The 115,680-nt window shown below is 51.6% G+C and overlaps 8 protein-coding genes across 18 annotated transcripts; 5 read left to right on the top strand and 3 right to left on the bottom strand.

Moving 5' to 3' along the window:
* Positions 1-5,334: 5,334 nt before the first annotated feature.
* Positions 5,335-20,893, top strand: PLAUR (plasminogen activator, urokinase receptor). 2 transcript variants are annotated; one of them, XM_080644973.1, is made up of 7 exons: positions 5,335-5,429; positions 7,573-7,683; positions 8,750-8,893; positions 16,845-17,003; positions 17,810-17,944; positions 19,413-19,559; positions 20,331-20,893. In XM_080644973.1, exons 1-7 carry the CDS (start codon positions 5,375-5,377, stop codon positions 20,582-20,584), a joined length of 1,005 nt encoding a protein of 334 aa, XP_080501099.1. In that variant the 5' UTR covers positions 5,335-5,374; the 3' UTR covers positions 20,585-20,893. The 2 variants fall into 2 exon arrangements, with proteins under 2 accessions (XP_080501099.1, XP_080501098.1); XM_080644972.1 differs by lacking the exon at positions 5,335-5,429 and adding an exon at positions 6,965-7,099 and having other exon boundaries at positions 20,331-20,720.
* Positions 20,894-28,297: 7,404 nt separating this feature from the next.
* Positions 28,298-45,496, top strand: CADM4 (cell adhesion molecule 4). Its single transcript, XM_080645273.1, has 9 exons — positions 28,298-28,446; positions 40,668-40,814; positions 41,170-41,322; positions 41,572-41,706; positions 42,122-42,286; positions 42,413-42,503; positions 42,639-42,811; positions 43,840-43,968; positions 44,436-45,496. Exons 1-9 carry the CDS (start codon positions 28,383-28,385, stop codon positions 44,543-44,545), a joined length of 1,167 nt encoding a protein of 388 aa, XP_080501399.1. The 5' UTR covers positions 28,298-28,382; the 3' UTR covers positions 44,546-45,496.
* A 6,478-nt stretch (positions 45,497-51,974) lies between these two features.
* Positions 51,975-77,810, top strand: ZNF428 (zinc finger protein 428). 4 transcript variants are annotated; one of them, XR_013959232.1, is made up of 4 exons: positions 51,975-52,107; positions 56,963-57,457; positions 59,446-59,568; positions 65,193-65,281. XR_013959232.1 is itself a non-coding variant. In XM_080645277.1 (4 exons), exons 1-3 carry the CDS (start codon positions 52,032-52,034, stop codon positions 59,558-59,560), a joined length of 663 nt encoding a protein of 220 aa, XP_080501403.1. In that variant the 5' UTR covers positions 51,975-52,031; the 3' UTR covers positions 59,561-59,568; positions 77,498-77,810. The 4 variants fall into 4 exon arrangements, 3 of the variants coding, with proteins under 3 accessions (XP_080501403.1, XP_080501402.1, XP_080501404.1); XM_080645277.1 differs by lacking the exon at positions 65,193-65,281 and adding an exon at positions 77,498-77,810 and having other exon boundaries at positions 59,469-59,568; XM_080645276.1 differs by having other exon boundaries at positions 59,469-59,568; positions 65,193-65,282.
* On the bottom strand, positions 52,067-54,015 carry SRRM5 (serine/arginine repetitive matrix 5; the record flags this gene model as incomplete). Its single annotated transcript, XM_080645274.1, has 1 exon — positions 52,067-54,015. The coding sequence occupies exon 1, from the start codon at positions 53,933-53,935 to the stop codon at positions 52,067-52,069; it is 1,869 nt and encodes a 622-aa protein (XP_080501400.1). The 5' UTR covers positions 53,936-54,015.
* Positions 65,255-69,819, bottom strand: ZNF576 (zinc finger protein 576). Of its 2 annotated transcripts, XM_080645280.1 has the most exons (3): positions 69,366-69,819; positions 68,897-68,997; positions 65,255-67,205 (listed from the first exon to the last, which is right to left on the bottom strand). In XM_080645280.1, the coding sequence occupies exons 2-3, from the start codon at positions 68,979-68,981 to the stop codon at positions 66,778-66,780; spliced, it is 513 nt and encodes a 170-aa protein (XP_080501406.1). In that variant the 5' UTR covers positions 68,982-68,997; positions 69,366-69,819; the 3' UTR covers positions 65,255-66,777. The 2 variants fall into 2 exon arrangements, with proteins under 2 accessions (XP_080501406.1, XP_080501405.1); XM_080645279.1 differs by lacking the exon at positions 69,366-69,819 and having other exon boundaries at positions 65,264-67,205; positions 68,897-69,119.
* IRGQ (immunity related GTPase Q) lies at positions 69,975-76,969 on the top strand. The gene is made up of 3 exons (XM_080645275.1): positions 69,975-70,121; positions 70,435-70,957; positions 72,348-76,969. Exons 2-3 carry the CDS (start codon positions 70,437-70,439, stop codon positions 73,681-73,683), a joined length of 1,857 nt encoding a protein of 618 aa, XP_080501401.1. The 5' UTR covers positions 69,975-70,121; positions 70,435-70,436; the 3' UTR covers positions 73,684-76,969.
* Positions 77,811-79,532: 1,722 nt separating the features above from the next.
* Positions 79,533-85,029, bottom strand: PINLYP (phospholipase A2 inhibitor and LY6/PLAUR domain containing). 3 transcript variants are annotated; one of them, XM_080645451.1, is made up of 6 exons: positions 84,987-85,029; positions 83,135-83,281; positions 82,032-82,148; positions 80,353-80,505; positions 79,966-80,109; positions 79,533-79,773 (listed from the first exon to the last, which is right to left on the bottom strand). In XM_080645451.1, exons 2-6 carry the CDS (start codon positions 83,202-83,204, stop codon positions 79,619-79,621), a joined length of 639 nt encoding a protein of 212 aa, XP_080501577.1. In that variant the 5' UTR covers positions 83,205-83,281; positions 84,987-85,029; the 3' UTR covers positions 79,533-79,618. The 3 variants fall into 3 exon arrangements, with proteins under 3 accessions (XP_080501577.1, XP_080501576.1, XP_080501578.1); XM_080645450.1 differs by lacking the exon at positions 84,987-85,029 and adding an exon at positions 83,619-83,744; XM_080645452.1 differs by lacking the exons at positions 83,135-83,281; positions 84,987-85,029 and adding an exon at positions 82,287-82,572.
* On the top strand, positions 83,287-113,779 carry XRCC1 (X-ray repair cross complementing 1). Of its 4 annotated transcripts, none has more exons than XM_080645448.1 (17): positions 83,287-83,302; positions 84,948-85,040; positions 94,269-94,379; positions 104,011-104,169; positions 105,235-105,309; positions 105,407-105,512; positions 105,661-105,770; positions 105,846-105,957; positions 106,112-106,370; positions 106,680-106,796; positions 110,057-110,150; positions 110,312-110,444; positions 110,644-110,698; positions 110,793-110,932; positions 111,745-111,835; positions 112,242-112,317; positions 112,412-113,779. In XM_080645448.1, exons 4-17 carry the CDS (start codon positions 104,035-104,037, stop codon positions 112,523-112,525), a joined length of 1,617 nt encoding a protein of 538 aa, XP_080501574.1. In that variant the 5' UTR covers positions 83,287-83,302; positions 84,948-85,040; positions 94,269-94,379; positions 104,011-104,034; the 3' UTR covers positions 112,526-113,779. The 4 variants fall into 4 exon arrangements, 3 of the variants coding, with proteins under 3 accessions (XP_080501574.1, XP_080501573.1, XP_080501572.1); XM_080645447.1 differs by lacking the exon at positions 83,287-83,302 and adding an exon at positions 84,348-84,529 and having other exon boundaries at positions 110,647-110,698; XR_013959243.1 differs by lacking the exon at positions 83,287-83,302 and adding an exon at positions 84,366-84,529 and having other exon boundaries at positions 111,590-111,835.
* Positions 113,780-115,680: the final 1,901 nt, after the last annotated feature.

Here is a 115,680-nt window from a genome sequence, read left to right on the forward strand (position 1 = left end):
CAATAGAAATGTATTCTCTAGGGCAGCGGGCGCCAACCTTTCAGACCTCACGGACCACCAGCGGTCCGCGGACCACCAGTTGGCAACCGCTGCCCTAGGGCACTGAAGGTCAGAAATCTCTAATGAGTCTTCAGGACCCAAAATCAAGGTATCAGCAGGCAGCACTCCCTGGGGAGATCCTCGGGGTGCAGTGTGAACGTGACCCACATCCCGCGTGGTTCAGGGTGCGGGCTCTGGAAGAGGGGCCGCACGCAAATGAAAGAGACGAGACAAGAAATAATAATTTGGAAATATTGGGGGACCCAGCTCAAGAAGAAGGACTCTGCTTGGGCTCCGGCCTTGCCATCCTTTTATTCAATTTGGGACACACCCATAGCCCTTAGGCAGGCAATTTCCAGTAACAGGCAGGCTATCCTATCAGTGAGGATTTATATGACTGTCTGGTGGGGAAGTTGCTTCAGCTACCATTGTCTCTACTAAACAGTGAGTGCAGAGCTCTGGCCCTTGCCAGGGCTCAAGGGTCACCAGGGTTCAGGGATCCTTGTTTACACTTCTCTGATAGTAAAGACAATGGGCGGCTTCCCACAATGCAGTGGTCTTCTTCCTTTTCCAGCCCAGAGAGCTGCACCCCTGAATTCCTTTGTTCTGACCCCTTCCTCCACCTTCAAAGCCGGCAGCAGCGCGTCTCCTCTCTGACCTGCCTTCCTCTGCTTCTGTCTACAGTCAAAAGTCCACTTGCCGCCAAAACCGGTTTGGCTCAGTGGATAGAGCGTCGGCCTGCGGACTGAAAGGTCCCAGGTTCGATTCCGGTCAAGGGCATGTAACTTGGTTGCGGGCACATCCCCAGTAGGAGGTGTGCAGGAGGCAGCTGATCGATGTTTCTCTCTCATCGATGTTTCTGACTCTCTATCCCTCTTCCTTCCTCTCTGTAAAAAATCAATAAAATATATTAAAAAAAAAAAAAAAAAGTCCACTTGCCTCCCCCTTAAGGACACTTGCATTCAGGGTCCAACCAGATGGTTGGGATAATGTCTCCGTCTTAAAATCCTTGACTTAGGCCTGGCCGGTTTGGCCCAATGAATAGAGCATTGGACCTCAGAATGAAGGGTCTTGCGTTTGATTCCGGGCAACTACGTTGGTTGCAAGCTCGATCCCTGGCCCCAGTCGGGGCACATGCAGGAGGCAGCCAACCGATGTGTCTTTCTCACATCGATGTCTCTCTCTCTCTCTTTCTCTCTGTCTCCCCTCCCTTCCACTCTCTAAAAATCAATGGAAAAATGTCCTCGGGTGAGGGTTAACACACACACACACTCCTTGACTTAATCACTTGCACAAAAGACGCTTGTCTCACATCAGGTATCACTCACAGCTTCCAGCGCTTAGGACCTGGATATCATCGAGTGCACCAGTCAGCTAACCACACCCCTCGAAGCCCCAGTGTCCTCAGCGGGAAATAGGACCGAGGACTCACCAAGTTCTTTAGATAAAGCACTCAGAAAGTGCCCAGCCTAGCACAAGCACTCAATCAAAAGGGCGCGGAGAGCCTCCGTTTCTCTCTCTGGAAAATGGGGGCAGAGGAGTGTGGACTCCAGGTGTTCCCAGCTCTTTCACTCCCTGGGGTGATTCCTCTCTGACACCCCAGTTTTAGCAGCCAAAAAGCGAGGCGCTGAGAGGAGACATCAGTGTTGCCAGTTAGGCTTGGAGCTGGGGAGGAAATGGCCACAGCAGACCCCCAGCATCAGCCCAGGCCAGAGGCAGGAGGTGAGGGGGTCCCAGCGTGCGCAGTGTCTGTCTCTCAGAGTCTCCTCTTTTCTCTCTTTGCAGACAATTGGTGTTATTCTCTCTAACTCCGTCGTCAATCTCTGTCCCTGTTTCTGTCTCTGTCCTTGTCTCTCGTTTGCTGTTTTGTCATCTCTGTCTCCCTTCCTCTCTGATTTCCCCTGAGTTAGTCTGTCTGTGGCCTCTCTCTCCGCTCCCCCAACCCCATCTCTAGCTCTATCTCTCTCACTGTCTCTCCCTCTCTGCGTGTCTGTCTCTCTCCCCCTCTGTCTCCACAGGGGACTCTCCTCTTCTCCACCCAACCCCGCCCCCGGGAAGTCCCCGAAACCTGTGGGCCTCTCCCGGGACCCAGCTGGCAGGCGGGATGGGGAGAGGCTCAGGTGAGTCACAGGAAGAAGGGCATTCCTGACGATTTTCTGGGATTGTGCACAGCCAGGCCCCCTGCCTGCCCCTCCCCTAATTCATCCCTGGACCTCACCGTGTGTATCACTTAAGGGAGAGACAGAGAGAAGAGTCAGAGACAGACAGAGAAACAGAAAGAGAGAAAACAGAAACAGTGACAGAAAGAGAGAGAGAGTCAGTTACAGAGACAGAGACAAAGGAAAAGAATGAAACAGAGAGACAGCAAAAGACCGAGACGGAGAGACACAGAAGAAGAGAAACAGACAGAATTTTGGGGACACCAGAGCAGTCTGAGGAAGGGATGGGTGGGGTTCGAGATAATTCCCCCATTCTTCAAATCGAAGAGGAAATTGTGTCAGAGAGTGCTGAGGTCATCCGGCCAGGAAGTGTAATTCCAGACCACACAGTTTCGTGTGACACCCACACCTGATGCCTCCCACCCTCCCCAGACCCATGTCTCAGCCGGAAAAAGCAAGGCTCCGAGGAGTGAAGCCACCTGCCCATGGTCACCCAGGAGCAAATGGCTGAGCTGGGTCTCAAGCCCTCCTGGACCAGCACCCCAACTGTCTATTTCCCCACCTCGTGCACATTGATATCTCATTCACTCTCAGGCAAACCCCAAGAGGGGCCCCATACTCCACCCGAGGAAACCGAGGCTCAGAAAGGAGGCTATCTGTTGGTCCACGGTGTCCTGCAGGGAGTGGTCAGCATGACGACCCTGACGTCAGATTCCTGGCCTGTCTCCACTTCCCTTCCCACCTCACAAACAGGAAACAGGGCCAGAGTCTGGAGTTGGGCCCAATAATACTGAAGACAGTTACAGTTTCCCATTGGGCACCTACTATGCACCAGGCACTTTGGCAAGCACCTTGGTTGCATTCTTTTACGTCCCTAGCACACCAGCCCCGAGAGGGAGGCACTTGTTATCTTGCCTTTCCAGATGAGGAGCTTGAGGCACAGGGAGGTTAAGTAACCTGCCCAGGGCCACACAGCTAGTGAGTTGGAATTTGAACCCTCACAGTCTGGTGCCAGCCCCCACACTCTTTTTTTTTTTTTTTTAATACGTTTTTATTGATTTCAGAGAGAGGAAGGGAGAGGGAGAGAGAAATTAAAACATCAATGAAGAGAGAGAATCGTTGATTGGCTGCCTCCTGCACGCCCCCTACTGGGGATTGAGCCTGCAACCCGGGCATGTGCCCTGACTGCAAATTGAACCGTGACCTCCTGGTTCATGGGTCAACGCCCAACCACTGAGCCACACTGGCCAGGCAGAGTCCCCACACTCTTCATCTCTAGGACATACTGCCTCTTAGAAGAGAAGGTTTCTTTGGGACTTTTCTAATTATCTTTAAATCACCAGCTTAAGGCTTCAATGAATAAGAATAACAATAGGCTGGTGCCATTTGGGGGCTCAGCCCATGTGGTATCCAGCTGACCTAATAAATTTATAATCCCTTACAAAAAAATGATAACAATAGTGTCATCACTGTGTAGTGGCAGAGGTAGAGGTACTTACTCAGTGCCTATTACTTTCTCCCTTCCCACGCCTGTTCCGCTGCACTGCCAGATCCTCAGGCAGCTCCTACCTCGGCACTTGATAGGCTCCTCCCCCTGAACTCTTCCCAGACAACTGCCCGACTTCCTCCCACACCCGTTCGGTCTCTGCTCAAATGCCACCAGCTCAGGAAGCCCTCCTGGATCACCCCCCTTAAACTGACCAACCTCCCCTGTCCCTGGCACCTTCTTAACCTGGCTTGTTTTCCGCGTTTTATTCACCACTGCCGGACAGCCATGGATTAGATAACACAGATCTACGCCCCAGCGCCCCCAGGGCAGGGACTTTGCTCTGTTTGCTGCCATGACCCAGTCCTGGACCAGTGCCTGGCACTTAGTAAATATTGAAGGAATTTGTCAGAGCCCTCCAAGTGGGTTAGCAACTGTTCAAAGATCTCACCTGCATTAGATTGCTCTGATTGGTCAGAAGCATCCTAACACAGAGAGACTATTTTATCTTTTGCATTTTATTTTACTTTTTTAAAAAAATGTATTGCCCTGGCCAGGTAGCTCAGTTGATTAGAGCATCGTCCTGATATGCCAAGGTTGCAGATCCTATCCCGGGTCAGGACACATACAAGAATCAATCAATGAATGCATAAATAAGTGGAACAACAATGTTTCTCTCTTTCTCCCTTCCTCTCTCTCTAAAATCAATAAGTTAAAAAGATATATTATGAATCTTTACAAATACACAGAAAAAGAGACAGTATGACATGTAAGTTACTTGAATCTAATACAAATATTTTGGCTTTCTTTTTTCCTACAGTATATTAAAGTAGATGCAGACATCAATGACTTTAACCTCTAAATATTTCAGTGAGCTATAAAAATTAAGAACAATTTTCCCACATAACCACAAAAACCTTGTCATAACAGCACTATGTACTTTTTGGCTGAAGTATTTTAAAGTAAATTAGAGACATATTATTTCAAGCTCAAATATTTCAACATTCGTCTCTAAATGATAAGACATTTTCCCACATAATTACAACACCATTGTCCCTCCTAACAAAACTAACAAAATCCAATATTATCTAATAATCAGCCCTGAATTACCCATCAGGACAACTTTTACTTTATTTTTTTAAACATATTTTATTGATTTTTTACAGAGAGGAAGGGAGAAGGATAGAGAGTTAGAAATATCAATGAGAAAGAAACGTCGATCAGCTGCCTCCTGCACACTCCCTACTGGGGATGTGCCCGCAACCCAGGTACATGCCCTTGACCGGAATCGAACCTGGGACCCTGCAGTCTGCAGGCTGACGCTCTATCCACTGAGCCAAACTGGTTAGGGCCAGGACAAGTTTTAATTTGAGGGGTGAGGTTCCTTGCCCAAGATCCCAGAGAAGGAGCGGGGAGGACTGGAATTTGCACCCCTGCGGTCTGGGACACAGCTGTGACCAAGGCCAAGTGAGTCAGAGCAGAGCCAGCCCCCTACTCCGCAGGCCACGCCCTGGTAGAGGAAGCTTGGCAGGGGGTGCCAGGGGGAAGGAGGTGGGGCGCCCACGCATCTAGAGCTGACTTGCTCTTTCGCAAAACTTCTGGGAGGAGCCCCAGGGATAACAAAACTGTCTCCTTCCCGGGGCCAGACTCAGAGGTGCAGGGAGGCCACGCACGGGAACCGCTGCCTAACATGGGCGTCCCGGGAACGCTGCCGCTGCTGCTGTTGGTTCAAGCCTGCATTCCAGGTAGCGGCCGGGTCCCAGCACCCGCTCTGGGAACTGACTCTGAGGGCGGGGAAGAGAGGGACGCGAGAGGAGGGGGACTCGAAGTCTGGTGAGCTGGAGGAGGAGGAGGGGAGCTCATTCCACAGCCCCTGCATTGAAATAATGGTTCTCCTATCTGCAGCCCCACAGGGCACAGTACCTAGCACACAGTATGTCCTCAGGAAGTCCTAGCTGGGCGACGGCATTTAGCAACAACCACCTTTTAGTGAGTGCGCTCTTGCTTCCAGGTCCTCTTCTAAGCTCTTTACTTGCAATTTCAAACCGGGAGGGCGGAATTATATTTTAACCGTTTTACTACACAGAAGGAAACTGAGGCAGAGAGAGGTTAAGTAACTGGTCCGAGGTCACACAGCCAGTTCTGGAATAGGTGGGAGTCTGATCCCCGCAGGGCCGTCCCACTGCTCTCTCCACTCTGTCACACCCCTCCCCCCAACACAGGGAGGACAGAGCATTTAACACACGGTCCACACAGAGTCAAGGCCGAGCGTCACGGAGGCAGAGGCTGGAGACCTAGGGCTTGTCTCTGAGGACCCTCTCACCTGCTTTCCCCGGAAAATGTAGGGGAAAGGGTTGACAAAACTCGAGGGAATAGAGAAGGAACTGAGTCAGAGCGAGGTGGGAGGGGGGCTGTTCGGGGTTGAGGAGTATTTTGTCAATGAATAACCCGGAAAGCTCTCCCGACCGTTGAATGAGTAATGACTCTGGAGGACTCCGAATTTGGGGGCGGCGGGCAGGGACCATATGTTAGGCCTGGAGGGCGGAGAATAGGTCTTGCAGCCGGGCTAGCCTGGGGAGCTATAACCTCGGGGCGGAGCTAGTGGGCGGGGAGAGAACCTGAGGGAGGAGCTGGTGGGCGGGGAGAGAACCTCGGGGCGGAGCTAGTGGGCGGGGAGAGAACCTGGGGGAGGAGCTGGTGGGCGGGGAGAGAACCTGGGGGAGGAGCTGGTGGGCGGGGAGAGAACCTGGGGGAGGAGCCAGTGGGCGGGGAGAGAACCTGGGGGAGGAGCTGGTGGGCGGGGAGAGAACCTGAGGGAGGAGCTGGTGGGCGGGGAGAGAACCTCGGGGCGGAGCTAGTGGGCGGGGAGAGAACCTGGGGGAGGAGCTGGTGGGCGGGGAGAGAACCTGAGGGAGGAGCTAGTGGGCGGGGAGAGAACCTCGGGGCGGAGCTAGTGGGCGGGGAGAGAACCTGGGGGAGGAGCTGGTGGGCGGGGAGAGAACCTGAGGGAGGAGCTGGTGGGCGGGGAGAGAACCTCGGGGCGGAGCTAGTGGGCGGGGAGAGAACCTGGGGGAGGAGCTAGTGGGCTGGGAGAGAGCCTAGGGGAGGAGCCAGTGGGCGGGGAGAGAGCCTAGGAGAGGAGCTAGTAGGCGGGGAGAGAACCTGGGGGAGGAGCCGGTGGGCGGGGAGAGAACCTGGGGGAGGAGCCAGTGGGCGGGGAGAGAACCGCCGGGGGCTACTGTGCCTGCCGAGGCGTAGTGGGGGTTGGAATCTCGGAGGGCTGTGGGCGGAGTTAGAACTTCAGAGTGGACTGATGAGCGGGAGAGAATGTTGGCGACAGACTTTGGAGTGGGTAGGACCTGGGGAAGTTCGGTGGGAGGAACGGAGGTAGAACGTAAAGATCCGCCCGAGTCGGGTGAGGATGGCATGGCCCTAGGAGAGCTGGCGGAGTAGACCGAGGGTCGGCGGGATGGGGGAGCAGAGCTTGACTTCCGGGTGGACTGAGAGAGTGGCGATAGGACTTTCAGGATAGGGCCCGCACGCAGACAGATTTCAAGAGGAAATTAGCGAGGGCCAGACGTTAGGGAAGGAAGTGTGTGTGTGTGTGTGTGTGTGTGTGTGTGTGTGTGTGTGTGTGTGTTGGGGGGTGGGGTGGGGGATAGAATCTTAGGAAAGGGGTGCGTAGATAGAATATTGAGAGAGATAGACTAGGATGCACTGGCCGGGATCCAGCTTCGGAACCCAGAGGCTGGAAGAACGTGGAGCACGAACCTGCGCGCTTAGGGCTTGGAGACTTGGTCCTGGTATTGGGACATCAGGGGGCGAGAGGGGGACCCTGGCGCAGAGCTATAATAAACTCTCCTGTGGTCTCCGCCCTCTCCCCCGCAGCCATCTGGGGCCTGCGGTGCATGCGGTGTGAGAGGACCGGGAACTGCCAGGTGCAAGAGTGTGCGCCTGGCCAGGATCTCTGCAGGACCACGATCCTGAGCATATGGGAAGGTAAGCCCCCCACTCCAGCGCCACCGGGAATGCGCGTGACCAGGAAGCCTTGTCTCACCAACTATCCGGGAAATGCAACCAAAAAGACCAGGAGACCTTTTCACGCCCACCAGATTGGCAGACATTTAAAAATCTGACAATGCTGGGGTCATAAGGGTGTGGAGCGGCAGATCCTGCTTTTAGGAGGTCTACCTCACAGAGCGATTTGGCAATATCTAATATAGACGAAGAGTAGAATGCCCTACAGCCAGCATTTCAACTCCTAAGAATATAGAAACACAAAGAACCTTAGCCGCATGTGCTCAGGGACACGTGTAAGAATGTTCTTAGCAGTGATGTTTGTGATAGGGAAAACTGGAAACACCCTGAAGTCACTTGGCAGCAGAGGAGAAAACTATGATGTAATCACATAATTAAATACCACACAGCTGTTTAAAGAAGAAACTAGAACTGCGGGTATTAATATGGATACACCTAAAAATTTAAGGTGGACAGAAAAAAAAAGCATGTTGCAGAGTATGATACCTTTAAATATAAAGTGTAAAATATGTGAAGCAACAGTGTAAAAATTACCTACACCAGGGCATAGGGGAATGTGATAGGGCGGGTTGGGGTGAGGGAGGTGGGGTACTAAAGGCTTTCACTGTATCTTTTAAGGTTAGTTTATTTTTAAAATATCTGAAATAAATGCAACAAAGTGCTTAATATTTCATAAAGTTGGATGATGAATACACAGTATTTATTATATCATCATCTTATCCTTTTTGGGTAAGCTTAAAGCATTTTCCTTTAAAATTTCTTATTAGAGGCATCTCCCTGCTGATTACTAAGTTGGGAGAGAGAGGGAGATGGAGCCAGAAGGTCCCAGTGATAGTGCTGTCACTGAGAGAGTAAGGTCCCTGTGAGGGGTGGGGAGGGGGGATAACTCTAGAAGAGACAGAGTTGGACCCAAATAAGAATAGAGGCCCGAGGATCAGCCACAGGCATGGCTACCTTAAGACCAGGAGTGTTCAAGGCTGGTGGAGCCCAGAGGAGCCTCCGGGGTAACAGGATACATTCCTCGCAGACGGTACAGAGCTGGAGGTGGTGGAGACAGACTGTGCCCACCCAGAGAAGACCAATAGGACCATGAGCTATCGGATCGGCATGCAGGTCATCACCCTGACAGAGGCCGTGTGTGAGTTCGATTTGTGCAACCGGCCCAACCCTGGTGAGTAGGACAGCCCTTGCCATGCCCAACCCCAAACTATCTCCACCTTCACCCCATAGTCATCCCGATCCTACCTTCAATCCTATGCCACCCCAACTCCAACTCCATGCCTTACCCCAAGACCAACCCCAACTCAACCTCACCTCCAATCTTATCTCCAAATTCACTTTACCTCTAACACCCTCCAACTCAAATTCATCCTTGTTCCAAACACATTGCTAACTCCACCCCTAAATCAACCCCATTTCATCTCAAGCTATTACCAGTCCCACCCACAAACTCATCCCCTTCCCTAACTCTGTCCCATCCCATACATGTTTGTGTTTTGTTTTTTTTTTTGTTTTGTCTTTTATTGTTTAAAGTATTACATATGTCTTCTTTTTCCCCGAGTGACGCCCCCCACCCCCCGCACATGTTTGTTTTTATGGTTGTTAAAGTATAAGATGCAACACCTACTCTTACAAAGCTACACACACGTACACTCAAGAGGTGGATGAGGTATCTCACTGAAGATTTGTCATCTAACCTTTTCCATGGGACAGGAGATGGTTTGGGCAATAGATCATAGGGACAGGGATACAAAGACCAGCGATACCAGAGGCTCAAAATTCTTTTTTTTTTTTTTAAATATATTTTTTATTGATTTTTTACAGAGAGGAAGGGAGAGTGATAGTCAGAAACATCGATGAGAGAGAAACAGCTGCCTCCTGCACACCTCCCACTGGGGATGTGCCCGCAACCAAGGTACATGCCCTTGACCGGAATCGAACCTGGGACCTTTCAGTCCGCAGGCTGACGCTCTATCCACTGAGCCAAACCGGTTTTGGCGGCTCAAAATTCTTAAGGGAAGTCAAGAAGGAGGGGGTCACAGGCTTCAGTGGGCTCAGAAAGTTCCCTAGAATAGACGCTCCTTGACTTATTGCAGTGGAAAAGGATGTGAAGAAACTTGTGTTGAGTCCTGTGGCTTCAGGCTCTGGTCAGTTTACGAAAAAAAGACTTAGAAAGATTCCAATTCCCCACATTTCCACAGGAGAGAAAGGAGGGGAAGGAATGGAGGGCAGGCAGAGATTCATTTTTCTGGCCCTAACGAGGAAGGAAATGGATTAAGGCCAGGCCAGTCACAATGCCGTCAGTAAGCAGAAGCCTGTATTTGTATTTTTTTTCTTTTTTAAAAATAGGTTTTTATTGATTTCAGAGAGAGGAAGGGAGAGGGAGAAAGGGATAGAAACATCAATGATGAGAGGGAATCAGTGATCAGTGATCACACTGGGGATCCAGCTCACAACCCGGGCATGTGCCCTTGACTGGGAATTAATCCGTGACCTCCTGGTTCATGGGTCAGCACTGAACCACTGAGCCACACTGTCCAGGCTGTACCGGGTTTTTCTTGTTCTTCATCCATCCTGACCTCAAACTTTTATCTGTTGGTGGGAACTGAATCAGATGTTCATTTTCAAGGAAGTGACGAGAGAGATGACGCCAGCTTCCTCTGTGGTTAGATATATTTAAGGAAAACACTAATAATAATTGCATCCAAGTAATGCTTCTAATGAGAGATGATATTCAAAATATTTAATAATATTGATCAGTGCTGAAGGCATTGATCCATTGGAAGAGGCCCCAGGAGGCCCCCTGCTGGGTCTGGTGTTGCTCCTTTAGCTGGTGGATTTGGGGACATGAGGATTCTAAAGAAAGGGTTGAGGTGGTCACGGGTCCACCAGAGAGCTTGGAGCAACAGCTGCCAATTCAGTAATTTAAAAACTGACATGCCCCTTTCAGCCCCATTTCTAATGCCATCTTACCCTGCTGTGGTGACTAGATAGTTGGTTAAACCACATCCTGTACATGCGTGACACTGGACACAGCTGTGACCCAGACAGCCCTAGGCCCTGCTCCCACAGAGCTCACAGTCCAGGGGACGGGGGAGACCCATTGCCAGACAGTGATTGCCCAGAGTAATCAGAGCTGGGAGTGGGGAAGCACAAGCAGAGGATGAGAACCGTAAGAGGAGAAACAGAGACGGTGTCGTGGGGAAGCACAGCCCAGAACTGTCAGGGCTGAGCTGGGGGACAGAGGCCAGAGAGGTCAGGGCTGGGGTAAATGAAGAGCAGGGGCTGTGGGACCCTGGAGGAGATACTTGACCAGGTCAGGGAAGGTTTCCTATAGGAAGCAACATGAGAGGAGTGAGACTGTTAAAAAGACAGTGGAGCCCTAGCGGGTTTGGCTCAGTGAATAGAGCTATGACCTGGGGACTGACGGGTCCCGGGTTCAATTCTGGTCAAGGGCACATGCCCTGGTTGCGAGCTCGGTCCCCAGTAGGGGGTGTGCAGGAGGCAGCCAATCAATGATTCCCTCTCATCATTGATGTTTCTATCTCTCCCCCTCCCTTCCTCTCTGAAATAAAAAATAAATAAATAAATAAATAAATAAATAAATAAATAAATAAATCCCTAAAAAATTAAATAAAAAAACAGTGGAAAGGGTTTTCCAGGCAAAGGGAGCAGTAGATACAAAGGCCCAGAGGTGGGTGGAAGTAGTATGGCTGGAGGAAAGGGTAACATGGGGAGAGAGGAGCTGGTGAAATTGGCTGCATCATAATACACAGGGTCTCCAGGGTGTGGTGAGGAATATAGACTTCACCCTGGGAATGGGGGGAGGTCATGATGGAGGGGTGTGGTGATGGAGGGATGAGGTGATGGAGGGATGTGGTGATGGAGGGATGCAGTGATGGAGGGATGAGGTGATGGAGCGATGCGGTGATGGAGGGATGCGGTGATGGAGGGATGCGGTGATGGAGGGATGCGGTGATGGAGGGATGAGGTGATGGAGGGATGCGGTGATGGAGGGATGCGGTGATGGAGGCATGCGGTGATGGAGGCATGCAGTGATGGAGGGAAGATAGGGAAGGGGAGACCAACTTGGGTGGATGAGGTTGTCCAGGTGAAGATGAAGGTGGCTGCATTAGCGTGTCAGCCCTGCCGATGGAGAGAAGTGGATGGATTTTGGAGCTATTTACTAGTAGATGAGCAAGGTTAGCGACAGGTTAGACACGGCAGTGGTTTTGTAGTTTTGGTCATGATGGAGTCGATTGTATAAGACTAACCCCCTGCCAATGACAGCTGTGAAAACTGGATGGATTATAAACAGTCGTTTGAAGTCACTGAAGGGCAGCAGATAAAAAGAAAAGAAGCTGAGGTGCTACAGTCTTTGAAATAGGGAAGTGCAGAAGTTGAGTTCCACAGACAAGCTGGGCTTTTCCTGGAGTGCACTTTCCAATTGGCTACTGTGGAGGAGAAGCAGAAACCAGAGAGAGGTCGTCGCTGGACCAAGAAGACAGAGGTGGCGTCTGGGGCTGTCAGTGTCTAGAAAATGAGAGGAAAAAGCCAGAGAAGGGAATCCCGAAATCTGCAGATGACTTCCTTCAGTCATTGGCAAGCTGTGCATGCACAAAGTGAGACTCCAAGAAACTCAGCAGGAAATAGTATCCGGGAAGCTACAGAACCGAGCAAGGATTCCAGCAGGCATAGGATTCTGGGCAGACCCAAGTTGCCAAGTTGGCAAGAAAGGCCTTGGCAACCATCTCAGGCTTTTCTCTGAGACCACACCCTAGGAGTAGGGGCAAATCTGAAATATACTGGCCCTAAAAAACACCTACTTCCCATCGTCAGCAGGAAGAAAGCCTGGCCCTCTTCGGAAGAAGATACATCATTCTAAGCCTTTACAAATGTTCGTCTATAATGTCTGGCATCTAATCAAAACTTACAAGGTAGCTTGAAGAAAATAAAAAGGGCCAATTGACCGGAACCCAAGAGGAAAATCCCACAATAGAAACAGAATCGTCATTATTCAGATATTAACATGGAACTTTACAATAGCTGTGATCAATATATTGAAGAAAATAGAGGAAAGGATAAGTTTTAGCAGAAATCTGAGCCGGTTTGGTTCAGTAGATAGAGCATCAGCCTGCAGACTCAATAAAGGGTCTCAGGTTTGATTCGGTCAAGGGCACATACCTCCGTTGCAGGCTCAGTCCCCAGCCCCGGTCAGGGCACATGTGGGAGGCAACCAATCAATGTGTCTCTCACATCAATGTTTTGCTCTCTCTCCCTCCCTTCCACTCTCAGTAAAAATCAATGGAAAAATATCCTCAGGCGAGGATCCAATCACAAACAAACAAACCAACAAACAAAATGTAAAAGAACCCTAGCTAGTTTGGCTCAGTGGATAGAGTGTCGGCCTCCAGACTGAAGGGTCCCGGGTTCAATTCTGGTGAAGGGCACATGCCTGGGTTGCGGGCTCAATCCCCAATAGGGGGTGTGCAGGAGGCAGCCGATCAATGAGTTGCTCTCATCATTGATGTTTTTTTTCTCTCTCTCTCTCCCCCCCTTCCTCTCTGAAATCAATAAGATATATTTTTTAAAAATGTAAAAGAGTCAAACAGTAAATATAGAGCAGTGACTGAAATTAAGAACTCAGTAGATGTGCTTAGTAGAGATCAGAAATAGCAGAGCAGCCCTCACCGGTTTGGCTCAGTGGGTAGAGTGTCGGCCTACATACTAAAGGGTCCTGGGTTCAATTCTGGTCAAGGGCATACACCTTGCTTGCGGGCTCGATCCCCAGTAGGGGGCGTGCAGAAGGCAGCTGATGGATGTTCCTCTCTTATCCATGTTTCTAACTCTTTATCCCTCTCCCTTCCTCTCTGTAAAAATCATTAAAATGTATTTTTTTTAAAAAAAGAAAAGAAATAGCAGAGCAAAAGGATTAAAGAACAAGAAAACAGATCAGTAGAATGTCCAGATGGATACCTAGATGTGGAGGATCAAGGAGTCTGCCAGGTTTCTGCCCCGGAGGACTGGATGGGGCCACCTTGGAGACATGGAATTCAGGAGAAAGAGCAGGCCTGGGGAGAAGATGGAGAGCTTCATTTGGGGCATGTAGAGATTCAGGTGTTTGAGGGATAGCCAGGCGGCCTCCAGGATGTAGTTGGGTATATAGGTATGGAGGTCAGAGAGATGTCTTGCCTGGAGAGAGATTTTTGAGTTCCCAGCAGGTAGGTGGGAATGAAGCCACATCAATAGGTAGCATCCCCATGGGAGAGAGTGTGCACCATGGGAAATGAAGAGGGCCTACAACCCTGAAGATCACCCACGTTTAGAAGAGCGACACAAGAAGAGTCCCCACAGGAGACCCATGGGTGGTCTGAGGCAGTTATTTTGGCAATGATGGCAATTTATGTTTTCATTTTTTTATATATATATATTTTATTGATTTTTTACAGAGAGGAAGGGAGAGGGATAGAGAGAAACATCGATGAGAGAAACATCGATCAGCTGCCTCCTGCACACCTCCCACTGGGGATGTGCCCACAACCAAGGTACATGCCCTTGACCAGAATCGAACCTGGGACCTTTCAGTCCGCAGGCTGACGCTCTATCCACTGAGCCAAACCGGTTTCGGCGAATGTTTTCATTTTTATGGAATTTCATGTGAGAAGACATGGGATGTTGGCCTTTTAGTTCTTTTTCTCTGAGGGTGGGGGAGATTTGGCCTTTGATGTAATTGATTTACCTAATCACAGCTGCTGGCTTGCCAGTCGAGAGCCTTGGCTGAGACAGCCCTCTCGTTTCTCTAAGATTGGCCCAAACTCAGTTTGGATATCTGGGGTCAGGAAGGGGCAGGCATGCTAGGCTTGGGGATGGTATGGGCCAGGGCCTGGGCAGAGGAATGACTGGTGAATCCAGAGACAGTAACTCCTTCCCCTGGCCTGACCTCGAAGGTCCATGGAGAAGCAATGTTATCACAGATCACTCAGGTGAAGTTTTGATCCGTGACATACTTGGGCAGTGTGTTAATTAGCTATTGCTGCTTTACAGATTGTCCCAAAACTTAAAACAAAAATAAGCGCACATTATTTCACAACGTTTCTGAAGGTGGAGAATCCGGAAGTAGCGTGGCTAGATGGTTCTGGACCTTTAATTTGGTTGTAGTCAAGATGGCGGCTGGGCTGCGGTCATCTGAAGTCTCCCAAGGTAGCTTCACTCCCATGGAGGATCCGCTCCCTTGGCTTTGGCAAAGGCCTCAGTTCCTGCCACATCGACCTGGCCATGGGGCTGCTTGAGTGTCCTTACAACATGGCAGCTGGCTTCCCCCATGGAGAGCAAGTGATCCAAGAGAGAGCTGGGGAAAAGTTGCAATGTCTTTTACGAGGTCGCCCAGAAATCACACACCATCATTTACACGGTATCCTTTGGTTACACAGGTCAGCCCTATTCTTTTTATTTTTATTTTATTTTTTAAAAATATATATTTTGCCCTGGCTGGTTTGGCTCAGTGGATAGAGCATCGGCCTGCGGACTGAAGGGTCCCAGGTTCGATTCTGGCCAAGGGCACATGCCCGAGTTGTGGGCTCGATCCCCAGTGGGGGGGGGGGGTGTGTGCAGGAGGCAGTCAATCAATTATTCTCTCTCATCATTGATGTTTCTATCTCTCTATCCTTCTCCCTTCCTCTCTGAAATCAATAAAGAAATATATTAAAAAATTAAAAAATATATATATATATATATTACTGATTTCAGAGAGGAAGGAAGAGGGAGAGATAGAAACATCCATGATGAGAGAGAATCATTGATCGGCTGCCTCCTGCAAGTCCCTCACTGGGGATCGAGCCCACAACCGGGGCATGTGCCCTTGACCGGAATCGAACCTGGGACCTTTCAGTTCGCAGGCTGACGCTCTATCCATGGAGCCAAATGGCTAGGGCTATTTTTATTTTTTACGTTTATTGACTTGGAGAGAGAGAGGGGGAGAGAGAGAAATATCGATAGGCTGCCTTCTGCAGGATGCTTCCCATCGGCGGAATCGAGCTGCAACCCAGGCATGTGCCCTTGACCAGTACTTGAACCAGTAACCTCCTGGTGCACAGGAAGATGCCCAACCAACTGAGCCAGACCAGGCAGGGCAGCCCTCTTTATGGGAAAGGACTGCACAAGGGCATAAATACCAGGAAGTAGGGGTTACTGGGGGCTGCACAAGGGCATAAATACCAGGAAGTAGGGGTTACTGGGGGCTGTCGTGGAGATTGGCTACCACAGGGAACAAGAGAAGGGTTGTAAGTAATTGTTCATTTACTCATTCATTCGTCCAATAAATACTTATTCAGTATCTTCCCTGGCCCAGGCCTTCTGCTCGTGGTATTGGGACACACTCATGACAAAGACAGCCTTGGCCCTGCTCTCCTGGGGCTCAGAGTCCACTGAGCGAAAGAAGCCTGTCACCAGACCGGGGTGACCCGGAGTGAGCAGGGCTGGGATTGGGGGGCCCAGAGAAGCACCAGATCCGGCCTAAAAGGTCAGAGAGAGCTTCTTGGGGAAGGTGAAATTGGAGAAGACGATTCCTGAAGAATGAGTAGGATATACGGATAGTAAAGAGCCAGGGAACAGTAGATGCAAAGGCTGCATGTGCTGGCGTGTGTATTTGGGGACTGTGGGAAGTGGTGTGGAGTAGAGTATGAGGGACTAGTGAGGGAGATGAGGCAGGAGAGGTAGGCAGGACCCAGGCTTTGATGGGCCTTGAATGCCACGCTGAGAATCGTGGGTTTTATGCTGAGGGCACGGGGAGCCGTGGAGGGGTTTTGAGCAGAGGAGAGACAGGGTCAGAGTTGAGTATTAGAAACATCCTTCTAGGGCCGTGAGGGGATGCACGGGGGCTGGGTTGGGGGTGGCAACAATGGACACCGGGAGGCCAGGGAGGAACTGCTATTGAAGGAGGCCTGAGCTGGACCTGGTCGTGGGACTGGGAAGGGGGAATGGGTTCCAGAAAGATTCAGAACGAACAGGGTTTGACGACTGGCTGCCGTGGGATAAGGAGGGATTGATGCTGAGGTGAGTGTTCAAGGGAGCTGGCTCTCCAGGACTCGCCCCGTGGACTCACCCTCCTGCTCCTCCCCACTCAGGCCGGGCTCCCGCCTTTCCCCGAAGCTGGAGCCGTTACCTCGAATGTGTTTCCTGCGCCTCTTCGGACCTGAGCTGTGAGAGGGGCAGGGACAAGAGCCTCCAGTGCCGCAGCCCCAGTGAACAGTGCCTGGAGGTGGTGACCCACCGGGACCCGGCAGGTGAGCCCCAGCCTGCCAGCCACTCCTCCTCGCTGCCTTGCTCCTTCCCAAGGCTGTCCTTAAACCCCCACATCACAGGGATTTAAGCAAGGTAGAAAGTTAGTTCTCCCACACACCGAAGTCCCGTGACAGGGCGTCCGGGGCCACAACGGTAGTTCATAGTCTGCAGGAACCCAGATGCTTTCTCGTTTCTTGCATACCGCTTCCATTCTCAAGATTGCCTCATAGCCCAGAACAGCCGCGGAGTCCCAGGCCTCGGGTCCACGTTCCAGGAAGAGGGACGGGGAGCCCAGCTGGAGTGGCTCCGTTGATTGAGCATTGTCCCACGCACCGAAAGGTTGCCAGTTCGATTCCCGGTCAGGGCGCATACATGGGTTGCGAGTTTGATATCCAGTCGGGGAGCATAGCCGATCAAGATTTCTCTCTCACATCGATGTTTCTCTTTCTCTCTCTCTCCCTTCCTCTCTCTAAGCATGTCTTTGGGTGAGGGTTTTTTAAAAAATACACAAAAAACAAGGAAGGTGAAAAGAAGGGGCAAAAGGGGGCACATTTTGTAAGGGTTCTTTTTTCTGGAAATCCCATAAACCTTTCTACTTATACCGCATTAGCCAGAGCTTAGCCACAGGACTGTAGATCCTGAGACCGGGAAATGTGTCTTTGGCTGGATATATGCGGCCCCAAAGGAAATGAGACTCCTCCCATGAAGGGTGGAGCAGAGAATGGACAGACGGCTGCTGCGGGGGCGGGGGGGGGCCACCCCAGGCTCAGGCCTTCCTCAACAACCTGACCTCCCCTCTGCCCCACAGGGAGTCCGGGAGATGAGCGCCACTCCCGAGGCTGTGGCCACCTCCCTGGCTGCCCAGGCCCCACCGGCTTTCACAACAACCACACCTTCCACTTCCTGCGGTGCTGCAACACCACCAGATGCAACGGGGGCCCAGGTAAGGGGCGGGGGGCCCAGCGTGGAGCCTGGCATCTGGGAGGGAGGTGCCCTCCAGGACATGGCCACTCTCCCGTGGGCACATACCTCCTCTCCAGGTCTCTGTTTCTTCCTCTGAGAGATAGGCATAGCAAGTCCTTCCTCAAAGAAGGATTTTGTGGGAATCCAATGAGTCTATCCAACCCTCACCAAGACCCACAGGTGACGCTTCCTACATCCTCTTGAATCCTTCCACTGCTCCCCACCCCCTGGTTTAAGCCACCATGCCCTCTCGCTTAGATTGTTGCAATAACCTCCTCTCTGGTCCCCAACATTCAACACAGCAGCAAGAGAGATTTTTTTTAAAATGTAAATGAGATCTTGTTGCTCTCCTTCCTCAAGCACTTTAACTTCCCCTGGCTCTTAGGATAAAACCAGAGGCCATGCTATGCCCTAGGTAATGCATCACCCCCCTGCCTCCTGGTCTTGATTTAGTTCTGCAACTGCCAAATGCCGTCCTGCCTCAGGGCCTTTGCACATGCAGTGCCCTCCGCTAGGAACACGTCTCCCTGAGGAGTTCACCTGACTGGCTATTTCTCATTCGGGTCTCCGCTTTGAAGTATCATCCTCCGTGAAATGTCCCCGCCCCTTCCCTTCCTTATAATCTGAGCCCGTGGTGTTACTCTGTCTCTGTGAAACAGTACTATCCCACAGAACTTTCCACAGTGACGGAGTGTCCTTTACTGTGCATATGGTCGCCACTACCACAAATGGCTATGGAGCGCTTGACATGTGAACTGAATTTTATGTCATTACTAGAGGCCTGGTACACGAAATTTGTGCACTCGGGGGGGGGGGGTTGTTCCCCATTCTGGCCTGTGCCCTCTCACAGTGTGGGAGCCCCGAGATCGATCTCCCCAAAGAGGTAGGCCCCCCCACCCATCTGGGGCTCCTCAATGGATTGCCCCAAAGAGGTAGGTCGGAGCTGGGGGTCCTGCCCCTGGCATCGCTGTGGGGACCCACCGCCCACACAGCGTCAAGTCCCCGCCCACCCGCACGCGCCCGCTGTGCACACAGCTTCCTGGTGATGGATTGTTACGGCATGAGGGCATGATGACCACATAGGCTTTTATTAGTATAGATTATTAATTCATTCCAATGTAGATGCAACCGTATGTGGCTCGTGACTGCCACGTGGACAGTGTCACTCTAAACTGTAAGTTCTGTGAGGGTAGGGACTGTTTGATCTTACCCAGATGCTTACCCAGAACCTGGTCTGACAGGGGCTCATGGGGTCCTGAGAATTGGGATTTCTCCCACAGGCCCCAGAGAACCCCCAAAAGAGAGTGCGGTTCCAATGTCTGCCACAAGGGGGCGCAGTGCCATCTCAGGCTGAGAGCTGGGAGTCCAGGCAGGCAGCAGGACACCTCTCCCTACACCCTAACCCTGTTTTAATGACCGTAGTCTCTTGTCTTCTCCCTTCTCCCAAGTCACGGAGCTTGAGAACCTGCCACTGAACGGCCTCCAGTGTTACGGCTGTCAGGGGAACAGCACCCACGGATGTTCCCCGGAGGAGACCTCCCTCTCTGCCTGCCGAGGCCCCATGAACCAGTGTCTGGAAGCCACAGGCACTGATGGTGAGGCCCTGGGGAGGTTGGAAGGGGGATCTGTAAGAGGTCGACCTCCAGTTTGGTTGGACTTGGTGGAGGTGGGTCTTCTATGGGGTTTCCTGCAGCAGGGTACAGATTGTAGTAAGGAATTGGGACTTGCCCCACAAGGAATGTGGACCTTTTTGGGGGTGGGACTTCCTACGGACATCCCGGGCTTCCATCCTCTGACGTCCTGGAAAGGTCTCTGTCCCAGTAATTCCCAGACTTTCTGGTCTCAAGATTCCTTCGCACTTCTAAGAGGTATTGTTTCCGTCAGTTATATCTATCAGATATTAACTGCATTATAAACAGAGGCATTTTTATAAGATGTACTTATCAATTTATTTTAAAGTAACAATAACTCATTACATGTGAACATATTTTTATGGCAACAAAAAGACTACATTTTCCAAAATGAAAAAAATTTAACGAAAAGACTGGCATTATTCTACACTCTTGCAAATCTCGTTACTGTCTGGCTTAATGGAAGACAGCTGGGTCCTCGTAGCTGCTTCTGCATTCAGTCTGATGCAAGATCACATGTCCTGGTGGTTCTGGAAAACACCATTGTACGCTCATGAGAGCGGAAAAATCCAGACGAGGTTTGGGCATTATTATGAGAATATTTGTAACGTCACAGATCCCCAGCTCCACGCTCAGAACTTCTGCCTTTTCTGGTGGTGTCCACCACAAGCTGGCTCGTCACCCTGGGAGCTCGGGCCCGAGAGCCGGAAGTCACACAGTCTTCTCTCTCCTCAGGGCCAGGCCACCCAGGCTACATGGTAAGGGGCTGTGCAACGGCCTCGTGGTGCCAGGGCCTCCATGTGGCTGAAGCCTTCAAATTGACGGATCCCAACGTCTCCTGCTGTACTGGAGATGGCTGTAATCACCCCAACCGAGATGTCCAGGCCCGCAGGGGGGGCGCCCCCCGGCCTGGCCCTGCCCACCTCAGCCTCACCATCACTCTACTTATGACTGCAAGACTATGGGGAGGCACGCTCCTCTGGACTTGACCCCCACGCTCTCCCTGCCCTGGCTGGATCCAGGGGACCCCTTGGATCTCTCCTCAGCTCCCAGGCCTGCAGACTTGCTGTGTGACTTCAGGCCCGTGTGCTGCTTCCTCTGGGCCTCAGTTTTCCCAGCTGTGAAAACACCTGTTCCACAGAATTATGAGAAACAGAGGAGAAAAGCTAAAGCTAGAGAAAGGCTGCGGGCCAGCAGGAGTTCTTGTTTTTACTAATATTGTTGCCCCTATTGTTGTTATTATTAATTAATATTTGTTTTATTTAATATTTTATACTTTATATAAAGATTTTTATACCTGTGAACAGGGTCAGACCTGCCCTTCTCCTTAGTCCCTATCTCCCTTCCTTCCTTCCTTCCTTCCTTCCTTCCTTCCTTCCTTCCTTCCTTCCTTTAAATATATTTTTATTTATTTCAGAGAGGGAGAGAGAGATAGAAACATCAATGGTGAGAGAGAATCATTGATCAGCTGCCTCCTACACGCCCCCTACTGGGGATCGAGCCTGAAACCCAGGCATGTGCCCTGACCCGGAATCGAACCTGTGACCTCCTGGTTCATAGGTAGATGGTCAACCACTGAGCCACATCGGCTGAGAGCGTCTATCTTTCAAAGATGCATGGGGGCACCCTTCCTCAGGCTCCTGGAAGTAGGGGTCACATAGTAGGACCCAGGTGGTCAAGGCCTCCGCCTTGGGAGCAGTCCCGTGGGGCTTCCACCCTAAGTCACCTTCACATCTATTTCTGGGCTCCAAATGCAAACTTCTAACTCACCCACCTCAGCACGAACCTTCCAGTCTCTTCTCCCAAACGCCAAAGATCAAGACTACTTTGTTGTTCTATGTAGGCATGTCTCATTTCCTGCGGGCTCTAAGACAGGAGATGTATGCGGGATAACCTGCTTGCCAGACTCCCTTGATGCACATAGTGAAGAACAAGGATAGGACTGCATTTCCCCTGATGCTCTGGGGCCAGGGCATAAAGGCTGGGCTCTATTTCCTAAGATACCCTCAGACTCACTGACAAAAACAAAGAGCTACCATTTCAATGGCGTTCTTGGAGCACACTGTGGAAGAGTTCACAGTTTCCATGGTTGGCAAGGCAAACCCATAGAGACAAATTACATGGGGCCCTGTGGCAGGTGAAGGGAAAGATAAGTCATCTTCCCTGGTACTTTGGACGAGGTCTCTTTTTAGGACCTCCCCAAAGCACATGTTACCAACTGTCATTGGCTTAAGGAGATGGGGTCCGTCACCCTACCTCTTGAACACGAGTGGCTCTGTCACTGCTTTGACCCATGGCATGTGGTGGAAGGGGTGCCGCGCCACGCTCTGGACCCAGACTTTCAGGAGCCGTCCGCTTCCGGGGGAACAGCTGCCGTGTGAAAGTCCTCCTGCACCGAGCCTGCGTGCCGCGAGGCCGCCCAAGCTGCCCGTGCATGGGTGCCATATGGAGAGGGAGCCACAGATGTTCCAGTCCTCCCAGCCTGGGCACCACACACGCGTGAAGGAGCTGCCTTGGACATCGCCCCCCCGGCAGATGCCATGTGCAGGGGGAGCAGGAAGGCCAGCTGCTCCCATTGCCTCCGGCTGCTATCAGTTCCTACAAACTGGCAACTGGGTGGCTTCCACCACAGGAACGTGTTCTCTCAGAGTTCTGGCTGCTAGGAGCCCAAAATCCAGGTGCTGGCAGACCCGTGTTCCTTCTAAAGTCTCTGGGTGCTGCCAACAATCCGTGATGCTCCTTGGTTTACAGCTACTCACCCCACCCTCTGCCTGTCGTCACGTGACCTTCTTCTCTGTGAATGTGGCTGTGCGCCTCCAAATCTCTCCCTCTCCTTATAAGGACACCAGCCATGGATTTAGGATTTAGGGGCCCACCCTACCCCAGTATGACCTCATCTTAACTTAATCACATCTGCAAAGACCCTATTTCCAAATAAGGTCACATTCATAGATCCTGAGGGTTAGGACTTGAACATATATTTTGAGGGGACACATTCAACCCACAACGCCAGTTAATAGCCAGAACCAAGGTGTCAGATATATGGCCCCCGTGACCCATCCCCTTCATCTCCAGCTGTTCAAGCCAGCCCACGTGGGCCCCAGTCCCTCGTGGAGCACGTACGCGCTGCTCCTGCTGAGCCCTGCGGAGATTCCTGACCCACAGAGTCACAGAATAAAAAGGCTGTGGTTTGACACCGCTGGGTTTGGGTTCCTTCGTTACACTGCAGTGGTTAACTGGAGCAGTCACTTGTTTGCTTGTTTTTCAATAATATCCATAAAGGGCAAGGCCTTTTATTTGCTCGCTACTGTCTAGACTAGTACCTAGACTAGCGCCTGGGACATGGCAGGGGCTGAAGAAAAGGAGGAAACAAAGGGAGGAAAGACTACATCTTCTATGTTATCAAAAACTGGGCCTGGGCCCTAGCCGGTTTGGCTCAGTGGATAGAGCATCGGCCTTCGGACTGAAGGGTCCCGGGTTTGATTCCAGTCAAGGGCACATGCCCAGGTTGTGGGCTCGATCCCCAGTAGGGGGTGTGAAGGAGGCAGCCAATCAATGATTCTCTCTCATCATTGATGTCTCTCTCTCTCTCTCTCCCTCTCCCTTCCTCTCTGAAATCAATTAAAAACAAAACAAAACTGGGCATGGACTCCATCTCCCAAGATAACATTTTCTGAGATGCTCCATAATTAAAATAGAGGATAACTTCACCTTTGCCATGATTCCCTCTGATAGAAATTGCAAACTAGCACCACATTTCCCAGGATGCCTTTCACCAGGAACTGAGGCTAGGACTGCATCTCCCATGAGACCCAATAGCAGAGATTGGAGTCTAGGATGACATGGCCTATGGTGCCCACAGCAGATTTCGAGGCCAGGGATACATTTCTCATAATGTTCTACACCAGAGCTTGTAATCAGGACCTCATCGCTGCTGGCTCCCAAGGTTTTTTTCCGGGATCTCGCTTGTAAGAAGTGAAATCCAGTTAAGCTGACTTAAGCAAAAATGACAATGTTATTAGAAGTTTAGAATCCAGGCAAGAGCTAGGTCTCTGGGCTTCACCAGGTTCAGGAAACAGAACTGAAAAGCGGTGTGTGAAATTACGGTGGTCTCCCTTTTGCAAAATCTCTCTGCTTCTCTCCTCTTTTTCTCTAAATGTGTGGCTTCCCTCATGGGCTTTTTCTGTCTCTCCACAGACTACCTTCTTTTACTTCATACGTAGTAGCCAAAGATGCCCTTGAAATGTCAAGTACCAAGAATGACCAGGTGCTGGTTCTAAAGTTCTAGCAGACAGATTCTGATGGGCTCTAGTTTGGACCAGGGCTCTCTGCCCAAGACCCCCTCTGCTACCATGGCCAGGGAAGTGCATCAAAGCTGCTACATACAGTTGTCCGGGTTATAAACAGGCCTCCACTGCTCCCGCAGTGATCCGGGGATGCAGCCCATCAGCAAGAGCTGGGAAAACAAGCCCTGGGAGAGAGATCCTATCACAAGGATGGGGGAGCAACTGGGAAAGAAAACTCTCGCTTAGGGCTGCCTCTATGGATTCTGTGTGAATCGCAGGTAATATGGTGGCCAGGGATGTACGTGACAGGACACACAACGCAAAATGATTGAAACAGCCCTAACCGGTTTAGCTCAGTGGATAGAGTGTCAGCCTGCGGACTGGAAGGTCCCAGGTTCGATTCCAGTCAAGGGCATGTACCTTGGTTTCAGGCACATCCCCAGTGGGAGGTGTGCAGGAGGCAGCTGATCGATGTTTCTTTCTCATCGATGTTTCTAACTCTCGATCCCTCTCCCTTCCTCTCTGTAAAAAATCAATAAAATATATATTTAAAAAAAAAATGAAACAACGGGGAACTGGATTCCCTCAGATAACAGGAGGTCGTGCGTTAGGGTAGTTCCTGGCTGACTAGTTCAATGTTTCCACTGTGTCCTGAAGGGGCCACTCAGGCTTGTCTGTCTCCTGGCCGCATGATGACCGCGGCAGCTCCAGACATCACACCCACACTCAGAGGCAATAACAAAGGGCCGTTTCTACCCAGGGTCTCTTCTTTATGTTCTAAACTATTGATTTGTATTGATTTCAGAGAGGAAGGGAGAGGGAGAGAGAGAGAGAAACATCCATGATGAGAGAGAAGCCTGGATTGACTGCCTTCTCCACTGGGGATGGAGCCCGCAACCCGGCCCGTGCTCTGACCGGGAATCGAACCGTGACCTCCTGGCTCATAGGTCGACACTCCATCACTGAGCCACGCCAGCGGGCTGAGTCTCCTTTTTAAAACAAAGAAAAATGATCCCAAAACAGACAGGCCCACTTGCCCTCACGTTTTATTTGCCTGACCTGTGACACACACCCACGTCTACAGCAACCACTGGAAGCGGGCAGGGAACCACAATATTTGGCAGACTATACTCAGACCCCACTCCGAGGGCTTCCCCCTCATCCTCTGGCTATTAGAGAGAGGTGACTGCTGACCAAATTAGGGTGTTTTTCGGGAGGAATAAAAGGGGGATGTGTATTAGAGGGGGACGCCACCCAGTCTCCCTCCTGTATAGGGAAAAACAGTTCTCCCCTACAGTGTCTTTCTCTGCTGTGTCTCCTTCCTTTCCACACTGCTACCATACTCACAACACTTCTAGTCACCAATTGTGGGGGCGGGGGGTCTCCACCCCAAGCAGTTCTCTGTGACACCCGTGGATGTTCTACAATTTAACTCAGTTCGGACACTATCTACCTGGGGATAACGAGACCCCGCAGGAGAAGGGCCCCGTCCCACAAAACCTCTCCCCACTCCAGGTGCCAGTGGCAAGCCCAGGTCGTCTCCTGCACTTGTGACCCATCGGTTATAAGTGAGAGGCTCCCACAACTCCCCCTTCAGGGTTGGTGAACTTGCTGGAGATAGGAAGGATACAGATGCACATCCAGATGGCAGAGATGTGCAGGGCAGGGTGTGTGGGCAGGCGCGCAGAGCTGCCATGCCTTCCCTGGGCACATCGCTCTCCCTGCACCTGTACCTATTCACCAACCCAGAAGCTCCCTGAATGTCACACCTGTGGGATTTTTACGGTGGCTTCACCATGGAGGCGTGATAGGTCACTAACTTCCCTTTCAGCCCTTCTTCCTTCTCAAGAGCATGGGGGACAGAGCTGAAAATTCCAAGCTTCTAACCAAGGCTTGGTCTTTTAGGTGACCAGCTCTCACCCGGGAGCCATCCAGGAGCCCAAAGTCACTTCATTAGGACACCCCTATCACCCAAGAAATGACAAGGTTTTCAAGCATGCTGTGCCAGGAGTGGGGGGCAAAGACCAAATATATGTGCCTATTATCTCATGGAATGACAATGAGTAAACAGCTAACAAGGTCTGCAAGATCCCAAGACTTCAAAAACTCAGGAACAGTTGCCCTGGCCGGGTGAGTCCATTGATTGGAGCATCGTCCCATGCACATACCTGGGTTGTGAGCTAGATCCTGGGTTGGGGTGCAATGTTTCTCTCTCTCCTTCTTCTCTCTCTAAAATCAGCAAACATATCTTCTGGTGAGGATTAAACAAACCTTCAGGAATAGTCAACTCATGGTGTGCAGCCCATTTCCTTCCCAACCCCCCCGCCCCCCCGCCCCCCCCCCCGCCCCCCTCCCCTCGCCCTAAAGCAGGCACAGCAGCTGCCTCCCCAATAGCATTTCTGTTGAGAAAGCTGATTTCATCTCTGGCCTGGCAGTAGGGGGAGCCTTTGGCTCATGTCTAATTTAATCAGCAGCATCTCAACCCCTGGCCTTTGGTACTGGTTCAGTGATAGGCAGGTGGCATCATCTGGACCAATGAGATACATTGAAAAGTTTTTCTAGAGGCTTCTGGGGGGAAATATTTGCCCTCTCTCCTGAGGGAGTTCTTCTCTCCCTTTCTCCCTTCCCACCTCAGGCTCTTCCCGTCTATTTGTCGGTCTTGTCCTCTCTCTGCCCCTCCCAAATGTGAAGGAAAAGTGTGGCCCCAAGGGGTATTTGCCAGCCATCATGCAACCTGAGAGGAGACGTTTATACTTAGGACAGAGCTGGACAGACCATGCTGCAGCCAGCCATACCCGAGGCCATTTTTATATGTGAAATGATTCTCTTTCCCTTAAGCCAGTTGGGTTGGGTTTACTGCACCTGCATGAACACCCTACTAGATAAGGTACCCTGAGTGGGATGGGGACAGGACCACCACGTCACGGTGTCCTCAAGTGGAAGAAATGGTGGGATCCAAAGAAGAGAGGTGAGAATGTCCTGCAGCTGGAGTAAGAGACATTGGTTAGAGCCATGGGCAAGGAGACCTATAGATTCTTGGGGGCAAAGACAACTCTTAGTTACCCTCTACCCAAAACCAGGTTAGACGCCTCTCTCCACCTATCCTAACACGCAGCCCTGGAAGGATTCGAGGTGACCCAGCCTGGTCACCTCTTTCCCCAGTTTCAGAAGGATAAAGTGAGGATGGAAAAGGAAGGGAATCATTCCGAGCTGCGATACAGAGGTTGGTGGGAGATTTGGTCCAGAGGACAGAGAGGATGCTGGGAGCTGGGCACTGAGGACAGGAAGGATGTCTGGAGTTGAAGTCCCGTAGTGTGCCCGGATACAGAGTATCTTGGTAGTGATGGCGATAACAAGCACGGATTTTCGCAGTTGGCATAACTCAATTACCTCATTGTCAAAGGGCCTGGGAGAGGTTTCTCATTCTCCTTGGGTCCTAAGGGAGATAATCCTGCACCAGGTGCACAAGGTCCAACAGAAGTGGGCTCAGGGAGACCCACTCCCCAGGAGGGAGAAGGGACCCAAGTCTGCAGGGCTGCGTCAGCATCAAAGATGGACGAGAAGTGGGAAGGGCACATAGGCAGGGACACAGAGAGCCGGGGCAGGAAGAGCAGGGACATGGGGCGGGGCAGCTGGACTCGGTGCCTGGGAGGCATCACAGGAGCCTCTCCCTGGGAGACTCAGCACCCGGGCTTCCTTCCAGCTGGTTCACTCTCAGGGGGCCCCTGCGGGTAGGTAATGATGTGGAAACACGGGGTTTCCAGGTCAGGACGGGAGGGAATGTGGGGTTTGACTCCAGCCCAGCCCAGCCCAGCCCTGGGAGGTCGTGGACCTGCCCACACTGGAGGCTGCAGCCTTCGCTCTCAAGGTGGCTCGGCTCACAACTGTCATGTGACACCGTCACCTTCACTCACCTGTCCACAGGTCACTTCTCACACTCACTTTCCCACGAAACACGCTCCCTCCTTCAACCTCACACTCTCTCCCCTTTGCACACCCGCGCACACACCCTAACCTTCACGCACATGACCGCCCCCGCCTCCCTACCCCGACTCAACGCCCGCCCCGGCCCTGCGCTCAGCCTTCCCACACTTCGCACCCTCACCTTTCACACGCACACTCACCCGCACACACTAGCTCCTCCACACAACGTTCTCACCCTTGCACACCTACACACTCTCGCTTCTCGGCTGAACACGCACCACCCTCTGCGCTCACACAGCCCTGTCCCGCTCACAGCCCCGCGCGGCCGGCTTCCCACCTCTGGGCGCCGCGCCCCCACCCACCGCCCCGCGGGTCCTCTCCCACACAGTGTCTCGTGGCCTGCCCGGGTCTCCCCGTCTCCCCGTCCTTCCCGGACGGGCCCCGGAACCGGAGCCCCGCCCCGGCCCTGGAGCCCCGCCCCCGGGCGGGTAGGGGGCGGGGCGGGGGCGGGGCGGGCGGCGCGGGCGGTGCAGGTGCCGGGCCGGGAGCGAGCGACGGCGGCGGCGGCGGCGGCACCATGGGCCGGGCCCGGCGCTTCCAGTGGCCGCTGCTGCTGCTGTGGGCGGCCGCGGCGGGGCCAGGTAGGTCGGGGGCCGGGGCCGGCCGGCCGGGCCAGGGCGGGGAGCTCAGCGCGTTGACAGCCTGGCAGCCGCGGGGCCGCAGAGGCCGAACAATGCGCGCGGGGCCGGGCCGGGCCCCCTCCCCGGGACAAAGCGCAGCGCGGGTCGGGAGCGGGAGCCGCGAGCGGGGGAGGGGGCGCGGGCCCCGGCCGCCGTGCCGCAGCTCCCCCGCCCCGCACAGGCCCCGATCCCAGCGGGGACAAAGGGACCGAGACCCCCCCACACACACACCCGCCCCAGCCCGCCTTCTCGGGCCGGTCTCGCTGTCCTTCTGTCCGCTCTCTGCGTCCCTCTGTCCGCCTGTATCTGAGTCTCAGTCTCTCTCCTAGTCCTTCTACCCTTGTCCTCTGCCCCCCCCCCGTCCCTCAGTCCCGAAGTCCTGCCCCTCTCTCTGTCTGCCCCCCTTTCTCCTTGCCTCCCTCTCCCCCACCTCTCTACCCTCTTTGTCCCCCACCTCTGTCCCTTGGTCTCTGTTCCTTTTTAGTGGGTTACTCTGTCCCCCGTCATCCTCTCTAGTCCCCCCTCTCTGTCCCTCTGTATTTCTGCTCTCCCTCTCTGACCCTGTCTTGTTGTCATCCTTGTTTCTCTCTCTGTCCCTCATCTGTCCCATCCCCTTGTTTCTCTGTCCCCTATCTTTCTGTCATTTCTGTTTCTCCAGCCCCCTCTGTCACCTCTCTCTCTCATTCCTCCTCTATCCCCTCTATCTGTCCCACTGCCTCTCTGTCCCCTGTCTCTCTGTCGCCTCCCCTCTCTACCCTTACAACCTCCATCCTGGGATCCCCATTCCCATCCTCCATCCCTCCACCTCTCTAGCACTATGTGCCCCTGGGGAGGAACTGAGTCAGGCAGGGCATCCTGAAAGGCCCCGGAGAAATGTGGGGGGAGAGGCGGGGAGAATGGTGTGGTGAACTCGGCATGTGGGCACACACGTGGATTCAGCAAATTCCTCCCAAATGCTGCCCCTCCCCACCCGGTCACACACCCAGCTGCTCCCCTCCAGAGCAGCTAGAGAGCCATCCACATAGCTTTAACACCTGGAGAGAAGGTGGAGACCTCCAAGATAGCATGACCCTGAGACTGGGGACAAGGTCAGGAAATGTCACCCACACACCCTTCACACCGTGCGCCTCGAACTTGTCACAGGCCACCTCCTCCTGGTGGGTAAAGCTGATCTCGGGAGGAAGGGAGGATTGGGAGGTGACTGGGCAGAAGTGGGAGGGCTAGAGGTTCTGTGAGATTTGAGAGAGGAGTGGAACCAGATGGTACAGGGCTGGGGGCCTGGGTGTCAATCCTGACTCGCGCCATTTGCCACCGTCACTGATGGCAGGAACCTTCCTCTCTCCTGGGCTCGGTTTCACTCTCTGTAAGGTATGGATGTTGAGCTCAGGGATCTGACAGGGAAGGAATTCCAGCTTGAACCCCAGACAAGGTGAGGGGCAAAGCTGGCCTTTCACCACCCACCTTGCTTTCTTCTCTGGTCTCTGCCATCCCTTCCGGACGTGCATCCTTACCTCCTTTCTTTGCAACAGACACGCTGCAATTTCCCAGATGAGTGCTCTGGTACCTCAGCTACATTTCCTTCCAGTTTTATTTTTCTCTCTTCGTGTTTTTTTTTTTTTAGGCCCTCAAATCCAGCCTCCTAGAATCCTAGAACCAATTAATCCAGTAAACAAAACCCCTGAGGGTATTTTGTAACATTGACACCGCTAGGATTCTAGAATCCCAAAATCTTTAAAAATCTTGACACCTTTAAAATTCTGAAACCTTGATGGCATTAGCATTCTGGCCCCTTGACATCTTTAACATTCTGAAATGTTGGCCTCTTGGAGATCCTGGATCTTGGCATCTCTGACATCTAGAATCTTGACAGCTTAGAACTGTGGGACTTTGGAGCCTTAGAATCAGAAGATGGCCTAAGACGGCCACCTACTCAGTGCAAGAATCTCTCATCCAGCACTTCTGGGAGGTAGCTTTACTGGTTTTTCCCTTGTTTAAAATCGCCGCATCCTGGTACTCTAATCCCTTCTGCAAACTTTCTCTAAATCCTGGGGCTTAACAAGTCAGGAGAGAATGGTGTCATGGGAAGCACTCTGGACTGGGAGCCGAGGAACTGGGCCTCTCTGGTGTGATTTTGTATCATCCCCCATCCCACTCTGAGCCTCACTTTCCCCTTCTGTAAAGCATGGGGTTAGCAAGCTGGAGTACATGATCTCAGAGGGCCCTGCCTGCTCTCCTTTTCACTGGATGTTTCTGAATGGCTTTGGCCACTAGGTTTCAGGGTGTGTGCATGGTGCCCTCTTAGTCACCCTCCTTCCTCTCTCACCTTGCCCAGCCAGCAGCAGTGGGGATGGGAGATGGCGTCCATTTGTGTCCTTTCAAAGACGTATTCTCGCTTTCCTGGCTCACTCATCTGCCACGAATAGCAGAAGATGCGGAGATTTATGCCAAAAGAAAGAAGGGTCCAGGGTGGGAAGTGAGAAAGAGGATGGGTAGCCTGCCTAGAGATGCACACAGGCCAGAACTTGGGACAGAAAGCGCGGAGGAAACAGATATCCAGATACAAAGAAAAGACAGAGAGGCTGTTAGAGTTGGGGGGCCGTGTGGAGCGGGAGCTTGTTGATCCCGAATAGTGTTTCCCTCCAAAGTGACTCACTTTTCCCTTCTAAAGTTCTGCCCAGCTACTCTGAGGACAGGGGGGCTTCCCCCCAATGTGAGTCAGCCCCGGGTACAGGTCTTGGGAACTTTCTGTCACTGACCCCCACCCACCCATGAGCTGGATGCCTGAGTCCCTATAGCTGAGGTCAGATTCTGCAAAGGATTCCAAGACCTTAGACACAGCGGGGCTGGGGCCTGGGTGGGTTAATGTCGTGCGAGTCTGGCCTGTCCCCATCTTGGGGAACACAAAGACAGCTTTCTCTCTCTGGGTGGGGCGGGGAGACTTGGAGACAGTCAGACTCGCCAGCACCCAATGGCTTGTGGCACCAGGACCCAAGCACCCACTGTTTTCTGCCTGTGCAGACCCCAGGCCTCTGGGTCTTCTGGGAACCGGGCACCAAGGCTCCTCCGCAGGCACCCAGGAGGGCGGGAGGGCAGCAGCAGAGCCTGGGCACTCCTAAGGGGGGCGTGAATAGTGGCCACTGGGGGTGGTGGCTAGGACAGTGAGCGCTCAGTGCAGGCTTGCACCCTTCCCAGAGCAGGAATTCCTCCGCTGACCTCCCCCCGACACACTCAGGGGGGAACTCCAGAGCAGTGGTCGGCAAACTCATTAGTCAACAGAGCCAAATATCAACAGTACAACGATTGAGATTGCTTTTGAGAGCCAAATTTTTTAAACTTAAACTTCTTCTAATGCCACTTCTTCAAAATAGGCTCGCCCAGGCCGTGGTATTTTGTGGAAGAGCCACACTCCAGGGGCCAAAGAGCCGCATGTGGCTCGCGAGCCGCAGTTTGCCGACCATGGCTCCAGAGCATTCCCCCATCCCCTGGGCCTGAGGCCTGGAATCCAGGGAGTTCTGAATATCCCAGAAATGTGGGGGCCACAGGGGAGACTTTGTGTGTGAGGCTGCTGACTGACTTACCCCTAGGCCCCCACCTGATGCTTGGTTTCCAGATAAGAGGTGGGTAGAGGGCTGGGGGAGGCAGGACTGTGGCTCTGGGAGCTGAGGACTGTGGACCTGGAGTCAAAAGTTTCCAGGAGAGTAGTAGGGTGGGGGCCTGGACCCCTGTGTTGGAGGGAGGAGGTGGTGGGGGCCTGGACTCCTGGGTCTGAGGGAGGAGGGGGTGGGGGCCTGGACCCCTGGGTCTGAGGGAGGAGGGGGTGGGGGCCTGGACTCCTGGGTCTGAGGGAGGAGGGGCTGGGGGCCTGGACCCCTGGGTCTGAGGGAGGAGGGGATGGGGCCTGGACTCCTGGGTCTGAGGGAGGAGGGGATGGGGCCTGGACTCCTGGGTCTGAGGGAGGAGGGGCTGGGGCCTGGACTCCTGGGTCTGAGGGAGGAGGGGCTGGGGGCCTGGACCCCTGGGTCTGAGGGAGGAGGGCTGGGGGCCTGGACTCCTGGGTCTGAGGGAGGAGGGGCTGGGGCCTGGACTCCTGGGTCTGAGGGAGGAGGGGGATGGGGGCCTGGACTCCTGGGTCTGAGGGAGGAGGGGCTGGGGGCCTGGATTCCTGGGTCTGAGGGAGGAGGGGCTGGGGCCTGGACTCCTGGGTCTGAGGGAGGAGGGGCTGGGGGCCTGGACCCCTGAGTCTGAGGGAGGAGGGCTGGGGGCCTGGACTCCTGGGTCTGAGGGAGGAGGGGCTGGGGCCTGGACTCCTGGGTCTGAGGGAGGAGGGGGATGGGGGCCTGGACTCCTGGGTCTGAGGGAGGAGGGGGGTGGGGGCCTGGACCCTGGGTCTGAGGGAGGAGGGCTGGGGGCTTGGATTCCTGGGTCTGAGGGAGGAGGGGCTGGGGCCTTGACTCCTGGGTCTGAGGGAGGAGAGGGGTGGGGCCTGGACTCCTGGGTCTGAGGGAGGAGGGGCTGGGGGCCTGGATTCCTGGGTCTGAGGGAGGAGGGGCTGGGGCCTGGACTCCTGGGTCTGAGGGAGGAGGGGCTGGGGGCCTGGATTCCTGGGTCTGAAGAAGGAGGGGGGTGGGGGCCTGGACTCCTGGGTCTGAGGGAGGAGGGGCTGGGGGCCTGGATTCCTGGGTCTGAGGGAGGAGGGGCTGGGGGCCTGGATTCCTGGGTCTGAGGGAGGAGGGGCTGGGGCCTGGACTCCTGGGTCTGAAGAAGGAGGGGGGTGGGGGCCTGGACTCCTGGGTGTGAGGGAGGAGGAGGCTGGGGGCTGGACTTGGGGCTGAGGGAGGAGGGTTCCAAGAAAGAAGGGCTGGGGGTCCGTACTCCTAGGTCTTGGAGGAGGAGGGGCTGGGACCCTGATGCCTGGGTCCTGCGAATACAGGCGCCTTCACAAGGCTGAGCTGAGGAAGAATTGATGCTTTGTGCAAGGATGTTCGGACTCCGCCACTGATGGGGGGCGGAGGGGGTGTTCAATCAGGACACAGGGATATACCACCTCCCTAGGGGAGGAAGTGGGAGAAGAAGGCATGATGCCACAAACCTCCTGGGGAGCGGATACGGAGGGGTGGCTGTGACCTTCCTGGAACCGTGACCTTGAGACTCCCTTGGGTATTCGCTGACTCAGGACCCAGGAAGTGCTCCCCCACCCCACTTAGTTTCCGTGGAAACATCCACCAGCTGTGTACTCTGGACCCCTGGCTCCTGGGTCCTGACGGAGGAGGGGGCTGAAGGCCCAGAGTCCTGGGTTTGAGAGAGGAGAGGCTGGGGGCTGGGGACTTCTGGGATTGAGGGAGGAGGATGCTGAGATTTCAGACTCCTTCCTGGTCCTGATGGAAGAGGGTGCTAGGAGCCTGGAGGAGCCTGGGAGAGGAGGCGTTTGGGGCTGGTTTCCTGGGTCTGAGGGAGCAGAGTGCTGGATTCTGGGTCTCTACATGTCACCTGCTCAGCCGCTCTTTCCCAAACCCTCCCATCTCTTTTCCAGGCACCATCCCCATGACAACTCCAGGCTGTCAACACAGTTTAAAGGGCCAGCGCCCTAGTCCCCAAAGCTCAACCCCTCTCTGACCAGAAAGTCCCGCCTCACCACCCCCCAACCCCAAAACAAAAGCTCCTGGGACATTAATATTCCAGGCACAAACACTGTTGGTTACTGAGTCTTAGGAGGGGGAGGGAATAAGACAAAAAACCCCACCCTCACCCCATGTGCACCCTCAAGCAGAGAGCAGGAGGTAAATTTGGGGGGCATCCTGATGGCTCTCCAGAGGTATTGACTTTCTGCCACCAAGTTGCCTGGGACCCCTGAGCCTCATTTCTCCACGTCTGTAAAATGGGGGGCTACATTGGGCTAGCCCTGAGGTGCAGAATCCATGGCTAGGCTTCAAAATGTTTTTTTAAAGTTCCAGATTAAGCAGGCAGGCCCGTTTTCGTGAGCATGGGCAAGTTCCTGGAGGCTGTAATAATAGCAGTTTTGCAGAGGGCTCTCTGAGCTCAAGGCACTGGGCTAATCCCTCTGAGGCAGGCATTGGCTTTATCCCCATTTTACAGGCGGGGCACCTGAGGCTCAGAAAGGTTAAGCCACTGCCCAAGGTCACACAGATGGCCAGTGGTCCAGCTGGGATCAACCCAGGTGTTTAAGATGAGGATAGTGATGCCACAAAGTTGTTGTGAGGCTGAAATGAGATCCTGCCTGACACGTGCCATCCATTCATCCATCTCCAAACATTTATCCAAGTGCCAGGCACACTTCTGGGCACTAAGGGCATAGCAGTAAACCCCGTGGTTTCTATCCCTGCTTCCTGGAGAATATATCTAGTGATGGGGGACAATAAATATATGAGCAAATTAATAAAATAATTTCAGCGAACTTTCCACACAGGAAATAAAACAGCGGTGATGAAATAGAAAGTGTTCTGGAGGTGAAGGGCTGGGGAGTGAAAGTCACTCTGAAGGGGTGTCCATAGGAGCAGAGACCCAGATGGGAACAGGAGGCAGTCCTGGGATGATCAAGGGGAAAGAACATTCCAGGCAGAGGGAGGAGCAAGTGGAAAGGCCCTGGGTGGAAACAAGCTCAGCGTGTTTGTAGGACGCCAAGGCCAGTGAGCTGGAGTGAAGTGAGGGTGACTGGAACTGCAGCCAGAGAGGGGCCAGGCCACACAGCACCTTGAAGGCCCAGGGAAGGAGTCTAGATTCTATTCTAAGTGTAATGGGCAGCTAATGAAGGGTTTTAAGCAGAGAGGTGACTTGATCTGATTTACTTTTTTGGAAAATCCATAGCTGCTGTGTGGAGAAGGGCCTGGTGGGAGGCAGGCATGGATGGACGCAAGGAGGCCCATACGTAGTTCTTTCTTTTCTTTCTTTTTTAAAAATATATTTTATTGATTTTTTACAGAGAGAAAGGGAGAGGGATAGAGAGTTAGAAACATCAATGAGAGAGAAACATCGATCAGCTGCCTCCTGCACACTCCCTACTGGGTATGTGCCCGCAACCAAGGTACATGCCCTTGACCAGAATCGAACCTGGGACCCTTGAGTCCGCAGGCCGACGCTCTAGCCACTGAGCCAAACCGGTTAGGGCCCATGCGTAGTTCTTAAAGGTTCAAGTAAGAGCCCTGGCCAGTAAGGCTCATTTGGGCATCGTCCCATGCACCAAAAAATTTCTGGTTTGATTCCTGGTCAGGGCATATGCCCAGGTTGCAGGCTCGCTCCCCTATGGGGGCCATGCAGAAGGCAGCCAGCCGCTGGTCAGTGTTTCGTTCTCACATCAATGTTTCTCTCTCTTCCCCTCTCCCTTTCTCTCTCTCTCCAAAAATCCATAAAAAATCTTTGGGGGGAAAAATGGTTCAAGTAAGAGATAGCGTCATTGGACTAGGGCAGGGGTGGGGAACGTCCAGCCCACGGGCCATATAAGGCCCATGAAATCATTTGGTCTGGCCCAGCCAACGCATTAGGGGTGAGTTAATTAAATGTTTGACCAAATATAGCAGGCTAATTTTTTAAGTTGATAATTTTGTATAGCCCATGAATGACGTCATAAATATGCAAATGGCCTTGGCAAAAAAAAAAAAAGAAGAAGAAGAAGGTTCCCCACTCCTGAAGTAGGGTTATGGTAAAAGAGGTAGACAAAGATGAATGGATATGGGATATGTTTTGGAAGTAGAATGGATAGATATTGCTGATGGAAAAGATGTTAGAGGTGAGGGAAAGGGTAAGAACTTGCATGATTTCTAGGTTTGGGTCCTGAGCAGCCAGGTAGATAGTTGTGACATTTACTGAGATTGAGAAAATATGAAAGGGAAAACATTTGGATTAGACATGTGAAGCTTGATATTCCAGGAGATACTAGATAAATCACTATTAGTGGCTTAAAAACACAAAAAGTTATACTAAACAGAAAATAAGTCCCGAAATAGGCATCCAGGGCTTTTACGGCCGCTCCACATCATCACCAGAGGCCCAGGTACCGTTCAGCTCTTGGTCGCACCATCCCTACTGCCCTTGTCCTCATGGCCCAACATGGCTGCCAGGACCCCAGGCATCAGCATCCTAGCTCCAAGCAGCACAAAGGTGACCTGGATTTCCTTTTAGGAAATCCTCCCCAAATTACCACATGATACTTTTCCTTACATCCAATTGGACAGAACTTTCACATGGACTCACTTAGCTGCAAGAAAGTCTGGGAAATATATCTTTCTGCCAGGCATAGGGCAGCCATAAAATACAATCAGGGTTCCTTTGCTGAGGAGAAAGGGAAGCATGGATGTCAGGGTAGAAAGCTAGCTCTCTCGGCCTTCACCCCTTGGAATTAATCTTTTCCACCCCTCAGCCCCCAAATGAGGTTACCTATCCTTCTTACAGGGACTATAACACGTTAGATGGGATATTACAGTGATTTGTGTCTAACGCCACATAAATCTTGAAAGGCCCTCCAGGACAGGGACCTTTTCTGACTCATCTGTGGGCATGCAGCCTGGGACACCTACCCACTGCCTAGGAAATACTCAAATGAATGAATAAGACAGCCTGTAAGAGACATGAAGCGATAGTTATCCAACATTTAAAGGTATATAACCAGATGTGATCATGGTTCTTTCCTGCTTCAAAACCTACACGGGTCTTCAGGCGAAAAGCTAATCTCCTAGCGTGGCATTTGAGGCCCTCCACCAGCACACCCCACAGCCCCTCACCAAAGCTGGACATGCACCCAGACAGCCAGCAGTGGGTGTAGGTCTAGGATACAGAATCAGAGAGATCTGGATGCAGGTCCTGGGTCTGCCACTCTTGGGCTTTGACCTTAAGCAAGTCATTTCCTCTCTCTGGACTAATTTTCTCATCTATAAAATGGGAATTGGGAGAAAACATGATTGAAAACTGGTGCCTACCTAAATTCAGATATTGTGATGATTAAATGGAAATTATACAGGTAATGTCCTTAGCACAGCAAGCGCCTAATAAACAATAGCTGTTGTGATGGTTATTTTGAAGATGACAGTGACAATGATGATGGTGATGCTGATGATGATTAATCTCAGCTTTGAGCTTTCTTCCAGGCTGTTTTCTCTGCCGAAAACACCCCCTTACTAATCACCTACCTTGTTCCTCTGCTGTGTTAATTGTAGTCGGTTAACGTCCGTAACAAACAGTCCTGGAATCTCAGTGGCTTTACAAAAAAAGTGTATTCCTCGCTCATGTTACAGTTCTGTGCTGACAAGTCACAGGGGGCAGTGAGTCAGGGCCCCAGGTTTCCAGCCTGTGATCCTGTCCTCCTCTAGGCTCCCTGGAGTTCTCTCCATTCAGCCAGAAGGAGTGATGCCCTGCCTGGTGTGCTAAGTGGTTAGAGCATTGGTCCTTGAACCAGAGGGTCTCAGGTTTTATTCCCGGTCAAGGGCACGTATCTGGATTGCAGGTTCGATCCCCAGCCAGGGGAGTACATGTGGGAGGCAACCAATCAATGTATCTCACATTGATGTTTCTCTCTCTCTCTTTCTCTGTGTCTCTCCCCCCTTCCCCCCGACCCTTCCTTCCCTTCCACTGTCTCTCTAAAAAAAAAAAATCAATGGAAAAATATCTTCTGGTGAGGATTCATAAAAAAAGAAAAGAAAAGAAAAAGAATGTGAGTGAGATGAGCCAGTTTGGAAGAGGTGTTTCTCTCTTCCATCTACATCCTATTGACGAGAAGTCAGTCATATGGCCCCACCTAAGTACAAGGGACCCTGGGAAATGTAGCTTAATTATGTGTTATTCCAGTTAACTTTAGGGGTGTAACAGCCCGTCTAAAATGTAGTGGCTTTAGCCTGGTCTGTATGGCTCAGTGGTTGAGCGTTGACCTATAAACCAGGAGGTCATGGTTTGATTCCCAGTCAGGGCACATGCCTGAGTTGTGGGCTTGATTCCCCAGTAGGGGGCGTGCAGGAGGCAGCTGATCAGTGATCATTGGTGATCATTCTCTCTCATCATTGGTGTTTCTATCTATCTCTCTCCCTCTCCTTTCCTCTCTGAAATCAATAAAAATATATTTAAAAAAATAAAAATAAAACCTAGTGGCTTTAAACAATCACGTTATTTGCTCACAACTCTGGGAGCAGCAGTTTGGACTGGATCAATTGGGCAGTTCTTCTCTTGGTCACAGTTGGGGTCACTCATAGGCTGCAGTCCCCTGGTGTCTCACTGGGGCTGGATGGTGCAGGTGGCCTCACTCACATGGCTGGCGGTGGGTACTGGCTATTGGCTGGGCTTCTCTCATCTTCAAGGAAGCTAGTCTGGGCATCTTCACTCAACTGTCTCAGGGCAGCAAGAGGGCATGAGTGGGAGCTGCAAGGTCTTTTGAAGCCTAGGTTCTAGCAAATTCTGTTGGTCAGAGCAAGTCCCAAGGCGTGCCCAGATTCCCCGGGTCTGAGTGCCTCAGTGGGTGGAGCAGCAAAGTCACCTTACAAAGGGCATGTACAGAGAAGGGAAGAGTATTGTGGCCATCCCTGCAGACAAGCTACAACATGAGCCCAGGTGTGGAAGATGGGGTTCAGTGAACACCTAGCAGTTTCCCACACCTGGTCAGCTCCTGTTTACTCCAGATCTGGATCCAATAGAGCTTTCTTCCAGAACCTTCTCTAATCCCCCATCTCCCTAGGCAGTCTTTTAAAAACAACTTAAAAATTGTTTTTATTGATTTTTTAGAGAGTGGAAGAAAGAGGGAGGGAGAGAAACATTGATGTGAGAGAGAAACATCGATCGGCTGCCTCCTGCACATCCCTTACCAGGGATCAAGTCCTAAACCTGGGCATATGCCCTGATTGGGCATCGAACTGGCAACCTTTTGGTACAAGAGAGAACGCCCAACCAACTGAGCCACATTGGCCAGGGTTGTTGTTTTTTTACTTTTATTAGTATTTATTTTATGCTGAATTTACTCCCAGGCCCTTCTTCGTGCAACTTCCACTCTGGTTTAGGACTATCTGCTCTTCTTCAGTGGGACCATCTCCATGTGGCAGGGAGAGCTCCTGCATAGGTTAATCTGCCATGAGCTCTGTATGTTCTGCACTGCATCCTGGAAGCTCTTCACCTGGATGTACTCAACGGCCAGAGAATCTACATCTACACCCTTAAGTTCAGCATTCTCTGCATTTTTAAGCATGCACAGCAAAAATTCAGCACTTCTTGCCCGGCCAGTGTGGCTCAGTGGTTGAGCATCAATCTATGAACCAGGAGGTCGAGGTTCAGTTCCCAGTCAGGGCATATGCCTGGGTTGTGGGCTCCATCTCCAGTGTGGGGCGAGCAGGAGGCACCCATTCAATGATTCTCTCTCATTGTTGATGTTTCTATCTCTCTCTCCCTCTCCCTTCTCTGAGATCAATAAAAATATATTTTAAAAAATTCAGCACTCTTTTTGTGCTACCGACCCTGCATCCAGCCCCACTCTTTAGCCTGGGCACACCTACCAAGCCCACCATTGTATTGATGGAATGGCACACATTGCTTCTGTAAAGTGACATCCTACAGATATTGGTGGCTTTTCTTTGTTTTTAATCCTCACCTGAGGATATTTTTTCTATTGATTTTTTTTTTTTTCGAGAGAGAGTGGAAGGGAGAGAGGGGGAGAGAGAGACAGAGAAACATCGATGTGAGAAATACATAGATTGGTTGCCTCCTGAGCGCACCCCAACCCGGACAGGGATCGAGCCTGCAACCCAGGTACATGCCCTTGATCAGGAATCAAACCTGCGACCCTTCCATTCACAGGCTGCCGCTCTAACCACTGTCCCACACCAGCCAGGGCTACTTGGTGGCTTTTTGAATGTGCATACCCCTGATGACCTGGGCAGTTTCACGAGTGTTCTTAAAGTGAACACAAAGATTTGAACCTCTTGATTGGCAGGATTTTGTGAGGTTTTCTGGGTCAGGTGACTAACCATTTTCAGAGGTCATCTCTGGCCACTTTTGGGAAGAGTCCCCAGGCAGTCTTGTCTCCCTTTCCTCTGGGCTCCCCGTGTGCCCTGTGCAGCCCCCACTAGAGTCCATCTCTTGGATTCCAGCCTGCAGGAGACGTTGGATGCAATAAACTGAATGTGAGGGGAAGGAGAGGGATTGGAGGTTTGGATGGGAGAGAGAATTGCAGCCCTCAATGAGTCTCCTATCCTGTCCAGGGGCGGGACAAGAAGTTCAGACAGAGAATGTGACGGTGGCCGAGGGTGGGGTGGCGGAGATAACCTGCCGTCTGCACCAGTATGATGGGTCCATAGTTGTCATTCAGAATCCAGCCCGCCAGACCCTCTTCTTCAATGGCACCCGCGGTGAGTGCTGGGGTCCGAAATCCTGAGTCTTGAAGGAGGAGGGCTCGTGCTGATTCCTGTGACCTGAAAGAGGGCAGAGCTGAGACTCTGGACTCCTGGGTCTGAGGGAGGAAGGGGCTGGGGGCTTGGGCTCCTGGGTCCTCACATAGCATGGAGCTGGGGGTTGGAACCCTACTCCTGTGGGTGGGAGGTCCTGAATCATTCTGGTCCCCAAGGGAGTAACTAGGTGGGCACCTTAGATACATAGGTATGGCTGGAGAAAAGAGGCAGAGGGCTGGACTCTAAGCTCCTGGAGGAAGAGTCGAACCCCTGAGGCCAGGATTCCCCGCGTTCACTCCTGATTCACTCACTCTAGCCCTGAAGGATGAGCGTTTCCAGCTTGAGGAGTTCTCCCCTCGCAGGGTGCGGATCCGGCTCTCAGATGCCCGCCTGGAAGATGAGGGAGGCTACTTCTGCCAGCTCTACACGGAGGACACCCACCACCAGATTGCCACGCTCACTGTGCTGGGTAACCACCTCTCCCTCCTGCCGCCCATCCCCTCCTCCTTTCTCCTCTCTGCCTTTCCCTTATCCTGGGACCCTACCCCTGGCTGTTTTTAACCTCCTGGTCATCTGGGCCCAGGCAACATGGCTGGCCTGCCTGACCTCTGGGCTCTATGTTTGACCCTTGTTGCCTGAAATCCCGCTGCCTGGTCACTTTGAACCCACCTGGCTGTCTCCCCTGACCTCCCCCCTTACGCACTTCTCCCTGCGACAGTGGCCCCAGAGAATCCCGTGGTGGAAGTCCGGGAGCAGGCGGTGGAGGGCGGCGAGGTGGAGCTCAGCTGCCTGGTTCCGCGGTCCCGCCCGGTTGCCGTTCTGCGCTGGTACCGCGACCGCAAAGAGCTGAAAGGTATGACCCCAGAAAGTGGGGTACGAGGGGTAGGGGAGGTGCCAGCGAGGGGCGGGACTTGAGAGGAGGCGGGGTTCCAAGAGGCGGGGCTTGTGGAAGGCGGGTTTGTGGGGGCGGAGCTTGGAGGAGAGCGCCCAGGGCGGGCGGACAGGGGCCACGCGCGCCGTATGCAGCTATTGAATACCATGGTAGGTGAGAGGACGTGGAGGGGCAGGGGAAGAGCTCTGGGAAGAGGAACGCGGGGTGGTGGGCTTGATTCGGGGAGGGTCGTCGTTCGGAAGACGAGAGGCGAGGCCTGTGGCTTCGGGGCGTGGCTTAGCAGATAGCCTGCTTTGCGATTGGCTGGGAGGGCGAATACCTCCCCGGGGGCGGAGCCGGAATCCTGGCCTGAAGACGTCCCGTCGGGGCCTGGCAGGTGTGAGCAGCAGCAGGGAAAATGGCAAGGTATGGAGCGTGGCGAGCACAGTGAGGTTTCGTGTGGACCGCAAGGACGACGGCGATATCGTCATCTGCGAGGCGCAGAACCAGGCGCTGCCCTCGGGGCACATCAAGCAGACGCAGTACGTGCTGGACGTGCAGTGTAAGTGCCCGGCGGGCAGGGACCCGGCGGGAGGGCAGTCCCAACGCCAGCCGCTGGACCCCGGGAGGGTTCCAACCCCGCGAGATAGCCCTGACAGCCACCCTCCCATCTCACTTCTGCCTGCAGACTCCCCCACGGCCCGGATCCATGCCTCGCAAGCTGTGGTGAGGGAGGGAGACACGCTGGTGCTGACGTGTGCTGTCACGGGGAACCCCCGGTGAGCTCTGGGGCCTGAGACTCCTGAGTAGGGACCCTCTTATTCCTAGACGCTCCATATCTAGATTCCTGAGAAGTCAGAATTGGATGCTGGCTCCTGCGTCCCTTACTCTCAATGTACTTTACCCTCGTCCAGGCCAAATCAGATCCGCTGGAGCCGCGGGAATGAGTCTTTGCCGGAGCGGGCCGAGGCGTTTGGGGAGACGCTTACACTGCCTGGCCTGGTATCAGCAGATAATGGCACCTACACTTGCGAGGCGTCAAACAAGCACGGCCACGCGAGGGCGCTCTATGTGCTCGTGGTCTACGGTGAGTGCAGGCTGCTGGGGCCTGGGGGCGGGGCCCAGGGCAGGGGCGTGGCCTCCCGGGGTCCCTGCCTTGTCCTGGGTGGGCGGGGCCTGTGCAAAGTGATTCCAGAGGTCCCAACAGTCCGCAAAGTTCTTATAGCTCTGAGGCCAGACTGACCGTCTAGGTTCAGTTTTGGCTCTGCAACGTCCTATTGCTGGTGACATAGTCTGCGCCTTAGTTTCCTCATGGGTAAAGTGGAAATGAACAATAGCACCTATTTCAGGGTTTATGAAGATTATATGAGCTAAATATATAAAGTGGTTGGAAGGACCCTAGCGGGTTAGGTTCAGTGGGTAGAGCGTCAGCCTGCGCACCAAAGGGTCCCGGGTTCAATTCCGGCCAAGGGCACGTACTTTGGTTGCAGGCTCCTCCCCCGCCCTGACCCTGGTCAAGGCAGGTGCAGGAGGCAACCAATAGATGATGTTTCTCTGTCTTTCCCTCTCTCTTCCACTCTCTAAAAGGCCAATGGGAAAATATTATCGGGGGAGGATTAACCAAAAAAATAAAGTGGTTGGAAAGCCCCTAACAAAAAATGCTACGTGTTTAACTCTTAATGACAGTGCAGCAGGAATTTTGGAAATGTTTGGGCCCTAGATAGCATTTTAGATACCAGAAGCATTTTGGACAAGGTATGGTAAGGGACTTGGACCTGAGGTTCTACGGGGGAAGAAACAGTCCAAAGAAAAGGGGTGTGCTGTTTCTGTTCTCTGGGGGTGAAGTGAGGAAAGGAGGCAGAGCAGGTATTAGCAAAATGACTCAGGAGCCAGTGGGGCGGTGTATAATCCAACACGCCTTCCTCGAGGTAGGGGAACTTCAGGAAAGAGGGAAGCCATGAGAAAGGCCCAGCAGGTGGCAGTAATTTGAGGGGCATGGCACGTTAAGGGGCGTGGTTAGAGGAGGTGGGTGGAATGATTTAACAGGTTGGCAGCAATGGGCCCGGCTGGGACCGTCCTCCCATGACCTGGTCCCGCGCCCCGTTCCTCTGGCAGACCCCGGTGCGGTGGTAGAGGCTCAGACGTCCGTGCCCTACGCCATTGTGGGCGGCATCCTGGCGCTACTGGTGTTTCTGATCATATGTGTGCTGGTGGGCATGGTCTGGTGCTCGGTACGACAGAAGGGTGAGTGGTGGTGGGGGGGGGGGTCTGAATTCAGCGAGGGTTGTAGTTGGTTGAGGGATTGGTAAGGGGGCGGAGTCAAGAGAACCAGGATTCAAACAAACCCTGTGGGATCTGAGGCCAATATTCCCAAAGGGGAAGGTGTTTTGCCCATGAATAAAAGGGGTGAAACGCTGAAGCTGAATTAAATCCGTGGGTTTAAATTAAATGACTTACCTTCCTAATTGCTGGATTCCTTGGGAACAGAGCAAGGGGCTATCACCAAGAGAACAGATTAGGGTTGATCTTTCCATGAACTTTTGGTGTCTTCCTAATTCTGCTTCACCTCTTTCTCTGCCCATTTTGCTATTCCCTGGTCTTGATTCCCTCTGTTCCCTGTGTTCCTTTTCTCCCTCTTCCTTGTCTGATATCTGTCTTGTCTGTTTCCTTCTTCCCGTTTATTTCTGTCCAACTCCTGGGTCACCCCACAGGCTCCTATCTGACCCACGAGGCCAGTGGTTTGGATGAGCAGGGAGAAGCGAGAGAAGCCTTCCTCAATGGCAGTGACGGACACAAGAGGAAAGAAGAATTCTTCATCTGACCCCATCTCTACCCCAGGCCTGGGCCTGGGCCTGGGCTAGGGTCCACCCCACTGCCAGCTGCAAAGACATTTACCGGAGTCTGAGATGGTGGGCATCTCTCCCCACCACTAACACCTCAGACGTTTGGGCAGGGATGGGGGTGTCATATGCCTAGGTCTCTGCGAGGGCCAGAAGCAAGGTCCCAGAGGCCTGGGGTCCCCCAGGGGGTAGGGGCCAAAGGTCCAGATCCCCCAAGTCCAGGGAGGGCGGTAGGGATTGGGTTGGGGGAAGATAACTGGGGGAAGGCCAGGGCCCCTAAGCTGCAGAACCAGGTCATGAGGGGAGGGGATCAGATTCTGGGAAGGGTGGGGTGGGCAGGGAAGGGAAACACAGATTTCTTTGGGGGTCCGAGACCCCATGCCAGCCATTGTAGGAGCTCCGTAGAGCTCTGGGCACCTCTTTGCAAAGCCATGTTTGCACGGTGGGGGTAAGGGTGGGGGGGAGGGTGTGGAAACAGGGATTCTGTGTCTTTGTGTCATAACTTTGATGGAGGAGGTGAGGGAGACAGCCCCAGCCCTTTTCTCCAATCCCCCTTCCCCAGGTTCCAGCTTCCCTTCCCTCTACCTTCTCCCCCCACATCTGTCCTATCTATATTTGTCTCTCTGTCCACCCACTCCTGGGGGGGCCTTCCCCAGCTCTCCTCCAGGCCCCCCCCAGGGAGGGGGAAAGGAGTTTAGGGAGGGTGTTGGTCTCTATGGTTTTATATATAATATATTAAAAAAATAAAAAATCTGTATGAAAATATCAGATTATGCCCTCCTCCCCCATTCCTGGCTTTTGCCCCCTTTTTCTTGTTTAAAAAACAAAACAAAACAAAACACCACAACACTACATTTTGTATGGGGCAGGGAGGGGAATGGGAAGGGGGTTTGGCAATCCCACTAACCACCATTAAACTGAGGAGAGAACACATGTTTGTGGTAGTTGTGTGTCTGTCCTTCTGCCCGAAGCTGCACCCTGTTGGGAGCGGGGAGGGAGAGGAGTCGCTGGTGAACCATACAGGCCCAAATGAGGTCTCACCAATGGCACCTTGACCATCCTGGAGGGGAAACTCGATTTTTCCTAGACACTCGTTCAGCCAAATAGTCAGTCTTATCTCCTCGGTAATTACTGAGCTACCCTATCCCCATCCCATGACCTGGACCCTTCCTGTGGCTCACCCCCACCCCAGACATCAGTCTCCAGGGCAGCTTTCAATTAGTCACATCTCACCCTGATCCTGCCTTTCTCAAAACCTCACCCTGCCTCCCTATCACCTGTAGAGCAAGTCAAAGCTCCTTAACCTTGTATTTCAGACCCTTCATTCTCTAAAATGTAAATGATTCTAATTTAGATTAAAAAATATATTGACCTCTTACTTTGTGCCAGGTGCTGCTCAGAGGTCTAGAGGCAAATATTTGGTGTTCCAGACAGCATAACACAAATCTGAAACATTAGGCCCCAAAGTGGAAAAGGGGACTCCATGTTTTACCTTCATGAAGCTTTCACAAGGGAAAAAGAACTTAATTTCAGGTTGCCATTAAGATAAAATGCAGAGGAAGGGGATGAGGAGCACTATTTTATTTTAACTTATTATGGAAAACTTCAAACACACAAATAGGCAGAACAGGACAATGAAGTCCATGCATCCTTCACTGCAGCTTCAAAAGCCATCAATTCACAGCCAATCCTGCTTTATTCACAGCCCCACTCACTTTTTAGCAAATCTGGAGGTGCTACTTTAGAAAAAACAGAACAGGGAAAGCCTCTCAGATTGACATCTGTGCCAGGATATGAATGGTTAACACGAGCAGCCATTTGAAGATCAGAGGGAAAGCATTTTTAGGCAAAGGGGACAGCAAGGGCAAAGACCCGAGATGACAAAGACTGGGGTGTTTGATGGGAACTGGAGTTAGGATAAAGAGAGAGGTACGTGAGGTCAGAGTAAAACAGGACCAGGCCATGATAAAGTTTGGATTTTTTTCTAAGCACAATGGATCCCATTGGAGAGTTTTAAGCTGGAATTTGAGTCACTTCCAGGAAGTCTGGACTCCTACAATATCTCCAGCATAAAGTCTGAACTCAGCATCACCTATATACTATACTAGAGGCCTGGTGCACGAAATTCGTGCATGGGGGAGGGGGGTGTTCCTCAGCCCAACCTGAACGCTCTCCAATCTGGGATCCCTCTCACAATCCAGGACTGCTGGCTCCCAACTGCTCGCCTGCCTGCCTTCCGGATTGTCCCTAACCGCTTCTGCCTGCCAGCCTGATCACCCCCTAACCACTCCCCTGCCAGCCTGATTGGTGCCTAACTGCTCCCCTGCCAGCCTGTTTGCCCCTAACTGCCCTCCCCTGCAGGCCTGGTCACCCCTAACTGCCCTTCCCTGCAGGCCTGGTCACCCCCAACTGCTCTCCCCTGCAGGTCTGGGTCTCCCCCAACTGCCCTCCCCTGCAGGCCTGGTCTCCCCCAACTGCTCTCCCCTGCAGGCCTGGGTCCCTCCCAACTGCCTTTCCCTGCAGGCCTGGTTGCCCCCAACTTCCTTCCTCAGCCGCCTTGGTCACCCCTAACTGCCCTCCCCTGCAGGCTTGATCACCCACAACTGCCCTCCCTTGCAGGCCTGGTCCCTCCCAACTGCCCTCCCTTGCTGGCCATCTTGTGGTGGCCATCTTGTGTCCACATGGGGGCAGGATCTTTGACCACATGGGGGCAGCCATCTTGTGTGTTGGAATGATGGTCAATCTGCATATTACTCTTTTATTAGATAGGATAGAGGCCTGGTGCATGGGTGGGGGCCAGCTGGTTTGCCCTGAAGGGTGTCCCAGATCAGGGTGGGGGTTCCCTTGGGGCGTGGGGTGGCCTGGGCGAGGGGCCTGTGGTGGTTTGCAGGCTGGCCACGCCCCCTGGTGACCCAAGTGGAGGCCCTGGTATCTGGGGTTTATTTATCTTCTACAATTGAAACTTTATAGCCTGGAGTGGAGCCAACAGAGCAGCCATTTTTTTTTTTTGGATTTATGTATCTTCTCTAATTGAAACTTTGTAGCCTTAAGCAGAGGCCTGGGCAGGCCAGGGTGTGCGGAAAGCTTGGCTTCCTCCATCACCGGGGGCAACCCTAGCCTCCTGCTCTTTCCAGCTCCGTGGCTGCCGCCATTTCTGTTTGGGTTTACGTATCTTCTATCATTGAAACTTTGTATCCTTGAGTGGAGGCCTAGGCTGGCAAGGGCAGGTGGAAAGCTTGGCTTCCTCCATTTCTGGGGAAACCCATGCCTCCCTCCTCCTCTCTGTGGAGGTAGCCATCTTGGTTGGGTTTATTTGCATATTCGCTCCTGATAGGCTGGTGGGCATGGCTTGTGGGTGTAGCAGAGCGATGGTTAATTTGCGTATTACTCTTTTATTATATAGGATAGGAGTCTTTCCCTCCCTGATTCTGGGTTCCAGGCATACTATCTGCTTTCACTTCCTCAGTCAAATCATGTATTGCTTTTTCTAGGCCTTTCATGACTCCCATTCCAGTTGGCTTCTATTAATCCTTGGCTTAAAGATGATCACCTTCTGGAATCCTTTTCAGGCTGGGGGAGACACCTCCTCTAGTCCCCGCACAGCTTCCTATACTCCATTCATTCCAAGTCTGACCACTCCAGACTGTGGTTCTGATTATGTGTGGATTTCCTTCCTTTGATTGGGGCATCATGACGACAGTGGCCCGGTATGTCTTGTTCACTGCGGAAACCATAGTGCCTGCTAGCACAGGGCCTGACACATAAAAGAGCAGTAATTATTTATCCGGGTTGGAGCTGGAGGATTGTGAGGGTCGGTAAGGGTCCTGACCCTTGAGCCGCCTCTCGGGATGCAAACTGATTCCTACTACACCAAGGCTACCAGCTTCACGCTAGTCCGCAGTCCCTCTGCGCATGCGCTTTGCTCAGGCGCGCCCCCCGCCCCACATATGCTAATCACTGCGCTCCAGAGTACAGCTTTTCCGGGGAATATGCAAATCACTCCATTTGGTGCTTGAGGCCTCCATTGTCCCGCGCTAAGATTATGCAAATGAACAGGCCTCAGGTCTCGAATCCCGGCCGAGCTGGCGTTCCCCTACCCCTGGCTCATCCCATCTCCTATAAAGCGCGTTCCTGCTCCGCACACGCACGCGCGAGCCCTGCAATTTCTCGATCTGGCCGGTTGCGGACTGTACCAAGTAAACCCGGACGGCGAGGGGCAAAGCCCGGAACCCCCTGCGCTGGCCTCACGATGGCCCGACTCGGATAGCCCCTCTTCACACTGTGCGCCAGGAATGGTCCATCTCGGCGCGCAAGCGCCCTAGGCTCTTCACGCCCCTCGCGCTCCTTCCCATCCCACTCGCAGCGCAGGCGCCAAGCCCAGGCGTGCAGCCGCTACCACCGCCGCCGCCGCCGCCGCGCTGGAGCGGGGGCCGCCCTAGCCGGTGAGTGTCCGGGATCGAGGTGCGCGGGGCATGCTGGGAAGCGGGCGCTGCGGCCCTGCTGCATGATGGGAGTGACGGCTTCAGTCACAGCCAAGCCGGTAGCGGTCTTGGGCGGTGATGGCCTGAAGACAAGACCTGGGCTCCCTCTGAGCGGCTCCATGCCGCCCTGGCGCAACGTGAAAAAAAGGGGATGCCCTACCCTAAACGTGTGGGAGTCAGTCCGCTAGTCGTTATAGGCCTGGTGCATTCTGGGAAGAATTACCCTAGTTCTTGCGGGGAACCAGTGCCCTTTGTTACCCCGCGATGAGCATCTTGGAAACTAGGAGTGCTTGGACGCTCCCTGAAAGGTGGTCATTGCAGGCCTGAGGCATCCTGGGGGAAGTTGCCGCAGGGCATTATGGGGACTGGTCCTTATTGTGCCGTAAAACGTTTTGCTCTGGCTCCTTACCCCAGCATTGTGGGAAGGGGTGCCTATTAGGTTCAGGCAGGGAATCTTGGGAGTTGATTGCTGTAGACTCAGGACATTGTGGGGTCTCCTCCACATGGCATGTGGTAGCCTCATTTATGCCCCTCTAAAGTCATGGGAGCCAGTCTAGCCGACAAAGTTATTGAGGAGTGGGACTTGTGCACCAAGGAATGCCTCTACCCCTCCTCTGGAGTACTTTGCAAGGGGCTTTGTGTGATGTGGAAGGGTAGGTTAGACCGGTGAGCAATGTCTCCTGGTAATCTCATAGGAAGTCCTGGTGTTCCTGGTGTATGATTGCCAGTTGAAATACTTGATTTCAGATAAACAAATGTACGTCCCAAATATTACATGGACCCTACTATGTATATTAAGTAATTAGTTGTTGTTTATCTGAAATTCAAATTCATTGGGTGTCGTCTGGTTTTTTATTGTTTGTTAATCCTCACCGAGGATATTCCATTGATTTTTAGAGAGGATGGGAGGTATGGAGGGAGAGGAGATAGATAAAAATCCACGTGAGAGAGACACAGTCATTGGTTGTTTCCCGCCTGCGCCCTGACTAGGACTGGGGATCAAAACTGCAACAGAGTTACCGGGAACAAACCTCTGCACGGGTGGACACTAACCACTGAGCAACCGGCCAGGGTTTATCTGTTTTTAGTGACTAAGTCTGGTAACCTTGTCCTGACATAAAGTAGAATTCCCAAATTAAATGAAGCCCTACAGGCAATAGGGTATTATGAGAACTGTTCTCTGCAATTATGAATCTTCTCTGTCCTTAAAGCCCATATCTAGGTGTCTCTAGAAAGCTCTCCTGCCCCAGCCTCCTTTAGACTGATTCTAATCATTTTCTCTTTAGCCCCCAGCATTAAACTTGGCTTCCAGGCTCCATTGTACACCTACTGCCCAGCACAGGCCTTGGCATATAAGAAGTGCAGCTGATGTTGCCAGCACCTTCACTAACTTGCTCTCCCTGTTAGGAAGTGCAGTGGGAGACAAAGAAGTGGTGTGTGTGGGGGGGGGGGGGCGGGGGTTAATTGGTGAAGAGGGAGAGAAAGCACAGGAGTTCAGAGAAGGCTTCTTGGTAGAGGCAGAGGTAGAGTTTGAGCGGGGAAGACGTACAGAGGTTCTTGTGTTTGAGGTGAGCGTTGGAGGGTGAGTAGGAGTTCTCCAGGCTGACAAGGGGGAAGGAGGACATTTTAGAGAAGAACAGCAGGATTTACCAAGACCCGCAGATGTGAAAAGTCCTGGCATGCACAGGGAGAGGGAGAAGTCTGGGATGGCTGAGGTTTATAGAGTCGGGAGTGGGAGTAGTAACAGCTACTGTTAATGGAGTACTTGACACCTACGAGAAATGTGTATGAATGAACCCACTGAATCTTGGAAAAATATCTTCAGCCGAAGGATTTTTTACGAGAGGTAGGATGGCATGGCTTCAAATCCTAGTTCATGTACCTACCAATTGGTGTGACCTTGGACTACTTACTTGTTAGTCCGCTCCCAGCCTTCATCTGTACAAAGGAGATAATCTGTTTCAAAGTGGTTAAGAGGAGTACATGAGTTAAGTCCTGGAAGCCCCCCCCCCTTTTTTTTTCATCACTTGAAGGTATTTTTCCATTGACTTTTTAGAGTGGAAGGGAGAGATGGGAGAAACATCAATGTGAGAGAGACACATTGATTGGTTGCCTCCCACACGTGCCCTGACTAGGGCCGGGGATTGAGCCTGAAACTAAGGTATGTGCCCTTGATCGGAATCAAACCCAGGACCCTCCAGTCCTCAAGCCAACGCTCTATCTACTGAGCCAAACCACCTAGGGCTGGAAGTCCTTTTTGTATCCAGAAGGAAACAGGCTAGAGAAGTTAAGGCCTTTGCTTGAAGCTACACAGTTAAAATAGGGCAGATTTAGGATTCAAACCTGGATACTATCTTGCCAAGGTGTAAATTGATATAGAACTAGGGTTTATATTCACAGACTAGCACAGATATACCAGTTGTTTAAATATTTAAATACTTCTAGACTGGTTGGTATATCACCACTACACCAGTAGTCCGTACCCCTAACTGCCATATTGAATCCTGCCCCAACCCCAGACTTTCCCACAATCCAACAACTAACTGATTAATGTCTAGCATAGGACCATGTTCCAATCTCAGTTCTGAATCATGCCCGTGCTAGTATCCACTTTTAAATATTTGGAAAGTTATCTTTCCCCAACCCATTGAATAAGAACCACAGATATCTTTGTTGCCCAGATGGGGAAATTAAAGTTTCCATCGGCCCAGGGCCTGCAGCCAAGGCCCAGTAGGCAGTCAGGGACAGAGCTGGGGCATCTTTGCCTTAACCCCCATCACTGAGCACACACACAGCTAGGCCTGGGGAGGCAGGTGCTATGTAAAAATTTATTGAGTTACCACAGGCCTTTCCTTTCCCCCTCCAGCATCCCTCTACCGGCTGACATCCTGCATTAGAGAACTTGTGGCCAAGGTGTAGCTGCGGAGAGCTGGCCGGGGAGAGACGCTGCCTAGCTTCTGCTCTGCTCCTGTCTCCTCCTCTGGCCATGACAGAGACTCGTGAGCCAGCTGAAACTGGAGGCTATGCCAGCTTGGAAGAAGATGATGAGGACCTCTCTCCAGGTGAGGTGGTTTTAAAGATGGTGTTGGCTTGAATGGCATCCTGGTTTGGGATTGGGACTCTGTTGAGAAGTCTTGATGGGGAATGGCTCCTTGTCACGACAGGTGTTCTCTTCTTACTGGGACTTTGTACCCTGCTAGGGGATCCCTTCCAGCTGGGACTTCTGGGGGTTCTAGACCGGCTGTGCTCTCTCTTGCTGGAGGTTCCAGCTCTGTGACCACTCCCCTTTCTGGGGGTTCTAGATCGACTGCGGCCCCTCTCCTTTCTGGGGGTTCTAGATTGGGTGTGATCGCTCTCTTTTCTAGGGGTTCTAGTTTGGCTGTGACCTCGTTCTTTGCTGGAGCTTCTAGATCTGCTGTGATCTCTTTCCTTGCTGGAGCTTCTAGGTCGTCTGTGACCTCTTTCTTTACTGGAGCTTCTAGATCGTCTGTGACCTCTTTCCTTGCTGGAGTTTCTAGATCGTCTGTGACCTCTTTCCTTGCTGGAGTTTCTAGATCTGCTATGATCTCTTTCTTTGCTGGAGCTTCTAGATCGGCTGTGACGTCTCTCTTTTCTGGGAGTTCTAGTACGGCTGTGATCTCTTTCCTTGCTGGAGCTTCTGGATCGTCTGTGACCTCTGTCCTTGCTGAGGCTTCTAGATCTTCTGCGACCTTTCTCCTTGCTGGAGCTCCTAGATCTTCTGTTATCTCTCTCCTTGCTGGGGCTTCTAGACTGGCTGTGACTTCTTTCCCTTCTGAGGGTTCTAAGTTGGTATTGACTTTTTCCCTTGCTGTGGGTTCTAGACTGGCTATGTCTTCTCGTCTGGCTGGGAGTTTCCTTCCGGTTATGACTTCTTGCCCTACTATGATTTCTTTTCCAACTCTGACTTCTCAACCTGCTATGGGTCCTCTTCCGACTGCGACTTCTTGCCCGTCTGGGTGTTCTAGACCGGCTATGACTTCGGCTCCTGCTAGAGGTGCTAGACTGGCTGCGACTTCGGGTCCTGCTGGATACTCTATCCTGGTTGTAACTCTTGACCATACTGAATATTTCATTTGGGTTGTAGCTCCGTTCCCTGCTAGGGGTGAACATCTGACTATAACTCTTCACCCTCCTGAATGATGATGGAGACGGGCTGTAACCTATCTCCGCGAAGAGCGTTCTGGTGGGGCTGTAACTCTTTGCCCTACTGGGGATTACAGCCAGCCTAGAACTCTTCCCCATGTCCGAGGTCCCCGGTGGGCTACAGCTCTTCTCTCTGCTCATATTTCTAGGCTGGCTCTCGCTCCTTTTCCGGCTGTTGGTTCTAGGCCGGCTATAACTCTTCTTCCCACTCTGTTTTTGCTGGGAAGTAGTTCTTACCTTGCAGGGCGTGCCTCGCTTGGCACCCTGAGTTCTCATCCTGCTGGGCGTGCTGGCCCTGCTGGGTGACCTCTTGGAGTGCCTTCCCCTTCTGCCAGGAGTTCTGCCCCGGCTGTGAGTGCCCTTCTGGTGCTGGCGTCTGACTCGGCCAGCCTTGTTGGTTTTGCTAGCCCTGGTGTCAGTGCTGGCCTTGCTGGGTGTTCTCGCCCTGCTGCGGACTCTGGACCTGCTGCTGGGCTGGTTAGAAGGGGCTGTCTTTGTACTTTCCCATTTGGTGGACTTGGAACTGCTGGGGCTTGTGACTGAGTTGGGGGCTGTTGATGGCTGGGTGGGCATTGCTGATTTAGTGGTCTTCAAGGAGGGAGGAGACTTGGGAGACGCTGTGGGCATCGAGGGTCCAGTGGATGCCACAGACATGCTGGGCTTTGTAGGTGGAGAAGGCATGGTGGGCGCAAAAGGGCTTGTGGTCCCGGAAGTCATAGAGGACATGAAAGCCCTGGACGACCACTTGGTTTTCTTTCACAGAAAGAAACTTCACAACTGCATGAAGTCATAATGGGCATTGAAGATCTTGGAGGGTAGGTGTGTGAAGTCAGAGGTGGGAGGATAAAGAGGGGTGGGGCCCTATCCCTAGACATTCAGCAAATGTCTCCTAAGGCTGACTGAGGCTCAGAATTGCTGGGGACACAGAGACAGGCAGCCAGGTTGTCCTGCCTTCTAGGCGTCTCCAGTCTCCAGAGCCAGATAGTTACTGCTTAGGCGGTCAGATTGTGTTAGAGCAGTGGTCGGCAAACTCATTAGTCAACGGAGCCAAATATCAACAGTATAACGATTAAAATTTCTTTTGAGAGTCAAATTTTTTAAACTTAAACTTCTTCTAACGCCACTTCTTCAAAATAGACTCGCCCAGGCCGTGGTATTTTGTGGAAGAGCCACACTCTAGGGGCCAAAGAGCCGCATGTGGCTTGCGAGCCGCAGTTTGCTGACCACTGTGTTAGAGGGTCCAGAGCTCGACACTGAGTGCCTGGGGAGTCAGGGAGGACCTCACAGAGGTGATGCGTGAGCTGGGACCTTAAAGAGGAGCAGGAGTTTGCTGCTAGAAATGGAAAAAGTGGCCTCAGTTGGGAGAACAGAGGCAAAGGCCTGGAGGAGGGAGGGAGATCAGGGCCGTGGGGCCACCCAAACAATGAACCAGACAAAGTCTCCGCCTTTGGGGGACAAGCAATAAACACACACCCAGATGCTCTATGAAATAAGCTGAGAAAAATAAAGCAGAGTTGGGGCATAGAGAGTGCTGGGAGGGATTGCTGGTTAGACAGAATGATCAGGGTGCCACTGAGAAGGTGGCGCTTGAGCAGAAATGTGGCAGAAGGGCAGGAGCAAGCCTTAGTCCGTCTCCAGAAAGGCTGGCAAGGCCCTGGGGCCGGTGCATGCCTGGGGTGTGGCTGCTCTGTTAATAGGATCCCTCTGGGCTGCCAGAGAAAGCTGAGGAAGGGGCCAGCATGAACACAGGGCAGGGCTGTTGTAGTCCTAGGACAGTGGTCGGCAAACTCATTAGTCAACAGAGCCAAATATCAACAGTACGATTGAAATTTCTTTTGAGAGCCAAATTTTTTAAACTTCTTCTAACGCCACTTCTTCAAAATAGACTCGCCCAGGCTGTGGTATTTGTGGAAGAGCCACACTCAAGGGGCCAAAGAGCCGCGTGTGGCTCACGAGCCACACTTTGCCGACCACGGTCCTAAGGAGATGCTTTGTGCAGGTCCTGCCGCTGCACCTACAGAAGCCAGTATTTTCCACACTGCCACCAAAGGGGGGATTCCTCCCTCCTGGACCACTGCTTGTGTGTACCCCTCATAACAGCTGCTCGTGTCACCCTTTCCTGTGCATGGACTTCAAATTTTTTTCCTTTTTTTTTTAACCTAAACTTGTTCTATGCATGTCCTTCATATGCATGAAGTCACAGTAATATAGTTATGTGCCATGTAATGACATTCTGGCTAACTGAGTACATAAACCATGGTGGTTGCATAGATTTTAATGGAGCCGAAAATTTCCTATTGTCTAGTGAAATCGTAGCTATCTTAATGGTATAGCGCAACACATTACCCGAATACACCATTGTCCCAGTTGCCTACAGTATTCAGTACAGTAACGTGCTATATGGGTGTGTAGCCCAGGAACTATAGGGGAACATAATTCGTCACCCCCAAATACAGTTAACCCTTGAACAACACAGGTTTGAACTTCTCAGGCTCATTCCTAAAGAGGATTGATTGTTCAGTTGACCCCCTTAGCCCAAACCCTGGGCATTCAAGGGTCAACTGTAGGTCTATTTAGCATAAGGATTATTTTCAACCCCCCCCTCCCCCAAGAAACAGCAGCATGGGAGAAGCTCTGAAAACCAAGTAGAAGTTACCCTTTGTACAAGGCATTTACATTTTAAGGGTGTCTCCTTCAAGAACCGGGAAGGAGGATGACCTTATCTCTAGAAACTTTCATCCTTGTGGGAAGACTAGGACTTAAATCTGCATAACAACCTTACCCTTGTTTACCACTATTTCTGGTAATCTGCCATAGCTGACTCCTCCCTCCCCCAACATCTTATCTTCAACTGAGGAAGGTATTTAAGGTGGTGGCTTTAGCCATTTTGGTGAGTTTCTCAGTTTTCCTGAGTCTTCCCTGTATACAGGGGGTATACGGGTTACTAGACTTTTTTTCTCCTGTGAGTCTGTCTTTATTACAGGGATGTTTCAGCCAACAACCCAGAGGGCAGAGGGAAATTATTTTTCCTCCCCACAGAGTAATACCCTAGCTGTGTAGTAGGCTAGACGGTCTAGATTTGAGTAAGTGCACTCGGTAATGTTCACACAACAACAGAATTGCCAAATGAATCATCTCTTAGAACATAGCCCTTTCATGAAGCAGCACATGACTATATATAAAACCACATACATCAAAGTGCATATATATTGTGTATTTTAATTCGCTGAAATATCTGTTCAAAGGTTTGTCCTTCTCCCTAAAATGACCCAGCATAGGCAGTCACCCACATTTAGCTTTCCCTGCTAGAACTGTATGACTAGAGGCCTAACTGCTCTGTTCCTCAGTTTCCCCATTTGTCACTTAGAAATAATAATAGTGCCTCCCTCGCAGGGTTGCTGTAAGGATTAGGTGAGTTACTACATGAGACTAGGGCTCTTCCAAAAGCAATGGACACTGCTGCCGCTGCTGTTATTCCCACTTTTACTCCTATTTTGCCCTTATTAACCCCCTAAGATACAGTTCTTGTAAGACATTGATTTGCTGGACACACAGACACTGAGCACCTACTGTGTGCCAGGCCCTGTTCTTTGCAATGGGCAGCCATCTGTGGGGAAGGGCAGGATTGTGCCCAGGCCCTCTTCTCCATCTGTTGTCGAGCCTAACTAAATGGGGCTCAGGGAGGGGACAGCCACCCAGGCATAGGCCTCTGTCCTCTGATGCCACTGTCTTTCCTCACCCGCCCCCCAACAGGCCCTGAGCATTCCTCTAATTCCGAATACACACACTCAGAGCCGGACTCCGAAGAGGAAGAAGATGATGATGAGGAGGAAGAGGAGACCACTGACGACCCTGAATATGACCCTGGCTACAAAGTGAAGCAGCGCCTGGGTGGGGGCCGTGGGGGCCCATCCCGCCGGGCTCCCCGTGCAGCCCAGCCCCCGGATCCCCCAGCCCAGCCCTGCCAGCTCTGTGGCCGCTCATCCCTCGGGGAAGCCCCATCAGGCACTCCACCTTGCCGGCTCTGCTGTCCCATGGCAGCCCCCCAGGAAGCACCAGCTCCCGAAGTCAGGGTGCTTGGGGAGGGAGAGGGAGAGCCACCTCGGGCTGGGGAGGGCCAGGGCCAACCCGCTGGGCAGGAGGAGGAGCAGGACGAGGACGAGGAGGGCACCTACCACTGCACGGAGTGCGAGGATTCCTTCGACAGCCTTGGGGAGCTGCATGGGCACTTCATGCTGCATGCCCGGGGTGAGGTGTAGGCAGAGCCCCTACCCAGAAGCTTGGCAGGAAGGGTGAGGTGGGAGGAGGGGGCTGAAGAGATTGGGTGGGTGAAGTGGTCCTGGGGGATGGAGTACTGCCTATCTGTGTCGTCTTAGCAGTATGTGTGAGGCCAGAATAAAAGCCAAATTCTGTGTGTCGGTCCAGCGTGTGTTTGGTGTTTGTGTGTGTGTGTGTGTGTGTGTGTGTGTGTGTGCGCACGCGCATGTGTGTTTTTACACTCCAGCATATGAGGCATACGCCTGGGCATCTGTCTGCCCCTCATCCCCCGGGCTCCTTCTCGAGGGAACTTTAGGTTTGTTGTTGCCTAGATGATTATCGTTTACTAAACACTATGTGTTCAGTGTGGTTTCCATGTATTTACTCAGAACCCATGATATACAGGCTCAAGCACAACAGAATTTTGTTTCTTGTGCACATAATAGCCCAGGGTGGGTATTTCAGGTTGGCAAGCATCCATCTTCATCTAGTGATTTGGGGACCCAGACCATCTCTTAAAGTCTGTTGTCATCCATTTGGTTATGACTTGGGAGCTAGCCCAGAAGTGGCCGATACTGCTTGCCTTTACGCCACATGGCCACAGCTCACTGCAAGGGAGTCCAGGAAAGGCGGCCTAGCCAGTGCCCAGGAAGCAGAAAAACGGTTTGTGGAGGACAGCTCATGTTCTCGGTCACTTCACCTAACAACCTGCACAAAAAGGACTTTCATTATAATCATAGTTTCCTGGGTGCCAAGTGCTAGCCCAAGAGCTTTATATATGCTGTGTATCTAGGAACTTACAAAAATAGAAAATTATCATCAATTGCCATTTTCCCAGCACTTACAGCCATGAGCTCATCCGGTCCTTAGAATAGCTCTGAGGTAGGGACTGTGATTCATTAGTTCATTTCACAAACAACATTTGAAGACCTGTGTGTTAAGCATTGGGAATAAGCAAATGAAATCCTTGTCCTCGTGGCTTATAGGGGGGCAGAAAGGGGCCAATGGTGGGGACAGACAAGATGCAGCATATTCTGGGTGATGGCTGCTGTGGAGAAGAGGCAGAGAAGGGAGTTCTGGAAGGGGGTTGCAATTTGTTTAAATATGTATACTAGAGGCCTGGTGCACAAAATTTGTGCAGGTAAGGTCCCTAGGCCTGGCGGGTGATCAGTGCTGATCTGTGGGGTGACAGCAGGGTGATTTGGGGGCCCTCTGCTGGCACCTGCATTGGCTGTCCTGGTGCCGCCCGCTCACCAGCCCCACCCCTGGCCACCGCGGGTTGCTTTCTTCTGCGGGGCAATTTTTGGGGGGGGTGGCCACTGGCACCCGCCTTAGCTGGCCTGGGGCCTGCGGGCTGGGGGCAGCTCCTGCATTGAGCGTCTGCCCCCTGGTCGTCAGTGTGTGTCATAGCGACCGGTCATTCCACCATTCAGTAGATTTGCATATTAGGCTTTATTATATAGGATTAATTTCAGAGAGGAAGGGAGAGAGAGATAGAAACATCAGTGATGAGAGAATCATCCATTGACTGCCTCCTGCACTCCCCCTACTGAGAATTGAGCCTGCAACCCAGGCGCTCTGACCAGGAATTGAACCATGACCTGGTTCATAAGTAGACACTCAACCACTGAGCCACACCTGCCCCGTGCGGGTTGCAATTTTAAAGAGTGTAATCTTCCGTGAGGAGCTGACAGACCTGAAGGAGGGAGGGAGAGGAGGAGCCATGCACATTCCGGGTAGAAAGAGGCAGGTCTTTCAGAATCAGGAAGACCAGAGGCACTGGAGAAGGAAGGAGAGCAGAGCTGGAAGCAGGGGGCCAACTCCTTACAACTTGGTCCAAACTTTGGCTCTTGCTCTGAGATGGGAAGTACTAATTCACAGAAGCTTGGCACCAAAGCCGCTTTGAAAATAGAAGCCTAATTATTATAATGATAGGTATGATTTACTGAGCATTTATTGTGTGCCAATCCTGTTCTAAGGCGCTTTACTTGTGTTAACTCAGAAGCTTGGCAACTAAGAACCTTCGAGAATAGAACCGGAATTTCCACAATGACCATCAAGTCATCGCTCACAGTGGACCAGGCCCTGGGCTAAGCGCAAAGGTAGGGACTGTTATTTATTTATTTATTTAATATATACTTTTATTGGTTTCAGAGAGGGAGAGAGAGAGAGAGAGATAGAAACATCAATGATAAGAGAGAATCATTGATTTGCTGCCTCCTGCACACCCCCAACTAAGGATTGAGCCCAAAACCTGGGCATGTGGCCTTGACCAGAATCGAACCTGGGACCCTTCAGTCCACAGGCTGGTGCTCTATCCACTGAGCCAAACTGGCCAGGGCAGGACTGTTATTTATTTACTCATTCATTCAACAATGATTTATTGAGCACCTATGAGATGCAGGCACTATTTTGGGAGCTGGGAATAGAATGGTGAACATGATGAACAAAAAGCATTGCCTTTGTGGAAGTTATACTGGGGAAGACAGACAGACACTTTAGATATTTAAGCAAAATATAAAATACACTAGAGGCCTTGTGCCCTGTGGGGGGTGGGGGGGCATCCCTCAGCCCGGCCTGCTCCCCAGGGGATCAGGCCTAAGCTGGCAGTTAGACATCCGTCTGGCAGCCCGGGAGCCCCCAGGGGATGTCTGACTGACAGCTTAGGCTCATTCCCCGCGGTGGGCAGGCCTAAGCCGCAGTCGGACATTCTTAGTGCTGCCACCGTCAGCCCGGCTTGTGGTTGAGTGGAGCTCCCCCTATGGGAGCACACTGACCACCAGGGGGCAGCTCCTGCGTTGAGCTGTCTGCCCCCTGGTGGTCAGTGCGCATCATGCGACTGGTCGTTCCCCGGTTGTTCCACCTTAGGGTCAGTTTGCATATCCTATCTAATAAAAGAGTAATATGTAAATTGACCGTACCTCCACTACACCCACCAGCCACGCCCACCAGCCAATCAGGAGGGAATATGCAAATCCAACCAAAATGGCTGCAGCCACAGAGAGCAAGAGGGAGGCTTGGGTTTCCCTGGCAATGGAGGAAGCCAAGCTTTCCGCCTGCCCTTGCCGGCCCAGGCCTCCACTCAATGCTACAAACTTTCAATTATTGGAGATAAATAAATCCCAACAGAAATGGCAGCAGCCAAGGACCTGGAGAGAGCAGGAGGCTAGGGTTGCCTACGGCGATGGAGGAAGCCAAGCTTCTGCAGCCCTGGCCTGCTTTGGCCTCTGCTTAAGGCTACAAAGTTTCAATTATAGAAGATACATAAATCCCAACAAAAATGGCTGCTGCCACGGAGCGAGCAGAAGGCTTGGCTCCACTCCAGGCTACAAAGTTTTAATTGTAGACGATAAATAAATCCCAGATACCAGGGCCTCTGCTTGGGTTGCCAGGGGTAATGGCCGGCCTGCAAACCACCATAGGCCCCTCGCCGAGGCCGCCCCACGCCCCAAGGGAACCTCCACCATGATCCGGGACACCCTTCAGGGCAAACCAGCTGGCCCCCACCCATGTACCAGGCCTCTATCCTATCTAATAAAAGAGTAATATGCAGATTGACCATCTCTCCAACACAAGATGGCTGCCCCCATGTGGTCAAAGATCCTGCCCCCATGTGGACACAAGATGGCCAGCAGGGGAGGGTAGTTGGGAGGAACCAGGCCTGCAAGGGAGGGCAGTTGTGGGTGATCAGGCCAGCAGGGGAGGGCAGTTGGGAGGGACCAGGCCTGCAAGGGAGGGCAGTTGGGAGCGATCAAGCCTGCTGGGGAGGGCAGTTAGGGGTGACCCGGCCGGCAGAGGAGGGAAGTTGGGGGTGACTGGGTCTGCAGGAGAGGGCAGTTGGGGGAGACCCAGGCCTGCAGGGGAGAGCAGTTGGGGGGTACCAGGCCTGCAGGGGAGGGCAGTTAGGGGTGACCAGGCCTGCAGGGGAAGGCAGTTAGGGGCAAACAGGTTGGCAGGGGAGCAGTTAGGCATCAATCAGGCTGGCAGGGGGTGATCAGGCTGGCAGGCAGAAGCGGTTAGGGGCAATCAGGAAGGCAGGCAGGTGAGCAGTTGGGGGCCAGCAGTCCTGGATTATGAGAAAGATGTCCGACTGCCCGTTTAGGCTCAATCCCAGTGGGATCGGGCCTAAACGGGCAGTCGGACATCCCTCGAGGGGCCCCAGATTGGAGAGGGTGCAGGCCGGGCTGAGGGACACCCCCCCCCATGCACGAATTTTGTGCACCGGGCCTCTAGTACTGTTAGAAGGTAGAAAGTGCTGTGGAGGGAAAGGGGATAGTGAGGCTTGTGTGTGTGTGAAGCAGTTCCAAGTGGGGTGGTCCAGGAAGGCTTCACGGAGAAGGTAACAGAGCAGAGACCTAGACGAGGGGAAAGAGTAAGTTTGTGTCTATCTGCGGGAACAGCAGGTGCAAAGGCCCTGCGGTGAGAGCCTGCTTGGGATGTTTGTGGTAGAGCGCACAGGACCAAGAGGCTGATAGTGAGGAAGGCAGACCATTATACTGACTCTGGCTTTCTCTCTGAGTCTGAGTCATCGTCATAATCTTTAGAGGCACAGGGTCTGCTATCATGATCATTTTACAGCTGCTACAACTGGGGCACAGAGACATTGAGTTAGCCACCAGTAACTAGCAGAACACAGGCTTGATTCCAGACAGCTGGATGCAGGGCACATATCCTTAGCCATGAAGCCACGAGAAATAGAAGTCTGGCTGTCCCCAGCCACCTTCTGACTTGCAGGAGTGTGTTTAGTCTCCACAGAATTATTGAGGTTTTTCAATCACGTTGGTTACCAATATTTAAAAATGGGCAGCCCAGCTGGTGTGGCTCAGTGGACCCATGAACCATGAGGTCAGTTGGATTTGCCAGGATTGCAGGCTTAATCCCCAGTAAGGGCATGCAGGAGGCATTGTTATTGATGTTTCTGTCTCTCTCCCTCTCTCTTCTCTGAAATCAATTTAAAATTTTTTTTTTAATTTATTTTTTTAATGGTCTGATGTGCTCTGGCCACTGTGGCTCAGTTGGTAGAGTGTCATCCTGACAAGGTCGAGGATTTGATTCCCAGTCAGGGCGCATGTGGGAGGCAACCGATCGATGTTTCTCTCCCTCCCACTTCCCCTCTCTCTAAAAAGCAAAAGAAAATGTCCTCCAGGCAGATTTCATATAGAAATGGAGGTTTCTGGCTTCTCTTGAAAAACTGTGAGATCTAGATTGCTAAACCCACAATCCCATGGGGCAGTAATTTGATGGAGCTGAGTAAGGGTCACCTCGTGTTAATGTGGGCATTCCCTGCCATGTGCCCAGTCCCCATCACCTGATATCTGGACCCCTCATACCTTCTTGCTTCATTGATTTATGTTACCTGCTTGGCCCCAAAGAACATCTGCATTTTGATGCCTGTTACATGATGTTAGACCAAAGCATCTTTCATCTTTTTTTTTTTAAGTTTATTTTTAGAGGAGGGGAGGGAGACAGAGACAGAGACAGAGATAGAGACAGAGACAGACATCAATGTGAGAAACATTGGTTGGTCACCTCTCGCACGTGCTCCAACTGGGGATCTAACCTGTAACCTGGGTATGTGCCCTGACCGAATCAAACCTGCTACCTTTGGTGTACAGAACAATGCTCCAACCAACTGAACCACACTGGCCAGGGCGACCAAAATATTTTTCAAAACTCATACTTTTCATACTACAAGCTCCAAATCTCAAAACCTGACATTTATCCACTGAAACTTTCATATCTACTATAGCTTAACATTATTGAATCTCAGAATCATCAAAGCTCATTAAAACAACATGGATGGGTTTTTACTTCCTGGGGTGGCATGTGTAAGCCCTCCTCTGCCCTCAGACAGGACTTGCTTTCTAAGCATAGATGTAGAGAATTACCCATTTGTCAGCAAAAATTCCTAAGAATCAGGAGAGCCTGGGAATCAAGAGACCCAGTCTGCTGCCAGTGGGATCATTCTGTTCCTAGGGGCCCAGCCAGAGGATGGAAACCAAGCTAGAATTCCAACGAGAGGATTTAATACAGGGAATTGGTCACACAAGTGTTACAAGGCTGAAAGTGAAAACGTGAAAAAGTGAGATAACCCAGAAATGTGTTTGCAAGAAGCTCCCGCCTCTGGGACTGGGATACAGAAAGAGAAGTGGGATTACCAGAACCCAATAGATGCTTGAAGGGCAGGCCACGTGTGGCTGGTGCAGGGACCAGTGACAAGGTGCCATGTGCTGGTGCTTAAACCTCAAGAGGGGCATAGCACCTGGTGTGAGTATAGAAAGGTACTGGAGCCTGAGCTGCTGCTGGAGGGGTTCCAGCAAGAGTCCAAAGCAAGGTGAGGCCCTTTCCCCTTCTTCCTACCTTCCTTCTTCCCATATCTCTCATGGCAGAACTTAAGGAAGCCAGCTCCCTAAGGCAGGCTGCAGGCCAAGAGACACTAGGCTAACACAGTCAAGAAGTATTTTTTAATTCTTTGGTAAGCACTGTCCTAAGTGCTAGGGATGAAGCAATTGCCCTCAGGAGCTTGGATTCCAACATAAGGACACAGAAAATGAAATAAACAAGCATGATAATTCCAGGTGTTGAAAAGTGGTGGGAAGAAATTAAATCAAGGTAAGGGTTGAAGATGCTACTTTAGCCAGTCAGGTCAAGGAAGACCTCTCTGAGGAGGTGGCACATGTTGAGACCTGAATAATGAGGAAGTGGCTTTGCAAAGCTCTGGGTAAGAGCACTCCAGGCAGAGGGAACAGCAAGTGCAAAGGCCCTGAGGCAGAAGCCAGCCTGGCTTGTGTGGCTGGACAGAGGTGAAGAAGACAGAGCAAGGAGGGAATTGAGATTGCTTAGTGGGCTGGGGCTCAGTTTTTGTTGGGTTTTGTGGGCCTGGGGAAGGTCTTTGGAAGTCATTTATGGGATGCCTTAGGAGGGTTTTAAATGAGAAGTGGCATAAGCTGATTTACATACACAGGGGGTGGTCTGTAATAGAGACTGGAAGAGGGGAGTCAGAGCGGGGGGGATCCGTTAGGAGAGTAGGGCTGGGGGAAAGTAATCAGATTCTTCAGGAATTTAGAAGTAGAGTGCGTGATTTACTAATACAATGGCAGTTATGGTGGAGGTAGGGGACTGCAGGGGGCCCACTTTAAGTTTGCAACTCCCATTTGCCGTCCAGGTGGCTGTATCTCATGGAGAGAAGTCTGGGGTTTGAGCTGAAGATAGATTTGGGAGTCACCAGTGACACTATATAAAGTCTTAGGAATCTATGCCATCTGGAGAGTGTAGAGAGAACAGGAAGCCAAGGGTATACTTGGGCAGGCAGCTGTCTCAAGAGAGCATGTGGGATTAGATCCTTAGGTTTGGCGGGGGGGTGGGGAGGGCTGCTGGAGAGGGGGTGTGTGTGTGAAACATCTGGGTCAGAAACTTCTGGGCTTTTACCATGTGCCAGAGGAAATGGTTGGCCTTGTTAAAGTTGGTATCTTAGAAAACATTGATGGCCAAATGACTACAAACCAATTTCTCCGTAAGTCACCCCAAAAAAGATACAGGCTAGCTAGCCCTGCCCCAAATCCTATACACACAAACATCCCAGTTACAGGTAGTATTTCCCAGGGCGGAAACCCTGCATCCAGGCACAGAGTAGGTTGTATGTCTATTAGTTAGAGAAGGGGTTGGTAGATTTTTACTGTAATGGACTATATGGTAACTATTTTAGGCTTTATAATCTCTGTTGCAGCTCCTCAAATCTGCTGTCCTATGTGAAAACAACCATACACAAAATGTAAATGAACAAGCATGACTGTGTTCCAATAAAACTTTATTTGCAAAATCAGGAGGTAAGCTGGATTTGGCCATAGTTTGCAGACACCTGCCTTAGGCTATAAATTTTGCTGCATGTGACAGAGACCCAAGCTAATGGCACTTAAACAAGATAGAGGCTTATTTCTCTCATATAACAGTAGGGAAGTGGGTGTTCTCGGGCTGATATGCTGGCAATGCTGCATGAAGTTGCTCTGCCATCCCACCTCTTGCTCTCATGGTCCAAAATGGCTGGATACCATGTCCACATTCCAGGCAGAAGGTGGAAGAAAGGCATGTCCCTTTCTGAAGCTGGAGGACTCTACCCAGGAATTTAGCCAGAACTTAGTCACATGGCCACAGCTAGCTGCAAGAGAATCTGAGAAATGTGGTCTTTGTAGCCATCATATGCCTAGCTAAAAATTGGGAGACAACTATATTGGGGTCATAACACCATCAGTATTTACCAGTCACTACCACATCCATCCCACCTGTGGGCTTTAAAAACATCCCTCAATTTAAATGAGCCTATGATTATTGTATACAGGGCATCAACCACTGTGTCTAGGGGCAGGGCAGGTAATGCAAGGGAGTTAAATTGGCCAGGTGACACTCAGCCAAGGATGGGCTTTTCAAGAGCTGAAAATAGGATCTTAATGGGAAGTCTCCCAGTGTTGGCCAAATACAACAGGAAACAGAAGGTATCTCTGTTTGACTCCAAACCAGATTCCTCACAGGGCTCAGCCCTGAGATCCCCCTCCTCATGCCCTTCTTCTGTACTCTGGGAATTTCTGCTGAAAAACCAGAATTCCTTGTTTAGCTATCTTAATGTAGAGCTTTTCTGTTTTTAGATACTATTTCTGTTATTCATGTCATTTCACCTACACATATACAAAATATCCCATGACCAGAATGGTACATAAAATTATTTAAATGGCAGTAAATTATCTGGGGTGGGAGGACAAAACCACCCAATGCCATGGCCCCTGGAGGGGGAAAGGCTGGGAGAGGGTGGAGAGAAGACAGATTTGAACTGCAACCCCCACATTACTCAGTACAGCTCCTAACTTTGCTGCCCATCCCCAAAGGCTGGAGCTGCTCCATGTCTGGGACCCATCTGGTGGCTTCACAGGCCAGCAACACTCACCTTCCCTGCCCCCAGTCAGGCACAAAGCCAGGGCAATTTGCTCCTACAGCCCATGGCATCCATCTGGGAAGAATTAGAGGTGATTACACAATCTAGAGCTGCTTGTGATTTCAAACTACTTAATTGGGAATGAGGGAGATAAAAATAATTTTCCCTCTTACATATATTTTTTAACAAAAAATCTCACGATTGTCTGATTTCACTGTTTCCCCGAAGGCCTTTCTGCCCTCCAAGCCCTAAAGAGCATATTCTGGGTTCTATTTATCAGGAGCCCTTTGCCTTTCCAGCAAATTCCTCCAAGGGCCCATCCCATTATTAAAGGTAGGTCCCACCAGCCACAGAGCCCCCTTTGCCCTGGGGAGGGCTGAAGCTGCACTCAGAGGTCCCCACGGGCATGCCGGATGTAGTGTTGATGCAGCCCAGCTTCCTGGGCAAAGTCCTGCCCACATTCAGTGCAGGCAAAGGGGCCAGGAGGGAAGCGGGCTTCATGCACCTGGCGGTGCGACCTCAGAGAAGCGGCCTGCCCAAAGGTCTTGCCACAATCAGGGCAGGGGAAGGTGGTCTGGGCAATGGTGGGTGCAACCGTCAGGGAGGGCCTGGTAGCAGGACTGTGGCTGCGCTGGTGGGCTATCAGGGCCTTTGAGGAGAGGAAGGAGCGGGCGCAGGTGAAGCAGATGAAGAGGGCCCCCTGCAGCTTCTGGGCCACGAAGTCTGCTGGGTGTTCCCGCTTCATGTGGCGCTCCTGGAACTTGGAATTGGTGAAGGTGATGAGGCAGCGGGTGCACTGCAGGGCCCCCAGATGGCCTGAGGGACGTGAGGGGAGGTCAGGGGAGGCCAGCAAGAGTCTCCAGGACTTCTCCCAAGCCCCAGCATCATGCCAACAATGAACATTCAGTGCTTACTCTGTGCCAGGCTATATGCCAGGGCTGGGCAGCAGTCCAGGCAAATTATTATTGGACCTGTTTTATGGATAAGCAAACTGAGGCTCAGAAAAGTTAGGTAACTTGCCCACAGTCATGAGGTTAGGAAGTGAAATGGAGTTAGGACTGGAACACAGGGAGTCTATCCTTCCAATACTGCTGGAGACAGCTGGTTCTACTATTTCCAGGCAGGTACAATAGGTTCCTCATCTGGAAAATGGGGTCATAACCCCATCAGTATTTACCTGATAGGGCTGTTGTAAGCAATACATGAATGAATTTACATAAAGTGCTTAGAACACTCTACACAGTGGTTTGTAATTACTACTATTAAGGAGAAAAGCAGCCCACAGCCAGGAGCTGGCCTGGCACTACTGACAGGCTTTGGCATTGCCTGTTGAATATAAACTATTTTACAGAAAATCATCAGACAAGGCCACACTGACTGAATCAAGCCCACAATGGGAGGGCGGCCAACAGTCTGTGAAGCTGCCCCAGAGCCGGAGCTGTCATATCCCCTCTTTTCCCACTTCGCGCTGCAACCACTAAAGGCGTTTGTGCAGTTTTAGGTGGGGGAAAAGAGGCAAGATTGTGCCATAATTGCATCTGAACACAGACAAAACGTTAACACTGTCCAAGCCACAAAAATGACCAAACACCCCCCACCCCCGTCCTGGCTAACATGAGTGGTGACTGCTGCTTTACCAATCACAGCTTGTGCCCTGCTTGTTCCTCTGCCTTCTAGGTAAGAGTTCTTAAGATAGCCAAACAAAGAGTTGCCCTGATTCCTGGCACCATCCCATCCAGAGCAAAACCCTCTTCTTTAAACCCTCCCCAAAATCACCGACACAAACTCCAATCCTATAAGCAGGTGGTGCCCCTGCAGTGTGTGTGCTTCCTCAGCGCAGTGAGCAATAATGACCACGGGTGTGTTCCCGGGGTCTTTGGCTGGAGGCATTGACTCGGGCTGTCCTGGTTACAAATACTTAACCTCTCTTTGCCTCAGTTCCCTCAACTGAAAGTGATAATAACGCATTTCATAGGCTCTGTGAGGAGGTCTGGATGGGATAACAGGTGTTAATGGCCTAACACATAGTAAGCATTCAGCGGGAGCTGTTGCTATTATGCCAAACTGGCTACCTTCATTACCCTCAAGTTTTCATCTTTTCTGCCACTAACCTACATAACACCCCTTTGTGGTGAGTAGAGGTGAGTAATGGCAGACTTTTTTCACAGACAGGGAGACCAAGTCCCAAGTCCCACTGCAAGTCTGCCCAGAGTTGGAACTGGAACCTTGGGGTTCCTCTCAGTCTCTGTTGTATCCCAGCCACATCTCCCATCCCAAGCCTCTCTGGAGGCCACTTTGTCCCTCTGAACTGCATCCCATTCATACTTTTGTGGACAGAGCAGGGTGGGTACATCTGAGCGTCAGAAGGGCAAAGGTGGGGAGTGGCAGTTCCTGGTAGGGCTAGCTCCCCAACAGGCAAGTCCCTACAGCGCCTTGGACATTGAAATGCTACAGAAATCCTTTTAGCATCAGTTCCTGCACCCCACCCTCTGGCCAGCGGTACTCACAGATGTCGCCTCCTGCACTGCGGGGACTCCTGTCTTTTGACGAATCCAGTTGCTCCATGGTCTCTTCGGGAAGCGGGTCCTCCATGGTGACTAGGACCCCTCTGGTCAAGAGAGGAGCACGCATGATAGAACAGTAAATCAAAAGAAGCGGCTCATCTGTCATCAGCCTGAGAGCCCACTAACCCTATGACCTTTGGCACGGAGGCTCTCCTTGCCAGCCTTTGACCCCGTGGCATACCATCTCCTTGAACTCTAATCTGATGGAGCTCTCACTAGAGAAACTTCAACACCCCCCTTCCCCAAAGATTCGATTCCCTGGGTTTGTGACTCCCCTTAGAGCCATCCCACCTTTGTGAGACCCAAGACCTACAGCAAACTAGCTCCCTAAACTCAGAGCGCGGACCCTTGATCTGACACCATCCTGGTCCCCGTCTCTCCCACAATTCCTGAGGCAGGTGGTGGTACCCACGCTTCAGCCCGCCTCTTCCCGGTAGACAGCCTTCTCGGACATCCTAAGATTTGTTCCACCCAGAGCCCCCGCCTCCGCGCGCTTTCAGCTGCGGGGTCCGGCAGCCTCGAGCACCGCCCTCGGCGCTCCCCTCCCCAGGTAGGCAGCCCCGGCCTCTGCTTTGCTCCAAACAGCAGAAAGGCTGCCTTTCGTTGCGCCTGTCAGTGGCTCGTCACAGCGCCGCCCCCCGGCGGGAAGCCGGGTAGGGCCCGCCGAGTCCCACGGTCCCGGTGGTTTTCCTGTTCTTTCGCCTGATGAGCCTCTCGAAGCCGAGACCCTGGATTGCCATCCGGCAGTGATGCAGTCTCGCCACTCGGTCCTGAAAATAGCAGGAAGGGTCCTTCTCCGCCCTGGGGTGCGGCTTGATGACGCTGCGAGCCACCCGTGCCGTACGGACCTAAGTCACTGCGCAGGTGTGGCAGGCGCTCCTGGCGCGCAGGCGCCCTGGCTCCTCATTGTTCAAGGTTCTGCGGCCGCGAGAAGGGAGCAAGCTCCTGGGGCCATTCTGCGCAGGCGCCGCGAAGGGCTGTGTCCCTGAGATCACATTTCCATGGCACCTCCTCCTAAGAGGAGTGACGTCAGGTTAGAGCTCCCCGAACACGTCTGGAGGACCCCAAACCCCGGCGCTCCAGCCTCTTTAGTCCCGGGCCGTCCGACTTCTCAGCGGCGGGCCGGCCACCAGCGACTGTGCGACAGTACCCTCCGGCTGTTTGCTCGGTTGGTGACTTGGAAGGGAGGGGTGGGGGATTAAAAATAAGCGTGTCCCTGAGGGGGGAGGAGGGCTGGAGGCCGGATTTCTGAGTTTTTGAAGTAGAAAGGGAAACACATCCATAAAAAAGACCGGAGAGGACTCCGGGTCCCTGGGGAGCAGGGTCTCGGCGCTGGATTTCTAGGTCCCTGGGAGTGATACCCGAGAATGGAAGAAGGGGACAGGACGGAGGACTGAAGTCTAGGGCCAGAGTGGGATTGTTAGCAAAGAAAACGGCCGGGCGCCCCCTGACCCCGGTCTTCCCCATCGCTTGCTTTCCAGCTATGCCTCTACCGCGGGGTGACGTAACCGCCTTGTTCCTGGGGCCTCCGGGCGCGGGGAAGTCCGCGCTGGTTGCAGCGCTGTGCAACAAGGACGTGGAGGTGGTAGAGATCCCCGATGGGCGGCCGGACCCCGGACTCCCCAGCCTGCGAGCTGCGGGCCCAGGCCTCTTCCTGGGTGAGCTGAGTTGCCCACCCGCTGCGCCGGGGCCCTGGGCAGCGGAGGCTAACATGTTGGTACTGGTGCTGCCCAGCCCTGAGGGGACCGACGAGCCCTTGGCCCCAACGCTGGGGGAGGCAGCGCGGGCCGCACTGGCCCGAGGAACCCCGCTGCTGGCGGTGCGGAACCTCCGTCCTGGGGATTCACAGAATGAAGCCCAGGCCCGGGATCAGACAGCGGCCCTCCTGGACAGCGCTGGGTTGGGAGCTGTGCCTCTCTACGTGCTGCAGGCGGACTGCGACGGCTGCGAGGAACTGGAGCGCCTGCGGGCGACGCTGCAGAGCCAGGCGGAGGCACTGCAGAGGTGATTTCAGGGTGGGTTGGGGAGGCCTGGTCTTTTAATGTAGACCTCACTCCAGAGGTGATCTTTAAGTCTTCCAGACCCCGCCCCCAGCAAGTTTGGGGCAAGCCTTAAGGCATAATTGCTGGAGGCCCTGCTCCCAAATCCAAGAATCCAGGCCCCACCCCTTAGCGCACGGTCTGTGGTCAGCCATGCTACTGCCATCAAGCAAGCAGCTCTGCTTGACCCTCTCTTGTTAGAGAGGTCCCGCCTCCTGAGGGCTCTGAGGTCACAAGCCCCTCTCCCTAAATAGAATTCTAGAAGAGGCTGGGACCTATCACCCAAATACTGTCCCCATGCAAAAGTGTGAAGAAGGGCTCACTCTTCCACACAAGCTTGTGATCCTCAGAGATTTTACCTGAAGGCTTGTAGTCTCAAATCTTCCTCCTCTTCCCCATTAGCCTGGTTCTCAAGTGACCCAGTTGCCCTAAAGCCACACCCTCAGTGAGCTTCATTATTTCTGGGTACCCTCCCCCATTGCCATTCTTTAATCTCCTCTCATTTTTGTGCCCACTTGCTGGCTGCCTCCTGAATTTTCTCCCCCATCTGCCTCTGGCTTAGGGAGGGCAGCCTCTCCCCCAGTCCCACTGCTCGTCTGTTTTCCTTAGCCACGGCCCCCTGGTAAGAACTAGTAGATGAGATTTCTCCCTGGTTTTTCCTCCCTTCCTTCCACCCAGTGTCAGGAAAGAGCCCTCTTGGTGACCTTGCCCATATGGAATAGTGAATAGTCCACAATACAGTGGTGATTCTGTCTTTGCTCCAAGCCCTGCCTGCCGAGTGTTTTAACCCACGCAGCACAGCCTTTTCTTTTTTTAAAAATATATTGATTTTTATTTTTTTTTACAGAGCGGAAGGGAGAGGGAAAGAGAGTTAGAAATATCGATCAGCTGCCTCCTGCACACCTCCTGCTGGGGATGTGCCCGCAACCAAGGTACATGCCCTTGACCGGAATTGAACCTGGGACCTTTTAGTCCGCAGGCCAGCGCTATATCCACTGAGCCAAACCAGTCAGGGCCAGCACAGCTTTTTCTTAACCTTGCAGGTCCCTAGGAAAAGCCTCACCCCAAGGACTCTATGCCGGGGAAGACAGCTGGGTCTGGTTTTCTGCCCTGTTGGAAACCTAAGCTCATTCAAGCCACCCCATCCCTGCTTTAAACCTCTCCCTTTTCATCTTAGCCCTGGTTTCTATTTGCTGGGACATCAACTGGCCCCTCCCTTTTCTGCTCCTCTGTCACTCAAGATCATTCAGAAAGTTCCACATTTGTCATCATGGCCCAGTCCTGTCCCCTAGCCCAGCTCTCTGGGGCTTTAGTCCCTTTTCTGCCTTTGATCCTATCCCTTCCTGTCCCCACAGGCTCCTGCCACCGGCTCAGGATGGCTTCGAGGTGCTGGGAGCAGCTGAGCTAGAGGCTGTACGAGAGGCCTTCGAGAGGGGTGGCCTGGAGGCAGCGCTCTCCTGGGTTCGTGCTGGCCTGGAGCGACTGGGTAGCGCACGGCTGGACCTGGCCATAGCCGGCACTGCCGACACGGGCTTTGTGCTGGACATGCTGCTTGGGTTGGATACCGGGGACCCAGGTGCTGGGCCTGCTTCGGGGCCCACTGGGCCCACACCCTACCCTGCCCCAGAGCGCCCCAATGTGGTGCTCTGGACCATCCCTCCGGGCTCCGCGACGACTGCTGCTGCCCCCCACCCAACCCACTACGATGCCCTCATCCTGGTCACCCCTGGAGCCCCCACTGAGGAGGACTGGGCCCCGGTCCGGCCCTTGGTGCTACCGGATGCCCCGTTGGTCTGTGTGCGAATAGACGGTGAGGGCGAGGATCCGGAGTCTCTGGAAGAAGAGGAAAAGGCAGCGAAGCCCAGCAGGGAGAGCTTAGAGAACGCAGGTGCAGGGGGGTTGGAGGAGGCACGCAGCGAGGGAAGGGACAAACGTGGCACTGGATCACAGAAAGCAGGCGACGGGGAAGGTTCAGAGAAAGCAGGCAGTGAGAGTTTGCAGCAGGTTGGCGTCAACACGAAGCAATCGGGCAGTGGGGACTCTGAGCGTGCGGCTGCCTGGAGCCCTGAGGATGACACGTGGGAGGTGCTGGAGGAGGCGCTGCCGCCCGTGTTCCCCTTGCGGAGGGGCGGACTCCCTGGGCTCTGCGAGTGGCTGCAGCACGCGCTTCCCCCAGCCCAGGCGGGTGCGCTGTTGCTGGCGCTGCCACCCACGTCCCCGCGTGCAGCCCGAACCAAGGCTGCGGCGCTGCGGGCTGGGGCATGGCGGCCGGCTCTGTTGGCTAGCCTGGCGGCAGCGGCAGCACCAGTACCCGGGCTTGGCTGGGCCTGTGACGTGGCACTCCTGCGCGGTCAGCTAGCAGAGTGGCGGCGGGCGCTGGGGCTCGAACCCGCAGCGCTGGCTCGGCGCGAGCGCACGCTGGGTTTGGCTCCTGGGGAGCTGGCCAAGCGGACGCGCTTCCCCGGCCCAGTGACGCGCGCCGAAGTGGAGGCGAGGCTGGGTGCATGGGCTGGCGAGGGCACTGCCGGGGGAGCAGCGCTGGGGGCGCTTTCCTTCCTGTGGCCCGCAGGCGGCGCAGCGGCCACGGGTGGCCTGGGCTACCGCGCGGCCCATGGCGTCCTGCTGCAGGCGCTGGACGAGATGCTGGCTGATGCGGAGGCAGTGCTGGCACCCCATGCGCCTGCTCAGTGAGAGGTGGGATGAAGGCCAGGGCCACCGGGGTGCTCCGCCAGGGGCTGAGGACTCCAAGTCCGGTTTAGAGGAAGGGGTTTGGGGGTCCAGACTCTGGCATGGGATGTCTGGGCCTCAGATAACAGCAAGTATGTCGCCAATCCGAAACCTGGGTGCTTGAGGGGGATGAGACTGGCTATTGGTTGGGTTATGTGACTTCTAGTCATCCGGATTCCTAGGTCTTGAAGGGGAATAGAATCTGGGAGTCAGGACTCCTGATTTCTCTGGGGATCATGGGGCAGGACCCCTAGACTTGTGTCCTGAAGGGAGTTGAGCAGTTGGACTCTAGAAGGGAGTAGATCCTGCATGTACGGGACATCTAGTCCTCCAGGGCTAGGTGGTGTGGAAGCCCTGATTCCTGGTGAGGGACTCGTCTGTCGTACTGGGGGTTCTAGGATGGAGGACGGGATCTGGGTACTCCAGGGAGCTGGAACTCTTGGACTTCTAAGGCACAAAGGGATGTAGGGCGTAGGCTTTCTAGGGAGAAGGATGTAGTGGGCTTTGAACCTTCATTGGGGGGAGGGCAGTCTCGGGGGTCTCAGACTCCTGGCTCCCAAGAGGCCTGTGGACCTTGGTTCCTGACTCCTGGATGGTGGGAGGTCTGCATCTAGAGGAGGGAACAGGGCTGTGTGACAGAGCTAGAAACCCTCCGGTCTCTCTTGGGGAGGAGAGAGATGTTTAGTATTTGCTCCTGGGCCTGGGGACCCCAGCATTTGTGGGGAGGATGGCCACACAAAAATGAGGGGAGGAGGGAAGGGGCCTGGTTGTCTCCGGGGGGTGGCCAGACACCAGGAATGAGGCTTTCTGGCAATAGACGGGCAGGAACCCATACCTCAGAGGGTATCTCCTGCAAATCCCTAAGGGATTTGGGTCCTAGAAACTGCCCCTCTCTCTGTGACTTTGGGAAGTGATAAGACCGCCCCCATTTCATAGGTGCTGAGTGATTTGGGAGCTCTCTGGGGAGTCTGTTCCTCTGTCCCGCTCTCCTTTAGTGGCTTCTAATTTTAGACTTGGTTTCTGCTGTTGTTAAACCTGAACCCTTTCTGGTCTTGGTATTTTTGTACATCTGCCTTTTTGGAGAAGCTGCTGCGCTGCTGCACTAATCCAGACGTTTCTGTGTTGGCTCCCTTGGTGAACACAGAGAGTGCCACAGTGAGCAAGGGACCCAAAAGACCGCTGGGCAGGTGTTGCAGCCTGTGGGAATGGGCCACAAGTGAGGCAAAGGCAGAAGCCATATGCCTGGGAGGTTTTAGGCTGCACCTACACGTAGAGGAGCAGCCACAGGTCACAGAATTCTTCAGTGTCAAAAACAGCAAGTGTGGGGGGCGGGGGGAGAGGGAGGGAGACCAGCAAGGGGGACCTGAGAGGCCCTCCAGTAGAACCACTTCTGTGATAGTTGGGGAGAGCAAAGCTCAGAGAGGGCAGATTCTAGGCCCCACAGCGCACAGAGAGGCTCTGTGCCGCCTGGCCCCTGCCTTTTCTCATTCTCTGCCTCACCCCATCCCCCAACCAGCTTGCTAGATCCTCCCTCTGATGCTTGAGTGGGCCATCTGGGGCCCTGGAACTTGTTCATTCTGCCTAAAATTTCCATGAGTGGCTCCTTCTGTCAATCAGGTCTCAGCTCAAATGTCCCCTCAGAGACCTTCCCTGATCACTCTAACTGAAGTAGCTCACACACACCCCCCACCCCCCAAATATTCATCTCAGCTGGTTAATTTTCCTTGTAGTAATTATTACTGTAGACAATTATTTATTTATTTACCTATTATTAGCTATTATCCCTTTGTCTGTCTTGTTCTGTGCTGTACCCTCAGCACCCAGAAGAGTGCTTAACACACAGTAGGTGCTTAGTAAATATTTATTACTTTAATTTATTAGTCAGTGGCAGCACTAGGACTGGAAATGTAGATTGTCAGTCTCTTGCCACAAGACAGGGAAAAGGATTGAGATGAGGAGAGAAAGTGCCTGTCTGAGAGGTCAGGGGTCCTGGGAAGCAAGCACAGCTTTGCCACCGTCACCCTGGGTGGCTTGGACCAGTGCCTTATTTTCTCATCTGTGAAATGAAAGTGCTGGATGACAGCCATCACTTCTGAGACCCCATTTCCTGTGACAGCTGAAGACAAGGCTAACTGATCTGAGGGGCAGATGCTGGAGGGCTGGCTCCCCCGTCTCCAGCTTGAACTCCCACCACTGGCGCAATTTGTCCCATTCAAGTTGAGATGGTGAAGATGGGAAAAAGCATTTGGCTCTACACAGAATGGCTCCAGGCATTGTCAAAGCTCTCAGTCTTAGGGGAATACAATTCTACTAGTATAGCTCTAGGATCAGACAGTCCTGCTGACTTTGGGGGTGACCTGGTGCAAGTCACTCAGCAAATGGTGTCTACCTTACAGGGTATTGTGAGAATTCAGTGTATATGTAGGTACATGCATTCTCTCTCACATGTCAACATACTGCAGCCCCCCTCCCCGCCCCTGAGAAGCCTGGCACACTGGGAGCTCAAGAGGTAGTCTGGTTGACCTTGCCCACATGCCCTCGGCCCCAGGCAACACCAAGATGACTCTATTCTGGTTACTTTGCTCACAGAGTGCCCTCTTTTTCTGTTGTTTAGACACCATCTCTGATTTGGTCCTGTCTGACATCTCTGCTCTCTGCTCCAAATTCCCTTTGCCCTTATGCTAATGGGGATCATGCCAGAGATCATATCTGAGAAGGCAGGACCCAGTTTTGTTTGCGTGTGCCTGTTGTTGGTGAGTGCTGGTTGTGTTCCTGTATATAATTGTGTATTGGTACTCTCGAGTGTCACAACTACTTTTTGGAGTGGTTGCCTTTTAAATCATGACTTTTGATAGCATTTGACTTTTAGACTTCGTGGAGGCATAAGGTTGCTAGTGCGTTATCTGTCTGCGAGCATCCAAGCAGAAAAGACTGCGTCTCCCTTGTGGACAGATCACTGGCTGCCATGGGGGTGTGTCTGCATGGCACCTTCAGTCTGGAAGACCCTCAAAGGCAAGAATTCAGGAAATGCATGATGAATCTCGGTGTTGCCATCTGCCAAAAACAGAATAGGCACAAAGAACTTGAGCATTGATCCCATCTCAGCACCTTAGCCGCGTTTCCTACGTTTCTGGAGAATGATGGAAGGGCTTGTGTCCATTGGGGTGGAGAACCATGAAAGGGTGAGTCGAGGGTGTGGCTGGCCTGTGGTGCTTTTTGGAGGCGTGAATAAAGCTGAGTAGAAATGCCATTCTGTGTCTGTTCTTTTGGGATTTTAACTGGAGCTGGAAGCCTGGACTTGTGGGTCTAAGGGAGGAGGGAGCCAAGGCTGGGGACTCTTGGGCCCTGGGAAGGGAAGGACAGTGGGGGTTCTGTACAGGAAAGCTTCCCTTCGGCTGGAATCAAGAGACTATCTGGCCCGGCCAGCATGGCTCAGTGGTTGACCATCGACCTATGAACCAGGAGGCCACAGTTCCATTCCCAGTCAGGTCAGGGCACATGCCTGGGTTGCGGGCTCGATCCCCAGTGTGGAACCTGCAGGAGGCAGCAATCAATGATTCTCTCTCATCATTGGTGTTTCTGTCTTTCTCACCTTTTCCCATCCTCTCTGAAATCAATAAAAAAAAAAAATTTTTTTTAAGAGAGGGACTGTCTGTATCTGAGTTTTGCCTCCCTGGGGTTGGGGTGGACCAGTGACTGTTTCGACCTTGGAGGCTTGTGATGGCAAAGCATCTTACATTGAACCTGCCTGGTCCATTAATGCCTCCAGTTTGTTCAGCCTCTCTGTAGCCATGCCCTTGGATAGTCCCTTCTCATTCTGACTCCAGACCTGGCCATGTGACAACAGGAAACGTGATACGGGCAGAGGCTTGGGAAGTGCAACAGGAAACCCCAGATAATCTGCTGGGTCATAAGAGATGTGGCCAGTCAGTCTTGACACCCCAATCCACAGCCTGATAACCCTCCAAAACAGAGCTGCCTAGCTGACAGGCAAATGAATCCAGCAGGGACCAGCTGAAGAACCACCCAACTGATCCCAGACCAAATTGCTGACCCATAAAATCATGAGCAAAATAAAAGGTGATTGTTCTAAGCCACTGACGTTTAGATTGGTTTATTACATAGTAAAAGATAGCTAATACAGGCTTGTTCCTCTCTCTGTGATGTGGTCTCTTTCCCCCCTCAACATGACCAATTAAATAAAATCTTAAGCTCTGCCACTTTTTACCTGTGTGAACTCCACTGTGACATCCCTTCTGAGCCTCAAATTCTTTTCCTGAAAACAGGAATGAGAATAGTAGTGCCTATCACATGAAGTTGTGAAGATGAGAAAGTGCCCCTAAGAGGCCATAGTGGCCATTGATGCTGTCTATGAAACATGTCCACGTCACAGGATAGGGTTGCACTCCTGGCCCCCATGGGGTTTGGTGGGGCCATGTGACCAGCTCCACCTGAAGAGTTGTGTCAAGCCATTTCTGAGTCACAGCATTTAATCACTCATGTGAGACTTTCCTGTGCACAGAAATGGGCAGTGTTCAAGTTTGTGGCTGCCTTAGGATGATAAGCAGAATACCTGTGGATGGTGCCAAACACAACACGTAGGTGAAGGAAGAATCAAACTTTTGTGAGCGGGTGCTTGTTCAACAAATACCATTCCTCTCCCTCCCACTGGAGGGGAGGATACGTCCCTGCTCCCTGAATGTTGGCTTGGACCGTATGATTCACTTTACTCGGTGAAATGTTAGCAGACCTGACCTCAGCAGGAGCTTTCAGTGCACTTGGCTTTTGTGCTCCTGTGATCTGCCAGGGAGCCACTAGTCCCAGAGGTTTGTGAAACCCCAAAGAAGAGAACTTGAATCCTCCCAAAACGAGAGCCAAATCAGCCAAAGCATGACCAGGAACAGAGCCACCTCGGCCTCCCACAAACCCTTAAGAAAGAAGAATGCTTATTGTTACGTCTGTTTTGAGATGCATTGTTACACAGCATGCCTGCACATGCGTTGACTAATACAACTTTGTTGTTTTAAACCACTGAGATTAGGGACTTCCTTGTTACTGTAGCATAATCTAGTCTGTCCTGATGAGGACGATGTTTAGCACCTGCAGACTAATGGCCATTCAGTAAGTGGCAGCCATTATGATGATTACCATTTAGGCATATAGTCTCTAGAAGCAACATTGCCTTGAAGGTGCTGGGCACTGCATTAAGTGCTCTTTTAGTTTTTTCATTTTATTTTTATTTCACTCTTACAACAACTCCATGAGGTTATAACTATTAATATCCATATTTTGCCGACATGAAAACAGGCAAAAAGAGGGCAAGCTTACTCAGGAGAAGCGATCAGGACTCTGATCCTCCCTAGGGTTGACCCAAGGCAAATGACACCCTAATCTGTGCCTCAGTTTGTTTATCTGTAAAATGGGGATAATAATATCAATGGTAGAGTTGCTGTGATTATGAAATGAAGTACAGCATGGAAAACATTTAGCACAGGGTCCCAGCATGGAGTAACCCCTTAATAAAAGTAGGGTTTCCCCCTCTCTCTCTACAACACACCTCCCTGCGATGCATCATGTTACAAAGACTCAGGCTTGCCCTAACCGGTTTGGCTCAGTGGATAGAGCGTCAGCCTGCGGACTGAAGGGTCCCAGGTTCGATTCTGGTCAAGGGCATGTACCTTGGTCGTGGGCACATCCCCAGTAGGAGGTGTGCAGGAGGCAGCTGATCGATGTTTCTAACTTTCTGTCCCTCTCCCTTCCTCTCTGTAAAAAAATCAATAAAATATATATATTTTAAAAAAAGACTCAGGCTTGCTCAGTTAATCTGTTTAATTATAGGCACACAGGGAGCTGCAGGCTGAGACAAATGGGGACTTCAAGCCACACATTCCTCAGTTCTTCACTCGCCCCTGCCAGGGGGCTGGGGGGCTGGAAGGCAGTCTGCTCGGCGGAGGAAGTAGAGATAGGAGGCTGAGGGTACCTCAGCGCCCGGCTTGGTATTGCAGGCACTCTCTGTAGCACAGCCTCGAGTGGCAAACCTGGTGTTGATGATACCTGGGAGGGAGATTTCCGAATGGAGTCAGGGCCCCCAACCGCTCCTTCCTCATGACCTAGAAATCTTGGGCCTGCCACCTCCTCACCCATCATCTCCCCTAGAACCATCATCTCCCCTAGAACCTGGAAGCGTTGGCTTCCTCCAGTTCTGGGGCCCTCGTGCCCTCCTTCCGAGATCCAGGTGCCCCTCACCAGCCTGCACTTTGCCAGCGAAGTAGATGCAGTGGGTTTCCTGGCCAACACAGCGGGCTGCCTTGGTCCCTGGGCACGTCTCCTGGAAGGGTACGATGCAGGCAGGACACCGGAGGCCATTCTCAGTACGGTTGTTCTCGGGAGCTGGGAGGAGGGTGGAGTACAAGGTACAAAGAGATGTTTAGGAACACCTCCCCTCCCCCATCTCAAAATAACCCCGAGGAACAGCGGTTATGGACCCTGCATTTACAGGAGCAGAAACGGGCTCTCGAGCAAGGTGCTTGCCCAGTGTTACAGCGCACAGATGAGCGGTGGGCGAGGGCACACACACTGGCTCTTGGGGCAGGCTGGAGGAGAGTCATGAGGCAGGGGTGAGCTGGCACTTACGGGGCACCGAGCCGCGATTGCAGCCGTCACTCTGGCAGCAGTGCGTGTTGGACACCATGTAGTCCTTGGGGCCCATGGTGGTGGACACGAAACCCGAGTAGCAGTCGCTGAACTTCATGCAGGCCTTGTAGCTGTTCACTGAGTGGTGGCCCTCTGGGGGATGGGGACCGGAGGGGAGGGCTTGGGTAGTGTTGACCCCTGCCTGGGGCCTCTCCCAACCCCAGCTTCCTCACCCCATGACTGTCTAGGATGGTCTATTCCAGCCTCCCCTAAAGCCATACCCCCTTATCTACCGGGGTGCAGTCTGGAGTGGTTTATTAGATAGCTCTCCCCACCCCCCACCTCATTACCATAGCCTCCCCCATTGCCAAGCTCAGGTCTGCCTAACGAGGTCCTTCTCATCTCCCCCTCCCCGCGCCATGGCCACCTGCTAAAGGTCCTGTGGATAGTGCTTTCCCAGGTCATCTATGGCTACCCTATGCCCGCATGAGATGCTCTCTTCCAGCCTTCACAGGCTTGGGAGCCACTTTCAACAAACCGTGGGGTGCCGGCCCCCACACCACCGCCCTGAAACGTCCACATCCCTCTCTAAGCGGTCTCCTCCAGGTTTCCTCATGGTCACTCCCCAGACCTCCAACTGAGGGCCTCTTGCCACCCTCTTTGGTACCCCCAGATCGTGCCTGAAGTGGTCTCCTCCAGTCTCCACCGCCTTCCCTCGCCCCACATGTGGTCTCTTCCAGCCCAGTCCAAAGGTTTCCCCCTCTTCACTTCACCAAAGAGTGGCTTTCCCCCTCAGCTGCCTCTCCCCCACACCTCCACCCCAGGGTCTGTATCTCCCTCCTATATGGGGTGGTAGGTGTCTCTTCAAGCCTTTCAGGTCCTTCCCCCACCAGCCACAGCGGACTAGGTCAGGAGGGCAGCCTGCCATCCTCTATCCCACCTTCCTTACACACCCCTCCTGCTGGGATGGTTCCTTCCTACCCTCAAGGTTGCCCTTCACCTGCTGTCACAGCCTTCATTCCTACACCATGCCCCACTTTCCCCCCCCACCACTCCCCAAAAACCCTCCGTGGTCCCTTCCATTGCTCCCCACCTCCCCCTTCCTTTCTCAGGTCTGGGCTGGTCCCTTCCATTTAAGTCATCCCCTCCTCTCCCCTTCTACTCAGTAGCCTCCCTCCCGCCCTTTCTCTACGTCTCCATGCTTTGGGATTATCTTCCCTCTCCTGTCTGCTGTGGTTCCTTTTATTTCTCTCCTCCTACCCCAATACCATCTCTCCTCTTCCTGTCCGGAATGGTCTCTTCCAGCCCGCACGACCCCCACGATCGCTGGCTTAGTCTGTTCCTCCCTCCCTCCCAAACCACCCCGGCCTCTTCCTTCTCCTGATCCGCCCCCCGCCTCTGGCCTATTAGATTCTTCCCCTCTCACTGCTCTGCTCCCCGTGTCCTTTCCTCACCCCCTCCTGCCTGAAAAAGTCCCTACACGCCCCCCCCCCCCCATCTTCTCTCTTGAAAAGTCTCCTTTTCGGAAATCCCTGACAGCAATGGTTTCTATCACTCCGCTGCATTCCCTTTCCTCCATCCACCTCGGAATAGTCTTTCCCTCTCCCCTGCCCGCCCACCAGCGTGCCGGTCCCTCCCCTCGCAACCGCCTCCCCCGGGTTTGACGCCGGGGCTCCTACTGGTGCTCGACTCCCCCACGATGGCCACGCAGGCGTCCTTGCCGGCCTCGCAAGTCTTCATTTTTCCGCTGCACGTGGGCCCGGAGCCCCTGCACACCTCACAGCTCAGCGGGCACCCTGCAGTGCAGAGGGCCAGGCTGTAGTCCGGGCTGCTGTGGTCTAGGGACCACGAAGATGCGCGCGGGGGAAGGGGCGGACTGTGGGGTCTGAGGGAGGTGGGACGGGCGTCTCCCTGTTCCTGGGTGGGGCACTGACCGCTGTCCAGGGAACTGTCCAGCACTCTGACAGGGACGCGCTGGTGATGCCCGCAAAGCTGCTTCCCGAGGCGGGAAGCGACTCCACCACGGAGCCTGTTTACCTAATTACAAGGCTGTGGACTTGGGACGCTGGGTCCTCTAGAAAGCTCAGGGACAGGGAGGGGGTCCGGGAGGGACCAGGGAGGGGGTCCGGGAGGAGGTTTCCATGGGTTTTTGTGAAGCTTCAGGCCCAGCTGGTTCTTGGATGTGGGACCCTCCTTCTCGCAGGAACCACGTGTAGGTCTGTGGACAGTTCCCGGAAGGGGAACCTGAATCTGAGGTCTGCATCCCAGTTCAAGAAGGGAGAGCGAGGACCAAGAGGGCTGAGGGCATGGACTCCTTGACCCCGAGAGCGGAGGCAGCTTGGGGCCCAGACCCCTGGGACCTGAAGAAGGTGGGGCTTGCCTGAACTCCTGCCTCTGAGGGCGGAGAGGCTGGGGGCTTGATCTCCCTAGAGTCCAGGAAAAACGGTAATCTCTCCCTCTCCCCCCAGTTTTTAAAAATGTCCCTTCTTGATCATGCTCTCATCTGATTTTCTAGAGTTTAAATGTCTTCTTTTGAGACCCCCTCCTGGGGACGGAGGGTTCAGCCCACCATGCCCCCTCCTTCCTCAGAGATCCAATCCCAGAGCCTTTGAGCGTTTCCTCTCTCGGGCCCCAGTCTTTCTCTTCCCTTAGCTTCTGCCTTCAACGCGAACCTGAATTCCCAGGACGCCTGCTCTTTCCCTCGGAGAGCCCTTGCTGACTGCTCTCTCCTGGGTCCTCTCTTTCCCGAGGATGCCAGGAGGCCAAGCCTCTGATCACTTACCGAGACCCAGCAGGGTGCCGAGCAGTGTGAAGGCCAGCAGGAAGGTGCTCGGTGTCAAGGACGGCCTCATGGTGTGTGACCCAGCAGCCCCAGGTTCCCAGTACTTATAGGAAGCTGAGGAGGGGCGGGTCCGGACCCACCTTCACCCTGGGGAGAGAAAGAGCTGAGGTAAGATCTCAGGGCAGGCCTCTGCCGCTCTGGGTTGGGGAGGTGGAACCAGAATCCAAAAGGAACATGGGCATCTTGTGCCCAGCCCGCCCCCTCCTCAGGGACCCCAGGAGTCTGGGCTTCCAGCCCCTTCTATCAGGACTCAGAGGGGCACTTTCCTGTTTTCTCACCCGCCCCCTTTTTTTTCTGGCCTGAAGCCCAAGGTCAAAATCCGGGTCACTTGAGTCCCTGTAGGTGTAGGGCAGCTACAAGGTCTGAGAACCCCTCTCTCTTCTCTCTCATCTCAAGGAGGCACCCTGCGTGGGTGGGGCCCTACCTGGGAGCGCCGAGCATGTCCAGGCTCGCTCTGCCGGGGCACAGGAGCCTTGTCTCCCTTCCCTTCTTCATGGGCTTGACTCATCCTCCCTGTTCTTTGTTTGGGCTGTCTCCAGCTCCTACCCGCCTGGGGCTGTATCTCTGGGTCTGGCGAGGACCCGAACAGAAGGGGTGCCTGTCAACGGACAGCGATGGGCGTGGTAGGAGACAGATGCCCACAGGTCACATTGGGAAACTGAGGCATGGGTGGAAGCACTCTAGGCTGGGTGTGTGTGTCTGGTTTGGGCTTATGCTTTGTGTTTTATTGAGGGAGGTTCTTGACCCACTCTCTCCTGGCCTCAGGCATAACTCTGAGAGAGAGCTGATTCTTTTTTTCCTATGTGTGTGGTGGGAAGCTAGCGGGGGAAGAGTGCAGCTGCAGGACCGGTGGAGGATCTGTTGCAGTAGGCTCCAGGCTCTCTGCAAAAATTCGCTCAGGTTTGCGGTCCTTTGGGCGGTGACTATGTTGTCCAATGAGAATGGGGAATTTCTTCTAGGGACCAATCCCGGAGGCCGCTCCTGTTGCTAGGCGCCCAGAAAACCGGGATGTGAACATCGCCGGAAGGAGGGGCTAAAGAGTGATAGGGCCAGGGAGAGGCGGGGCTAGAGGAAAAGCTCGTTGCTAGGGAACTCAGAGCCACTCTCTGGAGAGGCCGGACTGCGCTGGCGCCGGGTTGACGCGTGCGCCGGCGCGCCGCGGTTTGAAAGGCCCGAGCCTCGCGCGCGTGCGCACTTAAGCGCGCGCAGGGCGCACCCCCTTCTCGCCCCCCAAACTCGGACCCTCCTTCATCCTTCTGGTCCCGCGAAGCCCACGACGTTGACATGCCGGAGATCCGCCTCCGCCATGTGGTGTCCTGCAGTAGCCAGGACTCGGTGAGGCACTGGGGTGAGGGAGGTTGGGAGACGTAAAGGGATTCCTGAGGGGGCTGGCTCCGTGAGAACTTCTGGAGTTAAAAGGGACCTTCATGGGAGTCTGAGGAGGGCCAGGGGGGATTTCCAGGAGGTTATAAGGGGGTTCTGAGAGAGATTTGGACTGGGGGAACTTCCAGGAGTCTGTGGAAGTTCCGGAGAGAAAGGAGGAAGGGGAGCGCTTCCTTGGAGAGCTCATGGGTGAACTTCCAGGACAAAGTGTTGTAGGGGCCTCCAGGCAGAGCGTGGGGAGAATTAACGGGGACTCTTAAATCTGGGGGGTCGCAGAGGGCTTGGGAGGACTCGGAGGAATAATCTGAAAGTTGGGGACCTAGCCTTCATCTCGGTACCCTAACATTCCCTTTCCCATTCTCATCTCCAGACCCACTGTGCAGAGAACCTTCTCAAGGCGGACACGTACCGGAAGTGGCGGGCAGCCAAGGCAGGCGAGAAGACCATCTCAGTGGTGCTCCAGGTGACCCTGCCCTCCCCTATCTCCTTAGAGGAGCCTGGAGACCCGCGGCCAGACCCTGCTCCGAGTCCGCTGGCAGCGGGTTGAGGGTTTTCCCTGGGCCTCAGCTTCCTTTCCTGGACAATGGCAGCATGTCTCTGTCATCTCCCTCTCCCTTTCTCTCTCTCCCCCCCCCTCCCTCTCCCTCTCTCCCTCCCTTTTCCCCATTCTCCTTCTCCCTCCCTTCCACGCTCTCTAAAAATCAATGGCAAAAATATCCTATGGTGAAGATTAACAACAACATGGCAGGAACGGTAGTTTAGACTGGCCACTTCACTTCTCCCCTCCCTCTGCTTCAGTTTCTCTCGACTTGTTTTCTCATCTGTCTTTTGGGAATAATGAGATTCAGGCCCAGGGTTATTGTGATAATTTGGTGACATAACGTCTGCAGAAGTGCCCTGTCAACATGTAGGTGTTTGTGTAAAGGGAGGGATTCCTGTTTTTATAACTGAGTGATGATTCTGCTGGGCTCTCTTATGATCCTTGTGACCCCAGGAGGATCACCCCGTTCTGTACCTCAGTTGCAGTGGGAGCAGAGAGACTGAAAGCAGAGGAGACAGGGCATGGGGGTGAGGGAGTCCGAGGGGCCGAGAGAGGCACAGGGTTCTCCGACCTGGGAAACTGAGGGAGACAGTGCTGCTGTCACTGAAATGGGAAACCAGAGAGGGGCGGCCTGAGAAGGTGCTGTGTCCACTTAGCATGTCCAGGTTTGGTATGACTTTGGGATTTCCAAGGGTCGTCATCCGGCTGGCAGTTAGGGATCGGACCTGGAGCTGGAGACAGGTGTGGAAGCTGTTAGTACAGGGGCGGGACCTATAGATTCAAGAGTGGGTGGATTCAGTTGTTCATTCATTCATTGAATAATTAGTTATAAAGCACCTTCTATAGGCCAAACTGTTTTAGATATTGGGGCCATATAGCAGTGGACAGCATCAGACATAGATATGTCAGTCCTGTGGAGCTTTCATGTTAGTGGGGAAAGTCAAAAGGAAAACATAAGTCAGCTCAGAGTGCTGTGGAAGAAAACCAGACAGTTAAGAGGAATGGGGAATGCCTCAGCTGGGGTAGGAGGCAGTAGCAAGAGGTATTTATTTATTTAAAATATTTATATTTTTATTGATTTCAGAGGGGAAGGGAGAAAGAGAGAGAAACATCAATGATGAGAGAGACTCATTGATTGGCTGTCTCCTGCACACCCACTGGGGATGGAGTCCACTACCTGGGCATTTGCCCTGACAGGGAATCGAACCGTGACCTCCTGGTTCATAGGCCGACCACTGAATCACGCTGGTCGGGCTTAAATATATTTTTATTAAGTTCAGAGAGAGGAAGGGAGAGGGAGAGATAAAAACATCAATGATGAAAGAGAATCATTGTTAGGCTGCCTCCTGCACGCCCCCCACTGGGTATGGAGCCCGCAACCGGCAACCTAGGCACGTGCCCTGACTGGGAATCGAACTGTGACACCCAATTTATGGGTCAACACTCTACCACTGAGCAACCCCGACTGGGCAGAGAGGTTTTTATTTAAATAGGGACTTGGGCAAGGCCTCCCTGAGGTGACATTTGAGCAGAGTGAGCTATGTTGTGAGCTATGCAGATTTCTGGGCTCCTAGGTGGGCTGATGCTGGCCTCAGAGGAACAGCTGGGAGGCCTTTGGGGGTGGAGTAGAGTTAGCCAGGGGGAGAGGAGTTGGAGATGAGCTAATAGGGTTGGGGTGGAGGGCCCCATGACACTTAAGGCCTGAAAGCCATTGTAAGGACTTAAGCTTTTACTCTGGTTGAGAGGGGAGCCACTGAAAGGTTCTGAGCAGAGAAGAAATAGAATCTGACTTAGGTTCTCACAGATTCCTGATTTCTATGTTGAGAATAAACTGCAGGGGGCAAGTGTCTGAGCAAGCGGTATTGCAATGATTAACTTATCTCATGTCAGAGATCCTTTGGGAAATCTGATTGCTTTTGGCAGCTGCCAGTATGGAGGGTGCCTCCATATTCAGTGAATGCTAATTTTGGTTCTTTTCAAGCAAGTGATGAGGGTAAAACTTCTGGATATCAAGACACATAGACTAATCTGTGTTTTTTCCCTTTCCAACAATATTATGCTACATCTGGATATTACCACAGAGGGTTCAGCCCTGTGCTCTTGAGAGCCCACATACCTTTTTTGTTTGCCACGGCCATAGAATCTGCTGCCAACCCATCACTTGCTCTCAGGAGGGGAGTTTCAATCTGTTTGCTAACTTCTCCTGGCCAGAGGGGATGGCTGGGACACAGCCCAGGTGTAATTCCAGTGCCCCACTGGAGGTGGGTTGTTTAGGAGAAATGTTGAACAGCAAGGTGGCACACGTTTCTCTTTTGTTTTTCAGTGGTTTTCTTCTTTCTTTTTATTTTTTAATCCTCACCCAAGGACATTTTTAGAGAGAGAAGTGTGGGAGAGAGAAACATTGATCAATTGCCTCCTAGATGCACTCTGATTGGGGATCGAACCTGCAACCTAGGTATGTTCCCTGACCAGGAATCGAACCCACAACCTTTTGGTGTACTGGATGACACTCCAACCAACTAAGCCACACCAGCCAGGGCTCAGTGGTTGTGAATCACTTGGTTTAAATTGGTTTTCACCTTCTTTTGATGTGTAACATGTGTACAGCAAAGCACACAGTTCTGTGAATCCTCACAGACTGCAACTGTCATCTGCTCCACATTTAGATAAAGTAATAGGACATGCCACCCCCCCAGACCTTCTTGTGTTCCTTCTTGTCACTGCCCCCTGGAAGGGTAACCATGATCTTGATTTTTAACAGCACCGATTCGTTTGGCTGGTTTTGAATTTTATGTAAATGGAATCAGACAGTATATACTTTTAGGTTTGGCTGCTCTCCATAGTATGCTTTGTTTTTTAAATATGTTTTTATTGATTTTTTTATTTGTTTGAGAGAGAGAGAGAGAAGTTGAGAGGGAGAAGGAGAGAGCCCTGCCGTTGTGGCTCAGGGGTGGAGTGTGAACCAGGAGGTCATGGTTGGATTCCCCATCAGGGCACATGCCCAGGTTGGGGACTCGATCCCCAATGGGGGGCGTGCAGTAGGCAGCTTATCAATGACTCTCATTGATGTTTTTCTCCCTCTCCCTTCCTCTCTCTCTAAAATCAATAAAAACATATTAAAACATTAAAATTACATAGTATTTTTTCAAATAATTATATCTTGGAGATCTATTGCCATTGCATAAATTTGTACCTTTTAAAATTCATTCTTTTTTTTTTTTAAATATATCTTTATTGATTTCAGAGAGGAAGGGAGAGGGAAAGAGAGATAGAAACATCAATGATGAGAGAGAATCATTGATTGGCTGCCTCCTGCACATCCCCCACTGGGGATCAAGCCCGAAACCCAGTCATGTACTTGACCGGAATCGAACCTGGGACCCTTCAGTCCACAGGCTGATGCTCTATCCACTGAGCCAAACCAGCCAGGGCAAAAATTCATTCTTTTAAATTATACATAACATTGCCTTTCATGGGTGTGGAACAGTTTTTACAAGATGTCTCTTAGGAACTTTGCAAACCTCCATGCGCCATTTGTTTCACTGTCATGAATTATGACTTCCTGCGAAAGATGCACGCAGACCTGGCCACAGATGACAGTCATCTTGTGCTTAAGTCCTTCTGATAACAGCTGACACTGCACACTCTTTTTCTGAGATAAAACTCACATAACATAAAATTCACCATTGTAACCATTTAAAGTCTACAATTCAGAGGTTTTTAGTATATTGACAGTGTTCTGCAGTCATCACCACTCACTGGGGGTGTTTTCATCACCCCCAAAAAAGAAGCCCTATAACCATTAAGCAGTCACTCCCTGTTCTCCTTTCCCCAGGTTGCCCTGACAACCACTGATCTACTTTTTGTCTCTATGGATTTACCTATTCTGGACATTTCATATAAAGAGGCTCACACAGTGTGTGGCCTTTTGTGCCTGGCTTCTCTCACTTAGCACATTGTTTTTGAGGTTCCTCCATGTTGTAGCATGTGTCAGTGCTTCATTCCTTTTTAGAGCTGAGTAATAATCCATCGTTTGGATAGACCATACAGTGTGTATCCGTTCATAAGTCTGTGGACATTTGATTTGGGTTGTTTCCATGTATACACATTTTTATCAAAAATTTTTTATTTATCAAAAAGTAGAAAGAACAGAGGAGGAAGTCAGAGAAACACACTCTGGCTGGCTGGAAGAAGCAGCAAGCATCCATGCTCTGAGCGGCCTGTGGGGGCCATGTGGCAAGGAATGCAGGTGGCCTCTGGCAACTGAGAGTTGTGCCATGACTGTCAGCTAGGAATGGGAACCTCAGTCTTTCAACCACAAGGAAATGAATTCTGCCAATAGCCAGTCCTTTTGAAAGAGGACCCTGAGCCCCAGATGAGAACCACAGACCTAGCCAGCACTAGATTTTAGCCCCGTAAAACCCTGAGCTGAGAATCCGGTCATCCTGTGTTGGATTTCTGATCTACAGAAAAAGATAATAAATGTATGTTGTTTTAAGCTAAGTATCTATACTAATAAAAGGGTAATATGCTAATTAGACTGGGAGACCTTCCGGACATCCTTCCGGACAAAACCATGGTGCCAGGGCAGAGGCAGAGGCGGTTAGGGGTGATCAGGCCAGGAGGGGAGGGCAGTTGGGAGTGATCAGGCTGGTGGGGGGGGCAGTTGGGGGCAAGCAGGCCAGCAAGTGGGGACAGTTGGGGGTGAGCAGGCCGGTGGGGGGGGCAGTTGGGGGCAAGCAGGCCATCAAGGGGGACAGTTGGGGGTGAGGAGGCCAGCTGGGGGGCAGTTGGGGGCTAGCAGGCTGGCAGGCGGAGTGGTTAGGGGCAATCAGGCAGGCAGGCAGGTAAGCAGTTAGGAGCCAGCGGTCCCAGATTGCGAGAGGGGGACACTCCCCCACCCCCGTGCATAAATTTCATGCACCGGGCCACTAGTGTGGTAATAAAAAAAAGAAAGAAAGAAAATACAAGGGAATCTATGTGTGTGTGAAGTAGAAGTCGTTATAAGACTCATTCATTTAAAATAATTTAAAATACAAAATATATACATCCTACTAAATGTGGGGCCTGTTGCTTTATATTGCGGGAGAGGTAAAGATGTTGCATTTTTACCTGAAGGGGAGTTGAGAAGGAGTGTTAGTTTATAGTCAGAAAGTTGGGCCCACTTTTCTTTGCTAGTCATAGTTCTGTGTGACATGTGAGCTGTTTATTTAAACTAAGCCTCAGTTTCCCCATCTGTAGAACTGGGATAGTAACAGACCCTTGGGAGGATTCAGTGATGACTGGCCCAGGAAGAGCTTTGTCAACTGTGGTAGGCAGAATAATGGCCCTCGAAAAGATGCCCATCCTAACCCCCAGAACCCGTGAATATGTCAGTTTACATGGCAAAGGGACCTTGCAGACATGATGAAGTTAAGGATCTTGAGATGGTGAGATTAACCTGGATTACTGGGGGGAGGGGAGGAGAGGACAATATAATCACAAGGGTCCTTATCAGGGAAAGAGGGAGGCAGCAGAACCAGAGCCACAGGAGACGTGGTGATGGAAGCAAAGGTTGGAGTGATGCCATTGCTGGCTGTGAAGCTGGAAGGAGGGGCTACAAGCCAAGGAGGCAGATGGCCTCTAGGAGCAGGGCAAGGAAGTGCTTCTCCCCCAGAGTCTCCTGAAGAAACAGTCCTGCGGACACCTTGATTTTAGCTCAGTGAGACCAAATTTCAGACTTCGCACCTCCAGATCTGTGAGCTGTGTTGTTTTTAGCTAGGAAGTTTGTGGTACTTTGTTATAGCAACAGCAGGAAACGAATATACCATGCACCTGGCACTCAGTGAGAATCTAAAAATGTTAGCCATGGCGATTCTTTTGTGACAGATGAGAACACTGAGGCAAGCGGCTCACCAAACCCACTTGGTCAGGGAGAGTAGAGTCAGAATTACAACTCAGGGCATTTGTTTCTTCAGCAAATGGTCACTGGGAGCTTCCGTCCATCTGTTCATTCATCCATGAGGAATGTACTGAAGGCCTCTTGTGATAATAGGATCAGCTGACATTTATGGAATGCTTGCACTGTGGCAGGCACTATTCAAGGGGCTTCATGTGTATTCCTCATTTGAATCTTCACAACTGTATGAGGTAGAAGTTGTTACTGTCCCCATATTATAGGTTAGGAAATTAAGGCCCATGGGGTGACATGAAACCATTTGCATCAGGATCACACAGTGGTAAGTAAGCAGAGCTGGGATGGATCAGACATTGTTCTTGGCATTGGGGTCACAGTAGGGAATGACTCATATTGCCCCTGTCCTCATGGAGCTTAAAAGACAGATGCTAGACTAATACAAATAAAAATGTAACTATATAATATCAAGTGGTGATAATGAAAAATAAAGCAGGGACGGGGGATAGAGAAGCACCTGGTAGGAGGTGGGTGGCTACTTTGGTTGGTCTGAAGCAACATCTGAGCAGACTTGAAGGATGGAAGGAGCCAGCCGCAGGAAAGTTTGGGGGAGGAGTAGACTAGGCGGGGGATGGCAGGTGGGAAGGCCCTGCGGTGGAAAGGAGCCAGCTTGTTCTCAGGACAGGAGGAAGGCAGCATGGCTGGAGGAGAGCCACCAAGTGTGGCAGGAGGCCAAGAAGTCAGGCTGGGATTTGTGTGCCTGGGCAGCACCACACCCGTGCAGGGCTCTGAGCTGAGGGCAGCGGTGGAGGCGGGCAGAGTCGTCAGGAGGCCAGCATGGCTCAACCTTGGGAAGGCCCCTCCCTCATCACTCCCTCGCTCTTCAGCATGCTCACCTGGTGGGGAAGGAGCCCTAACCAGCTCTAGCAAGCCTGCACGGTCTCTGGTCCCAGCTCTGCCGCTCACCAGCTGTGTGACCTTAGGGAGTTACATAACCACTTCCTTCTTCCATTTGCTCATGTATAAAATGAAGATAATAATAGCCCAGCTTTGCAAAGCCGTTGTGAGGAGAGAAGATGCATGCTTTATGTGCCTGGCACATCGTGGGCCCTTAGATGTTCACAGCAGCTGTTGTTATGGTTGTTAGTATCTGTGTCATCTCGGCTCTCTTCAGAAGGAGGGTTATTATGAGGACCCTCCCTTTTACATGTGAGTTCGCTGCCTCTCAGAGGTTGTACGTCACCCAGGGTTGTACACTTAGAAATGACAGGGCTGGATTTGAACCCAGGCTTGACTCATCCCAAGTCCAGGCTCCGTCCTTCCATGTCAGGATGCTCCTGTGTGTAGCCCTGTGCAGGTGATGTCTGTGTGAACTCCTGACTGGGAAGTGACAGGGCAGATTGGAGCATCAGATGATCCGAATGGTGGGGTTAGATGATCTGAGCAGTGGTGGACTAGGTACCTTAGAGGGTTGGAATAACTTGTCATTCTATATGTGTGTTTTTTAAAAAATTACTGATTTCAGAGCGAGGAAGTGAGGGATAGAAACATCAATGATGAGAGAGAACCAATGATCGGCTGCTTCTTGCACACCCCCCACTGGGGATTGAGCCCACAATCCGGGCATGTGCCCTGACTAGGAATTGAACCATTCATGGGTCAATGCTTAACCACTGAGCAACACCAGCGGGCTAACTTGTCATTCTAGGATCCAAATACAGGAGTCCCAAACTAGAAAGCAGGAGACTTGCCTCAGCGGTTCCCAACTGCCTTCCACCCCAACCTGGCTCTCTGCACCCTTAACTGTCAGAATGGGATGGCAGGTCCTACAGGTAGCTCTTTCCTTCTCTTGACAAATAATTATTGAGCATCCTATATAATAAAAGGCTAATATGCAAATCGACCCAACAGCGGAACAACTGGTCACTATGACACACACTGACCACCAGGGGGCAGACGCTTAATGCAAGAGCTGCCCCCTAGTGATCAGTGCGCTCCCACAGGGGGAGCGCCGCTCAGCCAGAAGCCGGGCTCACGGCTGGTGAGTGCAGTGGCAGTGGCAGTGGCGGTGGCGGGAGCCTCTCCTGCCTCCATGGCAGCACTAGGGATGTCTGACTGATGGCTTAGGCCCAGAGTGGTCCCCTGTGCACGAATTTCATGCACCAGGTCTTTAGTTGACTAATAATGCCTCCTGACTGACTGACAGTGGTAGAGTGCCTATTACATACAGGCTATGCGGCCATAGTATTTACGTGCATAGATATGGCTATCATCCCCATTTTACAGATGAGGAAACTGAGGCTCCAAGAGGTTAGAGCAGCCGTGGGCAAACTACGGCCCGCGGGCCGGATCCGGCCCGTTCGGCTGTTCTATCCGGCCTGCGGAGCCGAAAGAGCGGAGGGTTCTCTTGCTCTCCCCTCCGCTCCTTCACCAGCAGCAGTGTTAACATGGCAACGTCGGGAAACACGGCCGCAGCTCCTTCTTCTGAGTGGGCGGATTTATATCCGCCCATTCAGTAGAAGGAACAACCTCCCAATCTTCCAGAGGCTCCTTGTAATGCCCGCGGACGCGTCCCCCGACATCACCCTGGGAATGCGTAGACTCGTTATCGTGGTGATGTAGGGAGACACGCCCCTGGAGAGCACAGTATCAGAGCACAGTTTGAAATGAATAAAACTATTGAAATAAAAAAAAAAAGAGACTGTACCCTTTTATGTAATGATGTTTACTTTGAATTTATATTAGTTCACACAAACACTCCATCCATGCTTTTGTTCCGGCCCTCCGGTCCAGTTTAAGAACCCATTGTGGCCCTCGAGTCAAAAAGTTTGCTCACCCCTGGGTTAGAGGCTATATAGCTAGTGTTTGGCAGAGCTGGGTTTTGAACCCAGGAAGCAGTGGTGAGAAAACCAGAACAGGGCCGTACCCTCAGGGAACTTCCCCAGAACCCTGTGTGATTGGGGGTGGAAACTCTGGCAAGTGCTGCCAGGGAGAGCAGATTATAAGCTGATCTGGCAGAGTCTGGAGGAGCTGGGGAAGAGGGTGTGGGGGTTTATGCATTCAGTGAATATTTTTTGAGCTCTGAATGCTGCATGCCGGGGACAAGGTGGCACCACTCAGTATTGGCCACCTACTTGTCCCAGAGTTGACATTGCAAGGAGATATGGTGGCTCATATGTGGGTCATCCCACCCCCAAGGTCCCACAGTGAGCCGTGGGCAGAGCAGGCACTAACAGTGGGCTTCCTCTCTCTCGCAGTTAGAGAAGGAGGAGCAGATACATAGTGTGGACATCGGGAACGATGGCTCGGCCTTTGTGGAGGTGCTGGTGGGCAGCTCGGCTGGAGGGGCTGGGGAGCAAGACTATGAGGTAAGCAGGGACTTGCGATGGGCCCCAGACTGATCCCTGCCCCAGATGTCCCATCACTGCTTCCCCTGGGTGCCACACGAGGGTGGACATGAGTCGCACTAACCACTGCCCTCTGGAGGAGCCTGGTGTACAGAGGAGGCAGGTGATAAACAGTGCACAGCAGGGAAGAGACCGGTTGCATTGTGGTGGCATAAACAACCAGAGGCACACGTTTGTTCTACGATTCAGTCACTGCTGGAGAGCAAAACTGCTTTACCCAGCCCCAGGGGCTCTCACAGATGTCCCTGCCAATTGAGATTTCGAATTGTGTGGGCTGCCTCTGTTAGTCACTTGATTTGTGACAGATGTTTCCAAGAAGGAATGCCTTTTGCTCTATTACGAATATTTTTGAAAGTTGGCACAATCCTTTTTTTTTTTTTTCTGGTTGAATTAATTAGAGCTGGATTGATGAGATCATAGTTAGCCAGCTAGTTAATCAACAAAATGTTTTTGGGTAAAAATAGACCTACTGTGACAAAGAGAGATTATAATTTTAAGTGAACAAACCAGTTTTCTACAAGATATTTTTTTTCTTGCAGTGAGAAATTTTTTGTTTTTGTTTTTAAAGAATAGTTTATTGATTATTAGGGAGAGAAAGGAAGGGGGAGGGAGGGAGAGAGAAAGAGAAACATCTATTTGAGAGTGCAACATGGAGCAGCATCAATAGGCTGCCTCATTCAGGCCCCCTACCAAGGATGGAGCTGAAACCTGGGCATGTGCCCTGACTGGAAATGGAACTGGCAACTTCCTTTTGCACAGCAGGATGCCCAACCAACTGAGCCACACTGGCCAGGGCAGAAATTGTTTTTAATTGGGGTATATTTGGCATACAATAAAATACACAGATCTTACTGTAGAGGTCAAAGAGTCTTTGACAAATGTATGCACCTGTCTCCCGAATCAAGACATGGAGCACTGCCAGCATCACTGGAAGTTCCCTGTGTCCCTTTAATAGTCACTCCTCCCTCCCCACCATGCCCTTCCTCCCGCCAACCTCCAGCTCAGGCAACCTCTGACTTCCTTTCTGTCACTATAGATTCGTTTTGCCTGTCCTAAAATTTCATATAAATGGAATCTCACAGTATGTACTTTTTTTGTAGGTGGCTCTTTCACTCAGCATATGGTTTTTGGAGATTTTTCCCATATTGTGACTATGTCAGTGGTCTGTTCCACTTTATTGCTGAGTTGTATTCCACTATAAACATAGACCACAGTTGTTTTCCATTCTCTTGTTGGTATCTCTTGCCACTTTTTGACTATTGTGAATAACGCTGCTGCATCATTTTTGTACAAGCTTCCTTTGGAGATTTGTTTTGGTTAAATACCTAGGAGTGGTATTGCAGGGTTTTAGGGTAAATATATGTTTTAACCTTATTAGAAGTTGAGTTTTCCACAATGGTTGTATCATTTTATATTCCCTTCAGCAGTATATGAGAGTTCTAGTTGCTTCACATCCTTACCCATTCTTGATATTGCCAGTCTTTTTAATTTTCTAAATTTCAGCCATTCAGATGGCATGTAGTGGTATTTTATTGTGGCTTTCATATGCATTTTCCCAACCATTTATGACATGTAATAAGTACCTTTCATGTACTTATTAGTCGTTCATTTATCTTATTTTTTTATTAGGTTGTTTGTCTTTTTGTCATGGGCAAATACTCTGTATTTTTTTTTTCCAGTCTCTTTTTTCAGATATATGTGTTGCAGATTTTTTCCCAAGTCTGTGACTTGCCTTTTCATTACAGTGTCTCTGATGAAGTCCAATCTATCCAGGGTTTTTTGTTTTGTTTTGTTTTTAATACTTAGTACCTTTTGTGTCCTATAAGAGATATTTTCCTGTCACAAAGTAATGATGATAGTGCCTGTATCAGTTTCCTATTGCTGCTGTAACAAATTGTCACAAACTCAGTGGTTTAAAACAACACACATTTTTTTTTTTTAAATATTTTATTGATTTTTTACAGAGAGGAAGGAAGAGGGATAGAGAGTTAGAAACATCGATGAGAGAGAAACATCGATCAGCTGCCTCCTGCACACCTCCCACCGGGGATGTGCCCGCAACCAAGTCACGTGCCCTTGACCGGAATCGAACCTGGGACCCCCCAGTCCGCAGGCCGACGCTCTATCCACTGAGCCAAACCGGTTTTGGCAAAACAACACACATTTATGATCTTACAGTTCTGGAGGTAGTTGTCTAATATCACTCTCACCGGGCTAAAACCAAGGAGATGGCAGGGCTGCATTCCTGCTGGAGGCTCCAGGGGAGAATCCATTTCCCTTCCTATCCCAGTTTCTAGAGGCTGCCTGCATTTCTTGGCTTGTGGCCCCTTCCGCCATCTTCTAAGCCAGCGGTCGCCAACCTTTTGGACCTCACAGACCGGACCACCGGATGGCGACCGCTGTAAGCCAGCAATCACATCACTCTAATATCTGCTTCTTCATCTCTTCTCTGACTGATTCTCTTGCCTCCATCTTTCTTATAAAGATCCTTGTGATGACACTGGACCTACCTGGATAACCCAGGTAATCTTCCTATTTCAAGATCCTTAATTGCATCTGCAAAGTCTATTTTGCCATATTCACAGGTTCCAGGGATTAGACTGTGGGAACCTTTTGTGGGGGTGGGGGCGGGGAGAGGAGAGATGGATATTATTCTGCTTCCCACCATCTCCTGTGTTTTCTTCTAGAAGCTTTGTATTTTTAGGTTTTACACTTAGATTTCTGATCCATTGCAAATGAATTTTTGTATATTGTGTGAAGTCAGGGATGACGTGCATTTTTCATGTTTGTTGAAAATCCTTTATTAACTTACTTACTTTTAAATCCTTTTTGTAAAAGAGACTTCCCGCCTGGCTGGCGTGTCTCAGTGGTTGAGCGTTGACCTGTGAACCAGGAGGTCATGGTTTGATTCCTGGTCAGGGCACATGTCCGGGTTGCAGGCTTAATCCAGTGGGGGGCATATAGGAGGCAGCCAATCAATGATTCTCTATCATCATTGATGTTTCTATCTCTCTCTCCCTCTCTTCCTCTTTGAAATCAATAAAAATATATCTTAAAGAGAGAGAGAGACTTCCCTTTTCCCATTGAATTGTTTTGGCTCTTTCGTTGACAATTAATTGACCATATATGTAGAGATTTTTTTCTGTGTTCTCTGTTCCATTGATATTTACGTTTATTTTGTTGTTGTTAATCCTCACACAAGGATATTTTTCCATTAATTTTTAGAGAGAGAGTTGGGGGGAGAAAGAGAGAGAGAAACATCACTGTGAGAGAGACATAGTGATTGGTTGCCTCCTGCACACGCCCTCATCGATCTGGAGATCGAACCAAAGTATGTGCCCTTGACTGGAATCAAACCCAAGACCCTTCAGTCTGTGGGCTGATGCTCTATCCACTGAGCAAAACCGGCTAGGGCTATCCTTTTTTTTTTTAATCCTCGCCTGAGGATATTTTTTCCTTTGATTTTTTTAGAGAGAGTGGAAGGGAGGGAGGGAGGGAGAGAGAGAGAGATTGGTTGCCTTGTGCATGTTCCCTGACCTGGCTGGGGATCGAATCTGTAACTTAGGTTCATGCCCTTGACCAGAAATTGAACCCGAGACACTGGTGAGCAGGCTGACACTCTAACCACTGAGACATTGGCCATGGCTATATGTTTATCTTTATGCCAGTACCACACTGTCTTAATAGAAAATATTGAAAACAGATTGTGTTGGACTTCCAACTTTAGTCTTGATTGTTTGGTCTATTCTATATCTTTTGCATTTATTTCCATGTAAATTATAAAACCAGCTTCTCAGTAGCTTTCAGTCCTATAGAAAAGTTGCAAAAGTAGTGCAAAAGACTCCCACATTCCCATTACTCAGATTCCCCAAGTGTTAACACATATGTATAGTAGTCACCTCTTATCTTCATAAGTTTTAAATTGTGCGCTGAGTAGCTTCATGAAATCTCGAACTGTCCTGTCAGGGGCATGCGTCATCCCTTTGTCCACTGTCTCCATGCTGAGTATGCTATCTGCCCGTTAGTCACTTAGTAGCCCTCTAGGTTATGAGATCAGTGGTCAAGGTATTCTGTACTGTTTTCAAGTAACCTTTATTTTACTTAATGGGCCTAAAGCCATTCACATAACTTTTGCTATGTTAAGTATATTACTATATTTAGTATACAGGATGGGGCAAAAGTAGGTTTACAGTTGTTTATTTGGAAAATAATACAATAATAAATAATAATAAACTCTATTTTGCATACTCACAACTGTAAACCTACTTTTGCCCCACCCTTTATTGTTATAATTGTTGTATTTTATTAGTATTTATTCTTATTGTGTCTAATTTACAAATTAAACTTTATCATAGCTTTGTATGCATAGAAATAATTTCACATATAGGGTTTGGTGCTATCCAGGTTTCAGGCATCCACTAGGGGCCTTGGAATGTTTTCCCCATGCATAAGAGGCACTACTGTACATATTTATTTTATACATAGCTTTTACTTAACTGAAAGTAAGTTGCATACATGATGTTCCTTTATCCCTTTATCCCACTCCAGTGGATATTTACTAAAAACAAAGACATTTTCTAACTTAATCTCAGTACAAGATTAGGAAGTTATCTTTGATATAGTATTCTATCACCTGATCTCAGACATTATTCAGATTTCCTTCATTGTCCCAATAGTGATCTTTATAGCAAAGCAAATTCAAAATGCAGTATGGGAAACATAGTCAATGATATTCTAATAACTGCACATGGCGCCAGGTGGATACTAGAAATATCAGGAGGAACACTTTGTAAAGTACATAACTGTCTAAACACTATGCTGTACTCCTGAAACTAATATAAAATAAATTGAATGTGAACTGTAAGTGAAAAAGTTAAAATACAATAATAAAATTTAAAAAAGAAAATTCAGAATATCATGCATTGCATTGACTTGTCACATCTCCTTTGTTTCCTTTCATTGGGAACAGTTCCTGCGACTATCTTTGTATTTCATGCCATTGGCATGTTTTTTTTTTTTTAATATTTTATTTATTTTTTTAACAGAGAAGAAGGAAGAGGGATAGAGAGTTAGAAACATCGATGAGAGAGAAACATCGATTCAGCTGCCTCCTGCACACTCCCTACTGGGAATGTGCCTGCAACCAAGGTACATGCCCTTGACTGGAATCGAACCTGGGACCCTTCAGTCCATAGGCCGACGCTCTATCCACTGAGCCAAACCAGTTAGGGCCATTGGCATGTTTTTAAACTATATTTTTATTGATTTCAGAGAGGAAGGGAGAGGGAGAGAGAGATAGAAACATCAATGAGGAGAGAGAATCATTGATTGGCTGCCTCCTGCACGCCCCCACTGGAGATCGAGCCCCAGGAATTGACCCTGACATCCTGGTTCATAGGTCGACGCTCAACTACTGAGCCATGCCAGCCAGGCGCCATTGACATTTTTGAGGAATGGAGGTCAGGGGATTTGGTAAAACATCACTCATTGTACAAAACGTCTGATGTTCCCTCATGATTAAATTAGGTTATACACTTTGGGTCCGAATACCACAAAAGTGATGTTTTGTTCTTCTCAGTGCATCAGATTGTGAAGCACATGCTACTTGCTTCCTTACTGATGATGCTAACTGATCATTTGGTTAAGGTTGTATTATGTGAAGAAATACTTTGAGACTATATAACTATCTTGTTACTCCTCAAATTGTACTTACTAGTTTTAACATCTATTATTGATTCTTGTCTGAATTATTGATGCTGTTTTAATGATATTTTAAAAAGTTTCCATTTGTTGATAGCATAATAAAAATACAGTTGATTTTGAATACTGACCTTGTATCTTGTGACTTTGATAAATTCACTGTTAATTCTTTTTTTTTTTTTTTAAATATATTTTATTGATTTTTTACAGAGAGGAAGGGAGAGGGATAGAGAGTTAGAAACATCGATGAGAGAGAAACATCGATCAGCTGCCTCCTGCACACCTCCTACTGGGGATGTGCCCGCAACCAAGGTACATGCCCTTGACCAGAATCGAACCTGGGACCCTTCAGTCCGCAGGCTGACGCTCTATCCACTGAGCCAAACCGGTTAGGGCTTCACTGTTAATTCTTATAGGAGAATCCCTTGGGATTTGTGTAGATCCCTTGGGGTTTTCTACATAGACAGTCATATTGTCTGTGAATAAAAAGTTTTCCTACTTTCATTTCTTCATGCTTTTCTTTTTTCCTTTTTCTCATTTTATCACACTGACTAATATCTATAATATAGTGTCTAAGAGAAGTGCTGAGAGTGGGCATTCTGGTCTTGTTCCTGATCTTAGGGGCAAAGTGTTGAGTCTTCCTGATCTTAGGGGGAAAGTGTTGATGTCACTTCAGTAAATCCTCACTTAACCCCAGTGGTCGGCAAACTGCGGCTTGCAAACTGCGGCTCGCAAGCCGCGGTTTGCCGCTCTGTTGACTAATGAGTTTGCCGACCACTGGGATAGGGGCTTAATCACAAGGAACAACAACAACCTGTGATTATTGGAATCGAGAGTCTAGGTCGGTGGTTGGCAAATTCATTAGTCAACAGAGCGGCGGAGCCGCAGTTTGCCAACCACTGACCTAGTCAATAGATTCTGTGACTATAAGCGAAAGGAAACGACATTGTAACAAAACCAATTTTACCACAGGCTAATTGATATCAAAGACAGTTTTCTGAGATTTTAGTACATTGACCCTGGCAACTCATCAACATTCTAAAGAAACAATGTTATTCGAGGACCTGCTGTACAAGTCAAGTGTAAGGCACACATTGTAATAGGTAATGCCATTTCCTACAAAATCAACATACTATTTTATTTTTTAATTCTCACCGGAGGATGTATTTTCCTTTGATTTTCAGAGTGGAAGGGAGGGAGAGAGACAGAGAGAGAAACATCTATTGGTTGCCTCCCACTTGTGCCCGGGGATGGAGCCTGCAACGAGGTTTGTGCCCTTAACCGGAATTGAACCTGGGACCCTTCAGTCTGTGGGCCAATGCTCTCACCTCTGAGCCAAACCAGCCAGGACAACATATTCTTTTTTTCACCCTTCAAATTCTACAGAGGCTTCCACATCTCCAAAAGATGTGTAAGCATTTGAGGTTAACACATCCAGAGAGTAAAGGCCTTAATCCTGGAACCTTAAAGATAGTGTTGGGTAATAAAACAGCCTGATAACTAGAGTAGTTTTCTTTTTACAAGGAATGGGAGGAGAGTATATTCAGAGGAAATCTACCTTTTGGTATGGGTAGCAGCCACCAACCACAGTTTGAGTTGCCCCTTAATTTTAGTCACTAGATGATAAACTCAGCTCCTTTATCAGCTCAAAATCAGGCCTTTTTAAACAATTATAGTCAAGGCCAGAGAGAAGGCTTCTCTTCTGTATAATTTTCTTTGTCTTTGTTCCCTTTTCATAATCAGAGTTGAGCACAAAAAGACATCTAGTGATAGCCTATGTTTTTCTTAGCAAAAGGCTTTTGTTTTCTAATTTCATAGCTTGTCAGTTAGAAAGAGACTAAGTAACAGGATATACTAAACTAAAATTGGCTCACTGCATGAGCCTGTTTATTGTTTCCTGAGGCGAGAAGGCTAGCATTAGGCTGACCCAGAGCTGATCTGGAAGCTTAACCAAGAGTGCTAGGTTGGCACGTCTTGGTTCTTTTGGACTTGCCCTCACGATTGCGATGATTGCTGCTGCCCCATCCATCACCTTGTAGCATCCAAAGCAGGAATTGGAGAAAGTGGGATGGCAGAAGTTCAGTGGCTCTCTTCCACCCTCTGTTTCTTTAATGAGGAAGGGAAGAAGCTTTCTCAGAAGCCCCCACACAAGCCTCCCTCTTAATATCACATTGGCCAGAAGTGGGTCATGTGTACATCTTTGGACCAGCCATTGGCAGAGGGAATTTGATTGCTTTGACCAATCATGATTCATCCCTTAGTGTTGGGTGTGAACTCTTTGATTCTTTTTCAAAATTGCCTGGTCAGTTTTGGTTAGTATGTGTTCCTTTATCATCCTGTCCATTTATTTCTTTAAACTATTAAAAATACTTTTATATTGTATGTTTGATATTTTCAATATATGCAGCCTTTGTGGGTCTGATCTGTACTTTGTGGTTTCTGCTGATCCTAAGTCATGGCAGTTTGTTTCCTCATGCCTCATGGGTGTGTGTGTGTGTGTGTGTGTGTGTGTGTGTGTGTTAACTTCAGTTCTTTGGGAAGGTATCTGTGGGAAATCTTGGAGGACTGGGTTTGAAGTACCTTCCTCCAAAGAGTATTTGCCCAGGTGTCAGGTGACACTGTGTACATGAGACCACTTAAAATGTTTGGCTTGTGTTTTTCCAAGCAGATAGCTAGGTATGAGTTTTTGCTCCAAATCCCTGAGAGTACAAACTCATGATCAGGAGTTGTCCAGAGATAAATTTTCACCTTTTCTCTGCTGTCCTCCAGAGCTCAGGCTCCCACTCTCTCCCTGATCTCATGGAGGAGGGGCCCAGCTCTGTGTGATTTGGTGGTGGTCTCTGAGATACTGCTTTTCCCTGCTTGGAGCGCAGGCTTGGTCTTCTATTCCCTGCTGCCACCACCCCCAAGGGCCCTTTAAATCAAGCTCTGTGTGCCACCCAGGGTTAGCACTAGGACAAAAACCACATCAGTGCCACCCACCGTATCAGTCAGGGTCCTACCAGGAGACTGAAACCACACCAGTTATTTTAACAGAGGGAATTAGTAACTGATGAGGTAAGAAGACTAAGGTATGATGAAGAAGCAAGTGCAGGGAACAGCTGCCTTTTGCTCCCCATAAGGTTGGGGGAACAAAAGGAAAAGGTAGGAATGATTGAAACATAGATGTTGGAGGTTGGGTTCCATAGATCTGAAACTCCGACCCTGAGAGGGGCTGGATGAGGCGGGTTCTGCAAGTGCTAGTAAGCTGTGAACTGGACTGCTCTGCTGCCCTGGGAAGGAGCACTTGGAGAAGCAGAGGTGTGCCTGGGGTGATGCTCACAGGATCTACGAGGAGCAGATCCTCCACCCTCCTCCAGTCTTGCAGCCTGTCTCTAGCTCCCCCTGCTGGCAGAGCCCGATAAGGAGCAGTTGGAGAAGCAGAAAGGTCCAGGCTCCACTGGGTGGGTTTTAGCTGTGAGGATCACTTAGTAACTGGCACAGCTCTCTCATTTCTGGCCTCTGATAACTCTGCTCACCTTTCCATTGACCCAACCTTGAATTTCCAAAAGGTGTTTGAATACTGTGCCAGTCATCGTGAATCTTCTCTGCTGGGAGGGTTCGTTCCTTAGGTCGCGTAGCCCCGCCATATGGCCAAATATGGAAGGCTCTGTGCAAGAATTTAAGAAGGATCATTCAGATCTGAACATAGAAGGCTTCCTCTGGGACCTGTGTCAGGGAAGGCCTGACCGGAGGCCCAGAAACGAGAAGAGTCTAGAGACCTTGACGCAGGTCAAGGCATGAGCTGGATGTGGCAACTCCCTAGCTTTTTCTTGGGCACCCTGCCCTCTTCCCAGCCCCATAGGATGCATCATTTAAAGGAGCCAGCCTCATTTATTTTGCCCTCTCCCAGGTCCTTCTGGTCACCTCGTCTTTCATGTCCCCTTCTGAGAGCCGAAGTGGCTCCAACCCCAACCGTGTTCGCATTTTTGGGCCTGACAAGTTGGTCCGGGGAGCAGCTGAGAAGCGCTGGGACCGAGTCAAAATTGTTTGCAGCCAGCCCTATAGCAAGGTACCTAGGGTGGGAGCTGGGAGTGCAGGGTCCTTGGTCGTGGGTGAGGAGAGAGCTGAGGGGCCAATATTGAGTCACAGAGGGCTGGGAGGACTGGACAGCTGGTATCCCCGCGGGACCATGAGGAGGCTTTCCCTGAAATGGATTTGAGTTCCCCCTCATATGAGCCTTTGTTTCCTGGACGATGTCTTGGACAAGTGAACTGTAGGACCTCAGAGGGGAACTGGAGGAGGGGGACAGCTGACTTGTTTGAGAGGTGGTCTAGGAGAGGGGGCCTTGGAGTTAACATCAAGAGAATGAAGTCAGACACTGGGTTTAAGATGGCTACACCACTTCTTACTGACTTTGGCAGGTGACGTAATCTTTCTGGTCTCAGTTTCCTGATCCTTATGGGTTGCTGTGAGTTAGGATGCTAAGCTGTGATAACAAGACCCAAGTGGTAATGACACCACACAGTAGAGGTATCCTTACCCGGGGAACTGTCCTGGGGGGTGTTTGACTGGTCATCCAGGGACCCAGGTTCCTCCCATCTTATGGCTCTGCATCCAGCTGGCAGAGGGGGAAGAGCCTGGAGCATTTCTGTATTCCGGAAGTGGCAGGCAGCACTCCCTCCTATTCCATTCGCCCATTGCTTATGAGGCTAATGGGACTAATGCATGTAAAAGGGCTCAGAGCTGTGCTGACCCAGAGTTAGGGCTCCATAACGTTGGCTGTTATTATTGTCCACAGTATCATACAGACATCTTCCTAGATGAGGCAAGAGCCAGAGAGAGGGTTCCCTAAGTCAGTGGTCGGCAAACTCATTAGTCAACAGAGCCAAATATCAACAGTACAACGATTGAAATTTCTTTGGAGAGCCAAATTTTTTAAACTTAAACTTCTTCTAACGCCACTTCTTCAAAATAGACTCGCCCAGGCCGTGGTGTTTTGTGGAAGAGCCACACTCAAGGGGCCAAAGAGCCACACTCAAGGGGCCTCGCGAGCCACCGTTTGCCGACCACTGCCCTAAGTTAAAGGGCCATAGTCCTTGGCCAGGTTCCCTGACTCCAACCCCTTCTTTCCCAGGACTCCTCCTATGGCCTGAGTTTTGTACGGTTTCACAGCCCTCCAGACAAAGATGAGGTAGAGGCTTCACCGCAGGTAAGCTTTACCCTCTACCCCCAGAGCCTTCTCTCTACTTCTTCTCCCCCACCTGCCAACAGTCCATACCCACTGCACTGACCTTGTGGGACCTTAGAAGGTGACCAAGCTTGGCCAATTCCGTGTAAAGGAGGAGGATGAGGGTGCCAGCTCCCTGAGACCAGGGGCCCTCTTCTTCAGCCGGATCAATAAGACATCCACTGGTGAGTGTGGAAAACCTGAGGCCTGAGTAGGTTGGGGGCCTGGCCTCCTGGGTCTGAGGGGGGAGGAGAACACCTCTCTGTCGCATGGATAGGAGCTGAAGGGCCCAAGGGCCCAGTCTTATCCTAGTTCCACTTTCTCCCTCTGTAGCCACAACCAGTGACCCAGCAGGACCCAGCTATGCAGCTGCCACACTGCAGGCCTCAAGTGCCACCTCCTCAACCTCTCCAGCCTCCAGGGCAGTAGGCAGCACCTCCAAGGTGAGATCATCAGACCCTGATAGGTGGAGAAGGAGGAGAGAAGCTAGAGGCCTCATTTCATCTCACCCTGCTTAGCCTCAGGAGTCCCCCAAAGGGAAGAGGAAGTTGGATTTGAATCAAGAAGAAAGGAAGACCCCCAGCAAACCATCAGCCCAGCCCTCACCACCTGCCCGCAAGAGACCCAAATGTGAGCAAAGTGGATTCCTTGTTCCCACAGGGGCCTGTGTTCCTATGTGGTAGGGGTGGAGAGGACTGGGGGCTGGGACTCTGGAGCTGAGGGAGGAAGGGCGAGGGGTTTAGTCCCAACAGTGCTAACTGAACCTGCTCTTTGGCTTCCGTAGTGCTTGCACCCATCTCTACCCCTGCCACTACCTCAGTCCCTGCCCCAGCACGGGGGGCAGTGCCAGGGAAGCCCCGAGGAGAAGGCACGGAGCACAGGGGACCCCGAGCTGGCCCGCAGGAGATGGGGAAGATCCTTAAGGGCGTGGTGGTGGTGCTGAGTGGCTTCCAGAACCCCTTCCGCTCGGAGCTCCGGGACAAGGCCCTAGAGCTCGGGGCCAAGTATCGGCCAGACTGGACTCCAGACAGCACCCACCTCATGTAGGCCTGTGACCTCCTCCTTCCCACCTTCCTGCTACCGCTCCTCCGCCTCTGTCTCCATCTTGCTTTCTCTCTCTGCCTGTCTGCCTGTATGTGTCTTTGTCTCTGTCTCTTCAGTTCTCTGTATGGATCCTCTGCCTTGTTTTCTCTGATTTGTACATCTTTCCTTCTGTCTCCCTGTTTCTCCCATATCTGTTTCTTTTTCTCTCTTACTCGTCTTTTCTTCCTCTCTCTGTCCTCCTTGTCTCCCTCTTCTCTTTTATCCCTCAGATCACACCTGACTGACACCCTCCATTCTGCTCCCCACAGCTGTGCCTTTGCCAACACCCCTAAGTACGGCCAGGTCCTAGGCCTCGGAGGTCGCATTGTGCGTAAAGAATGGGTGCTGGACTGTCACCGCATGCGGCAGCGGCTGCCCTCCCGGAGGTGAGGCTCCCTGCACACCTGTGGTATACGCACGTATATACATACGCACATACCTACCCTGCTCCTCATCCCTGCGCTGGGCAAAGCTAGGGATCTGGAGAGAAATCAGACTGGAACCTGCTAGTGGAGAACACGGGTGGGCCCGGACCAGAGTGAGCTGACTTCTGAGAGAAGGAAGGGCAGGGGCTAGGAGTCGTGGAGGAGGGAGAGAGGACTTGCCTGGGGGCTCACGCGGGCTCTGTGAAGTCTGCTTAGCAGAGAAGGAAAGGACATTGCAGGTTAGAGAAACAGCATGTGCAAAGACCTAGGGGCGGAGAACAGAGTGTTGGGGCTTGTTTAGATTAATTTATTTAATTTTTAAATTTATCTTTATTGTTGAGGGTAGATTCATTTAAAGCAAGACCCTGAAGCCCCTGCTTGGTGCCAGGCTGGCCCATGCGATGCGGGGCACCCAACCATCAGGTCCTGCCTTTGACAAGGCCTCTCACTTTCATGAGGGGCCAGACTTGTTACAAAACAGTAGGGGTCCTGGCTGGTTTTGCTCAGTGGTTAGAGTGTTGGCCTGTGGACTGAAAGGTCACAGATTCAATTCCAGTCAAGGGCACATACCTTCATTACAGGCTTGGTCCCGGAACTGGTCGGGATGCTTGTGGGAGGAAACCAGTCGATGTGTCTTTCTCACATCGATGTTTCTCTCTCTGTCTCTCCCCGTCCCTAAAAAAAAAATCAATGGAAAAAATATCCTCAGGTGAGGATTAACAAAAAACAAACAAACAAACAAATAAAGAGCAGTATGGATGCCTGGTGGTATGACTCTGTGGTTGAGCGTTGACTGACGAACCAGACAACGGCCACCAACCAGTGGTCTGTGGACCATTGGTGGTCTGTGAGATCTGAAAGGTTGGCGACCACTGAACCAGAAGATCACGCTTCAATTCCTGGTCAGGGCCCTTGCCTGAGTTGCAGGCTCCATCCCCAGTAGGGGGCGTACAGGAGGCAGCCCATCAATGATTCTCTTTCATCATTGATGTTTCTGTCTCTCTCCCTTTCTCTCTGTAAACCTTCCTCTCTGAAATTAATAAAATATATTTTTAAAAATAAGATTTAAAAACAAGTATGGAGGAATACCCAGGGAGAAACCGCAGTGTGTAGGGGTCTTCAGGGATGAGAAGAAGTTTACCAGGTTGAACAGAGAGCCTGCTGAGTGGAGGAGCCAAAGTTGGGGTCAGCCTGGTGTCTGCCCCGAGGAGGTGCAGGTGGGCTCCGCTTGCTACGGGAGGCAGGAAGTGGCAGGAAAATGAGGCTGGGGCAGCAGGAGCCATGGAAGGCTTTGGAGCTGGGGAAGGACAGGGTCAGATCTGAGGCCCGTGGATCGGAAGGAGACTTGTGTTATTCTCCATGGGAGAGAAGACCTGAGTGTGTTCAGAATTGGGGCTGTGCCTGCTGTATTTGAGAGACTCTTTATTGGGGAGAAGCTGGATGTGGAGGTGGAGGTGGAGGTGGAGGCTGAGAAGTGGTGGGATCAGCTCAGAAAGGACTTCTAGCGAGGGCCAGGGCAGGGCTCTGTCCAGCTCCACAGACCCCACACCTATAGCTCGGGAATCCAAACACCTCTGGAAGCCAAAAGTGTTTTTCTGGATTTGGCGCAAACACACTGGCTGCATGATCATCCTGAGCTGACGTGAGGCTATTTATGACCTTTATTCCATTAAGTATGTCATCATATTGTTTACAGAACTATTCATGGGTTTGATTTATAGGGCACTTCTTCCTTCCCCACAGATTGGTATGAAACAGTCTATATATCTCTAAAATCTGAAAATTTAAAAATTCTGAAACCCTCCTGGCTCCAAGGGTCTCTGAGCAGCAGGGCGTCGTGGGAGGTTTGGGAGGGGGAGGGGCAGGCTCTGTTGTGAGGGCTGGAGTGTCTAGGCAAGGCTGCAGGTGGGGACCCTGGAGGAGGCTGGGCCTCGGGGATAGAAATGGGATGGGTTGGGGTCTATTTAGGGACAGAGGAACTGGATTGGGATCATTGTCTGCCCAAGAAAAGGCAATAAACAGTGCTAGGTTTGCAACTGGGGTTTTGTGGGGTTTTTTTGGTGGTTGTTGTTTGTTTGTTATATATTTTTATTGATTTCAGAGAGGAAGGGAGAGGGAGAGAAAGATAGAAACATCAATGATGAGAGAGAATCATTTATCAGTTGCCTCCTGCACGCCCTCTACTGACATGTGCCCTGACCAGGAATCGAACTATGATGTCCTAGTTCATAAGTCGACGCTCAACCTCAGCCTACACTGGCCGGGCTGCAAATGGGATTTATTATTATTTTTTTGCAACTGGGTTTTGACCAAAAAAATTAAATTTAGAAAGCACTTTATATTTTCAAAAGTTGATGATGGAAGATTCCCGGGTGATGGCTCTCCCCACAATAATCACAAATTGAGTTTTAAAAATCTTTTAGTTCCAAGCACTTTAAAGAAAAGGCTTATAAGCCTACTATTGATTCTTTAACCAACTAGGACACTTTAAATTCTCTGAATTTCCCATGAGCCAGTGCTGTCCAGTGAGTGTGACTTACCTGAACGGTGTTTCACCAGCTTTGGAAAAAGCAAATTATGTGCAGAGGGTCTTCATGTGCGTACCATGAAAGTAAAGCCAACACATTCAATTGCTTCTGCTACGTAATTTGCCCTGGGATTGAGGCAAAGAAGTTGATCTCCCTGTGCCTTAGTTTCCTCATCTGTAAAATGGGGCTAAGATACCACCTACCTCAGGATTCCGTGACTCCACATTTGTCAAGTGTTTAGAATAGTGCCTGGCACATAGGAAATCCCGTATAAGTGTCAGCTGTTGTTGTTATTAGAACTAGGAGAATCCTTTTCCTGGCGTGTCAGCAGCTCAAGGACCATGAATATAGTGCCAAGGCCTTTAAAAATGTATTTGCTTTTGGAAATTTTCCCTTAATTTCTAGGCATTCTCCCAAAGAGAAACTGACTTTGATTCTCAAAGGGGAACATTATTTCTGATTTTTTTCCTTTTCTTTCTGAAATGGGGCATTTCTTCCGCAAGAGGAAGAAGGGCAGCCAAGGGGAACTCTGGTCTCCTGTGTGGGTGGCTGGGGTGACGGGGTCAGTGGCGCCTTTCAGAGCGGGAAAGAGAGGCAGCTGGGAGAGTGGCCATGGTGTGACCCTGAGCACCCTCCCTACAGGCCCCAGAGGACAGGACATCCTGTTTGTCTGAGGCCTGATTCCTTCCCCAGGTACCTCATGGCAGGGCCAGACTCCAGCAGCGAGGACGAGGGCGGCCCTCACAGCGGCAGCAGTGGGGATGAAGCCCAACAGCTTCCCCAAAAGGTCCGCTGTCCCCTGACCAGATGTGGGAGGGTGTCCTGGGAGGAGGATATGGGTCTGTTGTAGTCCCTAAAGTCTACTCCTGCCTCCTGTGGCACACCTCCCCACATACCTCCCACCTGCCCTGCCCCTTGCGTGCTCACTCACCCACTCTCCCTCCTCAGTGCCCCCAGACCAAAACCAAGGCCCCCCAGGCAGCGGGATCCAGCTCACCCCAGACTCCCTCAACTCCAGAAGAGACCAAACCAGCCTCACCAGGGTCCCAGGAAGATACCCACACTGAGGGGGAGTGGTCAGGTCAGAGCCTTAGGGAGGAGGGGCCTGGGGGCCTGGACTCCTGGGTCTGAGGGAGGAGGAGGAGGCTGAGGGCCCCCCGATAACTGGATCTGGAGATCTATTGAGGTTGGGGTTTAGAATGCCTGTGAGAGACTGCAGAAGGTTACCAGTCTTCCCAGAAGACGGGGTCACCTTGCATTGACTAAGCTTCTATTCGCAGAAGGACAGGACAATGGAGCGGAAGATTCTGAGGACACTGAGGATGAGCTGAGAAGGTAGCATTGGGGCTGGGGGGTCAGGGTGGGCCAGGCCTTGGGTAGAGGGGATCTGGTCTGCATACTCTTCCCCCACCCCTCTTGGCTCCCCCAGGGTGGCTGCGCAGAAAGAACAAAGGCAGCCCACTGGCCAGGGGGAGAATGGCGAGGACCCATATGCGGGATCCACAGATGAGAACACAGACAATGAGAGTCCCCCAGAGTCTCCTAACCTGCCAATTCCTGAACTCCCAGGTAGGAAATCCCCCCTCCCTCCCTCCTGAAGTGGGATCTGTCCCTCTCAGTTCTCATCTGTGACTTGCTCCAGCTAGCCTAGAGCTACCCACCCTGGGACTTGTCTCCTGGTCTCCTCCTCCCCACTGCCTGCCTTTGCCACCTCTTCGTTCTCTTAGGCCTGTTCCCTTCCATTCCCTTTCTGTCCCCCATCACAGCCTCCATCACAGCCCAGCACCAGGCAGGTGTGACCACCCCCTTTGGCTCCACTCCAGGTGTGAACAGCCCCTCCCTCACATCAGAGCTTAACCCCCCTAGGCTTCAGGATTACCTGGAAGGCTTTTAAAATCTGCAGATGCCCAGCCTCCCCCCCACCCCTCAGTTTTTGTGTGTATGTGGGGGAGGGGGGGGACAGTTGAAAAGGAATGAGACCAACCAGATGAAGAAGTGGCCGGTTCGCCAGTTTCTGACCTGGCCAAGCTTATTAAGACCCGGCAACAGCCCATTTGTGACTTGAGAGAATGAGGGGCTCTCTGTGAGGGCTCTGGTAGGGAAGGAACTGTTTGTCCCTTCTCCCTGGACCATGGGCCCTTTGATGGCGATGGCAGGTGCCAGGGAATTGGGAATCATGTAAGAAGCACATTACAATCAGTGGAATTGTATCTTTTACCATTAAAGAAAGCAACAACGAAAAACCAGGCTCTGCTGGGCCCGCTGAACCGCTTGTCCTCATGGCCCAGTCCGCTGCCCTGCCCTCCTGCTTTGCCTCCGTGGCTGCTGGCTGGTGCCTTGCACTCCAGGGCCTCACCTTGGCTCTTCTACCACCTCCCCAGACTTCTTCCAGGGCAAACACTTCTTCCTATACGGGGAGTTCCCTGGGGACGAGCGGAGGAAGCTCAGCCGCTATGTCACAGCCTTCAATGGGTCAGTCGCTGGGGGTGGGACTGGGGTCGGGGCGGGGGGAGGTGCTGAGTTTTGAGGAGGGGTGTGGTAGGTTGTGGGAAGGAAGGCAATTGGGAGGTGGGGAAGGGGTGAACCCTGCAGGATGGGCACAGACCACAGAGTTCAGTGGCAGCCCTGCTGCATAGCTTCCCCTAGGCTTCCTTCTCTAAGGTGAGGCTCCCGGCCACCCTTCTGAAAGGGTTAGTGACAGTGGGAGCTGTCAGTATTGTGGCTGTGGTGAGACTGGTACCTGGGACAACGGAGGATCCACAGGCAGCCTCTAGGGCACAGAGGTGGGGACAGGAGAGGACAGCCTTTGAGAATGGTTGGGGAGTGGGATGTCAGCAGAGGGGACACCGATTCTCGGCCTCTTTCCTTCTCCCGCTAGGGAGCTCGAGGACTATATGAGCGACCGGGTCCAGTTTGTGATCACGGCACAGGAGTGGGACCCTAGCTTTGAGGAGGTGAGTTCAGAGGGGCAGGGAAAGAGAGACCCAAACTGCCCTTGAATCTCCTCTATCCTCTCCTCTCTCACATGTGTCCCCTGCCCCCCTGCAGGCCCTGATGGACAATCCCTCCCTGGTGTTCGTCCGCCCGAGATGGATCTACAGTTGTAACGAGAAGCAGAAGTTACTTCCTCACCAGCTCTATGGGGTGGTGCCCCAGGCCTGAAGTATGTGCTTGTGCACACATGTGCGTGCACGCGCACACACACACGTTTAATAAAGCTGACTTGGCTTGGAGCCACTGCCTTTCGCACTCAGGAGTTTCCCAGAAATTCTAAGAGGCTCCCAGCTGCATCTTCTGTTTGGTTTTTGCTTCCCCTCTGAGAGGCAGGTCTCTGAGCTGCCTGAGAGTCCTGACTGGGGTCCTGGAGAGAGTGAGCGCCTCGCTATGAGGGCTCTGGTAGGAAGTAGCTGTGGGAGCAGGTGCCAGGGAACTGGGAATGACACTCAGCTGGTTCTGACTCTCGGGGGGTCAGGGTGTGCCTGGGTCTTGGTTGTCCCTCTGTGGGTCCTGGGCTGGAGGTCTGGATGCTCTCTTGAAGTCTCAGCTCCCTGCCAGGGATCTCTCCCTTTCCATAGGGTTCTCAGGAGTCACTCTGTAACTCACAGCATGGTTTCACATCACCTCATGTGGGAGGTAGAATGGGGGAAGGGGCATTTTAATCAATCCACCAAATCCTGAACCCCCTTCAAGGTTCCATACACTTAAGGTCGGAGCTGAGCTGGGTGTTTAGAGAATCGGGACAGAAGATGGGGTGTCGTTCTAGGCAGGGGCCATGGCATGACAAAGGCCCGAAAGTGGGAGCTGCTAGCCTGGTGTCTGGGTGGAGTTGAAAGAGCATTGCCACCCTTGGTGAAGAGGCTGCAGGGGCAGATCTGGCTAGAAAGGGGCACAGTCCTTGCAGCCGCAGTGTCCAGTGTGGTAGCCAATGGACACAGGTGGCTATTTAAATTACAATGAAACGAGCCCTGGCCTGTTGCTCAGTGGTTAGAGCATCGACCCTTGGACAGAAGTGTCCTGGGTTCAATTCCCGGTCAGGGGCATGTACCTCGATTGCAGATTCATCCCTGCCCCAGTCCAGGTGCGAGCAGGAGGCAACCGATCGATGTGTCTCTCACATTGATGTTTCTCTGTCTCCCCTCTTACTCTCTCTAAAAGTCAATGGAAAAAAATATCCTTGGATGAGGATTAAAAAAAAATGACAGTGAGCCGAAACCGGTTTGGCTCAGTAGATAGAGCGTCGGCCTGCGGACTGGAGGGTCCCGGGTTCGATTCCGGTCAGGGGCGCGTGCCTTGGTTGCGGGCACATCCCCAGTGGGAGGTGTGCAGGAGGCGGCTGATCGATGTTTCTCTCTCGTCGATGTTTCTAGCTCTCTATCCCTCTCCCTTCCTCTCTGTAAAATATCAATAAAATATATTAAAAAAAAAAATGACAGTGAAATTAAAGGAAAAGTTCACTTCCTCACACGGGCCCCATTTCAGTGCTCTGGCCACTGCCCTGGGCGGCACAAGCGTTTCCATCCCAGAGGGCAGCAGAAGCACGGCTGTCAGCACCAGGCAGAGAATCTTGGACTTTTCCTGGGGGTATGGGGTCAGGAAGGGGTTTGAGCAGCACAAGGGGCTGGGTCATCTGGGTTTGAGATCTGCCCTTTGGGTAATCATTTCTTGGACATTCCAAACCCATTCCCAGCTTTGCCCCATCAACTAACCAGGGGCCACCAATCTTCATCCTTTCTCTTTGTTGACCTTTGCTTTTTCATCTGTAAGGTGAAGGCGGTATTAGATTCTGCATCCACTCATTCATTTTTCATTCATTCATACATGTACTGACCACTCACTATATTACTTCCTCTTGTTGCTGTAACAAATTACTACAAACTTAGTGTCTTAAAACAACAAAAATTTCTATTCTTCTGGGTCTGAAGTCTGAAATGGGTCTCACTGGGCTAAAAAGTCACGGTGTAGGTTGGCCTGCATTCCTTCTGGGGGCTCTAGGGGAGACGGTTCCTTGGCTCTCCCAGCTTGTAGCAGCTGTCCACATTCCATTCCCCTTCCATAGGCAAAGGCAGCAAAGGCCAGGCAAGTCTTTCTCATGCACATCGTCCCTCTGACACCGAATCTTTTGTCTTAGTCTTCCACCTTTAGACTCGGACATTATGTGGAGCCCACATGGATAATCTGGGATAATCTCCTTTTTAAGGTCAGCCAACTAGCAACCGTAATTCCTTCTGCTGCCTTAAGTCTCCTTTGCCACATTCCATAGCCATTGGGGCCGGGGATTAGGATGGGCCCCTCTTTGGGAGGCCCTTGTCTGCCTACCATACCCACTGTGAGTGAGACACGGGCTGCAGTGAAAAACAGACACAAGTCCTCACTTCTGGGCTGACATTCTGCTGGGGGAGAGACAGTGAGTGTGTGTTGCAGTGTTGGGCAGGGGTAAACGCTGTGAGAGCAGAGAGAGCAGGGCAGTGTTGCACACTGAGAGTGACAGGGCCAGGTGGAGGTAGTAGGTAGAGTCCTAGGAGAAGGCATCTCAGGGGACTTCCCCTTCTGCAGGGCCTTGGGAAAAGGGTCCTGGGAAACTGGTCCAGGCAGAGGAAAAGCAACTGCAAAGACCCTCCGGCAGGACATGTGCAAGGAGCAGCAGGCATCAGGGTGTCAGGAGACCTAGGTTCCACTCTGAATCAGCACTGCCCTCCCCACCCCCGCCCCGCCTCCCTATTGTTTGGTTGCAGACCAGTCTCATCTTGTAAGATTGGACCAGATAAATGAGTTTGTGCCCTTGAACCTTTGAGGTGGTGTGGTTGCTACAGAGGAACTCTTCCCGGACAGCTCTGTATGTATACATGGACACAACTCAGGCTGTCAGGTTTGGAGGAGGGACTGGAATCCTTACCTATACCCAGCCCCACCCCCTCCAGATCTTGCTGAGTGGTCTACAGCTCATTTCCATTTACCTGGTTGATTCTACCCCTTATGCTGGAGCCTGCACAAACCATCTCTCAGTCCATCCTTCACACCTTTCAGGTTTCAGCTCAAAACATTATCTGCTCAAGAAGGCCTTTCCTGCCCTAGCTGGTTTGGCTCAGTGGATGGAGTGTTGGCCTGGGGACTGAAGGGTCCTGGGTTCAATTCCGGTCAAGGGCATATGCCCAGTTGCAGGCTCGATACCCAGTAGGGGGGTGTGCAGGATGCAGCCGATCAATGACTCACTCTCATCATTGATGTTTTTATCTCCCTCTCCCTTCCTCTCTGAAATCAATAAAAACATTTTTTAAAAAAAAGGCCTTTGCTAACCTCTAGAATAGTATATGTTAGAT

Source organism: Plecotus auritus, assembly GCF_963455305.1.
Source record: "Plecotus auritus genome assembly, chromosome: 10".
NCBI lineage: Eukaryota > Metazoa > Chordata > Mammalia > Chiroptera > Vespertilionidae > Plecotus > Plecotus auritus.

Bases quoted from the DNA above. Each gene is read 5' to 3' on its own strand.
- CADM4 (XM_080645273.1), top strand. From the start codon at position 28,383: ATGGGCCGGGCCCGGCGCTTCCAGTGGCCGCTGCTGCTGCTGTGGGCG. The intron at 40,815-41,169 runs GTGAGTGCTGGG...CACTCACTCTAG, and splicing joins CTTCTTCAATGGCACCCGCG to CCCTGAAGGATGAGCGTTTC. The intron at 42,812-43,839 runs GTGAGTGCAGGC...TTCCTCTGGCAG, and splicing joins CTATGTGCTCGTGGTCTACG to ACCCCGGTGCGGTGGTAGAG.
- ZNF428 (XM_080645277.1), top strand. From the start codon at position 52,032: ATGACAGAGACTCGTGAGCCAGCTGAAACTGGAGGCTATGCCAGCTTG. The intron at 52,108-56,962 runs GTGAGGTGGTTT...GCCCCCCAACAG, and splicing joins TGATGAGGACCTCTCTCCAG to GCCCTGAGCATTCCTCTAAT. The intron at 57,458-59,468 runs GTGAGGTGTAGG...GTGTTAACTCAG, and splicing joins CTTCATGCTGCATGCCCGGG to AAGCTTGGCAACTAAGAACC.
- PINLYP (XM_080645451.1), bottom strand. From the start codon at position 83,204: ATGAGGCCGTCCTTGACACCGAGCACCTTCCTGCTGGCCTTCACACTG. The intron at 80,110-80,352 runs GTAAGTGCCAGC...CCCTCCTCCCAG, and splicing joins CAATCGCGGCTCGGTGCCCC to CTCCCGAGAACAACCGTACT. The intron at 79,774-79,965 runs GTGAGGGGCACC...TCTCCCTCCCAG, and splicing joins CGCTGGCAAAGTGCAGGCTG to GTATCATCAACACCAGGTTT.
- PLAUR (XM_080644972.1), top strand. From the start codon at position 7,012: ATGTTGGCGACAGACTTTGGAGTGGGTAGGACCTGGGGAAGTTCGGTG. The intron at 7,100-7,572 runs GTGAGGATGGCA...TCTCCCCCGCAG, and splicing joins TAAAGATCCGCCCGAGTCGG to CCATCTGGGGCCTGCGGTGC. The intron at 7,684-8,749 runs GTAAGCCCCCCA...CATTCCTCGCAG, and splicing joins GATCCTGAGCATATGGGAAG to ACGGTACAGAGCTGGAGGTG.
- XRCC1 (XM_080645446.1), top strand. From the start codon at position 84,479: ATGCCGGAGATCCGCCTCCGCCATGTGGTGTCCTGCAGTAGCCAGGAC. The intron at 105,958-106,111 runs GTGAGCAAAGTG...TGGCTTCCGTAG, and splicing joins TGCCCGCAAGAGACCCAAAT to TGCTTGCACCCATCTCTACC. The intron at 106,371-106,679 runs GTAGGCCTGTGA...TGCTCCCCACAG, and splicing joins CCAGACAGCACCCACCTCAT to CTGTGCCTTTGCCAACACCC.
- ZNF576 (XM_080645279.1), bottom strand. From the start codon at position 69,059: ATGACAGATGAGCCGCTTCTTTTGATTTACTGTTCTATCATGCGTGCT. The intron at 67,206-68,896 runs GTGAGTACCGCT...CACGTCCCTCAG, and splicing joins CAGTGCAGGAGGCGACATCT to GCCATCTGGGGGCCCTGCAG.
- IRGQ (XM_080645275.1), top strand. From the start codon at position 70,437: ATGCCTCTACCGCGGGGTGACGTAACCGCCTTGTTCCTGGGGCCTCCG. The intron at 70,958-72,347 runs GTGATTTCAGGG...CTGTCCCCACAG, and splicing joins CAGGCGGAGGCACTGCAGAG to GCTCCTGCCACCGGCTCAGG.